The sequence below is a fragment of the Salmo salar genome, chromosome 01 (assembly GCF_965601325.2).
Source record: "Salmo salar chromosome 01, fSalSal1, whole genome shotgun sequence".
Taxonomy (NCBI): domain Eukaryota; kingdom Metazoa; phylum Chordata; class Actinopteri; order Salmoniformes; family Salmonidae; genus Salmo; species Salmo salar.
The window spans coordinates 78055803-78199981 of record NC_138291.1 but is presented as its reverse complement, the minus strand read 5'-3'; the positions used below and the strand labels follow the sequence as shown (position 1 = coordinate 78199981).

Below are 144179 nucleotides of genomic sequence, written 5' to 3'. Positions count from 1 at the left end.
GTTGACTAGATCTCACTGTGTTTGTTAAACAATTCTCTCAACTGATGCCGTTCAGTGTCACTGACAAGAGCATCAGCCTCCTACAGTAGTTGTACTACCTGTGCATGGAAACCAGGATATGGTTCGGCGACATTGTACAGGTCTTCATCGGGTGGTGATGGCATGTCACTGTTGGGAGAGTCATCGGTTGTTACCTCACAAGAGTGTACTTCACATGCAGGAGGAGACGCGATATCATCCTCCGTGATGATGGAGTATATTAACAGGTTGCTGTCTGAATCGACAACCAGCCTGAACGTTGATGAGTCATTAAGTGGCAATACGGGAGTTATTGCGATTGCTTTTGACGGACAAGTAAACAGCGTACCTCCCTCGCCATCTAGGTCTAGGGAGGATAGAAGAGGCCCAATCACGGGAACAACCAGTTCAAAATCATGGAAGGAGTAATCGATCAATGTTCCTAGCTGAGTGTGCCGAGGAATGGAAATATCCGCTTGAGTAAGATTTTGTACCAGGAGGTAAGTGGATCTAGCGGTTAGTTCCAACAGCGGGTTGCCATTGATAGTTAGCCCCAAGTCTAATAGTTGCGGAGAGGGTTGGAAGAACGCAGTGGTGCCTTCCATCCGGTATCCGGGCGCCAGGTTCAGTCTTAAAGAAACCTCTGTGGTTCTTGCCGGAATCATCATGGTGGACTCAGTTATCACCTTTCAAGTTTCTGGAATAGTCTGCCCGGATGCCATTTGCACCGGATCGAAAGATAAGGCATGTTGGTTTGGCTGCACCAAAGACCAAAGAACTTGGTGTATGGTATCGAGTTTAACACCCAATCTTACCAAAATGTCCTCTCCCACATAGACTGTATGTGGGAGGTCCGCGACAACCAGTAGGTAGTGAGCTACTTCCTTGGTTCCAATGTGGATCGATAGCGCACACACCCCTATTGCTGTGAGCGTCGTCTGGGGAGTCGTTCCCAGTGGAAATCTAAACGTTTTCGGCACAAGGGGATGGCAGTTAGCCGTTTTCGAAATTTCCAAACTGATTGCGGATTTTTCTGACCAGGTTGCTAGTCTGGCATCCTCAACCGTAGTGTCGTTTAGGCACACGGCCCCTATCAGAGGAGGTCAGTAAGTGTCGGCTGGTGAATCACCCAAGCCACACAGGAAAACCTCATGTTCGGTTAAGTTCCGAGTTGAACTCACCTTGTCATTTGTCACCAATGATGGACTCATGACCAAGTTCACCGGGTTTGCGTCAGATGCTGACGTCGAACCCACGTTGTTGCGCAATGTATGGCAGGTAGCCTTGGAAGAATGCGGTGAAGTCAACAGAGTTGGCATAGATATTTGTGACCAGATTTGGTTAGTTTTCCCATCCATGGGTGGTACCGAACGGTCAATTAAATCTATCCCAATAAGCATGTGTTCGTTGTGTATGGTAGTCACGTATACGGGGTGAACCAGTGACACGCTTTCGAAGTTGAGTTTAAGTAGGAGACGCTTGGTTAGTGGCGAGGAAGCTTGGGTGAAACGCCTAAGCTTCGTGTCGCAACGTTCCATTTTCAACCAACATTTTCTTGGGTCCACTGCCCCTTTTAGTTCATCCAGCAAGGTTTCGGATATGAGGGAAATTATCGAACCCGAATCTATCAGAGCGCGACAGGTCAAACAGTCCTCCAGGACTGTTCTAAGGTATGGCCTGTTCGAGTTATTTTTTCACGTCATATTTCATAACAAAATGAAGTGGGTTGGGAGTACCAAGCGGTTTGTAATCTGTGTCGATTTCCAAGACGGATAACTCACTTATGTGACCCAGTGGGTCCTCTATTGGAATGGGAGAGGAATCATCTGTTGCAAAGCTGCTTATCTTGTGCATCTCCACATACGTATCCAAGTCTGTAGACAAAACCTGTGGGCTTGTGTCTAGAACGAGCGGTCCCTGGACAGGGATTGGAGTGAGGGTGGGGGTAATGGAAATGTTGACGTCCTCTTTAATTGCATGAATTTCGGCGGAATTGGTTTCCAACAATTTTACGCCTATTCATGCTGACTTATCCTTGTCCTCTTTCTCAAATTTCTTACAATGCAGTACATCTCTTATCAGAGCATCTGTATCGTTTCAGTTAGCGTTTAGATCATTGTTGAACACTTTGTTGCCCTTGTTGCACTTGTTACCCTTGTGTCCTGACCCTTTGTGAGGGTTAGGCACAGGGACATATCGGCCAGGTTGATCTTTACGGGACCTGTTAGATTGGGGACGTTCATCATAGCATTTGCTGCTGCGGTGGTTGTCGGTGTGGTGGTTACTTGGTTGCCACCCCCTTTGATCGTCATCTTTTACCGCACCTGTCCCTGATGCTGCACCTTCTAATTGGAGTGATGGTTCGAAAGTCGAGGTGTCCGGGCTCTTAGCCCAGCTTGCTTTTGATGCTTCAGAGCATCGAGATTGGCAACCCAACATGGGCAGTAGGGCCCAAGTAGTTGATGAAGTTGGGAGAGATGTTTGACAGAAACAGTTGTTTGAATGGTAATAGGTCTTCCATTACGGTTTCATTGAGCATGCCAAAGTAAGCTGAACAAAGCCGGTGATAGTAGGCTTGTGGGTGTTCATTTCGAGCTTGTCTGATATTGTTAGCCAACGAGCTGTCGTGTTTGCGAGTCGCAGAACCACTGAATTAAATTTTCAAACCGTGGCAAGTTTAGCGTAAACGGATGAACCTTGTCACGTGTCTATTGGACGTTCGCTTCAATAGGTAGAGCTTGTCGGCATTCGTAGCGTTTGGGTAGCCATCCAAGGCATCTTCTATGTCTGCTAAGAATGTCTCAGTGTCATTTGGCTTTCCTGGAACGGGGTCGAAGAGGCGGAAGTTTTTGACGATTTTGTCAAGGCGATCACCACCAAGTGCGCGGGGAGCATCTGCATTCTCCCGTGGGGAATTGTAGGCCGAAAGGCCAAGAGGAAAAGTAAAGGTGTGGTTGTGTTGGCAAGGAGGCCCCATGTCACTGTGGGCCGAATGGCCAACAGAAAGAGGCTGAAATCTCCTGTCGTCTACATTCCCTCATTCTCTGAGCTCCGGATGTAAGCTAGGTTGCTTGGTTTGGTTGTCCCGCAATAGCGCGTGACTGTTCTGGAGTTCCTCCAGATGATCCCTAAGGGTGGTGTTCTGCTTCATCGCAGATTCCACCTGGGAGTTGAGGGTGTTTATTTTAGACACGTAGGTGTCGCCCTTGCTCCGCTTGGCCTCATACTTATCTATCATGGTTTGTAGGGAGAGATCCAGTGATGCGATGTCAAACGAATATATCTACTCAAATTTCCATAATGGCTGGCTCATATGTCTCTGCTCTAGAAATTGCTTATGACCGAGTCAGATCGCTCCTGAAAGCGATAAACAGAAATAACACTACGTTGGGCCCAACTAGTATTATTCTCAGAATGCCTGCATTGGCTGGTACATATGCCACAGCTCATAGCATTCAGTAGACCCCCCTACACACTGACTTTCGTCAGATATACCACAGGGGTGGTTCTCTCCCGACCAGTATCTGGGTGAAATGGAACGTCACACACACACGCTTCTCTCCCGCACTAGTCCTGCCTATAGCTATTAATGGTATATGTATCTTGCTACACAATTGGTATGGAATTAACCCAAAAGTCCGGCCTAGTTTTATCTTAGGTTCCTCACAGGGGGAGCCAATATGTTGTGACGTTGTATTAGTTAATGTGACGACTGCTGCTCATCGAATGATTAACAGTTTATAATTGCGTGATTAAATGAATCAGGCAATTATTCCCTCATTAACCTAGGGCACCATGGGAAAATTTGTTTTATTGAGTTTCTACTTCCCAAATTAACTCAAAGAATATCAGAATATCGATTTTACAACAGTTGCTAATTAATCAATTTCCTCTATAGTCTCATTCTGAACGTCGCATAATCCGGGAATCTGCACAAATCCGAGTTCCACCAATGAGTTCGTACCACACCAATTTTAGTCGAGTATTTATTTACTAGAAAGCTAAAATTATAATATAAGATACACATACACAAAAACACATTCTAGGCTATTGGTTAGAACTTAGTACAACGGGCCAACACATTCTGGCTCGTGGGGATTTAAAAGAGAGAGAAAAAGAGAAAGTACACGAGAGAAATATACATTTGGGTGCATTTGTCAGCTATGCTTATTTTAACCCTAGCCTTGCCACAAACTGCCGCTCTTATGGGGCAGAATATAATGATGTAATTACATGTTGAAGGTCTCCGATGGGAGTCTCCGCGTGGACCGTTTAGGCTTCTCAATGACGCACTTCTCTGGTGCAACTCTTTGGTTGTCCTCACGATGTCAGTGTCCTTTTGGCTTAGTGGTCTGATCCCTCGCCCTTGTTCTGAAAGGGGTCTTCTGAGGACAGCCAGCCCTTTAGCTCAGTGCTCACAGCGTAGGAATGAAAACAGTGTAGATACCACGATTTGATGGGGAGTGGAGACTGAGTGGTCCGGCTTGAATTCACCCGCTTAGACGCAGCTACTCATCCGTAGCATGGGTAGAAAAGGGTTCCTTTCTCTTCAACCTTGTGTTGCGTTTTGGGTTCGTTGACTACTCAGACTTTGGCTGCAGCTCGGGTCATTTAGTCTGATATGTTAATTCTTAAATCACATGTCTTATACCCTCGGGTCAGAAGTGGGCGTAACCGCAATTCTCTGGGCGTAACAAGTTACGAGGCAAGGTCTGGATTTTACTCAGATCCAATTTAGACAACTAACTTCACATTTCATCTTTACCAAAATATTCTCTTTGATTTGGACATTTTCCCCCCAACGTACAATGTATAAACATCAAGCACATATTAGGAAAACTCTTAGTTACAATGTTTTCGTTATAACGTCGTCCTTTGACTTTTAATAACATAACAAAACTGACATTAATTTTCATTTTCCATCTATCTTCATTACCACCATTGTGGCTGACGAAACCCCTTGTCTCAAATTCCATTTATTGCATGTTAATGTTCTCCATAGTGAGAGGACAAAGGAATTTGGTCTCCTGCCTGTAACGGCTGTCTTCAGAAATGAACCAAGGCGCAGCAGGTATGTGAATACTCATCTTTAATTACCCAACAAAAGGAGTGAAGCATCCACAGGAAACAATAAACACGACAGCAGCAACAGTTTGCAGGCTAAAGAAACGCAGTGCAAAACAACCACCCACAACCCCAAAGAAAAACACACACACCTATATAGGACTTCCAATCAAAGGCAACTCAACACACCTGCCTTCAATTGGAAGTCCCAATCAACAACACAAACATTTAACAAACACAAACCACCTGCCACATCCTGACCAAGACTAACACAATTACGCCCTCTGCTGGTCAGGACGTGACAGTACCCCCCCCCCCCCTAAAAAAAGAACACACAAGAAAATCCCCAAATACCCCAACAAAAATTAGCACCTAAACAATAAGGGAGGGAAGGGGGGGTGGCTGCCGTCACCGACGGCACTGTGCTACACCCTCCCTCCCCAACCCACCTATCCTGGAGGTGGCTCAGGTGCAGGATGTGGACCTCGCTCCACCTTCGGCGTCGCCCACTTTGGTGGCGCCGATAGCTGCGCCGGGCAGACGGGCCACTCGGGCTGACCCTGGCAGACGGACCACTCGGGCTGGGTCGGAAGACATGCGGGCCACTCGGGCTGGGTCGGAAGACATGCGGGCCACTCGGGCTGGGCCGGAGGGCAGGAGGGCCACTCGGGCTGGGCCGGAGGGCAGGAGGGCCACTCGGGCTGGGCCGGAGGGCAGGAGGGCCACTCGGGCTGGGCCGGAGGGCAGGAGGGCCACTCGGGCTGGGCCGGAGGGCAGGAGGGCCACTCGGGCTGGGCCGGAAGGCAGGAGGGCCACTCGGGCTGGGACGGAAGGCAGGAGGGCCACTCGGGCTGGGACGGAAGGCAGGAGGGCCACTCGGGCTGGGACGGAAGGCAGGAGGGCCACTCGGGCTGGGACCGGAGGGCAGGAGGGCCACTCGGGCTGGACCGGAGGGCAGGAGGGCCACTCGGGCTGGGCCGGAGGGCAGGAGGGCCACTCGGGCTGGGCCGGAGGGCAGGAGGGCCACTCGGGCTGGGCCGGAGGGCAGTCTGGCCACTCTGGCAGCTCCGGGCAGTCTGGCCACTCTGGCAGCTCCGGGCAGTCTGGCCACTCTGGCAGCTCCGGGCAGTCTGGCCACTCTGGCAGCTCCGGGCAGTCTGGCCACTCTGGCAGCTCCGGGCAGTCTGGCCACTCTGGCAGCTCCGGGCAGTCTGGCAGCTCCGGGCAGTCTGGCCACTCTGGCAGCTCCGGGCAGTCTGGCCACTCTGGCAGCTCCGGGCAGTCTGGCCACTCTGGCAGCTCCGGGCAGTCTGGCCACTCTGGCAGCTCCGGGCAGTCTGGCCACTCTGGCAGCTCCGGGCAGTCTGGCCACTCTGGCAGAACCGGGCAGTCTGGCCACTCTGGCAGAACCGTGCAGTCTGGCCACTCTGGCAGCTTCTGACTAGCGGGCAGCTCTGGCGACTTACGACTGGCGGGCAGCTCCGGACCGAAAGGGCGCACTGGTGGTCTTGAATGTAGGGTTGGCATCACCCCTTCCGGCTCGATGCTCACCTTGCCCTGGCACCTGCGGGGCGCTGGTACTGGGTGAACTGGGCTGTGCGTCCGTATAGGCGAGATGGTGCATACCTCAGCGTAACATGGCGCCCTCCACCTCATACGCACCTCCCTGTAGTCACGGGTAGCTGGCTTACGGCTCTTCCCTGGCCTGGCCAAGCTACCCGTGTGCCCCCCAAAATGTTTTTATTGGGGGTGCCTCTCGGGTTTCCTAGCCAACCGTGTTCGAGCATAACGTTCCCGTTGGTTCCTCTGTCCAGCTGCCTCCACTCTCCCGAGTGCCTCCACCTGTTCCCATGGGAGGCAATCCCTTCCGGCCAGGATCTCTTCCCAGGTGTAGGCTCCCTTGCCGTCCAGGACGTCCATTCCTCCCTTTTCTTCTCCTGTGGCTTCCTCCTCTTCTGCTGCTTGGTCCTGGTTTGGTGGATGGTTCTGTAACGGCTGTCTTCAGAAATGAACCAAGGCGCAGCAGGTATGTGAATACTCATCTTTAATTACCCAACAAAAGGAGTGAAGCATCCACAGGAAACAATAAACACGACAGCAGCAACAGTTTGCAGGCTAAAGAAACGCAGTGCAAAACAACCACCCACAACCCCAAAGAAAAACACACACACCTATATAGGACTTCCAATCAAAGGCAACTCAACACACCTGCCTTCAATTGGAAGTCCCAATCAACAACACAAACATTTAACAAACACAAACCACCTGCCACATCCTGACCAAGACTAACACAATTACGCCCTCTGCTGGTCAGGACGTGACACTGCCTTAGATTTACAATGAGCGTGAGGTGTCATAAACCCCCGCCCCCCCCCCCCCCCCATCTTCCTATCCCTTGAGATCCAACCTTCTTCTCTGGTGGGGGTGAAATCTCTCTGCAGGATTGTGGTCATTGGTAACCTGAGCCGATCAGGACAGTCATGACATCATGATTGTCTTAACTCGCCACCACATTGTGCTGTCAAATGTCAGAATATCAGTCTTCAACCGCTTGGCTGCTAGTATCATCATTTTGAGTCAGTTCTAGTGTGTTTGAGGCAAAAATAATACATAAAGTTAGTGAGCTAGCTAACGTTAGCCAACTTTTGGCTAGCTCTAATGGTACATAAACTGGTGAAAACTAGCTAAGTTATTTTACTTTTGTTGAAACGGGACAAAAAGGCTACAAAACATGTCCATACACACAACAGCTGTTAAATACTGCTGTCTGACAGATAGCTAAAGGCTAGAGCTGAACTGGCTGTGGTAGCTACTAACTAGCTTGCTAGTTAATTCTCTTCAGACAGAATTTCAGTTGAGAGGGGATAAAACATTAGCCAATGTTACATGTCACTTACACTACTAGCTCAGCACTGGGAATAAATACAATTGTTCTGTTAAGTCAAACAGCAGTTACATTGACAACTACTTCAGTCAAATAAAGAGTAGCCAGTTTCTGCTCTGGTTGCTTTTCAATGTTGACACGTCATTCAGGAGAGGTAGGACAGAGCCTGTTTAGCATTGATATGTCACATGTCAATGTGCAAACAATGTAAAAAATAAAATAAAATTGTTAATAAAGCTGCATACAAACATGGCCTCTTTTTCCTTTCTTAAGGCAGCTCCAAAATGCAGGTGTTTAAGCCTAGTTCAGTGTTTTCTGTGGTGGAGGGGAAGCCAGCAGAATATACAGAGCGTAGGGGTTGGTAACCTTCTCTAGTTGCGCCGTGATTGGCTCAGTGTTCTGTCACTCATGGGGACACTACGTCACTGCAAAATCTACAGGGAGAGCTAGCCCCCTTGGGTGCTGCCATAGATTTACATTAGAAGTGCCTATTCAAGAAGGCTCAATTTTATCTGTGGCCAATGACCTTATGTTAAATCACGCAATATCTACCATAGCTTTGACTGGACTGATCATGTCAACATCATACGTTCCAAATCTTAGCTAGCAAGCTAAACAAGCGGTCATCCTCGTGCATCAAGTCGGCAAACTACTGGCAAAACCTTTTCAATCCTTGTCATATGAAGATAAATGACAGATAAAACGTATCGGAAATTGGACAAACATTAACCAAGTTGGAAATCTCAAATTCAGCAATGAGTGCTAAGGCCCCACTGCAGCACAAGGTTTGATCCCAGGCTGTGTCACAGCCGGCTGTGACCAGGAGACCCATCAGGCGGCGCACAATTGGCCCATCAGCGTCCGGTTTAGGGGAGGGTTTGGCCTTGTCTCATCGTGTTCTAGCGACTTCTTGGAAGCTGACTTCGGTCCTTGGTTCGACAGTGTTTCCTCTGACACATTGGTGCGGCTTGGCTCCCGACCTTCACTGAGTCCGTAGGGGAGTTGCAGCGATGAGACAAGATCATAACTACCAATTGGATATCACAAAAAAGGGGGAAATGCCAAGGGCCAGAAAAGTTTGAATTCATTGGCCATGCTGTCAATCCAGCATGACTTCTGCCGCGTTCAAAACAACTAGAAATTCAGAACTGGGAAATCTCAGATTTCTGTGAGTTCAAGACAACTGGGGACTCGGATAAAACTAGCTCTGACTGGGAAAATATGGAAAAGAATTTTGAATGGTCATTCAACTCGGAATTCCAAGTCGGATTTCGGCCCTCTTTCTAGAGCCCACAAGAAGGACCGCCGCGCCACCTTCCTGTTCAAGGGAGCACAGCGCAACAAGGTGAGTCCAAAAATGTCTTGTATGCTGCTGCATAAATTGTAATATGCCAGGGAGATATGTATACTGTAGCAAAGAAAGTAATACTACGTGTATGTTGTGTAGTAAGCTGTTCGTAGCCTTGGCCTAATGTTCTGACCTGGTGGTGCACATGTAGCCTATAGCCTGTTTTAGAGAAATATCATTGAATATTGTAAGAGCTTTCATTGTCTGCTTATTTTCCCCCTTTATTTATCCTACGGTTCTGACTCGGTATACAGGGAGAATACTGTAAGAATGGCCCTTGTTCGGAATTCTGTCGCTGTACATTTCAAAAGTGCTGAACAAATATTTATATTGACTACGTCCGTCCTAGTTCGCTCATTAATGTCTTAATCCAAAATACGGATTGCCTCATCCTCTCGTCGTCCCCTTATGCCATAGTTTGTGCATCTCAATTATCAGTAGAAACCACATTGTTTAAGCAAGTCATATCAGGCATGTTTTTTTTTAAAGGCAGTAAATGAAGCTGAATGAACTGTTTCACTGCCAGACAAGGCTCTACTGATAGCCAGGTGTAGCAGTGCTAAGGATTCACTACATGGTGCTGAAAAGAAAGTTCTGCTGTTTGGACAGCTTTATGTAGGCCCTAACAGTTTATATGTGTTTACATCGCTGTTAGTGAGCGTTCCTCCTTTACCAAGATAGTCCATCCACCTTGCAGGTGTGGCATATCATGAAGCTGATTTAACAGCATGATCATTACAAAGGTGCACCTTGTGCTGGGGACAATAAAAGGATACTCTGAAATGTGCAGTTTTGTCACACAACACAAAACCACAGATTTCTCAAGTTTTGAGGGAGTGTGGAATTGGCATGCTGACTGCAGGAATGTCCACCAGAGCTGTTGCCAGAGAATGTAATGTTCATTTCCCTACCATAAGCTGCCGCCAACGTCGTTTTAGAGAATTTGTCAGTACGTCCAACCGGCCTCACAACCACAGACCTCATGTAACCACGCCAGCCCAGGACCTCCACATCTGGCTTCTTCACCTGCGGGATCATCTGAGACCAGCCACCCGGACAGCTGATGAAACTGTCGGTTTGCACAACCAAATAATTTCTCAACAGACTGTCAAACCGTCTCAGGGAAGCTCAACTACGTGCTCATCATCCTCACCAGGGTCTTGACCTGACTGCAGTTCGGCAAATGCTCACCTTTGATGGCCAGTGGCACACTGGAGAAGTGTGCTCTTCACAGATGAATCGCAGTTTCAGCATGCATAGCGTTGTGTGGGCAAGCGGTTTGCTGATTTTAAAGGTTGTGAACAGAATGCCCATGGTGGCAGTGGGGTTATGGTATGAGCAGGCAAAAGCTACGGACAACTAACACAAATGCATTTTATCGATGGCAATTTGAATGCACAGAGGTACCGTGATGAGATCCTGAGGCCCATTGTCATGCCATTCATCCACCGCCATCACCTCATGTTTCAGCATGATAATGCACAGCCCCATGTCACATAGATCTGTACACAACTCCTGGAAGCTGAAAATGTCCCAGTTCTTCCATGGCCTGCATACTCACCAGACATGTCATCCTTTGAGCATGTTTGGGAAGCTCTGGATCGACGTGTAGGACAGCAACTTCACACAGCCATTGAAGAGGAGTGGGAGTACATTCCACAGGCCACAATCAACAGTCTGATTAACTCTATGGGAAGGAGATGTGTCACGCTGCATGAGGCAAATGACGGCCCTACTTTTTTCTAAATGTATTTTTGACAACAGACGCATATCTGTATTCACAGTCATGTGAACTTCATAGATTAGGGACCAACGAAATTATTTCAACTGACTGATTTCCTTATGAATTGTCACTCAGTAAAATCTTTGAAATTGTTGTATGTTGCATTTATATTTTTATTCAGTGTATGTTTACACAGCAGCATACCTTTGAAGACTCCTGTCCTCCAGTTTACTATCTAAGAACTTGTCTTCTTTCTTTTCCATCCATATAATTATAAACTAGCCTAGTCTGTAATTACCAACCTCCCCCTCACCCCAGAGCATCTGTCTCTCTCTCGCTCACATACATACAGTCATTGCTCCCCCCCTCCCCACACACACGCTCGAGCCTGGCAAGTGCATCCCCCCGAAGCTCGAGCTACGCTGTCCCACGAGCAGACGATTTCAGCACCTATTTCAGCACAGGACAGAATCCTGCACCGTCTCATGGCAACATGGCGACTGAGGTAAGACTTTAGGCTAATTTAACATCTTATTCGTTGTTGTGTAGAATAATACTCAGTGGAAATGTATACATTTTTTTTCCTTGTGAGAAAAAGATCATGGTAGGTTGAATTTGTAGCGATATGCAGTCTATCCTCGCTGTGCCTTTGATTCAACCGATGAGAAACGGGCTGTTGGAATGAACGACGGACAGCGGGTTTATTGTATCATTCCGTGGCGGGAGGCCCGTTTTAACACGACCGAAAACGGGGTTCAAGAGCAAGGAGGCAGTCCTGTAAGCAAACTGCATCAAACATCATATTTTACCGATCGACCAAATATAATGGTGGCTTTCTCATCCACACACATACCGGTAGCACAGCCTACAGTATGTTCTGAATGTCACAAAAAGAGTCACTGGCAATTCCGGTATCCACGAAGCATAGATAACGTTACTGAACAAAAATATAAATACAACCATTTCAACGATTTTAGTGAGTTACACTTCATCTAATGAAATCAGTCAGTTGAAATAAATTAATTAGGCCCTAATATATAGATTTCACATGGCTGGGCAGGGGCACAGCCATGGTGGGCCTGGGATGGCATAGGCCCACCCACTGAGGAGCCAGGCCTAGCCAATCAGCATTTGATTTTCCCCACAATAGGGCTTTATTTCAGACATAAATACTCATCAGTTTCATTAGCTGTCTGGGAAGCTGGTCTCAGACGATCCCGCAGGTGAAGAAGCCGGATGTGGAGGTCCTGGGCTGGCTTGGTTACACGTGGTCTGTGGTTGTGAGGCCAGTTGGACGTACTGACAAGTTCTCTAAAACAACATTATGGTAAAGAAATTAACATTAAATTCTCTGGCAACAGCTCTGGTGGACAGTCCTGCAGTCAGCATGCCAATTGCACGCTCCCTCAAAACTTGAGACATCAGTGGCGTTGTGTGACAAAACTGAACATTTTAAAGTGGCCTTTTATTGTCCCCGGCACAAGATGCACCTGTGTAATGATCATTCTGTTAAATCAGCTTCTTGATATGCCACACTTGTCAGGTGGATGGATTGTCTTGACAAAAGAGAAATGCTCACTAATAAGAATGTAAACAAATTTGTGCACAACATTTGAGAGAAATAAGCTTTTTGTCATATGGAACATTTCTGGGATTTTTTTTTCCGCTCATGAAGCATGGGACCAACACGTTTTATATTTTGCATTTTATTTTTGTTTGGTAATAATATATGCATCTTACTCTAGAATGTGAGTCAGTCCAATTTGGTTGGGGGCGCGCACCTAGTGGTTACTCCACTGTATCATGATCAGCACCATGGACAGCGGCAGAGCTGTGTGTGTACGTGTGTGTGGTCATATTTCTCATCACACATTCTTTGGGAATTTCAATACATTGCAATGCAGAGCTGGCTGAATTCTAAATTAGATTCAGTGGATTGTTAGAGATGCAGAGAAGTTTGCATCTGACTGTCACCTTGCTGTGCCTCCAACAAGTACAGTAGCAGTCATGGTCACTGTACTAACAAGATGTCAACAAGGATATATGACAATCACTGTTTCCATATAGCATCCATCAGGACAGGGTTTGAGAACTGCATGGTTTCCAATTGTAGGGGAGTTGGTTAAGTTAAGTATACTCACCTGATGAGTAACCTTGCCAAAGATCTGAAGACTTGTGATGCCTTGCCTTTTGCTCAGTGGGCTTACACTGAGATGCTAATCTGTGTTCGACACCAGGTTGGTCACACATAGCAACTAAATATGATTTCAACGTTCATTTCCAAGTAATCTGTACAGGATTGTAACGGCCTATGTTCCGTAGCCTGAATGTGCTGTGATGCTGTTTCATCTAACTAACAACAACACACACACATGCACACACATGCTTGCACGCTCGATCACGAACAGCTTCCTCTAACAGCATCAACGTGTGTGTGTGTGTGTGTGTGTGTGTGTGTGTGTGTGTGTGTGTGTGTGTGTGTGGTGTGTGTGACGGAGAGAGAGACTGTGTGTGACGGAGAGAGAGACTGTGTGTGACGGAGAGAGAGACTGTGTGTGACGGAGAGAGAGACTGTGTGTGTCTGTTATAGCAGGTTGTAATGCTTAGCAATGCTAGGGCCAGCAGGGCTGATGTCACTGTGGGACAGGGTGACTGGCATGGTTGTAACTATTCATTTATGTTACAAGGTGAAGTACTGTCCAGTGATTTCTGTACACAAAGCACATGTTCCTTCTCAGTGTGGTTCTGTGGCTCAGTTGATAAGGTCACGGCACTAGTCACGTCGTGGGTTCAATTCCAAGAAGGGTACATGATACAAACAGTACCAGTCGAAAGTTTGGACACGCCTACTCATTCAAGGGTTTTTCTTTATTTTGACTATTTTCTACATTGTAGAATAACAGTGAAGACATCAAAACTATGAAATAACATATGGAATCATGTAATAATCAAAAAAGTGTTAACCAATGTAATAACCAAATAATCATATATTTTATATTTGAGATTCTTCAAAGTAGCCACCCTTAGACTTGATGACAGCATTGCACACTCTTGGCATTCTCTCAAACAGCTTCACCTGGAATCCTTTTCCAACAGTCTTGAAGGAGTTCCCACATATGCTGAGCACTTGTTGGCTGCTTTTTCTTCACTCTGCGGTCCAACTCATCCCAAACCATCTCAATTGGGTTGAGGTCGGGTGATCGTGAAGGCCAGGTTATCTGATGCAGCACACCATCACTCTCTTGGTCAAATAGCCCTTACACAGCCTGGAGGTGTGTTGGGTAATTGTCCTGTTGAAAAACAAATGATAGTCCCACTAAGCGCAAACCAGATGGGATGGCGTATCGCTGCAGAATGCTGTGGTAGCCATGCTCGTTAAGTGTGCCTTGAATTCTAAATAAAACAGACAGTGTAACCAGCAAAGCACCATCACACCACCTCCTCCATTCTTCACGGTGGGAACCACACATGCGGAGATCATCCGTTCACCTACTCTGTGTCTCACAGCTACACAGCGGTTGGAACCAAAAATCTCAAATTTGGTCTAATGTCCATTGCTTGTGTTTCTTGGCCCAAGCAAGTCTCTTCTTATTATTGGTGTCCTTTAGTAGTAGTTTCTTTGCAGCAATTCAACCATGAAGGCCTGATTCACAGTCTCCTCTGAACAGTTGATGTTGAGGTGTGTCTGTTACTTGAACTCTGTGAAGCATTTATTTGGGCTGCAATTTCTGAGGCTGGTAACTTATCCTCTGCAGCAAAGGTAACACTGGGTCTTCCTGTCCTGTGGCGGTCCTCATGAGAGCCAGTTTAATCATAGCGCTTGATGGTTTTTGCGACTGCACTTGAAGAAACTTTCAAAGTTCTTGACATTTTCTGTATTGACTGGCCTTCATGTCTTAAAGTCATGAGGGACTTTCATTTCTCTTTGCTTATTTGAGCTGTTCTTGCTATAATATGGACTTGGTCTTTTACCAAATAGGGCTATCTTCTGTATACCCCCCTACCTTGTCACAACACAACTGATTGGCTCAAACGCATTAAGAAGGAAAGAAATTCCACAAATTAACTTTTAACAAGTCACACCTGTTAATTGAAATGCATTCCAGGTGACTACCTCATGAAGCTGGTTGAGAGAATGCCAAGAGTGTGCAAAGCTGTCATCAAAGCAAAGGGTGGCTACTTTGAACAATCTCTAATATAAAATATATTTTGATTTGATGTCTTCACTATTATTCTACAATGTAGAAAATAGTAAAAATAAAGGAAAACCTTTGAATTAGTAGGTGTCCAAACTTTTAACTGGTATTGTACTTACCAGTACGTGGGTTAGCTGAGTGGCATATTTTATTATTATATTATCCTGTTAGACAAATCATTGTTTAGAAAATGCATTAAAGCAGTAACATGCCACTTAGTAAACACTTTTGTCCAAACAGTACAGTAAGTGTTTGCATTTTTTGTGTAATTCTTGCAGGTTTTTAACCCTCCATTTTTGAGTTCCTACCGCCATGCTCTAACCAACAAATCCACATGCACATAGAAGTGCGTGGATAAACTCACACCAACATGATTGTTTTTACTGCAACGCAGGAAACAAACATGTTGTTGGGCCTTTTGACCAAGATGGTTCTGGCGTTTTGACCAGTGAAGAGCTTAGACTGCGACTCATATGGCACGGTATTCCCTACTTATTCCCTACTTTTGAACAGAGCCCTATGGCACTAAGGAATAGGTTGCCATTTTGGACACAGGCTTAGTGTCCTTGGGTGTTGTTCTGACTCCTCTATCCTCTATAGATGGGTGGGGCTCAGAGCTGTCACAGTCTACTGTACTGTATGTCTGTGAGGCCTCAGCTCAGCCTAGTGACTCAGTGTTTCGCCTCAGGGAATCACACTGTCTGGTCTGGCCCGCGGGTGGGTGTGTGTGTGTGGTGTGTGTGTGTGTGTGTGTGTGTGTGTGTGTGGGGGGGGGGGGGGGGGGGGGGGGGGGGGGGGGGGGGGGGGGGGGGGGGGGGGGGGGGGCATGATGTGTCAAGGTCTTTGCTGTCTTTAATGAGCACAATTGTTGCCCTTGTCAGACTGTGTGTGTGTGTGGTGTGTGTGTTCTCTCAGACCCACTAGTTAGTGGAGCACAGTTTGTGTAGTCTGTGTGTGAGAGTGGGTGCATGTGTGTCTGACCATGTGTAGCTGTAAGTAAGGCAGTGGAGCTAAGCGCTGAGCTGTCAGATTGATCTTTTGTGTTTCCAGGCCTTGGAGTCGATGGCAGAGCTGTGCTGATTTTCTCTGGTGGTCTGCCAGCAGTCTTCTCCAAGTTCCATCAATCATGCGCATGCACACACGCAAGTACACACACACACACACACACACACACACCCACACACACACACACACACACACACACACACACACACACACACCCCTGTCCAAAGCCCATCAATTATCCATGACATATTTAATGTGAACAGGCTGCTGCAGTTTGTTACCATCAGCCACTGGAGTCTCAAATGAACAGCACATTTTACACACACACACACACACACACACACACACACACACACACACACACACACACACACACACACACACACACACACACACAGTCTCATATAGGCCTGAGTCAGTGGCCTAGAACAATGTTTCCTAAATGTTGAGTCAAGACTAAATGCTGAGTTGTTTCCTATTAGACCACAACTGAAGACTAGTTTGATTAAATAGAACTCTGAGATAAAATTACAATGGCTGTTCTGTGGTCATAATAATAATATCTTGTTTGTTATATCTTGCAATTTGACAAGAATTGCAGGGTACTACATCCAGAGGAAAACGGTCATACCAAGCTGGTTGTTGAGAAGGAAAGGGTGCCTTCTGTACAAGGTCCTTGTATGCTGACTGTCAGGGAATATTTCACACACAGTGTGTGTGGGGGGGCTTGTATACCCTGCTGACAGTGTCCACACCATGTCTGAGGCACACTGTCACACTGATGAACTGAAGAGAGGACCACAGTACTACACAGGCGAGAGAGAGAGACAGACAGACAGACCGAGTGAGAGGAAGAGAGACCCAGACAGACAGACATAGACTGAAGTAGATAGAGAGCTTACAGAGAGGAAGAAAGAGGAGAGATGGAGGTGGGGCCAATGAAAAGGGATGAAAGGAGAGAAGCATGGGGGGAGAGAGCGAGCCATACAGTGAGACAGAAAACAGAAGCGATGTGTAATGATCTAGTAATTGTTCTCTCCAATCAGTCCCCTCTAAGGAATAATGTAATTTGTGTGTGTGTGTGTATGACCGTGCATGTGTGAATATGTGCAGAGTTACTGTTGTGTAACTAGCCTGTTTTTTTTCATTTGTAACATTTTAACAAGAAAAGAAAAGTATTGCACATTTGTTTTTTTCTGTAAGTAATCTGTGTTGTTGTTTCCAAGCAGCCTGTTCCTCTTGAATGATACAGTAGGGCAAAATGTTGATTTCTGCCTAAATAGACATACCCAAACATAATTATATAAGGGCACAAGGCGAGACTCAAATGCAGACTCAGGAGGCAGATGGATGAGCTCCGATATTTATTACACCAAAAGGGGTAGGTAAAAGGCAGGTCGGGGACAGGCGAGAATTCATAAACCAGGTCAGAGTCAAAACAGTACCAGGGGATAGGCAGGCTCGAGGTCAGAACAGGCAGAGTGGTCAGGCAGGCGGATTCGGCGTCAGGACAGGCAAGGGTCAAAACCAGGAGGGCTAGGAAAAAACAGAGACTGGGAAAAATAGGAGCTAGGAGAAACACAGAGAGACAGGAAACAGGGATAAATACACTGGGGACTAATTGGGAAACAGGAGACACCTGCAGGTGGGTGGAGACAATCACCAAGACAGGTGAAACAGATCAGGGTGTGACAAATGATGCTTTCTAAATATAGTAACAATAAAATTGTAAATGACTTACTATAAGATTTCACATTTTTTAGAACTAAAATAAATAGGATTATCCTCAGTGACAGTACAATATTGACACCATTTCATATAACTTACAACAGAGAATTTTCTCCTAAGCATCCACTGAGCGGTGCAGAGACACCATTCAATGTGTGCAGACTCGTTACAACTTCAGCTTTAAGCACAAGGTGATTTTGTCTGTCTGTGACCAAGAGAAAATGGTCTTGTTTAAATTCAATGAAATTATGTATGTTTGCATGTTGAGAGCTCTAGATCCGGCTGAGAATATCACAGGCTGGACTGTCACTGTTTTTATGCCATCACACAGGCAGGGCTGAGTCGCTCAGAGGAAGACCAAATCGATTATTTGTCTGGATATGCAAATGTGGGTCTGAAACCTGACACTTCAAGTCAGCTCCGCTGAGAGAGTGGGAGCGGAGAGCAGAAAGATGGGGCTTTCTGGCACTATAAGTGACGGGATCCTACAACATTCACAGCTTTGTACACCAGAATGTCAGTCCAGAAACGCTCAGAGGTTTTTAAGACAAGTGTTGTGCATACAGTAACTTCTATTAGAAATTGGCTAAGGAAGAATCTCAGCCAATGAGAAGATCAGAACCTTATTCTGTGTTCATTATGAGTGAATGCATGTCTTTATACATTGAAGTAAATCAATTGGAACGGTACATGGATTCCTATTATCAACAGGGGTCACACTAGAATTCAGAAATCAGCATTTTAAACCGTTTCACCGGCATTTTTTATTGAAAGTCAAGTGTTTTTTTTTTTTAATTCAATAGAGGGATCAGGGGTATGCAACTATAGTTTACCGTCACAAAAAATACATTAGTGCAACACATTCGGCAGAAAATAGCTTAGTTTTCATCAGATGACAACAGAAGTGCAACGCTATTAGGCTGGCAGCCACACAAGCTTACAAAGAAGTATGGCCATCATATTTCGAACGTTTATCATAGAAAGAATGTAGCCAGCTACACTATATACTCAAAAGAATGTGGACACCCCTTTAAATTAGTGGATTCGGCTATTTCAGCCACAACCATTGATGATGGGTGTATAAACTCGAGCACACAGCCATGAAATCTCCATAGACAAACATTGGCAGTAGAATGGCCTGACTGAAGCGCTCAGTGACTTTCAACATGGCACTGTCATAGGATGCCACCTTTCCAACAAGACAGTTCATAAAATGTCTGCCCTGCTAGAGCTGCCCCGGTCAACTGTAAGGGCTGTTAGTGTGGAGTGGAAACATCTAGGAGCAACAACGGCTCAGCTGTGAAGTGGTAGGCGACTCAAGCTCACAGAACGGGACTGCCGAGTGCTGAAGCGCATTACGCGTAAAAATCGCCTGTCCTCGGTTGCAACACTCACTACCGAGTTCCAAACTGCCTCTCGTAGCAGCGTCAGCACAAGAACTGTTAGTCGGGAGCTTCATGAAATGGTTCCGGCCGAGCAGCCGCACAAACTCCTAAGAACACCATGCGCAATGCCAAGCGTCGGCTGGAGTGGTGTAAAGCTCGCCACCATTGGACACTGGAGCAGTGGAAATGTGTTCTCTGGAGTGATGAATCACGCTGCACCATCTGGCAGTCCGACGGACGAATCTGGGTTTGTCAGATGCCAGGAGAACGCTACCTGCCCAAACGCATAGTGTCAACTGTAACATTTGGTGGAGGAGGAATAATGGTCTGGGGCTGTTTTTCTTTGCCCCTTAGTTCCAGTGAAGGGACATCTTAACGCTACAGCATACAATGTCATTCTAGACGATTTTGTCCTCCCAACTTTGTGGCAACAGTTTGAGGAAGACCCTTTCCTGTTTCAGCATGACATTACCCATGTGAACAAAGCGAGGTACATACAGAAATGGTTTGTCGAGATTGGTGTAGAAGAACTTGACTGGCCTGACACAGAGCCCTGACCTCAACCCCATCGGACACCTTTGGGATGAATTGGAACGTCGACTGCGAGCCAAGTCTAATCGCTCAACATCAGTGCCCGACCTCACCAATGCTCTTGTGGCTGAAAGTGACCACAGCAATATTTTAAAATATAGTGGAAAGCCTTCCCAGAAGAGTGGAGGCTGTTTATTTTAACTTTATTTGACATGCAAGTCAGTTATTTTACAGTGACAGCCTACCCCGGCAAAACTCTCCCCTAAACTGGACGACACTGGGCCAATTGTGTGCCACCCTATGGGACTCCGGTCATGGCCGGTTGTGATACAGCCCGGGATCGAACCAGGGTCTGGAGTGACTCCTCTAGCACTGAGATGCAGTGCCTTAGACCGCTGTGCCACTCGGGAGCCCTGTTATAGGAGCAAAGTGGGGACCAACTCCATATTAATGCCCATGATTTTGGAATGAGATGTTTGACAAGCATGTGTCCACATGCTTTTGGTCATGTAGTGTACATTTCCTAATGTTTTGCTTGAAGTTAATCTTGCATTTTACCAAAGAAAAGTAGGCTACGCTGAGAAGAGCACCATTGAAATGTAGCTACGTATGATTCAGAGCGCTGTCTGCTAATTGAATGCCCGTTCGTGAATTCTCATGGGAGTGGAGAAGTGCAATTGAAGCACAAAATGTGTCTGATGCCAAGCAGAAATTACGATAAGACGCATTTTAGATCTGCATTTACAAAACGCAGCAAGAAATTTCTTATGCATTTTATATTTTTTCTGCGTGGAAAAACGCAGGATTCTGCGTTAACCGGACCCCTGATCAAATACATTAAATATATCTAATATGCAGCTTGACAATACCATTTATAGTTTCAATTTCAAGCTTCATAACATCTTTGTATTGCATGCTATTCAAATTCCTGTAGCTACCTCATCAGTCAAAAAGGCAACATGAGGAAAGAAGAACGCTTGTTGTGGTAAACAAGCAACAGAAGGATGGAGAGAAAAAAAGAAGGAAGGAGGAATAACCTGAGGTAGAGAAAAAAACACTAATCTCATGGGACTAACTGAAGACTGCCGGAGCCTGGCTCCCTTCTTCTCTCTCCCCTTTTCCCCTCTGGCATTTCATGAGAAATAATGCAGAGATTATAAATTCATGAGTAGTGGCCTTGGAGGCATCTACTGTATGTGTGTGCGTGTGTTCATGATTAGTGGCATGCTTACGGTTGCACAAATGCAGCTTTCCTCCTGTGCGGTTAGCTGAGCACAGAAAGTGTGTGTGTATGCTTCTGTTGTCAGTTCAAAAGTAGGCCAAACCTACTTAGCCTACTGTTTAGATTACATGGCCTCCAAAGAATATGACGAACATGGTTTTGAACCCCAGTCACCTAACAACGTTTTGTGAGCTAACACGGCTCCTCAGGCCTAAGGCAATGTTAGTCATGCGAGCGTAGTTCACCAAACCACCTCTGCTACATTAGAGGTTCTAGTTTAGCTCAGTTGGTAGGAGCATAGCGCTAAGGTCATTGGTATAATTCACACAGAGATCACTTACACATTCTGCAATAACTGTTTGTAATGTCTTGTGTTGTAACAGCATGTAAAGTTACTCTTTGTAAACCTATGCCAATGAGGAGAAAGTTTGTTAGCAGGCTGGCTGAAGTTCAGTTCTATCGGTCTATATTGATATGACTGTACAGAGCTTTGTGTCTCTAGGAAAATAGAAGGTACTGATATCTGTATGCCTGCAAGCACATAGTCATCTCTCTGTCTCTCTTTCTCTCTCTCTCTCTCTGCTCCGTCTCTTAATTATTTCTCTTCCCCCCCACTCTCTCTATTTATATCTCTCCATCTCTCTGTATTTAGGCCTGTTTCCGTTGCTGTTAGGACAGATTATTTCATGCTTCCCCTAGCAACAGTGTAGGACGAAGTAATTACCATGGTAATTACATCACTATTAATAAGGTCTTAATGATGTCTTGATCACTGAGTTTGATCTGTTGCAATGATTATAGCACAATAATGTTATGTCATTGTCAACAAGATTTGTGATGGGTGTGTGTGTGTGTGTGTTTTTATGTGTGTGTGTCCATTTGTGTGTTTGCTGTGTTGTGATATGAGTGACTGTGATTGGAACATACCGATATGTTTGCTCTCTGTTTTGAAACACTCTGTGGTACCAATACATACATACATACATACATACATACATACATACATACATACATACATACATACATACATACATACATACATACACTACAGGGGGGATATTACCCTCTAATGAGGTAGCGTCTGAGAGATCAAGGCAATAAGGGGACTGTACTGTATTGTCTGGATGCTTTCACCTGCCTGTTTTAGATGAAAGTGGTGAAATGGGAGGTTCCAGTAAGAAGACCAACTACTGTAGCTCTCACAGTCACACTTCAGAATTAGACGTTCATCCATGTTTCTCAAACGTCAAATTTCAAAGTTGTTTCAAATGTCAAATTTCTAAGTGTTTAGGGTTAGGTTTAGGCGTTAACTTCAAAATCTTAAGGGCTGGCATTCATTACGAATGGTTAAGGTAAGGGTTAAGGTTTGGGATTGCCTTAAAACAAAAATCTGCTTATGTCCTTCAAATGTTGATATTTAGATGCGTTGACAATCAAACATAATTCAATATCCAGCTTAAAAATATAGCAGTTGCGATGTCATCAACAGCTATTGTTTCCATTCAACCCAGGGTTAAACTAAAAATAGACTATATATATATATATATATATAGGCCTAGGGTTTCAAGTTTCGGATGATTTAAAATGTAATCTTCAAGTTAATAATTTATATGTTGGATTCACGTCTCCATCGCAACCAAAAATCTGAATTAAAGAATGGGACTAAATCAAATAAATTCAAACTTTAAATGCACTTTTAAAGTTTGATTTGATTTAGTCCTATTATTTAACTTAGATTTTTGGTTGCGATGGAAACGTGAATCCAACATATTTTACATTTTAGTCATTTAGCAGACGCTCTTATCCAGAGCGACTTACAGTAGTGAACGCATACATTTCATACAATTTCATAAATTTTTTTCTGTGCTGGCCCCCCGTGGGAATTGAACCCACAACCCTGGCGTTGCAAACACCATGCTCTACCAACTGAGCTACAGGGAAGGCACTAAATTATTAACTTGAAGATTACATTTTAAATCAACCGAAGCTTGAAACCCTAGGCCTATATATATATATAGTCTATTTTTAGTTGAACCCTGGGTTGAGTTGAAACAATAGCTGTTGATGACATCGCAAATGCAATATAGGCCTAAATAGTACCATTTATGAAATATGACTTATAAAGTATGGTTATATATCATTTTTTCTGTTAAACTTACCCTTTGGAATGTCTTCGATAGCAACAGTGAATGTAAGATCTGACGTTCTTTCAAGGTACAATTTCAGTATATTTTATACAAGGTTTGTCTATGTTGAAAATTGGTTACCAGGATGACATAATCCTTCAAAATAACAGTTTACATTACTGACTTTGAAACAACGTTGATTCTACCAGTTTGTGTCCAGTGGGGATGTTATTTATCTTTGTGTAGCATAAGATCAATCAATCAATATGCATGCAAAGACACACATTGAAACAAACAATTCTAAAAATCTACTTGCAATAGACCATGCTGGGAAATATGAGGAGGATGGATGTGGTTTTTGAGAGTGTGTGATGATTGTACCTTTTATATTCAGAATATTGGGTAAAAAAATGTAACATTATACTAGATTATCTGCACATGTACCCTAAAAAGTACCAAACAGTACCACGTGAGATTGTATGTGTACCTTTGAAGGTACATTATGTGTAGTTTGATATTTTTGTAACCCCAGGAACAATACTGTACCCTAACCGTATCCTTATTTTTCAGTGTAGAACAGATAGTGAATGTAGAAGGTCAAATGTTCATTCTAAGATCATGTATTTGTATGCTACATCATTGTTGTTAGATTCATTAGCCTTAGCAACTCCCAAAATATTGGCAATAATCAATATAATCATCAGTTCTTGGCAAAAAATACACACAGTAATACTTTGTCCAATATAATATTTAAACGTCAACATGTGTCAAGGAAACACTTTGGAATTTAGGTAAAAATTACACACACTCATGTTAAATTGCTGTCCGTGTGTTCTTCTATGAATATAAACTTTGTGGACCCCTTGTCTCTGACTCCTCTCCTCACAGAGAGGGTAATAATCCTGTAATATTCACGGGACAAGCTGACTTTGGCTCACTCACCCTCTCCAAACCTGAAGTATATAACTGCGCTCCATTGGCACCCTATTCCCTATATAGAGCACTATTTTAACCCTAGCCCTATGGGACCTGGTCAAAAGTAGTGCCCTATAAAGAGAATGAGGTGCCATTTGGGATGCAGACATTGAATATTTTGGTGTAATATAGTTGACTCCGGCACACTGTTCTGAAGTGGTTCCTCTTAATTTTGTCTATTACTATAATTGTGCTGTTGATTGAGAAGTTATGTAATGGCAGCGATAGCTGAGCATGCACTGTTGTTGACAGATTAATGCAGTATTGTGTGTGTGTGTGTGCGTGCATGTGTGTGCTGATGCCATTCACTTCCAGCTGCGTTGTCTATTTACGCAGTAAGGCCCGAAGGGGTGTGGTATATTGGCTAAACTGGGTGGTTCGATCCCTGAATGCTGATTGGCTGACAGCCGTGGTATATCAGACCGTATACCACTGCTATAGTTACATTAATAACCAGTTTAGGATAGCAATAAGGCACCTCGGGTTTGTGGTGTATGGCCAATATACCACGGCTAAGGGCTGTATCCGAGCACTCCGCATTGCGTCGTGCTTGAAAACAGCCCATAGCCGTGGTATATTGGCCGTATACCACGCCCCCTCGGGCCTTATTGCTTAAATATACCATGGCTAAGGGCTGTTCTTAAGCACTGCACGAAGCAGAGTGCCAGGAAACAGTCCTTAGCCGTGGTATATTGGCATGTACCACAAACCCCTGAGGTGCCTTATTGCTATTATAAACTGGTTACCTAGAGTTGAAGTTGGAAGTTTACATACACTTAGGTTGGAGTCATTAAAACTTATTTTTCATCCACTCCACAAATTTGTTGTTAACAAACTATAATTTTGGCAAGTCGGTTAGGACATCTACTTTGTGCATGACACAAGTCATTTTTCCAACAATTGTTTACAGACACTTTATTTCACTTGTATCACAATTCCAGTGAGTCAGAAGTTTACATACGCTAAGTTGACTGTGCCTTTTAACAGCTTGGAAAATTCCAGAAAATGATGTCATGGCTTTAGAAGCTTCTGATAGGCTAATTGACATCATTTTGAGTTTCAAGGCCTACCTTCAAACTCAGTGCCTCTTTGCTTGATATCATGGGAAAATCAAAAGAAATCAGCCAAGACCTCAGAAAAAAAATTGTAGACCTCCACAAGTCTGGTTCATTTCTTGGGAGCAAATTCCAAACGCCTGAAGGTACCACGTTCATCTGTACAAACAGTAGTACGCAAGTATAAACACTATGGGACTACGCAGCTGTCATACCACTCAGGAAGGAGATGTATTCTCTCTCCTATAGATGAACGTACTTTGGTGCGAAAAGTGCAAATCAATCCCAAAACAACAGCAAAGGACCTTGTGAAGATGCTGGAGGAAACAGGTACAAAAGTATATTTATCCACAGTAAAACAAGTCCTATATCGACATAACCTGAAAGGCTGCTCAGCAAGGAAGAAGCCACTGCTCTAAAACCGCCATAAAAAATCCAGACTACGGTTTGCAACTGCTCATGGGGACAAAGATCGTACTTTTTGGAGAAATGTCCTCTGGTCTGATGAAACAAAAATAGAACTGTTTGGCCATAATGACCATTGTTATGTTTGGAGGAAAAAGAGGGAGGCTTGCAAGCCGAGGAACACCATCCCAACCGTGAAGCACGGGGGTGGCAGCATCATGTTGTAGGGGTGCTTTGCTGCAGGAGGGGCTGGTGCACTTCACAAAATAGATGGCATCATGAGGTAGGAAAATGATGTGGAGATAGTGAAGCAACATCTCAAGACATCAGTCAGGAAGTTAAAGCTTGGTCGCAAATGGGTCCTTCAAATGGACAATGACCCCAAGCATACTTCCAAAGTTGTGGAAAAATGGCTTAAGGACAACAAAGTCAAGGTATTGGAGTGGCCATCACAAAGCCCTGACCTCAATCCTATAGACAATTTGTGGGCATATCTGTAAAAGCGTGTGTGAGCAAGGAGGCCTACAAACCTGACTCAGTTACACCAGCTCTGTCAGGAGGAATGGGCCAAAATTCACCCAACTTATTGTGGGAAGCTTGTGGAAGGCTACCCAAAACGTTTTACCCAAGTTAAACAATTTAAATGCAATGCTACCAAATACTAATTGAGTGTATGTAAACTTCTGACCACCTGGGAATGTGATGAAAGTTATAAAAGCTGAAATAAATCATTCTCTCTACTATTATTCTGACATTTCACATTCTTAAAATAAAGTGGTGAACTTAACTGACCTAAGACAGGGAATTTTTACAAGGATTAAATGTTAGGAATTACAAAAAACTGAGTTTAAATGTATTTTGCTAAGGTGTATATAGACTTCAACTGTACATAAATAGAACAGTAAACAATAATTTTTGCGTCATCCCCGTGGTATATTGTCTGATTATACATAGGGCTGACATGCTATATAAGCCAATCAGCATCCAGGAACCAAAATACCCAGAATTTAATATAAAATACCACACAGCTCAGTGAAACTGCCGCAGAAATATGATATACCAATCCTTCTTCCAATACTGTAAGTATGCTTGACTCTACTGTTTGGCTTCAGTTCTTTGTGCTTCAGAGACATTCTTTTACCCACCTATTTTCATTCAGTGGCTGAAGGGCAATATAAGACCGACCTAACATTGCAGTATTTTCTCAATTTCAATTTGTGTCAGTGTGTTTTGGCTCCTTGATCCTTGACAATCTCTGTTCCTCCCATTCCTCCTGTCTCTCCCATCTCTCTCTTTCTCCACTCCCTCTGTATCTCCTGTCTTTCTTTCTCCCCTCTCTGTATCTCCCTCCTCGCTCTTCCTCACCCCTTTTCTTTCTGACACCCCTCCTCTCTTCCATATCTCTCGTTCTACTCTCTCTCTCTTCCTCCACAGTTCCATAACCTTCAGGAGTTGAGGCAGAGTCCGTCTCTAGCCACCAAGGTGTTCATCCAGAGAGACTACAGCGAAGGAACCGTCTGCCGCTTCCAGACCAAGTTCCCCTCCGAGCTGGGCAGCAGGGTGAGCACACACACACACAGGCAGGTACACGAAGGAGACATAGACATATGACTTCACTTTGTTTTCACATTCCTAGAATTGGAGCCTTTCAAGGTTCTTTTGTCCATCCTTGAATGCCACAAGTGACGCATGTATTTCTAAATCGATAGAATAAAGGGTATTTTGGGAGAACAGAATGTGCCTGGTGGTGTGTGTATTTGTGTGTTTGTGTGTGCTTGCGTGTGTGTGTGTGTGTTTGTGTCCTTCTGTGGTGGTGGAAGAACAGCTTGTGTATCATGGCTCACACAGTGTCACATAAAAGCCTCACGCTGGTATACATATGGCGTGGGCGTGTATGTGCGTGTGTGTGTATGTTTGTGTTGCAGTCTTCTGACAGATGGAGCATTCACTCTAATAGTGCTGATTTGCTAACTGTGTGTGTGGCGCCTACGTGCATGTGTGTATGTGTGTAGATCGAGCGGACGCTGTTCGAGGACACAGTAAAGACGTTGAACACCTACTATGCGGAGGCAGAGAAGGTCGGAGGCCAGTCCTACATGGAGGGATGTCTGGCGTGCGCTACAGCCTACTTCATCTTCCTATGTATGGAGACACGCTATGAAAAGGTACCACACACACACACACACACACACACACACACACACACACACACACACACACACACACACACACACACACACACACATACACACCAGACATAGACATACGCAAGAATGGTCCAAACACACTAAGACAGTCGTGAAGAGCCTATTCCCCCTCAGGAGACTGAAAAGATTTGGCATGGGTCCTCAGATCCTCAAAAGGTTCTACAGCTGCACCATCGAGAGCATCCTGACTGGTTGCATCACTGCCTGGTATGGCAACTGCTCTGCCTCCGACCGCAAGGCACTACTGAGGGTAGTTCGTACGGCCCAGTACATCACTGGGGCCAAGCTTCCTGCCATCCAGGACCTCTATACCAGGCGGTGTCAGAGGAAGGCCCGAAAAATTGTCAAAGACTCCAGCCACCCTAGTCATAGACTGTTCTCTTTGCTACCGCACGGCAAGCGGTACCGGAGTGCCAAGTCTATGTCCAAAAGGCTTCTCAACAGCTTCTACCCCCAAGCCATAAGACCCCTGAACAGCTAATCAAAGGGCTACCCAGACCTCTCTTTTACACTGCGGCTTATAATCTGTTTATAATCTATAATCTATGTTTATAATCTATGCATAGTCACTTTAACTCTACCTACATGTACATATTACCTTGACAAACCAATGCCCCTGCACATTGACTCTGTACCGGTACCCCCTGTATATACAGTGTCGGACGTTTACATACACTTACATTGGAGTCATTAAAACTTGTTTTTCAACCACTCTAACAAATTTCTGGTTAGCAAACTATAGCTTTGGCAAGTCGGTTAGGACATCTACTTTGTGCATGACACAAGTAGTTTGTGTAGACACAAATTGTTTACAGACAGATTGTTTCACTTATAATTCACTGTATCACAATTCCAGTGGGTCAGATGTTTACATACACTAAGTTGACTGTGCCTTTAAACAGCTTGGAAAATTCCAGAAAAGTAGGTCATGGCTTTAGAAGCTTCTGATAGGCTAATTGACATAATTTGAGGTGTACCTGTGGATGTATTTCAAGGCCTACCTTCAAACTCAGTGCCTCTTATCTTGACATCATGGGAAAATGAAAAGAAATCTGCCAAGACCTCAGATAAGAAATGGTAGACCTCCACAAGTTTGTTTCATCCTTGGGAGCAATTTCCAAATGTCTGAAGGTACCACGTTCATCTGTACAAACAATAGTACGCAAATATAAACACCATCGGACCACGCAGCCGTCATACCGCTCAGGAAGGAGACGCGTTCTTTCTCCTAGAGATGAACGTACTTTGGTGCGAAAAGTGCAAATCAATCCCAAAACAACAGCAAAGGACCTTGTGAAGATGCTGGAGGAAACAGGTGCAAAAATATCTCTATCCACAGTAAAGCAAGTCCTATATCGACATAACCTGAAAGGCCACTCAGCAAGGAAGAAGCCATTGCTCCAAAACCACCATAAAAAAGCCAGACGGTTTGCAACTGCACATGGGAACAAAGATCATACTTTTTGGAGCAATGTCCTCTGGTCTGATGAAACAAAAATAGAACTGTTTGGCCATAATGACCATTGTTGTGTTTTCAGGAAAAAGGGGGAGGTTTGCAAGCCGAGGAACACCATCCCAACCGTGAAGCAAGGGGGTGGCAGCATCATGTTGTAGGGGCTGTTGCACTTCACAAAATAGATGGCATCGTGAGAGAGGAAAATTATGTGGATATATTGAAGCAACATCTCAAGACATCAGTCAGGAAGTTAAAGCTTGGGTCTTCCAAATGGACAATGACCCCAAGCATACTTCCAAAGTTGTGGCAAAATGGCTTAAGGACAACAAAGTCAAGGTATTGGAGTGGCCATCACAAAGCCCTGACCTCAATGCCATAGAAAATTTGTGGGCAGAAATTTGCGAGCAATGAGGCCTACAAACCTGACTCAGTTACTGTCACATCTGCTCCTGCTACGCCCTCTGGTGTTCATCCGGTGTCTTCTTGACCTGCAGTTACTCCCCCTGTACACTCTCTCTCTCTCTCTCTCTCTCTCCTTCTCTGTGTGATTGTGTGGTTGGAGAGAGGTGTGCTGGAATCAGAGCAGATCCCTACCAGCTGCAACTCGTTCCATAATCAAGACCTCTACAAATACTCAGTCCTGCCACTTCCACTCTGCCAGATCGTAATCTCTGCTCAGTCAGTTCATGATTCTAGCCATTTATGATTATTCAAGATCCTGTTACTCTGCTGTGCCTGTTTCCCTGCCTGACACCGTTTATCCTCTCATTGCAGTTACCGCTCTGTCTCTGGCTCCTGTCTCCTATTCCACATCTCACCACCCAACTACCTTTCTCTGGATATTACTCACCACCGCTACCTTGGATTCCCCTCAGGACCTGTTTACCCTGTTCTACTCAGCTAACTCCAACCTCAGTCTCCACATCTGGTTTTTCTGCAACTCATCCAAGCTTCCCCAGATCTGCACTCCATATCTCCCAGTGTAACAATAAATATTTTGGTTCATTCATCCCTGTTTCCTCATCTGAGTCTGCTCTTGGGTTCCCCTGTGTCGCTCCGCTTAACAGTACGATCTGGCCCAGAGATAAACACAGCAGACTCCACTACTCTTCACCAAAGTCTTGTTGGCCAAGGCACCCTACTTGAGCAACATGACCAAGCCCTGAAAGTCCTGCTGGAGAACATCAAGGAGTTTTCACGGAGCCTGTCTGACCTACAGGTCCGAACCTCTGCCCAGAGTTCACAACCAGTCTCAAGTCCCTCTTCTCCAACCCGGGAGCCTTTTGTTCCGACTCCTGAGCGCTATGACGGTAATCTTGGCGCTTGCAGAGCCTTTCTTGTGCAATGTTCACTAGTATTTCAGCAACAGCCCTACTCTTATGCTAGTGAACGAGACAAGATTTATTTTTTGATTGGCTGCCTTCGTGGAGCAGCGCTTTCCTGGGCCACTGCGGTGTGGGAGAGACAGTCACCTATCTGCTTCTCCTACGGTGGATTCACAGATGAGATGAGGAAGGTCTTCGACCACCCGGTCTGTGGAAAGGATGCCTCTAAACTACTTCTGTCCCTTCGTCAAGGCTCCCAGAGTGTGGCTGAAATGGCATGTGAGTTCCGCACCCTCACTGCAGAGAGCGGCTGGAATGACGAGGCCCTTCAGGGAGCATTCCGGAACGCACTCACTGAGACCCTCAAAGACGAGTTGGTGTCCAGAGAGGAGCCTGATGGACTTGATGAACTCATTTATCTCACTATCCGCATTGACAACCGCCTCCGTGAGCATCGGAGGGAGAGGGGAGGTAGGGTTGCATGGCCCATAACATCTGCTTCAGTGCCTCCAGGCATGTTCTAGTCCTGTACACATACAGCTCGGCCGGACCTGTCTATCTCCAGAAAAGAGGTAGCGGCGTATCAGTACTAGGAGCTGTCTATATTGTGGCCAGGTTGGTCACCTGGTCTCCACTTGTTACCTGTGTCCAGCAAAAGAGGGGGCTCAGCAGTAGGGTTGAATATACTGTTGAGCCAAATCGCCTGCCCATCATCTCCCAGACCCCTGCTTGAGGCCAACCTTGTGTGGCAGAGCCAGGCTTTTCCTCTGCCTGCTCTCATCGATTCAGGCGCCGACGAGAGCTTTCTGGACCGAGGGTTCGTTAATCAGTTTGGTCTGGACACTGTTTCACTCGATTCACCTCTGGATGCCAACGCTGTCAATTGAAAGCTACTCTTCCGTGTTTTGGAGAGAACTGTTCCTGTTATCCTGCGTCTCTCTGGAAATCACCAGGAAAAGATAAGTTTCCACATAATCGACTGTTCTCACTCACTGGTTCTGAGTCATCCATGGTTAAAGCTACACAACCCACAGTTTGACTGGTCTACCGAAAGGGTAACTACTTGGAGTACACTTTGTCATTCTAATTGTCTATATTCTGCCCTTCCTCCTGCCTTGTCTGCACCCCAGTCCATTCCAGAACCCCCAGACCTGTCTTCTGTTCCTCCAGAATATCACAGTCTAGCTCCTGTATTCAGTAAGCATCACACCCCATCTCTGCAGCCTCATCGGCCTTTCGACTGTGCTATCGAGCTTCAGCCTGGAGCTCCTCTCCCTAGTAGCAGGTTGTATAACCTCTCTCGCCCCGAGCAAGAAGCCATGGAAGAATACATCCAGGACTCCCTGGCTGTCGGACATATCAGACCTTCTTCCTCTCCGGTGGGAGCTGGGTTTTTCTTTGTCAAGAAGAAGGATGGGTCACTGAAGCCATGCATAGACTTCCGTGGGTTGAATAGTATCACTGTCAGGAACAAGTATCCCTTGCCACTTATCAGTGCTGCTTTTTCCCCCCTCCATGGTGCCACAGTGTTTACTAAACTTGACCTCCGGAATGCCTACCTACTTTAGATTGCCTGAACGGCACCAGAACATAAAGATTAAATATATTTTCAATATAGATTTGCCTAGCTCCGTGGAGATCCTAGGAACTGCAAGAGTGTCATGTCCACTCCCGCTCCGGGGCTTGACTTCACTGGTCTACTAACCACCGGTCCTGGCAACCCATCTTTTACGCACACCTGGCAACCATCATTACGCACACCTGCGTCTCATCAGTCACACCTGGACTTCATTACTCCATTGATTACTTACCCTATATATTGCACTCTGATGTTATCAGTCTCAGGTGGTATTGTTTATGTTTCTATGTCAGACGCTTCTCTTGTTTTGTATCGCGACCATGTTCATTATTATTAAACTCAATTACTGCATCCTTACTCCCTGTGTCTGTTACAAAGAGTTAACCAATCCTGTGAACGGATTAGGCAATTCAGGTGTCTATACTTCAACAGCAAAGTTAGATAACGTTTCTGAAGTAGGGCCTTGTAAACATAAAGGGAGTTGTAGGGGCTTCCTTTCCTCTTTACCATAGCCACTGCCCTATCCTGAAGCGGGGTTGTTTCGTACGCATACAGTCCACACTCAAGGTTTCCAAACGGACAAAACATTCAATGAGGTCCAGGGATATGTTGCAACAAGAAGGTTTATTCTTCTTATATCTAAAAAAATGATTCTCCAATCAACTTAAATCATAGATTACTTGACATGGAAAATACATAATATGACCTGTCTGTATGGTCAAAAGACTATACCGCTCCCGCGTCTAGCTAGGACTCCTCCCCCCACTCGAAGGCCCTTTCGTGGCTGTTTATTTACCACCACAGACAGATGCTGACACTAAGACCGCACTCAGTCAGCTGTATAAGGAAATAAGCAAACAGGAAACCACTCACCCAGAGGCGGTGCTCCTAGTGGCCGGAGACGTTAATGCAGGGAAACTTAAATCCGTTCAACCAAATTTCTATCTGTTAAATGTGCAACCAGAAGGAAAAAAATTACAGATCACCTGTACTCCACACACAGAGACGCGTACAAAGCTCTCCCTCGCCCTCCATTTGGTAAATCCGACCACAACTCTATCCTCCTGATTCCTGCTTACAAGCAAAAATTAAAGCAGGAAGCACCAGTGACTCGGGTCTATAAAAAAAGTGGTCAGATGAAGCAGATGCTAAACTACAGGACTGTTTTGCTATCACAGACTGGAACATGTTCCGGGATTCTTCCGATGGCATTGAGGAGTACACTACATCAGTCACTGGCTTCATCAATAAGTGCATCGAGGACGTCGTCCCCACATTGACTGTACGTACATACCCCAACCAGAAGCCATGGATTACAGGCAACATTCGCACTGAGTCAAAGGGTAGAGCTGCCGCTTTCAAGGTGCGGGACTCTAACCCGGAAGCTTACAAGAAATCCTGCTATGCCCTGCGACGAACCATCAAACAGGCAAAGCGTCAATACAGGGCTAAGATTGAATCATACTACACCGGCTCCGATGCTCGTCTTATGTGGCAGGGCTTGCAAATTATTACAGACTACAAAGGGAAGCACAGCCGCGAGCTGCCCAGTGACACGGGCCTGCCAGACGACCTAAATTACTTCTATGCTCGCTTCGAGGCAAGCAACACTGAGGCATGCATGAGAACATCAGTTGTTCCGGACGACTGTGTGATCACGCTCTCCATAGCCAACGTGAGTAAGACCTTTAAACAGGTCAACATACACAAGGCTGCGGGGCCAGACAGATTATCAGGACGTGTGCTCCGGGCATGTTCTGACCAACTGGCAGGTGTCTTCACTGACATTTTCAACATGTCCCTGATTGAGTCTGTAATACCAACATGTTTTAAGCAGACCACCATAGTCCCTGTGCCCAAGAACACAAAGGCAACCTGCCTAAATGACTACAGACCCGTAGCACTCACGTTCGTAGCCTTGAAGTGCTTTGAGAGGTTGGTAATGGCTCACATCAACACCATTACCCAGAAACCCTAGACCCACTCCAATTTGCATACCGCCCAAACTGATCCACAGATGATGCAATCTCTATTGCACTCCACACTGTCCCTTCCCACCTGGACAAAAGGAACACTTATGTGAGAATGCTATTTATTGACTACAGCTCAGCGTTCAACACCATAGTACCCTCAAAGCTCATCACTAAGCTAAGGATCCTGGGACTAAACACCTCCCTCTGCAACTGGATCCTGGACTTCCTGACGGGCCGCCCCCAGGTGGTGAGGGTAGGTAGCAACACATCTGCCACGCTGATCCTCAACACTGGAGCTCCACAGGGGTGCGTGCTCAGTCCCCTCCTGTACTCCCTGTTCACCTACGACTGCATGGCCAGGCACGACTCCAACACCATGATGTTTGCAGATGACACAACAGTGGTAGGCCTGATCACCGACAACAACAAGACAGCCTATAGGGAGGAGGTCAGAGACCTGGCCGTGTGGTCCTCGGTGTCCACATCAACAACAAACTAGAATAGTCCAAACACACAAAGACAGTCGTGAAGAGGGCACGGCTAAGCCTATTCCCCCTCAGGAAACTAAAAAGATTTGGCATGGGTCCTGAGATCCTCAAAAGGTTCTACAGCTGCAACATCGAGAGCATCCTGACTGGTTGCATCACTGCCTGGTACGGCAATTGCTCGGCCTCTGACCGCAAGGCACTACAGAGGGTAGTGCGTACGGCCCAGTATATCACTGGGGCCAAGCTTCCTGCCATCCAGGACCACTATACCAGGCGGTGTCAGAGGAAGGCCCTAAATTGTCAAAGACCCCAGCCACCCCAGTCATAGACTGTTCTCTCTACTACCACATGGCAAGCGGTACCGGAGTGCCAAGTCTAGGACAAAAAGGCTTCTCAACAGTTTTTACCCCAAGCCATAAGACTCCTGAACAGGTAATCAAATGGCTACCCAGACTATTTGCATTGTGTGCCCCCCCCCAACCCCTGTTTTTACACTGTTGCTACTCTCTGTTTATCATATATGCATAGTCACTTTAACTATACATTCATGTACATACTACCTCAATTGGGCTGACCAACCAGTGCTCCCACACATTGGCTAACCGGGCTATCTGCATTGTGTCCCACCAACCCCTCTTTTACACTACTGCTACTCTCTGTTCATCATATATACATAGTCACTTTTACCATATCTACATTTTAGTCATTTAGCAGATGCTCTTATCCAGAGCGACTTACAGTAGTGAGTGCATACATTTCATAGAGTTTTTTTTTATATACTGGCCCCCCGTGGGAATCAAACCCACAACCCTGGCGTTGCACACACCATGCCGGCATTGCAAACACCATGCTCTATAAACTGAGCCACAGGGAAGACATGTACATGCTACCTCAACCAGCCTGACTAACCAGTGTCTGTATGTAGCCTCGCTACTTTTAAAGCCTCGCTACTGTATATAGCCTGTCTTTTTACTGTTGTTTTATTTCTTCACTTAACACCTTTTTTGCACTATTCGTTAGAGCCTGTAAGTAAGCATTTCACTGTAAGGTCTACACCTGTTGTATTCGGCGCACATGACAAATTAGTTTTGATTTGATTTGAACTTCCTTCCTTTATCCTAACACACCTACCACAGTACAATGAATGGGCAAGAGGGGGGGCCAGAAACAAAGTTACACTAACAACAAATGAATACATCTCAATCAGGTAAATATAAATCATAAAGGTACGTACCTAATATTTCATCATATACATTCATATTTAATATATTACACAAACGTACATGGATCTCTGTATGTTCTGTCTTTTATACAAATATGTCCAAATCGGCTCTAACATACCGGCCCCTAATTGTTAACTGCACTGAATGCACAACAATTACTTAATATTCAAACGTAGAGCCAATACACAAAACATTCTATACCAGAGCACTATTACAGTTCATAGCTATATACAAATATACAAGGTCCCATATAGGAAAGGAGTCTATAGATCTGTCTTAGTTGAAGTGTTCAGGTGTTCAACTTCCAAAAATGTCAAGAGTTTGACGTCCAATAATGTATGACTACGACATCAAAGAATGTAAGAGTACGACATCAACGAATAAGAAGGGGCACGTGATTCGAAGATGGAGCACTGTGTATGTGTGTGTATCTCACTCCACCGCCTCAAGGAGCAGACAGAGTTTATTGATAGGTCTCCGTAAAATATTGGTCTTGGTCTTAACCATGACGCTCCGAACAAGACCATTGACCCCTGGCAAAGCCTCCACCACACGCCCCATTAGCCAAGAGTTCCTTGGGGCAGTGTCATCAACGATGACAACAAGGTCACCAGGACTGAAGTTTCTCTTAGTTTTGTTCCACTTGTTCCGGCCATGCATAAGTGGAAGATACTCCCTGATCCATCTCTTCCAGAAGAGGTCAGTGATATATTGTACTTGCTTCCATCTCCTTCGTGAGTATAGGTCGCTTCTCTGGAATAGTCCTGGTGGCAGGACTGGCTTTACTTTCAGATGAAGCAGATGGTTCGGAGTCAGGGGTTCTAGATCATTAGGGTAATTTGTTACAGTTGTGATTGGTCTGTCGTTCATAATCACCTCAACTTCACACAATGTAAAGATCTAGGGGTCTTAAAACAAAATAATAAAAAACGATGCGCTATTACCATCAAGTATTCTCACAGCTTGCTAGAGCATTGTGAACTGCAGTGGCATAGTGGTCTAAGCAGCGTTCTCCGGCTCTGCGCATCAAGTTTGCGGCCAGTGAAGCATATGGGTTGTTTATGAATTCAAGGGACCAATAAAAAGGGATAACTTAGGTGCTGGATTTTAGGCCGGTAGCAACCACCACAGGGTGTCCGGTCAGAACACGAGGAAGCAGTAGTTCCAGTTCAAGGGTTTAATGAAGTTCCACACACACACACACACATACAAAGCCACTCTCTCTGATACTAATTGTGGTTATTTAGCTGCACGCACAATAAACATCAGAAAGAAAAGCAATTTCTTCTAAGAAGGTAGAATAAGCAGAAGAGAAAAACAGGTTGGTCATCATAATAGAAACTACAGACATGCCTGTGGCCCTGCCAGGTCGGGTATTATGCTAAGTCCCATGAAAAAAAAGTCTACTTATTGGCTAATAAAATTATGATGATTGGCGTGACCTTTTTCCAGTAGGAAAACCAAAGGAAAGTTGGGGTCTTGGAAAAGAGATGAGCTGGCTGTTTTTACACCCAGCGCTGAGCGATTGTTTTTCTTTTCTTTTGTGAGTGCCGAGGAAGGCATATATTGACTTTCGTAGGACCTTTTTAAACCTTCAAAATCAAAGTATATTTCTAGTGATCAGACATCTTTTTTCCTCTCTTCTGGGAGAGCAAAGAAAGAGAGAAAAGTAGAATTGGAGAGAAAAGAAAAGGAGAGGAACATCTTGATCTGTTCTCATGTCAGTGCTAATGACATCTTAGCGATTGTCTCGTAATGCCAGAGCGAATGTTAGCATTCGCGAAACGTAGGTTATCCTGCGAGCAGGCCTTTTTAATCGACCTGGCCCGGGTATCCTGGAAGGATATTGACCTCATCCCGTAAGTAGAGGATGCCTGGTTGTTCTTTAAAAGTAATTTCCTCACCATCTTAAATAAGCGTGCCCCTTTCAAAAAATGCAGAACTAAGAACAGATATAGCCCTTGGTTCACTCCAGACCTGACTGCCCTCGACCAGCACAAAAACATCCTGTGGTGTACTGCACTAGCATCGAATTGTCCCCGCGATATGCAAATTTTCAGGGAAGTTAGGAACCAATACACACATTCAGTTAAGAAAGCAAAGGCTAGCTTTTTCAAACAGAAATTTGCATCATGTAGCATTAACTCCAAAAAGTTCTGGGACACTGTAAAGTCCATGGAAAATAAGAGCACCTCCTCCCAGCTGCCCACTGCAATGAGGCTAGGAAACAGTCACCACCAATAAATCCACGATAATCGAGAATTTTAATAAGCATTTCTCTACGGCTGGCCATGCTTTCCTCCTGGCTACCCCAACCCCAGCCAACAGCTCCGCACCACTCACAGTGACTTGCCTCCTCAGCTTCTCATTCACCCAAATCCAGATAGCAGATGTTCTGAAAGAGCTGCAAAACCTGGACCCATACAAATCAGCTGGGCTAGACAATCTGGACCCTTCTTTCTAAAATTATCCGCCGCCATTGTTGCAACCCCTATTACTAGTCTGTTCAACCTCTCTTTCGTATCGTCCAAGATCCTAAAGATTGGAAAGCTGACACGGTCATCCCCCTCTTCAGAGGGGGTGACACTAGACCCAAACTGTTACAGACCTATATCCATCCTGCTCTTCCTTTCTAAAGTCTTTGAAAGCCAAGATAACAAACAGATCACTGACCATTTAGAATCCCACCGTACCTTCTCCGAGGTGCAATCCGGTTTCGGAGCTGGTCATGGATGCACCTCAGCCACGCTCAAGGTACTAAATGATATCATAACCGCCATCGATAAAAGACAGTACTGTGCAGCTGTCTTCATCGACCTGGCCAAGGCTTTCGACTCTGTCAATCACCGTATTCTTATTGGCAGACTCAACAGCCTTGGTTTCTCAAATGACTGCCTCGACTGGTTCACCAACTACTTCTCAGAGTTCAGTGTGTCAAATCGGAGGGCCTGTTGTCCAGACCTCTGGCGGTCTCTATGGGGGTACCACAGGGTTCAATTCTCGGGCCGACTCTTTTCTCTGTATATATCAATGATGTTGCTCTTGATCCACCTCTACGCAGACGACACCATCCTGTATACATCTGGCCCTTCTTTGGACACTGTGTTAACAAACTTCCAAACAAGCTTGAATGCCATACAACACTCCTTCCGTGGCCTCCAACTGCACTTAAACGCTAGTAAAACTAAATGCATGCTCTTCAACCGATCGCTGCCCGCACCCGCCTGCCCGCCCGACTAGCATCACTACTCTGGACGGTTCTGACTTAGAATATGTGGACAACTACAAATACCTAGGTGTCTGGCTAGACTGTAAGCTCTCCTTCCAGACTCCTATTAAGCATCTCCAATCCAAAATTAAATCTAGAATCGGCTTCCTATTTCGCAACAAAGCATCCTTCACTCAGGCTGCCAAACATACCCTCGTAAAACTGACTATCCTACCGATCCTCGACTTCGGCGATGTCATTTACAAAATAGCCTCTAACACTCTACTCAGCAAATTGGATGCAGTCTATCACAGTGCCATCCATTTTGTCACCAAAGCCCCATATACCACCCACCGCTGCGACCTGTATGCTCTGCACCCACTGGTTCCAGGTCATCTATAAGTATTTGCTAGGTAAAGCTCAACCTTATCTCAGCTCACCGGTCACCATAACAACACCCACCCGTAGCACACGCTCCAGCAGGTATATCTCACTGGTCATCCCCAAATCCAACACCTCCTTTGGCCGCCTTGCCTTCCAGTTCTCTGCTGCCAATGACTGGAACGAATTGCAAAAATCGCGGAAGTTGGAGACTTATATCTCCCTCACTAACTTTAAGCATCAGCTATCTGAGCAGCTTACCGATCGCTGCATTTGTACACAGCCCATCTGTAGATAGCCCATCCAACTACCTACCTCATCCCCATATTGTTTTTATTAACTTCTTTTGCTCTTTTGCACACCAGTATTTCTACTTGCACATCATCATCTGTTAATTTGCCAAATTGTAATTACTTCACTACTATTGGCCTATTTATTGCCTTACCTCCTTACTCCATTTGCACACACTGTATATAGATTTTTCTATTGTGTTATTGACTACTTTTGTTTATCCCATGTGTAACTCTGTGTTGTTTTTTGTCGCACTGCTTTGCTTGATCTTGGCCAGGTCGCAGTTGTAAATGAGAACTTGTTCTCAACTGGCCTACCTGGTTAAATAAAGGTGAAATATATCTTTTTTTTTATTCCATGCTGTTATTGATGTCACGTTAGCGTAGCATCTTAGCGTAGCATCTTCGTTAACATGCTACACTAACTTAACATCAATCACAGCGACTGGATTGCTTATGCAGCGCTAGCCGTCCATGCTCCTGTGGACAGTTACAATGCTGATGTGCCATGCTTCTGCTGACTTCAATCTAACCATGTCATAGTTTGATCAGGCTCTATGGGGTTTTATATACACTGTGAGACCCAGGTGAGTTGATCAGAGAGGTGGTGTCACACGCACACACACGCACACACCCACACACACCCCACAAACACACAAAAATACACACGTTATTTGAACTAATTTGACATTGAGAGTGCCAATGCAGCGTCAGTATTGGGTGAAACTAAGAACAGTTGGTCTAAAGGCTGGTATCTTATGGCCTTGGGAAGTTCACATGAAACACTGAGACATTCTGCCAAAGAGAAAGGGGTAGGGATCACAGGATGGTAGCGTCAGAAATGCCGCCCCTCTTCAGAGGTGTGAACTGTGGCATGGTGAAGCATTCAATTGAATTACAACTGTTCTGACATGCTGCATTTGTCTGTATGGCTAGTTTGCAGTGTGCAAGTGCACAGCAATTGCTGACTCTTGAAGTCAGCAAGTTTTATTGTGACGTCCACCTACAGGTGTTCTATCTTAATTTGATCACTTTGTTGCAGCAGGAAATGGAAATTGTAGTATTCAAGGTTTAAAAAAGCTTCTCAAGTGTGTAATTTTCACTTTAAAATGTCAGACTTGATATATCCTAACTAAAAATGTATTCACCCCAAACAAACATATACATTTATTATAATCCATATATAATTCACAATTTCTGTTGCTGCATGAATATTTTCCTGCTGTGAGAAACTGGTCAAATTAAGATAACACGTGTACTAAGGTTTGACTGGTTAGCAATACCAGTTTGGAAACCTGCCATTTGACGCAGGGAAATAAACTGAATTGGTTCAATAACCTGAATTAGTTATGAGTGTCGGCTGAGAGAACATTGTTTTTTGTAGTTGTTCTGACACGCTATGTGTAATCAGTGTGCTTTGATGACAAAGATGTTGATCTAGACCGTGGGTAGTCCTGGGAATCTGTCCACTCATACATGCTCACTGGTGTGTGGCCTCTTATCAGCTGGACACACGTATACACTCCACACACACACACGCACACACACACCCACACACACAGACACACACACACACATCCCATGCAAACAATCACACACACACACACACACACTCAGCCAAAGGCTCTGTGATATGGTCTGATTGAGCCTCTGATACACTATGTTGCCTTCAGCTGTCCACTGCTTTGTGTGTGTGTGTGTGTGTGTGTGTGTGTGTGTGTGTGTGCGTGTGTGTGTGTGTGTGTGTGTGTGTGTGTGTGTGTGTGTGTGTGTGTGTGTGTGTGTGTGTGTGATGACATACAGCTGGCACCTGGGTGCCAGTGGGCATGGACAGCCCTTCCAACCATAACATGGCTTTTGTGTGTGTTCCGTCTAAGCGACTGACAGGCACAAACACAGCTGATGAAGGGATTCATCTTTCTCTTGATGCCCCTACGGTCACATGCACACACAAACACACACACTAATTAATCCTCCCCTCAGCTGTGCGTGTGTGTGTCTGTGTGAGTGCGTGCGTGTGTTAGTAGGTCAGACGGAGCAAGACGTTAAGAGATCAAAAAGTCCCAGCCTGCCCCTCTTCGCTATCTCTCACACACAACTTTCATCTCCATGTTTCTGTAATGTTCTCATAAGCGTTCATTCACTGATACTATGCTGAAGATCACACAGCAAATCGAGACACACAGAATTCATCTCTATGTATGTTTCTGTTTGTTTTTTAAAGAATTTTTGGATCAAAACAATGCAAAAGTACTTGAAGGGAATCAAGACACACTAGATTCATTGCCATTCAGGTTTGAGCCAAGCAGAAGTGGGCTCTGTGCTCTCCTTTCATGTCAATGTAAGATAATATATTTGTCAGCTAAGATATGTGCAACATGGAGATCTCGAGATCATATTGGCCATGTGAAGAAAGTTGTTTATTTATACTAGATTTGATAAAATCTCAGTAGATGACTGATGATAAAGTATACCCAGCCAGGAATACTGTGTGGGTGGGTGTATGAGCATGTACGTGCATGCATGATCTGTGTGTTAACACTAGAGAATGTTGCCAGGTATCCCCTTTAGCATACAGTATGCATCAGATGCATATCAACCCGCAAGGTGCAGCAAACATACAGTTAAAGTCGGAAGTTTACATGCACTTAGGTTGGAGTTATTAAAACGCGTTTTTCAACCACTCCACAAATTTATTGTTAAAAAACTATAGTTTTGGCAAGTTGGTTAGGACATCTACTTTGTGCATGACACAAGTAATCTTTCCAACAATTGTTTACAGACAGATCATTTCACTTATAATTCACTGTATCACAATTCCAGTGCGTCAGAAGTTTACATACACTAATTTGACTGTGCCTTTAAACAGCTTGGAAAATTCCAGAAAATGATGTCATGGCTTTAGAAGACCTCCCACAAGTCTGGTTCATCTTTTGGAGCAATTTCCAAATGCTTGAAGGTACAACGTTCATCTGTACAAACAATAGTACGCAAGTATAAACACCATGGGACCACGCAGCCATCATACCGCTCAGGAAGGAGATGCGTTCTGTCTCCTAGAGATGAACGTACGTTCATGCAACAAGTGCAAATCAATCCCAGAACAACAGCAAAGGACATTGTGAAGATGCTGGAGGAAACAGGTACAAAAGTATCTATAGCCACAGTAAAACTAGTCCTACAGTGAGGGAAAAAAGTATTTGATCCCCTGCTGATTTTGTACGTTTGCCCACTGACAAAGAAATGATCAGTCTAATTTCAATGGTAGGTTTATTTGAACAGTGAGAGACAGAATAACAACAAAAATCCAGAAAAACGCATGTCAAAAATGTTATAAATTGATTTGCATTTTAATGAGGGAAATAAGTATTTGACCCCTCTGCAAAACACAACTTAGTACTTGGTGGCAAAACCCTTGTTGGCAATCACAGAGGTCAGATGTTTCTTGTAGTTGGCCACCAGGTTTGCACACATCTCAGGAGGGATTTTGTCCCACTCCTCTTTGCAGGTCTTCTCCAAGTCATTAAGGTTTCGAGGCTGACGTTTGGCAACTCGAACCTTCAGCTCCCTCCACAGATTTTCTATGGGATTAATGTCTGGAGACTGGCTAGGCCACTCCAGGACCTTAATGTGCTTCTTCTTGAGCCACTCCTTTGTTGCCTGGGCCGTATGTTTTGGGTCATTGTCATGCTGGAATACCCATCCACGACCCATTTTCAATGCCCTGGCTGAGGGAAGGAGGTTCTCACCCAAGATTTGACGGTACATAGCCCCGTCCATCGTCCCTTTGATGCGGTGAAGTTGTCCTGTCCCCTTAGCAGAAAAACACCCCCAAAGCATAATGTTTCCACCTCCATGTTTGACGGTGGGGATGGTATTCTTGGGGTCATAGGCAGCATTCCTCCTCCTCCAAACACGGCGAGTTGAGTTGATGCCAAAGAGCTCCATTTTGGTCTCATCTGACCACAACACTTTCACCCAGTTGTCCTCTGAATCATTCAGATGTTCATTGGCAAACTTCAGACGGGCATGTATATGTGCTTTCTTGAGCAGCGGGACCTTGCGGGCACTGCAGGGTTTCAGTCCTTCACGGCATAGTGTGTTACCAATTGTTTTCTTGGTGACTATGGTCCCAGCTGCCTTGAGATCATTGACAAGATCCTCCTGTGTAGTTTTGTGCTGATTCCTCACCGTTCTCATGATCATTGTAACTCCACGAGGTGAGATCTTGCGTGGAGCCCCAGGCCGAGGGAGATTGACAGTTCTTTTGTGTTTCTTCCATTTGCGAATAATCGCACCAACTGTTGTCACCTTCTCACCAAGCTGCTTGGCGATGGTCTTGTAGTCCATTCCAGCCTTGTGTAGGTCTACAATCTTGTCCCTGACATCCTTGGAGAGCTCTTTGGTCTTGGCCATCAATCTGATTGATTGATTGCTTCTGTGGACAGGTGTCTTTTTATACAGGTAACAAGCTGAGATTAGGAGCACTCCCTTTAAGAGTGTGCTCCTAATCTCAGCTCGTTACCTTTATAAAAGACACCTGGGAGACAGAAATCTTTCTGATTGAGAGGGGGTCAAATACTTATTTCCCTCATTAAAATGCAAAATCAATTTATAACATTTTTGACATGCGTTCTGATCATTTCTTTGTCAGTGGGCAAACGTACACAATTAGGAGGGGATCAAATACTTTTTTCCCTCACTGTATATCGACATATCCTGAAAGGCCGCTCAGCAAGGAAGAAGCCACTGCTCCAAAACCAGACTACGGTTTGTAACTGCACATGGGAAAGAATATCGTACTTTTTCAGTTCTGCCCACACATTTTATATAGGATTGAAGTCAGGGCTTTGTGATGTCCACTCCAATACCTTAACTTTGTTACCTTAACTAAATTAAATTTACCTCTTCATCCTCCTTATCATTCAGTTAGGCCTAATTTAAATTCAATTGTGAAGTAAGGTGCACAATTATCGCCCATTGCTGATCCTCAACACTGGGGCCCCTCAGGGGTGTGTGCTTAGTCCCCTACTGTACTCCCTGTTCACCCATGAATGTGTGGCCAAACACGACTCCAACACCATCATTAAGTTTGCTGATGGCACAAAAGTGGTAGGCCTGATCACCGACAGCGATGAGACAGCCTATAGGGAGGAGGTCAGAGACCAGGCAGTGTGGTGCCAGGATAACAACCTCTCACTCAATGTGAGCAACACAAAGGAGCTGATTGTGAACTACAGGAAAAGGCGGGCCAAACAGGCCCCCATTAACATCAACGGGGCTGTAGTGGAGCAGGTTGAGAGTTTCAAGTTCCTTGGTGTCCACATCACCAACAAACTAACCTGGTTCAAGCACACCAAGACAGACATGAAGAGGGCACAACAAAATCTATTCCCCCTCAGGAGACTGAAAAGATTTGGCATGGGTCCTCAGATCCTCAAAAGGTTTTACAGCTATACCATCGAGAGCATCCTGACGGGTTGCATCAGCTAATGAAATGGCTTTCAATTCTATTTGCATGGAACGCTGCTGCTACTCTCTATTATTAGCCTTCCCTGTGGCTCAGTTGGTAGAGCATGGTGTTTGCAATGCCAGCATGGTGTGTTCAACGCCAGGGTTGTGGGTTCGATTCCCACGGGGGGCCAGTACAAAAAATAAAAAATAAATAAAACGGCTCAAATGTATGCATTCACTACTGTAAGTCGCTCTGGATAAGAGCGTCTGCTAAATGACTTATATGTAAATTATCTATGCATAGTCACTTTAATAACTCTACCTATATGTACATATTACCTTGACACTGGTGCCCCTGCCTGCACATTGACTCTGTACCATAGCCCTGGTATTGTTATTTACTGCTGCTCTTTAATAATTTGTTATTCTTATCTCTTACTTTTTTTAGGTATTTTCTTAAAACTGGTTGGTTAAGGGCTTGTTAGTAAGCATTTGTATTCGGCGCATGTGACAAATAACATTTGTTTGATTTGATTTAACAACCCAGTAACTAGCCTTGCACAAGCCTTGGCCCGGAGCAGGAGCTTATCTCCTGTTTCTGTAGCGTGAGGCAGCTGATGTACAAGTAGACCCTTTGGACAGGACGCAGGGCCCAGGAACTTCAACCAAACACTGCAGACAGTTCATCCAAAAATGGGAATTACACTGAAAAAAGGGCATCTCAACAATTACCAACCAAAGTCTCCAAATTATGGACCAAAGCTTTTAAATGGAAAAGAGAGAAAAGTTTAGAAAAGTTCAAATGGTGAAAGACTCTGAGTCATCAATTCTGGTTTATCTAATTCAATGGGTCTCACTCAACATGAGTTCTTTGGAAGTGTGTGTTAGAATAACGTAGTGTCCTTAGAGCATAATAGAAATACACTGGGTTTTGCTTATGTTAAGGCTTTAGACAAGATAGAGACAAGCAGCTGTAGACAGAAAGACAAGCAGACATGGACAGAAAGAATTAGTGCAAAGTAATTTCTTCCATCCATCATTTCTTCCACTCTGTTGGGCACATGAGGGGGGAGGGTAAAGAGAGGTGCAAATGTAAAAGCAAGGGGCAAGGATTTATAGCCGTATTTTATTCTAAGCAACATCCTCTCCATCTCTCCCTCATCTTTCTCTCCTCTCTCTCTCCCTCTCACCTCTATCTCCCTCTTCTCCCTCTGCCTCTTTCTCTCTCCTCTCACTCTGTCAGGTATTGAAGAAGATTTCTGGGTATATCCAGGAACAGAATGAGAAGATCTACGCTCCCAGAGGTCTGCTACTGACCGATCCTGTAGAGAGAGGCATGAGAGTCGTATCCTTTTTGAGCAATACATTGGTCTATTGTTACGGCAGGTCTTCTTACCAAAAGTTAGCGATTTGATTATAGAGGTTAGGGTTAGGTGTCTTTCAAGACATAGATTTCCCTAAAGTTGACTGCTGGTGATTAAAGTGACTAGGCAAAGCCTCGTAGAGTCATAATTTAGAGGGTTAGGGCGACTTCAGTGTGGTTGTAGCTCACTAAAGATAATTTTTGTTTTATGAAGACCTTGTTGTCTTCCTCCTTTTCTCCCCCCTGGCCCTGCTCTCTCCTCTGGGGCCTCATTTATAACCGTTGCATAAATGTAACACTACTGTAAATATCTGCATGCCTCATTTCTGAAAAGACTGTGCACGCACAAAAATATTGAGTTTTATAAACTTGGCGCACACCGTACATACACGTGCCCGTTATAAATCAAGACCTGTCGTAAAAAAGTGAGTGTGCGAACAAACATTATAATTCTGCTTGAATAACGCCCATAATTCACCTTTTATGGTGACAAATAATGCCCTTATGTGCTGTATACTTTGGAAGTATTGGAATTAGGCCAAGACAGTATCTAAAGGAAATAGCAATGGCAAACTTTATAACATTTCTGTGGCGCAGAAGGTATTTTTTTAAGTGACATTTGCTGTATCTGACCGTTTCTGCAAGACAAAATCAATTGCAAATAGTTGTGGACCTGTAAACAGATCGTTTGAAAGCAATAATATTTTGCATTCACTTTTTTCCATGAATCTACAGTAGCTTATCTATTTACTACTGTGACTTGGGTCCAGTTAAATGAGAGATCAAACGAATGGTAGCCTATACTAACTTGTTGTAGGCCTATAGGTTATTTTGTGAGTGGTCTATGAAACCATCAAAGTCAGAAAAGATGAGGAATTTATTCTGCAATGATCATGGAAATGTAATACTCAAATATTTCACAATAATGTCTTGCGATCAGGAGGGCAGCCATTTGCATACTCCCAATGATCCAACTGTGGAACTGTACCCTTGCCGATATCATGTACAGTAATGCTTTGAGAACATTTCTAGATTTGAAAGATACATACACATTACCAGGCAGCTACTTTTTTCTTTCCAATTATGGGATTTATAAATAAACTATCTGGGCTCTGTCGTAGAAATTCTAATCAAAGGGAAGAGAGACTGCAGATTCTTTCAAACAACACTTTATTATAAGATTTGCAAAAATGGAGCAGTTAACTACGCACTAAAACAGTTGTGCAGTTAAGGCCCAACGAACAGTGTCGGCTCTCAGCTTTTATAGAGAAGCACATCCTTTTTGTAGATGTGGCAGTCAGCAGATAGTGTGTAAAAGGCAATTAGTTGTATGCAGATTTAAGATAGCACGAGGTTGATAGCCCGAGGGCTGAACCGTCTAACTGCATTCACAAAAGCAAACACTATAATGTGCTCCTTTCTGCAAGTTACCATACATGTGACTTTCTGTAGATAGTAAACCCACGGGATGTCACATGCTGCGGTCGCACCCAAACTGACCTTAGCTATACGCCCAGTCTTATGACTAAGTCCCACAAAGTTTGTATCAGGTTAGAAAGACACTAGCATATAACAAGAGACTATTCTATAAGCTGTTAAACAAGGAATAGCGTGACTAATTATGTAATTTTCCACGGCAGCTCTTGAAAGGACTGATCTCTATGATATATAAACAACTTTTGGAAAGCTCATATTCTGAGCTAGCCATTAAAAAAGTATGGTTCACAGATCTAATTGAATCTGAACCACCCTTTAACTGGAAAATAATATTTAAAAAATGACCTTGGCATCCCATAATTTGAACCATAACCTTATACATTTTAAGTTTGTTCACAGACTGTATTTATACTGAACAAAAATATAAATGCAATATGCAACAATTTCAAAGATTTTACTTAGTTACAGTTCATATGTAACTCACCATATGTAGCAACATTTCAAATTATGTTTTTTACATTGGATAAAAGTAGAGACTACAAAATGCTATATCATACACTTTTATGAGGAACAATGGGAAAGTAATTCTGCTTTGAAATTGATAAACTTGTAAACTCACTTTTGAAAAAATGGCCTTTGAATGATTTGGTATCTAGTGAAGAGCTCTTTGGCTACACCCATTCAGCATCGTTCACACCCTCTTAAGCTTTAGCCCCACCCATCTCGTTTCGCTCTTGGAGTGTTCAGAGCACACACTTGACGCTCTGGCCAATGATTTGTTTACCTCTGGATAACATGAAACAGCCTAACCAGGTCTGCTGGCAACAATTTCATTACGCTTTTTTGCCGACATTTACTGACACCGGCCATATTCAACGGGTGTTGTACACTTGAGCTTAAGAAATGTAGCTAACTAGCTAGCAAGGTAAACAACGAAGCTAGCTAGGTAAACAACGTGTAAGATCACACACTTCACGTAACATTAGCCAACGAGCCAGCCAGCTAACATTAGCTAGTTAAACAACAATGAAATTAGTGCCAAATCATATTGTTACTACCCTGCATGTATCTGCTGGAGCTAACCAACCAGGTTCAATGTTAGCTAGCTAACATTAGGCTCTAACTAGCAACGCAAATGGCTCTGGGATACGAATAATGTCATACATGTAACGTTAGCTAGCTAGCTAACAGTACACTTTAGCTTAAGACATGTAGCTTGCTAGCTAGGTAAACAATGAACCTAGCTAGGTAAACAACGTGTAAGATCACACATGTCACATCACGTAACATTAGCTAGGGAGCCAGCCAGCTAATGTTAGCTAGCTAGCTAACAGTACACTTTATCTTGAAATGAAACCACTTTCTGTCAAAATTAAAAACGTGTAATATCTGAAAATGTTGCTAGCTAGACTATCTTACCCGTATATATCATCATGCATGATGGATGTGTCTCCCTGTCACGGATGCCATGCCCTTAGTTTGAAGATGTAATCCAGAGACAGGTGTTGTCTCCGTCTCTTTAGCTATCATACTCTAATTCCACTGATTTCAAAACTTGATCCTCCAGAGAGTGGAGAGTGACACTTATTCAGCTCCATTACACGATACATTTGAAAAAAAATGTTATTTCGACCGGATTACCCAATACAGACTGACCAGCTGAAATAGACATATATGGCAGACCAATCCAAACTCCTCTCTCGGCATGTCAGCCCACTCATTAATGTCAGCCAATCATGGCTAGTGGGAAGGTTGCTGACTTTTTCTGTGGCTTAATCAACAAGGCTTGTAATTTAACTATTTTATTTATATTTACAGATGGCATACAAGTTTGTTATTAAGGTACATGAAAGTTCACATGTCCCAGAAAGCATTTCTGCCAAAAAACACATTTTGATTAAAAAAATATAGAATTAAAATGGCTCTCCTGTGAAGTCATGACTTGCGACATCCACCTAGTTTCCTGAAATGGGTCACATATGAGGAAATCATTCAACTGAAATTAATTCGGCCCTAATCTATGGATTTCACATGACTAGTATTACAGATATGCATCTGTTGGTCACAGATACCTTTAAAAAAAATGGGCCTCACAATGGGCCTCAGGATCTCATCACAGTATTTCTGTGCATTCAAATTGCCATCGATAAAATGCAACTGTGTTTGTTGTCCGTAGCTTATGCGTGCCCATACCATAACCCCACCGCCACCATGCGGCACTCTGTTCACAACGCTGACATCAGCAAACCGCTCGACCACACGACTCCACACACGTGGTCTACGGTTGTGAGACCGGTTGGATGTACTGCCAAATTCCCTAAAACGACATTGGAGGCAGTTTATGGTAGAGAATGAACATTAAATTATCTGGCAACAGCTCTGGTGGACATTCCTGTAGTCAGCATGTCAATTGCACACTCATTCAAAACTTGAGATATCAGTGGCATTGTATTGTGTGACAAAACTGCACATTTTAGAGTGGCTTTTTATTGTCCCCAGCACAAGGGGCATCTGTGTAATGATCATGCTGTTTAATCAGATTCTTGATATTGTAACAGACTGACCCTAGCCCCTCAACACATAAACTATTGCAGCATAAATACGGGAGGCAAAAGCAATACAACATTCAAAATGGGTTACCCTTTCTTTAAAAGGATGAATACTTTCTAAAGGCACTGTAAATGCTTCTGGATGGAGACATGTTTGCTGGGTGGGGTTGGGGGAATGGAATGGGAGTTTGAGGGTGGAGGCCCAATTTTTTTGTTTTCTTTTCCTGTTTATACTGAATTTATTATTACTTAAACTCTGTATTTATTTCTTACTGTTGTTTTTATTTTGAGTGACAGCCTACAGGTATTTTTTTTAAATAAACATGAAAAAAATTAAATGAAGACTAAAATCACCAGGAATACAGCAAAAATGTTTTAATTTAGGAAATCTGTTCCCAAGTATTCCCACACAAAAAAGAGACATATGTGATCGTGTCGCAATGTAATCAAGGTATGAAATTATTGTTATTTTAAAATACAATCTATTATTTGGCTTAGTTTTGGTCAATTTGCAGTGTACAAATTATTAGAATGATTTTCCGTCCTCCCGACCATTCGCTCAGAAAGAATTGTCCCGTGGCTGAATCTAGTTGCCTACCCCTGGCCTAGAGTATACCCCTTATCCCCTATCTGTGTACATATATTACCCCCTTCCCTCGCACTCCTTAACTCCTGTGCCCTCCAGATCGAGGTGAGTGTGTTTGAAGACCGCGGTTCGAGCGGCTCTAGCCCCAGCAGCAATGTGTCGTCTGGAATCAGCCAGCGGTGACTGGAGGAACAGCACCAGGGATATGGGTACCAACAACACCACCACCACCACAGAGGCAGCGGATCCCTCACCAACATCCGCATGCTGAAACATGAGAGCACACGCTTCTGAATATAGATGTATATGTAATCAATATACTATCTCTAGTTATGAGTATAGATGTGTATGTAATCAAAATACCATCTATTGTTCTGAGTATAGATGTATATGTGATACAGGAAATAGATATTGAATGTATATACTATCTATAGTTCTGAGTCAGGAAGGAGAGAGAGAAAGGCCAGGGTGTGTAGGCTACTCTCAACAGGAAACTGAAGTACCATGAGGCCAGGAGCTGACACATGCAATGATATAATGTTCAAGCAGGCACACACACTACTTGGTGTGTCAAACACTCTAAACACACATCTTTGAGTATCTGACAGTATGCTTACACTCATATTTCTGCACACTTTCCCAACCATCTACTCCTTTACCCATTATCATTCTACTTTTTCACCATTCCTTGTGTTTCCATGAGTTTAATTATGATCATTATGCCATAGCCAATACATCACTGTCATCGTCAGTTGCGTTCAACATTCAATCATGAGCAGCAAAACACAATTGTTATCACTAGAATTTACTATTTTGAAGCAACATTATAACTACAGCAGTAGTATAACTATCACGTTGAATGCTGGCAACTTACTGGTAATCTTCTGGAAAAGACACTTCATTTCAGGCAGTGCGAGAACGAGTTCAGTGCATTGTGAATGTTGACCCTGTTCTATTTGTACCTACTGCTTCAGCTTTCATTGTGTTTGTGAAGGACTGCTAGTTATTCTTGGTAATATTACATGTATCTGTCTGGGACTTCAAACTGAAACACCTTGGATTATTTATCAATGCTCATTCAGAGCATTGCGTGCTGATGATCCACATCGCAGCAGGAGGTTACACTCACACACGCAGCCGCATGTGCAAAACACACAGACTCATATACACAGGTGCATATGCAAACATACACTCACACATGCACACATGCACACACAGGCAAATGCGCAAACACACACACACACCTGTGGCCACTGGCCTTGCGTTCCTGCACACAATATCCTGGCAGCCACATGGATGTGGTCTCAGGTCACACACACACACACAGGCACATACAATGCATTAGGAAATTATTCAGAACTCTTGACTTTTTCCACATTTTGTTACATTACAGCCTTATTCTAAAATGTATTAAATCTTTTTTTCCCTCATCAATCAACACATAATGACAAAGCAAAAACAGATTTTTAGAAATGTTAGCAAATGTATATATATATATAAAAAAAACTGTAATACCTTATTGACATAGTTATTCAGACCCTTAGCTATGAGACTCAAAATTGAGCTCGGGTGCATCCTGTTTCCATTGATCATCCTTGAGATGTTTCTACAACTTTATTGGAGTCCACCTGTGGTAAATTCAATTGATTGGACATGATTTGTAAAGACACACCCCTATCTATATAATGTCCCACAGTTGACAGTGCATGTCAGAGCAAAAACCAAGCCATGAGGTTGAAGGAAATGTCCGTAGAGCTCCGAGACAGGATTGTGTCGAGGCACAGATCTGCAGAAGGGTACCAAAAAATGTCTGCAGCATTGAAGGTCCCCAAGAACACAGTGGCCTCCTTCATTCTTAAATGGAAGAAGTTTGAAACCACCAAGACTCTTCCTAGTGCTGGCCGCCCTGCCAAACTGAGCAATCGGGGGAGAAGGGCGGTGACCAAAAACCCTATGGTCACTCTGACAGAACTCCAGATTCCTCTGTGGAGATGGGGGAATCTTCCAGAAGGACAACCATCTCTGCAGCACTCCACCCACTCTTCAGCAAAAGGCACATGACAGCCCGCTTGGAATTTGGCAAAATGCACCTAAAGACTCTTGGCCGTTGAGAAACAAGATTATCTGGTCTGATGAAACCAAGATTGAACCCTTTGGCCTGAATGCCAAGCGTCACGTCTGGATGAAACCTGGCACCATCCCTACGGTGAAGCATGGTGGTGGCAGCATCATGCTGTTGGGATGTTTTTCAGCGGCAGGAAATGAGAGACTAGTCAGGAGCGAAAGCATGATGAACGGAGCAAAGTACACAGAGATCGTTGACCTCAGACTGGGGGCGAAGGTTCACCTTTCAACATGACATCGACCCTAAGCAGCCAAGACAACGCAGCAGGGGCTTCGGGGCAAGTCTCTGAACGTCCTTGAGTGGCCCAGCCAGAGCCCGGACTTGAACCCAATCGAACATCTCTGAAGAGACCTGAAAATAGCTGTGCAGCGATGCTCCCCATCCAACCAGACAGAGCTTGAGAGGCTCTGCAGAGAAAAATAGGATAAACTCCCCAAATACAGGTGTGCCAAGCTTGTAGCGTCATACCCAAGAAGACTCTAGGCTGTAATCGCTGCCAAAGATGCTTCAACAAAGTACTGAATAAAGGGTCGGAATACTTATGTAAATGTGATATTTCCGGTTTTTTTTTTATATACATTTGCAAAAATGTATAAAAAACTGCTTTTTTTGCTTTGTCATTATGGCGTTTGTGTGTAGATTGATGAGGGAAAAAAACTATTTAATCCATTTTAGAATGAGGCGGTTGTGGAAAAAGTATACTTTCTGAATGCATTGTACTCTCTCTCTCTCTCTCTCTCTCTCTCTCTCGCTCTCTCTCCTTCTCCCCTCCCTCCCTCTCTCCCACACACTCAGCCAAGCAGTGTTCTCTGTGGTCTCAGCTCATTGGAATCATAAGCAAACCTCCATCCCTTTAATAAAGCAATGCTGCCCTGGCCCGGCCTGTAGCACTGCTAAACTGCCTGGCTAATTGCAGATTGTTCGTCACTCCAAACGAGGCCTGTATAAAGTTTATTTAGACAGATGTGGTTCACAGAGGATTGACTCAGTGTAGTTTTAACACTACAGCTGGATAACGATTGCTCTCTGGTTCTCTGGTCTCTCTGTATATGAATGGGTGCTAATAATGATGGCCCCTAGTGTGTATGTTGGAGGATTCTCCCCACGCACGCACTCTCACATTCACTCATACATGCGCACACACACTTTCTATCACACATACACACACACACACAAAGAGAGAGGGATATTTGATCCTTTCTCACAATGGACATAACTGACTGCCTCTCTATGAGAGAGAGAGAGATCAGTTGAATAGGAGTAAAGTGGAGACTGATTACATTTCTCTATGCCAGCTGGGTCTGACTGGGTTTTCCTCTGTGGACTCTTGGCTATCACAGTCAACCATACAGATGGATAAAATAACATAAAGCATTATTGCCATGGGTATAACTTCTGTGTTATCAAACCACACAATGGGACTTCAAAGCCAGTGGCTAAGTCCATTGACCCTGCACATAATGTAGTTGCTCTCCCTCTCTCTCTCCTTCTCTCCCTCTCTCGTTATCTCTCTCAATCAAACACACACATACTCAAACACATTGCAATTTTGAATCTCTGGAACACTGCTGACATGAATAGTATTAAAAATCATGTCTCCGAAAGAAGTCTCCATGGAAACACAGGTGGTCTCAGTTTCTGTCTCACATTGTCATCCACCCATTTCACTATTATTTTTCATTTTCCCTTTTTATGTGACACACAGTTATATCACCCTCTAGTGTGTGGACTGAGGTAGTGGTACCACCAAGTTATCCTAAGACACAGATCTAAGGTCAGTTTTGTGATTTACTACTGATGATCACGGTTAGGATCTAGGGAGCATAATCTGATTCGAGTGCTGTGCCTAAGAGCAACCTCTAGCCAAATTCCCCAACAATCAGATATGCTTCTTCTTAATCTGCACTTACATCAGATCACCCACCAAGCAACCATCCAGAGCACACCCTCTTAATCTCCACTCATATCAGTTTGGCCATGCTTGTTGTGCAGCCTCCTTTGCTTCGATTCCTCCTAAATCTGCTCTCTGACCAGCTTCCTATGCTTTTAATGCCTTCATGTTTCATCCCTGTGAATTGGTTACCCAACCTGGGGCTGACTGACCAACACAAAGACTAACACTGCCAACGAGCCAACCGGTGGGCTCTATGGACATGTATATGAACCAATCGGTGGACATCTAAATAACCTTTGAACTTTTGTATGTGTAGACTCTATCGTCACTATCTGGCCATGCTAGAAAAAGGCAAAGATATATGGTGCTTTACCCCTAATCAACAACATTTGCCCATTCATTTGAATGATGTTGCCATTTTTTTTCTACCATGGCCATTTAGTATCTATTCTGTAAAAGTGCCGTCATCGAGTCGAGTGACCAAGTCTTGTTTTTGTGTAAATCTTTGATGATGATGATGATGATGATGAGAAGGATACTCAGGGGAGGAGGAGTGGAAGGTGCCAAATATATAAAAGAGAAGATATGCATACATACTGTATTGACTGACAGCATGTTATATTTTGTGTAGCATTTTTATTGAGCCAGCAATGGGAATGTAGCATACTGAGAGACGTAAAGACGTAAAACTGTATATATTGAGAGAAGAGGATGTACTCATGCTGAACGTTTCGGTACTGTGGAGATGGAAGGGAAGACAGAAAACTAACCAAGGGCTCTCTATTCAATCCGTATTGCGTTCAGCGTTAAAGCGTGATTGAAATTTAAAGCCAATGTTCTTGTGTCAGCAGAGCCTGTTGGCTCAATCTGAAATTACCTTGACATTTCTATCGCGCAACCTGTAACACTCGGCGATACATATTGAATAGAGCCCCAACAGTTGTTATGTCGTTGGCTTTTTGTAAATCTGATGGGACACTGAATTTGCAAATGTCAGACCGCTCATAGGCCGCTGTAAGCTTGCCCACTGGAACCCATCAAAAATGTGGTGTAAAAAGATGTATTGTAGATGTTAAAATGTCATATACAGTACCAGTCAAAAGCTTGGACACACCGACTCATTCAAGGGTTTTTCTTTATTTTTACTATTTTCTTCACAGTAGAATAATAGTGAAGACATCAAAACTATGAAATAACACATATGGAATCATGTAGTAACCAAAATAGTGTTAAACAAATCAAAATATATTTTATATTTCAGACGCTTCAGTGTAGCCACCCCTTGCCTTGATGACAGCTTTGCACACTCTTGGCATTCTCTCAACCAGCTTCATGAGGTAGTCACCTGGAATGCATTTCAAATAACAGGTGTGCCTTGTTAAAAGTAAATTTGTGATATTTCTTTCCTTCTTAATGCGTTTGAGGCAATCAGTGTGTTGTGTTAAGGTAGTGGTGATATACAGAAGATAGCCCTATTTGGAAAAAGACCAAGTACATATTATGGCAAGAACAGCTCAAATAAGCAAAGAGAAATAACAGTCCAGCATTACTTTAAGACATGAAGGTCAGTCAATATGGAAAATTTCAAGAACTTTGAAAGTTTCTTCAAGTGCAGTCGTAAAAACCATGAAGTGCTATGATAAAACTGTCTCTCATGAGGACTGCCACAGGAAAGGAAGACCCAGAGTTACATCTGCTGCATAGGATAAGTTTATTAGAGTTACCAGCCTCAGAAATTGCAGCCCAAATAAATGCTTCACTGAGTTCAAGTAACAGACACATGTCAACATCAACTGTTCAAAGGAGACTGCGTGAATCAGGCCTTCATGGTCGAATTGCTGCAAAGAAAGCACTACTAAAGGATACCAATTAGAAATAGAGACTTGCATGGGCGAAGAAACACGATTAATGGACATTAAACTGGTGGAAATATGTCCTTTGGTCTGATGACTCCAAATTTAAAATGTTTGGTTCCAACTGCCGTGTCTTTGTGAGATGCAGAGCAGGTGAACGGATGATCTCCGCATGTGTGGTTCCCACCGTGAAGCATGGAGGAGTAGGTGTGATGGTGTGGGGGTGCATTGCTGGTGACACTGTCTGTGACTTATTGAGAATTCAAGACACACATAACCTGCATGGCTGCCACAGCAATCTGCAGCGATAAGCCATCCCATCTGGTTTGCACTTAGTGGGACTGTCATTTGTTTTTCAACAGGACAATGACCCAACACACCTCCAGGCTGTGTAAGGGCTATTTGACCAAGAAGGAGATTGATGCAGTGCTGCATCAGATGACCTTGCCTCCACAATCACCCGACCTCAACCCAATTGAGATTGTTTGGGATGAGTTGGACCGCAGAGTGAAGGAAAAGCAGCCAACAAGTGCTCAGCATATGTGGGAACTCCTTCAAGACTGTTGGGAAAGCATTCCAGGTGAAGCTGGTTGAGAGAATGCCAAGAGTGTGCAAAGCTGTCATCAAGGCAAAGGGTGGCTACTTTGAAGAATCTAAAATATATTTTGATTTGTTTAACACTTTTTTGGTTACTACATGATTCCATATGTGTTCTTTCATGGTTTTGATGTCTTCACTATTTTATTTTACAATGTAGAAAATAGTAAAAAAAAAAATAATGTTTTACCTTGAATGGCTAGGTGTGTCCAAACTTTTGACTGGTACTGTATGCACAGTTGAAGTCGGAAGTTTACATACACTTAGGCTGGAGTCATTAAAACTCGTTTTTCAACCACTCCACACATTTCTTGTTAACAAACTATAATCTACTTTGTGCATGACACAAGTCATTTTTCCAACAATTGTTTACAAACAGATTATTTCACGTATTTCACTTGTGTCACAATTGTAGTGAGTCAGAAGTTTACATACACTAAGTTGACTGTGACTTTAAACAGCTTGGAAAATTCCAGAAAATGATGTCATGGCTTTAGAAGCTTCTGATAGGCTAATTGACATCATTTGAGTCATTTGGAGGTGTACCTATGGATGTATTTCAAGGCCTACCTTCAAACTCAGTTCCTCTTTGCTTGACATCCTGGGAAAATCAAAAGAAATCAGGCAAAACCTCAGATAAAAATTGTAGCTCTCCACAAGTCTGGTTCATCCTTGGGAGCAACTTCCAAACGCCTGAAGGTACCACGTTCATCTGTACAAACAATAGTACGCAAGTATAAACACCATTGGACCACTCAGCCGTCATACCGCTCAGGAAGGAGATGTGTTCTGTCTCCTAGAGATGAACGTACTTTGGTGCGAGAAGTGCATACCAATCCCAGAACAACAGCAGGGGACCTTGTGAAGATGCTGGAGGAAACAGGTACAAATGTATCTATATCCACAGTAAAAGGAGTCCTATATTGACATAACCTGAAAGGCCGCTCAGCCAGGAAGAAGCCACTGCTCCAAAACCGCCATAAAAAAGCTAGACTACAGTTTGCAACTGCACATGGGGACAAAGATCATATTTTTTTGAGAAATGTCCTCTGGTCTGATGAAACAAAAATATAACTATTTGGCCATAATGACCATCGATATGTTTGGAGGAAAAAGGGGGAGGCTTGCAAGCCGAAGAACACCATCCCAAACGTGAACCACTGGGGTGGCAGCATCATGTTGTGGGGGTGCTTTGCTGCAGGAGGGACTGGTGCACTTCACAAAATAGAAGGCATCATGAGGCAGGAAAATGATGTGGATATATTGAAGCAACATCTCAAGACATCAGTCAGGAAGTTAAAGCTTGGTCGCAAATGGGTCTTCCAAATGGACAATGACCTCAAGCATACTTCCAAAGTTGTGGCCTAATTGCTTAAGGACAACAAAGTCAAGGTATTTTAGTGGCCATCACAAAGCCCTGACCTCAATCCATAGAACATTTGTGGGCATATCTGAAAAAGTGTGTGCGAGCAAGGAGCCATACAATCCTGACTCAGTTACACCATCTCTGTCTAGGATGAATGGGCCAAAATTCACCCAACTTATTGTGGGAAGCTTGTGAAAGGCTACCCGACACGTTTGACCCAAGTTAAACAATTTAAAGGCAATGCTACCAAATACTAATTGAGTGTATGTAAACTTCTGACCCACTGGGAATGTGATGAAAGAAATAAAAGCTGAAAGAAATAATTATCTTTACTATTATTCTGACATTTCACATTCTTAAAATTAAGTGGTGATCCTAACTGACCTAAGACAGGGACTTTTTCCTAGGATTAAATGTCAGGAATTGTGATACATTTAAAATCTGTTTATTTGGCAAAGGCGTATGTAAACTTCCGACTTCAACTGTATGTTCTGATATGTAAAACCTGTGAAAGTGAGTGATAATCCGGTCTTCCTATAATGTAAGGTTGTATTCATTACGCTCGAAAAACAGGAGAAAAATGTAAGAACTACCTTGACGTGTCGATTAAGAAACACATTTTTCGTTGCAAAACATTTTTTTATGTTTTCCATTGCTTGCCCCAATGTACACGCCCCAGATGTTTTGTAATGTTGAGTAAGCTGGGTTCTGTTTCTGCTTCAATCAACTTGTCATTGTCTTACTGTTGTTGGCAATGCAACATTGTAGCATGGTGTTAAATAAAGAAACAGTCAGGTACTCTGGCTTGTGTTCCTTAGGCACCAACCGGAAGAAAAGAGACTGAAACAGGGAGGGACTAGCCTAGAAACACGTGTTTTCATTTTCCGTTGCAAACTATTTTGCTCTCATGAATACGACCCAGGCTAAGGCTGTTGAGTGCTAAAATAATTTCTTCCTTGTGAAAGGTAGTCTACAACAGGGATCTCCAAAGAGTTAACACAACTCACGTCTGCTGCAATGAGAAAAAGAGGATCTTGGAACTTAACTTAATACTGTTTATGTATTTAGAGTATCCTATTTAAGTATTTGCGTAATCCTATTTAGTATTTATCAGTCAGAGTTATGTATTTAATTTTCACCAAGATTATTATTATTGATGTGAGCCTTGAATGTTTGAACAGTCACTGGAAGATAAAAAACATGTTATTACTTGAACGATTGATTTATTGTGGCAGGCTGTGTGTGTGTGTTTGTGTGTGTGTGCGTGTGCACATGTTTGTGTGTGTGTGCTGGTGTTTGTGTGTGCTGGTCTTTGTGTGTGTGTGTGTCCTAGCTATGCTTGGTCCATGGGAATAGCCTCAGCCTTCAGTTGTTTAGCAACAGATTCCATGTTGTCTCTCAGTCCCAGTAAACACTATGGACACCAGTTCATCTGAGGTAAGAGCTGAGATGTCTCTTTTTATTTCCCTCTATTTGTCTCCCTCTTAACCTCTCTTTTTTCTCTTCATCTTTTTCGCCCTCTCAACTTCTCTCTCTTTCTTTCCCTCGTTTTTTGCCTCTGTTTCTCTCCCTCTCAACATCTCTTTATTTTCACAATTTCTCTCCTTCTCTTTCCTTTTTCTCTATCTCTCTTCCTCTCTAACTCTTTTTCTCCATTCCCTCTTTCTCTTTCTCTCTTTCAAACCTCCGTCTGTAACTTTTTTTCCCCTCAATTTTTCTCCTTATCCCCCTCTCTGTCTCTTTCTTTCTCCCTCTCCATCTCTCACATTTCTCCCTTGTCAAATGAAAGTTTCTCCCTTGTCAAATGAAAGCTTTTCCCTTTACTACTCCCAAACTTTATTTGTATAAATCGAATGATAAAACAACGGTGGTCATTGACAGGGTCGTTGTCCTGTTTCCCGTTACCTTGTACCTACAGTAACTACTTGCTTTCATTTGTTGATTTTTATCTTCTTGATGTCTTTCCAGAGTTCAACTGCTCAGCACTCAACTGCTCATCTTTTATGTTGACTTTGTAAGATGGTGCCGACAGGTAGATAGATAGTGGTGGATCAGGCTTTGGGACAGGACAGGATATCTCGACCATTACCTTGCGTGGGAGAGCCCTAAACTGCCTTGTTACACACACACACACACATGCCAGCTGGCAAGTGTCTTCACTGACATTTCTTTTCAATCAGACCACCATAGTTCCTGTGCCCAAGAACTTCAAGGTAACCTGTCTAAAGGACTGTCGCCCCGTAACACTCTCATCTGTAGCAATGAAATGTTTTGTAAGGCTGGTCATGGCCCACATCAACACCATCGACCCAGACACCCTGGACCCACTCCAATTCGCATAACGCCCCAACAGATCCATAGATAACGCAATCTCTATTGCACTACACACTGCCTTCACTCATCTGGACAAGAGGATCACCTATGTGAGAATGCTGTTCATTGACTACAGCTCAACGTTCAACACCATAGTAACCTCCAAACTCATCAGTAAGCTCAGGACCCTGTGGCTGAACACCTCCCTCTGCAACTGGATCCTGGGTAGGAACAATATGTCCCCCATGCTGACCCTCAACACGGGGGCCCTTCCCTGTTCACCCACGACTAAGTGGCCGTGCACGACTCCAACACCCTCATTAAGTTTGCTGACGACACGACGGTGGTAGGCCTGATCACCGATGACAATGAGACCACCTATAGGGAGGAGGTCAGTAACCTGGCAGTGTGGTGCCAGGACAACAACCTCTCCCTCAACATCAGCAAGACAAAGGAGCTGATTGTGGACTACAGAAAATGGAGGGCCGAGCATGCCCCAATCCATATCGAGGGGGCTGTAGTGGAGCAGGTCAAGAGCTTCAGGTTCATCGGTGTCCACATCACTAAGGAATTAACATGGTCCACACAAACCAACACAGTCGTGAAGAAGGCACGACAACGCCTCTTCCCCCTGAGGAGGCTGAAAAGATTTGGCATGGGCCCTCAGATCCTCAAAGTTCTACATCTGCACCATTGAGAGCATCTTGACTGGCTGCATGATGGCAACTGCTTGGCATCTGACCGCAAGAGGCTGCAGAGGGTACTGCGTACGGCCCAGTGCTTCATTGGGGTCGAGCTCCCTGTCATCCAGGACCTCTATACCAGGCGGTGTCAGAGGAAGGCCCTAAAATGTGTCAAAGACTCCACCTGGATGGCAGGGAGCTTGGCAAGCAGTACCGATGCACCATGTCTGGACCAACAGGGCTACTCCCAAGCCATAAGACTGCTAAATAGTTAACCAAATATCTACCTGGACTATCTGCATTGACCCTTTTGCACTCTTCACATAATGCAACTGTTTATTATCTATCCTGTTGCATAGTCCCTTTACCCCTACCTAAAGTATATCTAAATATCTACCTCAATTACCTCGTACCCCTGCACATCGACTCGGTACTGGTACCCCATGTACATAGCCAAGATATCGTTGCGCATTGTGCATTTTTTCCTCCCGTTATTATTTTTCTATATGTTTTTAATTGTTCTCTCTGCATTGTTGGGAAGGGCTCGTAAGTAAGCATTTCACTATAAGTCTACACCTGTGGTTTTGTCATAGAATAAGTCGTACTCATCCTTAAAAATGTCGTACTGGAGAGAAGAGGACCAAAACGCAGCAGGTATGGGCAGGCTCATCTTGATGTTTATTTATTTTCAAAATGAATGCCAAAATAACAAACCACGAGAATGAACGAACAACCAACAGTCTGGCAAAGCATAGGCTCAACACAGAACAATCACCCACAAATCACAAACACACACTAATATATGGGACTCTCAATCAAAGGCAGATAGACAACACCTGCCTTCAACTGAGAGTCCCAACCCCAATTAACCAAACATAGAAACACACACACCAGACTAACCATAGAATACAAACCAAAAACCCGGAAATACTAAATCAAACACCCTTTACACAAACACACCACCCCGAACCACATAAAACAAATACCCTCTGCCACGTCCTGACCAAACTACAAAAACAATTAACCTTATACTGGCCAGGACGTGACAGGTTTACAAAGCATGTATAAAATAAGATTTGATTAGACACACACATGCCAGTACTAGGAAGATCACGGTCAAAGCAGCTCCAATCTGAGGCCAAATAACGACAGGAGTCATCCTACAGACGTGACATGTCCCCCGTTCCAAAACTATTGGGACAGTGACAAATTATTTGTTGTTTAGGCTATGTACTACAGCACTTTGGATTTGAAATGATACAATGACTATGAGGTTAAAGTAAAGATTGTCACCTTTAATTTATATCCATATATGGTGATCCGTTTAGAAATTACAGCACTTTTTGTACATAGTCCCCCCAGGGGACCAAAACTATTGGGACAAATTCACTTATACTGTATGTGTATTAAAGTAGTAAAAAGTTAAGTATTTGTCCCATATTCATAGCACGCAATGACTATAGATTGTGATTCTTCAAATTTGTTTGATGTATTTGCTGTTTGTTTTGTTTGGGTTTCAGATTATTTTGTGCCCAATAGAAATTAATGGTAAATAATGTATTGTGTCCTTTTGGATTCAGAATAGAATTTGTTTCTAAACACTTCCACAGTAATGTGGATGCTACCATGATTATGGATAATCTTGAATAATGATAAGTGAGAAAGTTAAAGACACACAATTATTGTACCCCCAAAATATGCTAACCTCTCACCATTACAATAACAAAGGAGGTTAGCATTTTTGGGGGGGTATGATATTTATGCCTCTGTAATTTTCTCACTCATCATTATTCATGATACATTCAGGATTATCTGTAACCATGGTCGTATCCATTCATTTCTATTGGGCACAAAATAATCTGAAACACAACCAAAAGAAACAGCAAATGCATACAACAATTTTTGTTGAGTCACAATCTTGATGTAGTCATTGCGTGCTATGAATATGGGACCAAATACTCAACTTTTTACTATTTTAATACGCATACAGTATAAGTGAATTTGTCCCAATACTTTATGTCCTCTAAAATGGGCGGATTACAGTATGTACAAAAAGTGCTGTAATTCCTAAACTGTTCACCGTATATGGATTAAAATACCCCAAAATTAAAGCTGACAGTCTGCACTTTAACCTCATAGTCATTACTACATTTGCTGGAGAACAGAGCCAAAACAACAACAAAATGTGTCAGTGTCCCAATACTTTTGCTCACTGTATTGCTCACGTTATGTTTCTGAGCCAGTGTTTTGGCTGTACACACACATATGTTTTCTCTCTCTCTCACACACACTTCAAACTTAATTTTGTCTCACTTTCATCTTATTGTGTAATAACAGCATCACTCAGGTGATAGTCTAAGCCTTCAGAGGGGTGTCAGTGTGTATGTGCAGCACAGATCTGTCAAGGCCAGCTAATATTGAGAGATAAAGATACAGTAGCTTTTTTAAATCCACCGGCTTAAAGAAAGATTGGATGAGTTCAAAGAAACAGTGAATGAGTTCAAAGAAACAGAGGATGAGTTCAAAGAAGATAGAAGAGTAAGCTAACAGCACTACACCTGTGAAAAAAGGTCAGCTTTTATGTTCACCGGCCACTCTCTTTCTTTCTCCTTCCGTCTTTCTTGGCCACCTCTCAAACCCTTCTATTTCTCCCTCTCTCTCTCTTCCTCCTGTTCTCTCCGTCCCTCTTTAAAAGGTCAGTTTTGCTGTTGTGCTTAGTTTTCTAAGCCCTTGCTCCTTCACAGAGGGGGTTTGTTCCCTGACTAAAAGGTCTCTCTCCGTCTACCTTTCTTCCTCTTTCTCCCTCTGCTCAGCCTCTTTCTTTCTATCCTGCTCTCCCTTTCTGCCTCTCTTACTCTACCTCCCTCGCGCTCTATGTCTTCCTATTTTTCGAATTAACTGCTTGACTCTAGTCACCCAGTTCTTTAAATAACTGACCATAACAAATGTTTTCAAAAAGTTCTGTTTCTATTAAAAAGTTATATTTCTATCCCTGAACAGTGTACTTTATTAGTATTTGGCTGAGCTCACCTAAACGTCTGTCTAAAGTAATACTGAGACACACACCGCATCACTTAAGTGTGTGTACATGTGTTTGTTTGTGTGTGTACGTGTGTTTGTGTGAGTGTTTATGTGTGAGTGTGTGTGTTTGTGCTCTCTGACATGCTGTTTTCTGCTTTACTGACTCATAAACCTGTGTGTTGTTATTCAAGCTAAGGAGGGATATCTCCTCCCTGTGAGCAGCTTGACTCCTGAGCTCAGTATCAGTGCAACAGTCTCCTATCTGTAGTATAGCCTGATCCCACTGGTCCCAGACCTGTTTGTGTTTGTGTGGTCTTCTCAACTCAAACGCCCCCCAAAAATACCATATTATAAGAGTTGACAAGACAAAATGTATAGGCTAAGAGTCTTTGAACAGACAGAGGTGTTTTAAGGCACCTTTAGACATGTGATAACTCACAAGATGTCACAGTTATAAGAATATAGAACATAAGCAACTGCAAAAAGTATAGCTAGCAGCTCAGAGGCTGTACGTTCAGCTCAGAGGCTGCACAAGGCTACCGTTCTTCCTCAGATCAAGAGAAGGTAACTAAGTCACAAACACACACACACACACACACACACACACACACACACACACTCCAACCCTAACCAAGTCACAGTACAGTAGTGTTCCATCATGCCAGCTGGCATCTGCTCTTTACAAACCCAGAGAACCTGCCTTTGACAGGACAATACCCTACAGTAACAACCATTGAACCGTCATGACACACGCACGCACACACTCTCACACAACACACGCACACACAACGTCTCACAACACACGCAGAGAGAGTTTGGCCCCCATGCAGACCTCACAGAACAGGTCTGATCTGTTGGAAGGTCAGAACATTAGGAATATTTATTCTGATTCTCAACATTTGTTTGGAATATTTATCACTCATGACATTCCATGTGCAGGAGCAGGCAACCACATTGCTGAGAGCGACTTTGAAGAAGGGAGAGCGAGAGGAAGGGAAGAGAGAGAGAGAGGTTGAGTGAAAAAGGTGTTATTTGTTAGAGAAAAGGGATAGAACGATGGAAAGTACCAGACTTCTCAGTCAGTGAATGTTTTGACCACATTTTATTTATTGTCCTTGAGCCTGGTCTTGGAACGTTTCTCCTAAATCCCTATTCCCCTTCCACAGCCTTCTGTGCTGCCCAATGTCTGTTGTCTTTGGCTATGGTTTGTCTAACCTTACTGAGATTGACAGTATTGTTGTTGTGTATGGGTTAGAAGCTAACGCTAACCCAGCGGATTTAGGAATGCCGAATAACAACAAAATGTATTGGCATCGGAGCATGGGAATTAGCAGATTCACTAATTAACCAAGTAGAGCTAGTTTAAACACTTGGAATAAGAATATGACAGAGATATACTGTGCATCTCAAATGGCACCATAACGTCCTGTTTTTATAAATATATGTGCTGTAGGGAGTTAGGTGCTATTTGGGACACACTTTATGGATCATGTGATGAATAGGCGTATTTAGTCGTATAAACAACAGTTGACATCAAAATAAGTCAGTTTGTCTCAGGGGTTGGAACTGGTTCAGGGAACAGAACCGAAAACCGGAAAATAACAAAGAAAAATTGAGGAACAGAACCAGAAGTGAGAACGAAAGTGATCTATAGTGTTCCGGAACACAACCGTTATTTTAAAACCATGTGAACAGGTTAATAATGTTATTTTACATTCCGGGAATTTTTTTCCAGTCCCACAAAAAAACGCAACAAAGTGCCTTTGCAAAGCCCTCACTGTCACTCAGAAACTTTTTTCAGTGTCTGCCTGCCTGCCAGCTGAAAATCTTTGCCAGTGTGTGTGTAGGCTACCTGCCCATCCCCCTTCCCCCGAAGCATGCATAGTCTACTGTAGCTACAGACGTTGCAGGCGTGATTCAGAAATTAGGGAGAGATTTTTTATTAGAGAACAATGGATTAACTTTTTCAATGCTAGTTAAGGATACAATAGTTATCACGTTGTATCACATTGTATTTAATAAGTACAAAAAGGTAAAACATGTTTTCATTTTAATTCTGATGCCGCTCTGCACACACAAGCTTGTTAGCTAGCTAGCTTGATAGCAAGCTCTGGTCTAGCTCTTGAAAACTAGATGGCATTGTGTGTAATGTAATGGAACTGAGAGTCATGAGCAAGGGCTAGCTCTGGTCCAACGTTAGTTAAGCCAACTCTCTGAAGTTCAAAGACATTCAAAGTTCCTTCATAGAAGCCACTCCTCCATAAGTATAATTCTGTGGACCTAATTCAGATAATGCATGCCATAACAACAAGATGCCCAGCGCTTCATGCCCAGCGCTCTTCTCAGCCACAAAATTTCAGCCGCATGTCACACCCTACACTACACTTGTCTGTCCAATGCATGTATATAACTTGACCGCTCCATAGCAAGCTGCTCATCCATTGGTGAAGTAATTTGATGTCGAGCTAAATGTACATTTCAGAGGTTAAAAAAGGAACAGGAAAAGGAAGATATAAATTGTAACTTTTAAGGGGTTCAAACCAGTTCAGAACTTTATTTTTCTGGTCAGAACATTGGAATGGAACGAAAAAAGTTATGGTTCTGTTAAGAACGAAACAATTGAAAAATAATATTAGTTCCAACCCCAGGTTCGTCTTTCAAATGTACAAGTTGTGGTAAGTAACCCACTGTGCCAAATCAGATAGTGATCAGACCTGTCAGTGGATCTAGTGAACATCAGAGGAGCTAGTTTGTTAATGCAAGCTGGGACACACACTGCTGCAGACAGACAGCATGTCTGGCAATGGGCTTACGGGAAGGCCAACTCTGTGTGTGTGAGTGTGTTTCTTTCTCTCGCTAGCTTGCTCTCACTCTCTCTCTCGCTGTCTCTCTCTGCCTCTGTGTCTCCCTCTCTCAGTGTGTGGCCCTGTGTGTTTGTTATTGGATGTAGATTAGAGACAAGTCTTCAAAGCTCTCCTCCACATCAACCCATCCTCCCAGCTCAGTCTAGTATATCTTGGATATACAGTGGGGTCCGAAGTTATTGTCAACCTTGATAAAGATGAGCAAACATTTATTTTTAAAATAAAGAATTCAAATACTGAGCTAAATTGTATGGCAATTTTTTATTTATTTAATTATTTTATACTCCAAAAAATGTTTTTTACATACAATTTAGCTCAGTATTTGAATTATTTATTTAATACAGTAATTTCTGCTAATCTTTATCAAGTGTGTCATTAATTTCAGACCCCACTGTGCATCAGTTTAAATACAGTACACTGTTAATAGAAGTTATTTAGTTCACATAGGGGATAGGTGTTGTGCCATGAGGTTTAGGACTTCTGGAAAATAGGAATTTTGGGAAAGTTGCCATAGTTCTAGTTGAGAGACCATCTAAAAAGATTGAAAGATATACCACTCAAAATATATACCACTAAAGCTTTGAGTACCAACAAACTAAGAAAAATCACATCTCTACGCTTAGGTTACAGTTAGACATTGATTTAGAATTTGTTAACAGTGAAATGTATATCAGGGCCTATATTCATAAAGCGTCTCAGAGTAGGAGTGCTAATCTAGGATTCCTTAATAGTCTCAACTATGATCCCAACAACCACACTGCCTAAACCCCCTTGTAGCTGGGCAACAAATAACTAAATACATAACAAGAAGATTTAACTGGTTATTTCCATTACAACACCTACTGTTGATGATGACATATTGAGCTGTGTGGTTGAGTGGCAGAGACTGTCATTCTGCATCAAGTTCATGCCTGCGTCCCAAAGGGTACCCTTCCCTCTACAGTGCACTACTTTTGACCATAGGCTCCAGCCTATAGGGCTCAGGTTAAAAGTACTGCATTATATGAATATTTGGGACTCATCCCATAAGTTTCCACCTTGTGTCAGTCTGTTGTCAGAGTTGCCCAGACAGCCTGCAAGTTGAATGTACCTTATTCATTCATATTTGTGAGAGAGCGGAGGGTCGGCAAAGTTAAGTAATGTCTTCACAGTCATTGGCTCAGATCATAGATTAACACCTGCAGTAACCATAATATAACCTTTTCCTGGTCACACACACATGAAAAAAAATACACACACACACACACAAATGAAACAAATGGCATACATACACACATACTGAAATCTGACATACAGTGCCTTCAGAAAGTATTCACATACCTTAACTTTTTCCACATTTTCTTGGGTTACAGTTTGAATTTAACCCTTTCACACGTACCATCACACGGGGTGTGATCGTTCTACAGTGGTTCCTGAAGCGTACGATCACACCCCGTGTGATTAGAACACTCATTTAGAACGCTCATTTAGAACGGCCAGTTTGGAATAATGCAACAATCAGCATTTCAGCTGGCCACACTTTTTTTCAGAAACTATTTACACAAACACAGTCCTTACAAAGTTATGTCCAGAATGTGAGCAGTTTATTTTTGGATGCAATGTTCAGATATTCACAGAAGTATCTATAGCATAACACAATCATCCTAACCGGAAAAATGTAGGCTACATTTGTCCTAGCGCTGAGGAAAGATTGACGCAACACAAGCGGTCATATTTGTGTAACTCTTGGCTGACAAACTACAATATGAATTAGCTAATAGCAATTACTATTTATAATTAATCACGTCAGGGGTGAGCTCACTATTGATCGAAATAATTGAGTAAAACACTTTCTAGAAATCGAAAGTAATCCGACGATTAGTTTCAGCGTGCCGCCATGCTTTTTTCCCCCACAGAAACCAAAGATAATAAAAGAAGACAAGTTGAGTTTGGTCTGTTTATAGTATGCATTTTGAAGGGGTGTGTCGTCTACCATCGTTCACATCCCGCCATTCACTTCCTGAAGTTCTCAAAAAATGAGTGAACCCTTACTCACCGCATTTTGTTATAGCATCTTTGGTCAGACAGACGATTACGTGAAACCCAGAATGCATTGTATGTCAACAAACATGGCTCCACACACATAGCTGGAATTAGCTTAGCTCATCATAATCAGAACAACCTTCAAAAAAGTTTTTTACACACATTATACGTGCCCATTACAATCTATGCAAGAATCGGAATGCATGATTTATCACCGTTACTTGAAAACATGTGAATAAATCAGTAAACATATCAATAATTACCATACAACACATTTTCTGATAGTGATTTATTGATACAAATGGCGGGTGCCGGCAGTCAATCACATAACCTCTCACTCCCACTCTGAGCCATTCAGTGTTGTTGTTCATGTATGTAGCTAGTGAGCTAGAACTGTACCAATTAAATTAATCATGTAACAATTAACTCAATAGGATTTGGGGCACCATGAGAGCGGTTTTAAAGAGTTACCATCTCCCGAATTTAACTCTAAAGGTCTTTACCTATCACATCTATAAAATAGTCAACATCAACGTGAATCATAACCTCTTCCTATCATATCGTCATCCTGAACAGTCGTAACCTTCTTGGATCTGCAAGAACCCAAGCCTTTATTTGCTAGCTAACTAAATAATAAAATAATAACACAGAAAAAATATACACACTTAATACATGAGAAAAGGGTCCCTAGCGGACTGACAACATATGGCGGCTTGTTACACAGAAAATGGGGAAGGGGAGACTATTCTCACAGTAATCATATACTTTGCACATGAACCGCCACCCGTTTGGAATAAGAAATCATTAATGTATTTATGTGTGAGTGTCTTTGTTCGCCGTTTATCTCTGTCGGAACCAGGCCTTCCTAGGAAGGATGTGGGTTGGCCTTTCAGCGGCACGCTTGTAAGGCTCTGATTGTCCGAAAGGGTCCTGTCCCGTCTCTTCTACTGTTGTTCACTCTGGAAGATGCTCCTGGGAAGATAGCCAGCCGTGTCGACGGTTCCCATTGGTGATGATGGTAGGAGAATACGATGATTTGAGAAGAGTAGTAGGATGGTTTGAAGAGTTCACTTACCTAGATAGTTTGACTTAGGACAGCTAATCAGCTGTAAAAGTTATTGTCCGAAAGGGGAGTTTTCTCCTCTCTTTTACCCACTTTACACGCGCAGCTGCAGCCTGGCGATGTTCTGGTCTAGTCTGTAGTGAGTTTATTTTCTTCCCCTTGTGTTGAGGTTCAACGTTCCAACCATTTCAAACGTGAAGCTACGCTCTGCCCTTTTCTGGTCCAATGTACATTTCTGAAATCCTTTTATGCACTCTGGCCGAGGGGGATGGTTCCGTCAGCCTGACAAGCTCTCTGACCTCACTCGGGGCGTGGCTACTTACTGTGCACAGTTTATAGAAAATCGATTATCTTATACCTCCTAAAATCCCATTCCTATCTTAACCTGTTTAGGATAGGGGGCAGTATTTTCACGGCCAGATAAAAAACGTACCCGATTTAATCTGGTTATTACTCCTGCCCAGAAACTAGAATATGCATATAATTAGTAGATGTGGATAGAAAACACCCTAAAGTTTCTAAAACTGTTTGAATGGTGTCTGTGAGTATAACAGAACTCATATGGCAGGCCAAAATCTGAGAAGATTCCATGCAGGAAGTGCCCTCTCTGACCATTTCTTGTCCTTCTATTGCCTCTTTATGGAAAATAGAGGATCTCTGCTGTAACGTGACATTTTCTAAGGCTCCCATAGGCTATCAGAAGGCGCCAGAACGGGGAATGATGACTCTGCAGTCCCTAGGCGAAAAACAGTAGGGCATTTGGAAAGTGGTCGATCTGAGAACAATGACACAGGCGTGCGCATGCATGTGAAGAGTCAATTTTACATTTTCAGTGTTTGAACGAAAACGAGGTCGCCTGGTCGGAATATTATTGCTATTTTACGAGAAAAATCGCATAAAAATAGATTTTAAACAGCGTTTGACATGCTTCGAAGTACGGTAATGGAATATTTTGAAATGTTTTGTCACGAAACGCGCCGGCGCGTCACCCTTCAGATAGTGTCTTGAACGCAAGAACAAACGCAGCTATTTGGATATAACTATGGATTATTTGGAACCAAAACAACATTGGGTGTTGAAGTAGAAGTCCTGGGAGTGCATTCTGACGAAGAACAGCAAAGGTAATTCAATTCTTCTTATAGTAAATCTGAGTTTGGTGAGTGCCAAACTTGGTGGGTGTCAGATAACATCTTATACCCTATAGGTTGTAAAAAGAACTTTGAAAGCTGTTATAACTTGTATCATGATTATAGGGCTGTGAAACACATAGCCGAATGGCTTCAGTCTGAGCATTTCTCACTGGAAAATACTGCTGACATTGAACATAGCTTAGGGTTGAGGGTATTTCATTCCAGCTAGGATTCCCCTCTATTTAACAGTAGCAATGTAATTGCGACAATGTTAAAAATATTCTAAGAATAGCCTAATTTACAAATAACTTACTGTGCATAGATCTCCCCTGAAACATGAACATTTGAGCATTATATATAAACATGTCTAGTTAGTTACCTTGCTTTGAAGTAACCTACCTAATCCCTGATTTATTGAATGCAGGGAAAGTATTTGGTTATAAGGATAGGCCCCTATTTTCTCCACTTCCTGTCTGACTGACGTGCCCTAAGTAAACTGCCTTTTACTCAGGCCCAGAAGCCAGGATATGCATATAATTGGTATCATTGGATAGAAAACACTTTGAAGTTTGTAGAAATGTTAAAATAATGTATGAGACTATAACACAATAGATATGGTAGGAGAAAATCCAAAGAAAAACCAACTGCATTTTCTTTTGTTGAGATCCCATGCTTTTCCATTAGAACGTATAGGGACTATGTTAAATCCATTTCCAATGGCTTCCACTAATTGTCAACAGTCTTTGTTCAAGGTTTCAGGCTTGTTTCTTCCCAAACGAGGAAGAATTCTGAGTTTGGAAACAGGAACCCACAGTTGGAAATTAGTCTGTGCGCTCTAGATGAAGAGGAATAATATCATGCTAATATCATTTAGAGTTAATTTGGGACTAAAAGGGAGGGATTTAACAGTTAATGGCATGCTTGAAAAATGTATTGCTTTTCAAAATACATTTGTTCTTTTCTCCTCTGATTTGAGCCCAAAACAAAATCATTAACCTCTCTAGGGTATGTGGGACGAAATCGTCCCACCTACTCAACAGCCAGTGGAATCCCGTGGCGCGTTATTCAAATACCTTAGAAATGCTATTACTTCAATTTCTCAAACATATGACTATTTTACACCATTTTAAAGACAAGACTCTCGTTAATCTAACCACACTGTCCGATTTCAAAAAGGCTTTACAACGAAAGCAAAACATTAGATTATGTCAGCAGAGTACCCAGCCAGAAATAATCAGACACCCATTTCTCAAGCTAGCATATAATGTCACATAAACCCAAACCACAGCTAAATGCAGCACTAACCTTTGATGATCTTCATCAGATAACACTTCTAGGACATTATGTTATACAATACATGCATGTTTTGTTCAATCAAGTTCATATTTATATCAAAAACCAGCTTTTTACATTAGCATGTGACGTTCAGAACTAGCATACCCACCGCAAACTTCTGGTGAATTTACTAAATTACTCACGATAAACGTTCACAAAAAACATAACAATTATTTTAAGAATTATGTCCGATTTTAAAATAGCTTTTCGGCAAAAGCACATTTTGCAATATTCTGAGTAGATAGCCCAGCCATCACCGGCTAGCTATTTTGACACCCACCAAGTTTGGCCCTCACCAAACTCCGATTTACTATTAGAAAAATTGGATTACCTTTGCTGTTCTTCATCAGAATGCACTCCCAGGACTTCTACTTCAATAACAAATGTTGGTTTGGTTCAAAATAATCCATAGTTATGTTCAAATATCCTCTGTTTTGTTCGTGCGTTCAAGACACTATCCGAAGGGTGACGAAGGGTGACGCGCCCGACGCGTTTTGTGACAAAAAAAATCTAAATATTCCATTACCGTACTTCGAAGCATGTCAACCGCTGTTTAAAATCAATTTTTATGCGATTTTTCTCGTAAAAAAGCGATAATATTCCGACCGGGAGTCGTTCAGTTTTCGTTCAAAGATGAAAAAATAAAAACATGGTGTCGCCTCGTGCACACGCCTCCAGTCTCATTGTTCTCTGATCGACTACTATCCAAATGCGCTGCTGTTTTTCAGCCAGGGGCTCCAAAGGCATCATTCAGCGTTTTGCCGCCTTCTGAGAGCCTATGGGAGCCGTAGGAAGTGTCACGTTACAGCAGAGATCCTCAGTTTTCAATAAAGAGAGTGTAGAAGCCCAAGAAATGGTCAGAGAGGGCACTTCCTGTAAGGAATCTTCTCAGGTTTTTGCCTGCCATATGAGTTCTGTTATACTCACAGACACCATTCAAACAGTTTTAGAAACTTTAGGGTGTTTTCTATCCAAAGCCAACAATTATATGCATATTCTAGTTTCTGGGCAGTAGTAATAACCAGATTAAATCGGGTACGTTTTTTATCCGGCCGTGCAAATACTGCCCCCTACCCTAGAGAGGTTAATTTCCCTACAGTGTGTAACTATATCCATCAGAACAGAGTACTCATCATCAGAACAGAGTACTCCAGTGATGTCAGAGATTGTAATTAAACTGAAAGGTAACTTTGAAACAAGATTTGATGAGTTAATTCTCCCCACAGAGGTGATGCAGTTTGTTAGGGACCCATTTTATGCTGATGCGGAGGATAGATGAGGGTCCACTCTTCCTAGTTCATAGACATGCAAGCATCTTATCTGAGGCAAGCACTTCAGTCTGTGGTTCTGTGCAAAGTTTTGGACTGAGCATATTATTGCCGAAAATTTCCCAAACATCTAGGAGTAAATCAAAATTTTCTCTAAAATACAACAATATACAAACAATAAAACTAATTAATAATGTGTGTATATTGAGTGTGATAGAGTGGACATGTTTAACTATACTTGTGGGGACCAAAAGTCCCTGCAAGAATAGTAAACTAAAAGAAATTCGACCAACTGGGTACATTTTGCCCCCCTGCCCCACAAAGAAAAAGGCTATTTCTAGGGGGTTTAGGGTAAGAATTTGGGTTAGGGTTTAGGTTTTGGGGTTAAGGTTAGGTTTTGGGGTTAAGGTAGTAGTCGTGGAATCATTGGAAAGGGGACTTGTCTTTCTACTTTTGTTTTATCAATAAATCTATACGTTTTAGGCATGATACAACGATTTCAGTGTATGTATAGTATTCCAATAATGCTTGCGAACTATAAATGGGAGTTTTGCAAATCTATCTGATATTCTTTGGTTGGTCTTACAATGCATTTAGCTAGTGTTTTAGTTTTACTATATAATATAGACCTAATATAAAATATAATATGTTTGTCTGATAGGATTAGATTGGTCAGCGTATTTTATATTGAGAACACTTCTGGTCAGGTATAATTTATATTTTATTAATTTACTTTTATGTAAAACTGACATGCATAAAACAAATCAACACTAAAATAAGAAATTCAAAATGTTGAGTGAGAAAGGTCCTCCTTGATACCCCTTCCTCAAGACCCCCAAATATGCTAATATTATGCAAATGCAGGCGGAGCCAAGGTCCTTGATACCCTTTCCACAAGTCCCCCAAATATGCAAATGTTATGCAAATGAAGGCAGTGCCTCATTACATATGCACACTGCAGTCCCAAAACCCAGGTACAGGGGGCGCTGTCCAGATACACACTTACACACACCGTGACAGAAAAAAAGACCTTCTGGGGACCAAACCCAAATAACGAGATATTCACACTAGGCATATTAGCATACCAGTTTCTATCAGTTCCAATGGTCCGCCTTGTGGGGACCAAGATTTTGTCCCCAGTTAGTCATGATGTCCCCATACGGAAGGTGTGCAAACAGTTCAATGTCCCCATTGGGTCAGCAACACACACACACACACTGAGCTGTAGCATCAGTCCAACAACACGGGCCACTGGTCTGTTTGGATCACTTCGCCACAGATCTAATCTCACTTTATTTTTACATCGCTTACTTACTCTCATTCTCTCCCTCTCTTTTCAAGTCTACCTGTTGTCTGTTCCCCCTTTCTTTCTGCCTCTTACTCTCTTTTTCTCTCCCTCTACATCTCTCAGTTCCCAAAGCATGCATGCGCACATGCACGCACACACACACACACACACACACACACACACACACACACACACACACACACACACACACACACACACACACACACACACACACACACACACACACACACACACACACCGTGGTGTATTTAAGTCGACGTAAGTCTTTTTGGGGGGGTATATGTACTTTATTTACTATTTATATTTTTGACAACTTTTACTTTTACTTCATTACAGGAAAATAATGTACTTTTTACATCATACACATTCCCTTACACCCTAAAGTACTTATATTTTAAATGCTTAGCAGGACAGAAAATGGTCCAATTCACACACTTATCAAGAGAACATCCCTGGTCATCCCTAATGCCTCTAATCTGGCGGACTCACGAAACACAAATGCTTCATTTGTAAATGATGTCTGAGTGTTGGAGTGTGCCCATGGCTATCCGTAAATGTAAAAAACAAGATAACACACAAACAAACACACACGCACACAGTCAGTAGAAACACAGCTGTTGGTTCAGTTGAACAGAGGAACATGACATCACCAAACGCTCACTGGCTCTGTCTACAGGACACAGTGAGAAAGCGGTACTGTTCACCTTTATAGGTCAGCATTTCCCATCCATCTCTTCATGTTACTGTGAGGCTGAACCAAGGTTGACCAGAAGGTAAAGGTAAAGGTGAAAGTACTCCAAAGGAATGTAGACTGTGATGTGACACTTACTCTTTCTAGCGCTGTCTGCAGGTTAGCATATGCCATCTTTCTCTCCAGGTCCCCCCATACAGAGAGGCTGAATGAAGCTTGACCAAAAGGTAAAGGCAAAAAAGAAGTACAAAAGGTAGAGGTAAAGTAGATGTAGTGTCCAAAGGGCCACTGCTTCTAGTCTAGGAAGTTCCCCTTAGCAGCCATGAGGACAGATGACTTCACCTAGAATGAACCTTATTAAGTGAATTTGTAACCCCTAAACTGTGTTGACAATGGCAAGTTTCCATTCTATCAAATCATCTCTGTTTCTTGACCAGGTATGTGTGAATCACCCTATTTTTTCCACTGAACTGTTTATTGGTTCATGAACTAACCAAAGATCCTGTTTACAGTTTGCAGTTGGTTGAGTCAGATAGTACCTTCTTGCATCATAGACCAGGTATGGGCCACTCAGGTCTAGGGCCTTACTGGTTTTTTCCTCTCCCTGGCACTTCATTGGTACATTAATGTCACTGATTGGTCAGGGAGGCCATACACCTGGTTTTCCAGAAAAGTGCCCATCCCTGATCTATCCGAAAAGGTGATTGGATGTTTTATGCTGGTCATTGTCTAACTGTGAATGCTGCTGCTTTGGCTAAGTTTCTTCTGTAAAATATAAGAGAACTTCACCTGAGATGATCCTGAAACCAAATAATCCTCTCATTCCATAGATTATGATCTATTCATACCATCATTCCATAGAACACAGAACATGGGAATTGTGACAGTATCATTATGGGTCCAGCAGATATCCAGTGAGATCCCTCACTGATTCCCTTTGTTAATTGAAATTCCAGACCTCTTGTCTTATCCCATTACATTGTCTCACTAAGAAGAAATATACAATACATTTTTAGGCTATTGTTGGTGTGTTTTATCAACACACTTATCAAGAGAACATCCCTGGTCATCTCTACTGCCTCTGATCTGGCGGACTCACTAAACACAAATGCTTCATTTGTAAATTATGTCTGAGTGTTGGAGTGTGCCCCTGGCTATCCATAAATTTAAAAAATATGAAATTGTGCCACCTGGTTTGCTTAATATAAGGAATTTGAAACGATTCATACTTTTACTTTTGATACTTAAGTATATTTTTGAAATGACATGTACTTTTGATGCTTAAGTATATTTAAAACCAAATACTGTTTATTATCTATGCATAGTCACTTTACCCCTACCTACATGTACAAATTACCTCGACTAACCTGCACATTGACTCGGTACCGGTACCCCCTGTATATAGCCTTGTTATTGTTATGTCATCTTATTGTGTTACTTTTTATTTTACTTTAGTTTATTTAGCAAATATTTACTCTATTTCTTGAACGGCATTGCTGGTTAAGGGCTTGTAAGTAAGCATTTCACGGTAAGGTAAAATACCTGTTGTATTCGGCGCATGTGACAAATACAATTTGTCTTGATTTGTACCCGCAATCAGACTGAATCCCGACCTTAGTCACACAATGTCACTGTTTCCTTTTTGTACAGCTTGTGTGTTGTCTCTCATGGCTATACATTAACAGGCTAACATCGGGAACAGAGTGTCAGAACCTAACTTGAGTTTCATTAGTACTAAATATACATATCTCTGATTGACATCTGTGATTCATATTGAAAGTGTGAGTTACAGTACATGCAGGAATCTCAGGTTAGGATTTATCCTATAATGAGATGGATTTTACGTTTTTAATCACATTGCACATGGCTCTTTTATATAATAATGACACTTTTATTTGACATTGGAGACACGATAAGCAATGCAATTAACTTGAAAACAGGTTGAACATCATAATTTATACATCATCATCATCATAATTTATTTACAGTAAGGAGGCAATGCAACATTTGGTGGAAAGCCTGGTTTGAGGTACCGGGAGCATCATTTTACATCAGTGTTCTTCAGTGCTGGTCCTGCAGATCTATATGTTGTGCAGGATTTTGTTCCACCACAACGTTAACATTCCAGATTCATCTGATCAACTGAGTTTGAATCAGGAATGTATGTGCTGGGACGGAAGGAAAGTCTTGCGGAACCCTAGAAGCAGGATTGAAGAACACTGTTTGGCATTGAAGGCTTGGGTATGACTGTGTGATATGTGTTTAGAGATGTATTTGTTATGCAATATGTTTTCATGAAAAGCATCTATCGAGAATCATCCAATGCTAATGTCAAAAACATGATGAAGATCATGTCCTTTGTGTATCAAATAAAGCAGACATTACCTTTCTTCCATCATGGGAAACCCAAAGCAGGGTCCTCTGTAGCTCAGTCGGTAAAGCATGGCGCTTGTAACGCCAGGGTAGTGGGTTTGATTCCTGGGACCACCCATATGTAAAATGTATGCATGCATGACTAAGTCGCTTTGAATAAAAGCGTCTGCTAAATGGAATATATTATGTTCAGTAGGCACGAAATAAACGTTTTGGAACAGAGTGAAATATATTAATATATGGAAACGTTTTTCTATGGTGTGCCCTTTTGAACATGACCCACATACAGTGAGGAAAAAAGTATTTGATCCCCTGCTGATTTTGTACGTTTGCCCACTGACAAAGAAATGATCAGTCTATAATTTTAATGGTAGGTTTATTTGAACAGTGAGAGACAGAATAACAACAAAAAAATCCAGAAAAACGCATGTCAAAAATGTTATAAATTCATTTGCATTTTAATGAGGGAAATAAGTATTTGACCCCCTCTCAATCAGAAAGATTTCTGGCTCCCAGGTGTCTATTATACAGGTAACAAGCTGAGATTAGGAGCACACTCTTAAAGGGAGTGCTCCTAATCTCAGCTTGTTACCTGTATAAAAAGACACCTGTCCACAGAAGCAATCAATCAATCAGATTGATGGCCAAGACCAAAGAGCTCTCCAAGGATGTCAGGGACAAGATTGTAGACCTACACAAGGCTGGAATGGACTACAAGACCATCGCCAAGCAGCTTGGTGAGAAGGTGAGAACAGTTGGTGCGATTATTCGCAAATGGAAGAAACACAAAAGAACTGTCAATCTCCCTCGGCCTGGGGCTCCATGCAAGATCTCTCCTCATGGAGTTGCAATGATCATGAGAACGGTGAGGAATCAGCACAAAACTACACAGGAGGATCTTGTCAATGATCTCAAGGCAGCTGGGACCATAGACACCAAGAAAACAATTAGTAACACACTACGCCGTGAAGGACTGAAATCCTGCAGCGCCCGCAAGGTCCCCCTGCTCAAGAAAGCACATATACATGCCCGTCTGAAGTTTGCCAATGAACATCTGAATGATTCAGAGGACAACTGGGTGAAAGTGTTGTGATCAGATGAGACCAAAATGGAGCTCTTTGGCATCAACTCAACATGTTTGGATGAGGAGGAATGCTGCCTATGACCCCAAGAACACCATCCCCACCGTCAAACATGGAGGTGGAAACATTATGCTTTGGGGGTGTTTTTCTGCTAAGGGGACAGGACAACTTCACCGCATCAAAGGGACGATGGACGGGGCCATGTACCGTCAAATCTTGGGTGAGAACCTCCTTCCCTCAGCCAGGGCATTGAAAATGGGTCGTGGATGGGTATTCCAGCATGACAAAGACCCAAAACACACGGCCAAGGCAACAAAGGAGTGGCTCAAGAAGAAGCACATTAAGGTTCTGGAGTGGCCTAGCCAGTCTCCAGACCTTAATCCCATAGAAAATCTGTGGAGGGAGCTGAAGGTTTGAGTTGCCAAACGTCAGCCTCGAAACCTTAATGACTTGGAGAAGATCTGCAAATAGGAGTGGGACAAAATCCCTCCTGAGATGTGTGCAAACCTGTTGGCCAACTACAAGCAACGTCTGACTTCTGAGATTGCCAACAAGGGTTTTGCCACCAAGTAGTAAGTAATGTTTTGCAGAGGGGTCAAATACTTATTTCCCTCATTAAAATGCAAATCAATTTATAACATTTTTGACATGCGTTTTTCTGGATTTTTTTGTTGTTATTCTGTCTCTCACTGTTCAAATGAACCTACCATTAAAATTATAGACTGATCATTTCTTTGTCAGTGGGCAAACGTACAAAATCAACAGGGGATCAAATACTTTTTTCCCTTACTGTATGTATCGGTGCATTCTAGAGGGAATAGTGTGCGATATATAGACACAGACACACTGAAGTCCAGGTCTAGTCCAGCTGATGAGGTGGTGTGAAGGACTCTGCAGTTCGTTGTTAACTCCTTAACTCACAGCAGCATGCTCCCAGTGTGTGTGTGTGTGTGTAATTCTACAGTTCAGAGGGGGCTGGGAGCTAAGTGTTGACAAACAGAAGTCCATGAAAAGTCCATGAACAAGTGAAGAAAGGAGGAAGAAGTCCATGATTTGTTACGTATGAGAGGAGTGAAGAGAATAAGAAATGTTCATGGAGAGCTCGTTTTGAGAGTGAAGAGAGGGAGTGAGATCTATGATCAGTTTGTTTCAGGACAAGTGAAAAGATGGTAGATGCTTCCATGATCAGTTAATTTTCCAGAGGAATGAAGATAGAGAAGAGACTTTCATGTTCAGTTTGTTTTCGAGAGTCACTGCACACTCCCCCAGAGAGAGGGAGGAGAGCGAAGGAGGGAAGGTTCCAGAGTGAAATGGAGAGGAAGTGTGTAGCAGCTACAGTGGTCCGGTTTGCAGACGGGAGGAGAGGAGAGGCAGCAGACAGAGAGAAAGAAGCCAGAGAGAGAAGCCGGCCCATCTTCGGACCCCCGAGGAGCGTGTCCCCCCAAAGTAAGCTACCTGAGCTGCAGAGAGGCACAAAGAAGACAGAGAAAGATTAATAACAGCCATAGATTAACTCACAGTGCAAAGCCAGTGCAAACAGTAAGTCATGCAGGTACAGGGATGCTGAGAGGAGAAAAGTAGTTTGGAGAATGTTACGATCACTCGTTGGAAGGACTGTAGCCTCAAAAAAACTATTTCGCTTGGGAAGCTATATCTATTGTATATCGTAGCCCATTCTAGCCTGGTCCCAGATCTGTTAGTGCTGTGTAGCCACTTTTTATGGTCAAACATGGCATGGCATTTACAAGAGATGGCAAGACAGCACAAACATATCTAGGACCAGGGTAAGCCCACTCACCCACGCAGGCCGATCCATCATCGTTGGGTTCAAAGCCCTGGTTGCACCTCTTATTGGCACGACACTTGTGGCTGCCATAGGTGTTAGTGCATACAGGACGGTCAGTGGGGCACACAGAGGGGAACTGGGTGCACTCATCCTTATCTGGAGGGAGGGAGGAGGGAAAGAATGGGATGGGTAAAGGGGGAAGGGAGGCAAGTGGGAGGAGAGGGAGAGAGAAGGAAGGTAGTGGGAGAAGACGTTTATTGCAGGGAAAAAGAGGCAGGATAGCACATTGGCAAACAGGACAGGGATTGTTAAAGACGTATAGTGGGGCTCAACCTACCTGTGCACCGGCCATTCTCATTCATAGCAAACCCTTGGCCACACTGTAAGAAAGGGATACACCTTCAATACTGTCTCGGTGAAAACGAGAAACTGTATCATCTTATAACACAAGATCTTATGATAAGTACAGAATACAGTCACTGGACAATAATTATTAACAACGAGAGAGAGAGAGAGAGAGAGAGAGAGAGAGAGAGAGAGAGAGAGAAAGAGAGAAAGAGAGAAAGAGAGAGAAGAGAGAGAGAGAGAGAGAGAGAGAGAGAGAGAGAGAGAGAGAGAGAGAGAGAGAGAGAGAGAGAGAGAGAGAGAGAGAGAGAGAGAAACTACATTATGTGCGGGGTCAAAGGACTCAGCCACTTGCTTTGAAGTCCCATTGTGTGGTTTGAGATCACCCCAATACACAACAGTGGACACAAATTTGACCCCAATAACTACCGGGGGATATACGTCAACAGCAACATTGGAAACATCCTGTGCATTATGATTAACAGCTGACTCGTACATTTCCTCAGCGTAAACAATGTACTGAGCAAATGTCAAATTGGCTTTTTACCAAATTACCGTACGACAGAACATGTATTCACCCTGCACACCCAAATGGACAAACAAATAAACCAAAACAAAGGCAAAGTTTTCTCATGCTTTGTTGATTTCAAAAAAGCTTTCGACTCAATTTGGCATGAGGGTCTGCTATACAAATTGATGGAAAGTGGTGTTGGTGGAAAAACATTCAACATTATAAAATCCATTAACACAAACAAGATTGGCTAAAAACAGACACATTTCTTTCCACAGGGCTGGGGGGTGATCCAGGGATGAAGCTTAAGCCCCACCCTCTTCAACATATACACTACCATTCAAAAGTTTGGGGTCACTTAGAAATGTCCTTGTTTTTGAAAGAAAGCACATTTTTTGTCCATTAAAATAACATCAAATTGATCAGAAATACAGTGTAGACACTGTTAATGTTGTAAATGACTATTGTAGCTGGAAACGGCAGATGTTTTATGGAATATCTACATAGGCGTACAGTGGCCCATTATCAGCAACAATCCCTCCTGTGTTCCCATGGCACGTTGTGTTAGCTAATCCAAGTTTATCATTTTAAAAGGCTAATTGATCATTAGAAAACCCTTTTGCAATTATGTTGGCACAGCTGAAAACTGTTGTCCTAATTAAAGAAGCAATAAAACTGGCATTCTTTAAACTAGTTGAGTATCTGGAGCATCAGCATTTGTGGGTTCGATTACAGGCTCAAAATGGCCAGAAACAAAGACCTTTCTTCTGAAACTCGTCAGTCTATTGTTGTTCTGAGAAATTAAATCTATTCCATGCGAGAAATTGCCAAGAAACTGATGATCTCGTACAACACTGTGTACTACTCCCTTCACAGAATAGCGCAAACTGGCTCTATTCAGAATAGAAAGAGGAGTGGGAGGCCCCGGTGCACAACTGAGCAAGAGGCCAATACATTAGTGTCTAGTTTGACAAACAGACGCCTCACAAGTCCTCATCTGGCAGCTTCATTAAATAGTATCCGCAAAACACCAGTCTCAACGTCAACAGTGAAGAGGCGACTCCGCAATGCGGACCTTCTAGGCAGAGTTCCTCTGTCCAGTGTCTGTTCTTTTGCCCATCTTAATCTTTTATTTTTATTGGCCAGTCTGAGATTTGTCTTTTTCTTTGCTACACTGCCTAGAAGGCCAGCATCCTGGAGTCGCCTCTTCAATGTTGACTTTGAAACTGGTGTTTTGCGTGTACTATTTGAGGTGGAAACTGAGCTGTACTTCCTAACCTCCTGTCAAATGTATGACCATATTATAGACACATATTTCCCTCAGATTACACAGATCCACAAAGATTTTGAAAACAAATCCTATTTTGATTAACTCCCATATCTACTGGGTGAAATACCACAGTGTGCCATCACAGCAGCGAGATTTCTGACCTGTTGCGACAAGAAAAGGGCAACCAGTGAAGAACAAACACCTCTGTAAATACAACCTATATTTATTTTTATTTATTTTACCTTTTGTACTTTAACTATTTGCACATTATTACAACACTGTATGTAGACATAATATGACATTTGTAATGTCTTTATTCTTTTGGAGCTTTTGTGAGTGTAATGTTGTCTGTTAATTTTTTTGGTTTATTTCACTTTTGTTTATTATCTATTTCACTTGCTTTGGCAATGTTAGCATATGTTTCCCGTGCCAATAAAGCCCATTCAATTGAAATTTAATTGAGAGAAGGGGGGAAACAGTGAGAGGGAGAAAGAAACAGTGAGAGAGAGAGAGAAACAGTGAGAGAGAGAGGGAGAGAGAGAGAGAGAGAGAGACTGCCCACAGAATGAGGTGGAAACTGAGCTGCACTTCCTATCCTCCTGCCAAATGTATGACCATATTAGAGACACATATTTCCCTCAGATTACACAGACCCACAAAGAATTCGAAAACAAACCTGATTTTGATTAACTCCCATATCTACTGGGTGAAATACCACAGTTTGCCATCACAGCAGCAAGTTTTGTGACCTGTTGCCACAAGAAAAGTGCAACCAGTGAAGAACAAACACCATTGTAAATACAACCCATATTTATGTTTATTTATTTTCCCTTTTGTACTTTAACCATTTGCACATCGTTACAACAATGTATATATACATGATATGACATTTGAAATGTCTTTATTCTTTTGGAGCTTCTGTGAGTGTAATGTTTATGGTTCATTTTATAGTTTATTTCACTTTTGTATATTATCTACTTTACTTGCTTTGGCAATGTTAGCATATGTTTCCCATGCCAATAAAGCCCCTTGAATTGAATTGAGAGAGAAGGGGGGGGGGGGGGGGGCAGTGAGAGGGAGAATGAAACAGTGAAAAAGAGAGAGAGAGAGAGCGAGTAGGAAAGAGTGAGATAAAAAGACAGTCCTTACCTCTATCTCTATTTCAGGTGTGCCCTCCTCCTCTCTGGGATAGGGGATCTCCAGGACAGAGTTGATCTCACTTGGTTCCAGAGGCCTGGCTATTGACTTCCCATCTGGCCAGTACACCTCAACATTAGTGGCTATGTCTTTACCTGGAGAGACAGGTAAGAGAGACAGGTAACATCACCAAAACATCCTCATGATGTTCCATAACATTGTCAGAATGTTTACATAATGTTCCCGTAAAATCCCCATAATATTCCTTTAATGTTTCTATATCATGTCAACACACACACACACACACACACACACACACACACACACACACACACACACCACACACACACACACACACACACACACACCACTAGTACTAGTACTAGTCTGAACCGGCAGAAGTTAACTGTCTTGGCTGGACTATGGGGATGAGGGGCTGTAGAGGGGTTTCTATCCAGGCCTTCCAGCTGCTGCACCTGCACCTGCCTCTCCCTTTCCCTTCCACCTCCTCCCCCCTCACCTCCTCCCCTTTCTCTCTTTCTCTCCCCCGGGCCTCCAATCAGAAGGGGTATTAAGGCAATGCTTTCCACATGGATCTGTCAATGCTTTCCACACACACACACTCAGTCTGTGTGCACGCTGCATGTGTTTGTTTCCTACGTGCATGTGTGTGTGCATGAGCGTACATCTATATGTACCTGCATGTGTGTGTGCATGAGCGTACATCTGTATTTACCTGCATGTGTGTGTGCATGAGCGTACATCTGTATGTGTCAGACCTACCAAGCCCAAAGTGTGCTACAGGCTCCATCTCACAGAGGTATCCGGAGCCCCCGTCGATGATGCGTGTGTGTGGACCACTTCTCTTGGTGTAGACCACTACCTTAGCCCCCCGGGCATACGCCCCGTACTGGGTACGAGGGATAACACGCAGCCACGAGTTAGTGGACCCCTGAGAGAAAGAGAAGGGGGGGGGGGAGCAGATTAAAGGAGATGTGTGTGGGATACAACATCTTGAATTACAATATGGCGAGAGAACACACAACGAGAACACGCGGTCAGAACACACACACAGTGGTACCTGGTTGACTCTGTAGATAGAGAGAGGCTGTGCAGCACTCTCTCCATGAGATACCAGCAGGTCCAGACGTCCGTCTCCATCAAAGTCTGTTACTGCCGCCCCTGATAGACGACAACACATACACACATGCAAACACTTAGAACACACGCATCGAACTAACAACAGACACAGGTCACTGAGAGGACACGAACATACAACACAATAAGAATAATAAGAGAACACACATTGAGAAAAGAGGCTGATAAGGAGCTAGGATCAGAGTTGCCAGAGCTGATTAGTCAAGTTTACAATCTCAAACCACAGATATCTAGCACCATCCCTTGGAGGAAGTAGGAATTACACTATTTAATCGATGTGTGTTACACATTTACAGTGTAGAATAGGTTAATGATAAACAGTTCATCACAGTGTAAGCCTAATAGGTATTTCTACCCCCCATACACATACACCTGTGCACTCCCCTGACCCCCAACCCTCACCTGTTCCTCGTCCTTCTGGCTCGGCTGCCTCCCCCACATTCAGCTCCTCAATCTGGGGGTCCCCATGTTCTCTCCTAGTTACCCTGCCATAGCAACCAGATATCTGTTAAACCCCCCATAATAACCCAGGCCCAGCTACCATCACTCAGGGTGCATTCTGTTGTTCCCCATGTAGGACTCGAACTCACAACATTCTGCACAGCAACAAATGCCCCTCAAAGCCAACCACCTTAGTCAAAAAAGCAAGAGAATAGTCCATGGATCAACTTGATTCAGCCTTGGGCCAATTTGTTCTTGAGTGCATAGTCGGGTGTCACGTCCTGGCCAGTATAAGGGTTAATTGTTATTGTAGTTTGGTCAGGACGTGGCAGAGGGTATTTGGTTTATGTGGTTCGGGGTGGTGTTTTTTCTAAAAGGGCATTTGATTTAAGTATTCCGGGGTTTTTGGTCACTGTCCCTTGTTTACGTATTTCTATGTTGATCTAGCTGGTTGTATGTCTATGTTTGGTTAATTGGGGTGGACTTCCAATTGAAGGCAGCTGTGTGGTGTTGCCTTTGATTGGAAGTCCTATATTAGTTGGGTGTGTTTGTCTGTGTATTGGTGGGAGATTGTTTCTTGTTTAGCGTGTGTGAGCCTAACAGGACTGTCTAGTAATCGTGAGTTCGTTTTGTTATTTTGTATGTTCATTTTTTGAGTTTATTAAATGTTCAAAATTAACTATCTCAACTCTGCTGCATATTGGTCCTCTTTTTCCGACGATGATTTCGCTATATCGTCTGACGACGAAGAAATCCCTGACAGAATCTCCCACCACCAAACCAGGACCAAGCAGCAGAGGAAGGAGCAGTGGGATTTTGAATTGGACAAAAGGGAGAAATGGACATGGGAGCAAGTTATGGCCGGAGAGGGCCCATGGAGAATGGCTGGTAAGGACCGGGAACGTTTCCGAGGATCACGACTGGCGTTGAAGCACGAGAGGCACCCCCAATACATTTTTTTTTGGGGGGGGGGGGCAAATAAAACCACATGCGGGCCAAATTTGGCAGGCGGGCCGCCAGTTGGAGAACCCTGGACTAACCTGTCACTCTCTGAATGACAGTTGCCTTTTAGATCTCAGTGATGTCACTGATTTACTCCAGCCAACACACTTTGGACGAGTTTCATATCCACTACACATTCGTAATGTTGGATGTTATGAAGCACAGCAGCTATTTTGTCCTGATTATCCTGGCATGGATAAGTTCAATCATTTACACATCCGGTACTAATCACTGTCATTTCCCTCGTAACATCTCATAGTTTGGACAGCGCCTCACCTAACAAAATGTTCCATATTGAGATTGGGTCACAAATGTGTTTTTCTATCAACTTTATTCAACTTCAGAACATTGTCAACTTCGAACATAATGCAGAGGTTTTCAGCGCACTCAAACCCAGTACAACGTTGATTGATTCAATCAATTAGCTTCAATGAGGACAATAGTTCAAGCTGGGTATTTCATTGCCAGACAATACATAACCGTTAATTTGGTGGATTCTGTTTCATGATTGAAACTTCAACTCAGGTTTTAATATGGTACAAGTGGAGCCTCGGGCTTTGGATGTTGGATCGATCACCATTTCAAACCACAGATATCCTGCATAGCTACAAAGGAGACACACACATGAGCACACAAACACACACACACAACACACACACACACACACACCACCACCAATAGTCACACGTCTGGGAATATTCAGTCATTATGACTACTTCCTGACTACAGAAATGCTTTAAGTCCAAAATAACTGAGGAATTAGAGATCTGACATTAACAAATGTTAGCTAAGATTTGAGGCTCAAATTTACATGGAAATTAAATTAGTTTAATTGCTTTTTGGAACTGATGATTAAACTGATATATTTCATGTGTGTGAGTGTGTATGTGTGTGCACGTCTCCGTGCATGTGTCTGTGTGTGTGTGTGTGTGTGTGTGTGTGTGTGTGTACCTGAACAGTCTGTTAGATGACGACCCTCTGTAAGCAATGTTATTAAAGAACACCTCTAGTTCGTTGTCGTTGTCGAAGTCTGCAGCGATGACCGTACGCACCGGAGACGGCATGGAGAACTTCTGAGACGCTATGTCCTGGGGGAGGGAGATAATATGTTAACACACAGACACACACACACACACAGGAACACACACACGAACGCACATATGCATGCGTTTACATGCAAGCACACACACCTACACACACACACACCTACACACGCACACACCCACACACACACACACACACACACACACACACACACACACACACACACACACACACACACACACACACACACACACCAGGAGACCAATGTAACATTATGGGGATACTCACTATGTACACTCACTCCAGGTAGCTAACATTACACTATGGCGACCTCATGGGGTTTAGGCAATGTTTCGTGTTGATATTACATACACACTGGGGGATATTCCTGTTCATAATATTGTATTTCTGTAAATGTACTATCTGTCGAGCGGGAAAACTCTCAACCAAACCTAAATAGTGGGTCACTCGGTCCTGTCTGCAAGCATTTTTAATTAGTTTTCTTAAAAGGGTAATAAATGTGCAATTGTGGTCAAATGTAATGAAATGTGACTGCTGGACTCACTGTGAGTATGGATAAGCAAAGTGAGTCATGTGTAGTTGGTCTGCTGAGTAAGCTGGTGTAATGCTGGGCTGTAACAAAAACCAGCACATCCTATCCAGGACCAGGCATAGTGTCAACCGTTGTAGTATTTGGGAGGCTCAAGCCCAAACTATTGTACTGTTCTACAACACTAGGGGGAAGGGAGTCTTCATTTGTTGGTTAGCTGAGTCAGGTGATTTAGTACTGGGCTCGTGGAGTGGAGGCTGTTATAGCAGCAAAGGGGGGACCAAATCCATATTGATGCCCATGATTTGAAATGAGATGTTCGACGAGCAGGTGTCCACATACTTTTGGTCTTGTAGTGTATATGTTCCTCTCCTCTTCCTCCTCTCTCTCTCACCTCTATCTCCTCCCTCTCTCCTCTCCTTACAGTGTTTACTCCCTGTGTTAATTATATGGATCATAAAGCCTAAGGGGAGGGCGGAGAGGAGGAAAGCGGGGAGGGAGGGGAGTGACCTTCTACTGTTTAGGTGAAGGAGAGGGGATAGCCAAGTGAGGGCATGAAGGAGGGAGGTGAGGGGAGGAAGAGCGAGGAGAGAGAAAGAGGGAGAGAAGGAAAGGGAACGAGGGAAGAGAAGAAAGGGGCAGAAAGTGATCTTCTGTTGTTTAGGTGAATGAGAGGATGGAAAGGCCCCCAAAAAAAGGGAGAGGGGAGAGAGAGAAGTTGACAAGAGAAGAGAGGGAAGGGAAATACAGAAAGGGTGAGATAGGGAAGGGGAGATGAAGAGAGGGGCAAAGGAGATGGGGTGAGGTGCTCTATACTGGGAAGTAGTAGCCTGGCTGATGCGGCCCACGTGACTCACAGTGCAGGGAGAGTTGTGACACACTGGTCTAGAAAGGAGGCCTTGATTGGTTCTCTCAAATGTTTTTTTTTCCTCTGGGGTTGAGACCTCAACTTGTTTGGATTTGAAAATCCAACCGTTGTAATGGAAGGGGCGACGCTCAGGGCTATGCACAATAAGTGGGTATTTGAGCGAAATAGAAAGAGGAGAGACAACCAGTAAAAAGTACAGCCCCCTTCATTATCAACGCATTATGCCGACAACATCAATGAGCCATCCCAGACTGAAGCCAGCAGGACTTGGAGAGTTAGTTGTTAGCCAGACTAGGGAAGAGGACCAACTACTTAGTCAAATCTCAGATTTGTTCAATTCAAATCAACATGATAGTGATTTTCACTGAATCCCTGCTGACATATTTCATATCAAGATGCCCCATTAGCTCACATCATGTCTTCTGAGATTTATGCTTAGTTACGGTTGGTGGGGCTGGGAGACTGCTAAGATGAGTGTCTGTGCCTGTGTTTTTGCGTGCATGTGTGAGTGTGCAAGTGTGTGTCTGTGTGTGTCTGTGTGTGTGTGTGTGGTCGCTGCAGCCATAGAGTTAAAACAGCCCTAATCGGCACTTTCCCCTATTCCCCCTGTCCATCCACTGTCCAGCCAAGCTGCTGCTTCAGCTCCTTTTATTCAGTAGATTACTGGAGTGACAAAACACCTTAATTACCAATGCCAAAGGTCAACCCAGATACTGTGTGTGAGAGAGAGTTTTGAGGTTGTGACAGCAACTATGTGAGCTAATTCTGGTATTATAGTCATTATGTCCTGGGATTTCCTATGGTCTTCGTTTGTGGAAGTCTCAGCTTTTCATATATGTATATATATTTATAGTTTGTAGCTCAAACCATTCTGACTCTACAGACATTATTGTAAACAAATACCTGGGATCCACCCTTGTCTCACAAACCCCGCTCTAGTTCAGCCCCTGTTAACCACACAGACTCATTGTTGGTATCTACGGATGAAATAGACAAATCCAATGGTACAACCCAGAAGTCTGTAGGTCAAACACACAATGTTTAAAAAGGGGTTAAAAGTCCTACTGCACAAAAATATGAAAGCAACATGGTAAGTGTTGGTCCCATGTTTCATGAGCTAAAATAAAAAATGTTGTGCACAAATTTGTTTAAATCCTGGTTAAGGAACGTTTCTCTTTGGCCAAGATAGTCCATCCACCTGACAGGTGTGGCATATTGTAACGAGTGCGCTGAGAGTTGGAAAGCAAACTCAGAGAGTGAGTGTTTTAATAAATAAAAGAAACAATGAACACGAAACAAACAACGCACCGACAAGAAAACAGAGTCAATAACACCTGAGGAAAGAACCAAGGGGAGAGACAGATATAGAGAAGATAATCAAGGAGGTGATGGAGTCCAGGTGAGTGTCATGAGGTGCAGGTGCGCAAGACGATGGTGACAGGGGTGCGGGATAATCAGCAGCCTGATGACCTAGAGGCCAGAGAGGGAGTATACGTGACACATATCAAGAAGCTGATTAAACAGCATGATCATTACACAGGTGCACCTTGTGCTGGGACAATACACGGCCACTCTAAAATGTGCAGTTTCGTCACAACACAATGCCACAGATGTCTCAAGTTTTGAAGGAGCGTGCAGTTGGCATGCTGACTTCAGGAATGTCTACCAGAGCTGTTCCCAGGGAATTGAATGTTCATTTCTCTACCATAAGCCGCATCCAACAACATTTTAGAGAATTTGGCAGTACGTCCAACCGGCCTCACAACCGCAGACTACGTGTAACCACGCCAGCCCAGGCACTCCACATCCAGCTTATTCACCTGTGGGATCCCCTTAGACCAGCCACCCGGAGAGATGATGAAACTGAGGAGTATTTCTGTATGTAATAAAGCCCTTTTGTGGGGAAAAACTCTGATTGGCTGGGCCTGGCTCCCCTGTGGGTGGCCCTGGCTCCCAAGTGGGTGGGCCTATGCCCTCCCAGGCCCACCAATGGCTTCTCACCTGCCCAGTCATGTGAAATCCATAGATTAGGGCCTAATTTATTTATTTCAATTGACTGATTTCCTTATATGAACTGTAACTCAGTAAAATTGTTGCTTGTTGCGTTTATATTTTTGATCAGTATAAATCACGCCGGTGTGATAGTGGGACTCATTGGATTAACAGAAACATCAGCCCAGCCAAAGTTTATGGGGTTTGTGGTGTAAGGCCTCACTGGGACAGCTTAATCCCTGACAACACACACACAAAACACACACACGCATACACTGGAAACTAATTGAATTAGCTATTTTACTTTTAACTACAGTTAGAAGTAATTGATAAATCATCAGCCGAAAGTATTTAAGACCATAAAAATACATTGATAATAATGGGATTCAGGATCTAAAAAGCTGGGCTTTGTTCAAGCCTAGAAGGAAAGTAGCCATTGATTATTTTCAGAGGAGACAGAGCAGCAGCAGCAGCGTGTGCGTGCGTGCGTGTGTGTCAGAGGAAGGATCTGCTGTACCCTCTACAATCATTAAGCACAGTAGCTGAAGGTTAGCTAAGATCAATGTACTGCTCAATAGAACAAACGGTAGGATGCTAGTTGATTACTGTGCTTGAACCTTTGTTACTGTACCTTGAAGCTGTGTGTGAGCCTACTTTCTGTAACTTGAACCTGTGCTGAAGTTGTGTTTGTACCTGTCTATCAAACCTTGAACCTGTGCTTGAACCACAGTACCATATGTGGAATCTGTTTTTAAACCTGTGTTCCATACCTTGAACCTGTGCTTGCGGTTGTTGCCCAGCTGTAGGTAGAGTCGATGTGGCCCGTTCCAGTTTCCGTAGACAATGTCCATCTTTCCGTCTCTGTTGAAGTCAGCTAAAGTCACCCCTCTACCGTGCTGCATGGGGTCTTCCACACCTGGTACACAGAGGAGGGAACTCCCATTTTAACTTTTAAAATGAAAAACACCACAGTAATACATGGTGTGGCAATCAAAATACATAGATAAACCTGTTCAATTAGCTGTCTCTCCATCTTTCTCTCACCTGCCTGCTGAGCCACGTCAGTGAAGGTTCCGTCTCCATTGTTTACAAACAGGAAGTTAGGTCCGTACTCGTTATCACAAAACACATCAGACAAGTACTGGCTAACAATGGGACCTACAACCACACCACGGCCACCTGGAGAGAGAGACAGAACACAGCTCACAATCTGACTCTGATGTCACACCCCGAGAGAGAGTGAGACAGAGAGAGAGAGAGAAAGAAAGAAAGAACACATCTCACAATCTGACTCTCACACCTCAAGAGAGAAAGAGATTAAAAATTGGTTTTATTGATTTTTAAAAGTAGATGGAACATAATGGACAGTAACAACATAAATACAGCAACAAGTTACATTGATACTATCCTATGCAATAGCTGTTAAACAATATATGACTTCCACTTCAAAAGAAAGAGTTGGAGGGCCAGAAGGCTATGGCGTCTACTTGGGTGTTACAAAGAGTAGGGATCTGGGGCAATTTCCTTATTCCATATATTTGAGAAAGTCTCAAATATAGAGGACCAGGATGGAACTAGTGCTGTGCATGACCAGTATGTGTGATACAGCGTGGCGGGTGCCTGATGGCATCTAGAGCAGGTTGGGTCTATTTCTGGAAACAATCTGGCAAGTCTACTCCTGCAAAAGTGTAGGTGATGAAATACTTGAAACTGTAATAACCCATGTCTAATGCCAATAGAGGATGAGTGTATCCTGTCAATTGCAGAATGCCAGGTCATATCGGAAATCAAACTCTTCCTCCCATGAACGCTTTACATGGTCAAGAGTGGGGCATGCAATATTCTGAATATTGTCATATAGCTTAGAGTAACGATGTGCACTGAGAGTTGGGAAGCAAGTTCAGGGAGTGAGTGTTTTAATAAATAAATGAAACAAACACGTAACACAAACAACGCACAGCCATGACCCAGGAACAGAAACAATAACGCCTGGGGAAGGAACCAAAGGGAGTGCCATATACAGTATAGGGAACACTCACTCCCTGAACTTGCTTCCCAACTCTCATCCTACCTCATTTGCACATGCTGTATATAGATTTTTCTACTGTATTATTGATTGTATGTTTGTTTATTCCATGTGTAACTCTGTGTTGTTGTATGTGTCAAACTGCTTTGCTTTATCTTGGCCAGGTCGCAGTTGCAAATGAGAACTTGTTCTCAACTAGCCTACCTTGTTAAATAAAGGTGAAATATAAAAATAAAAAGGTAATCAGGGAAGTGATGGAGTCCAGGTGAGTCTGATGACGCGCAGGTGTGCGTAACGATGGTGACAGGTGTGCGTCATAACGAGCAGGCTGGTGACCTAGAGACCGGAGAGGGAGCACACGTGACACTTCGAAATGTTTCCCTTTACATAGGGATCCAGGTTCAGACATTCATTGAGCCAGCTGGTGGGTGGGAGAGATGGGAATGAGGGGAAAATCTTTCTTGTAAAGTTACGAATCTGCAGGTACCTGAAAAAGTGTGTCTGAGGTATACTGTGCTCTAACTAGATGTTCAAAGGAGGTAAATATACGCTCATGGAAAAGGTATTTACACTCTTCAATCCTTTCTGAAACCATAGCTGGAAGGCTGTGTCTATGAGGGAAGGTTTGAAGAGTGGGTTGGAAATAAAAGGCATGGATGAGATAGCTTGTCTATGTCCAAAGTGGATCGTAAACTGAGACCATATCCTGAGTGAACTTTTCACAGTAGGGTTGTTTGAGTGGTATTGAATGCTCAATGGTAGGGGTGCACAGAATAAGGAGACTGGGGATGATGTTTGACATGAGTGCTTTTCCATAAGGGACCACACCGGTTCTTCCCCCTCTAAAAATGTAGAGACCCAAAAGATTATCTTGTGAATTTTAGCAGCCTAATAGTAATGGAGGCAATTGGGTTGGGCAAGACCCTCCTCTCGTTTCTGTCTCTCCAAAAACACTTTACGCAACCATGGGATCTTTTTATTCCAAATGAAAGTAGATGTCTATCCAGTTTAAAATATATATATTTTGCAATAAAGACAGGAATAGTCTGAAATAGATACAGGAATCTTGGCATGACGACCATCTTGACCAAGTTGACTCAGCGAATGATATGGGGAGCGATTGAGGTCTTGCTTAGCCTTCTCCAAGGCTGGCTTGAAATTAAATTTGAACAGGTCTTTCAAGTTCAGAGTCACACAGAACCCTAAACATGTAAAGGTATTGAGTGCTACCGTGAAAGGAAATTAATCCAAAGATAGATCTATTGCTTGCTTATTGAGCAGAAAGAGTAAGCTTTTTGTGAAATTGATTTTGTAACCTGAAACATTGCCAAATCTGGAGATGATATCAATAGTGATTGGGATAAACGTGATGGGGTCTGAGATATACAGTAGGAGGTCGTCAGCATACAGAGACAGTTTGTGGACCTGCCCTCCTCAACTGTCATCCCTGCGCCACCTCTCAGGGAGATGTCTAGGGGTTCGAAGGTTATATCAAACAGCAGAGGACTCCTGCGGACAGCCCTGACAATTTCCTCTATGCAGGGAGAAATATTGTGAGGGTGCTGTTAGTATGAACAGATGCTTGAGGAGCTGAATATAGGGCCTTTATCCACAAGACAAAAGTAGGTAACCATCCCCGCTTTTCATTGATTTTATTGACTGGTCAATCTCTGCTACAGAGAGGGGCTTCTCAAGATCAGATGTATTGTTTGTGCTGGCTCTAACCAGAAAAGAAAGAGGAGTGGGAGGCCCTGGTGCACAACTGAGCAAGAGGCCAAGTACATTAGTGTCTAGTTTGAGAAACAGATGCCTCACAAGTCCTCAACTGGCAGCTTCATTAAATAGTACCTGCAAAACACCAGTCTCAACGTCAACAGTGGAGAGGCAACTCCGGGATGCTGGCCTTCTAGGCAGTGTTCCTCTATCCAGAGTCTGTGTTCTTTTGCCCATCTTAATCTTTTCTTTTTATTGGTCAGTTTGAGATATGGCTTTTTCTTTGCAACTCTGCCTAGAAGGCCAGCATCCCGGAGTCACCTCTTCACTGTTGATGTTGAGACTGGTGTTTTGCAGGTACTATTTTGCAGACAATATTTTAATCAACATTTTAAAGAATACACTGGGAATTTAACACTTTTCCTAGGGTAGACAATGGCAGTAATTATTAGTGGCATGTACTCATGTATGCCAAGGGAACCCAGCCTTCCCCCCAAAATTTACCAAGAAAAAATAAAAAATTATGTCTTTCGCCTCCGTGTTTCATAATTTTCCTTCAGTTCGCAAGAGCCTGAATGTATCTCACCGGAAAAAGCATGTTATTGCATCCAACTTTTGACATTCATTGTGTTATCTTGTTTCTATATCTGCATAGCTTCATTCATGTATATGCATTTTGCATATATGGCTATTGATGTTTAATAATTGTATATTCATGTTGCAATTTATTAATATTAAAGCAGTTAATAACTGAAATACGCATTCATGTACTATCATTATTGCTTGTTATTATTTGCTATTTCTCAGTTTCCATGCAGAAAAACAAACATACTACATTTGCCACAGGCTGGCCAATCCAAACCAAAACCAATTTAGACAAGGATCACAGACTAATGCCAACTGACCTGTCAATCATATCATCTAACGTAATTGTACTGTGACTCAAGCCATCTGAACAACCTTCCATGTACCATCATCTGAATATAAAAACTCAGGTCAGAGACATTAGCATAATGGATGACTGGTGGATCACATTGAGCCCTGAGCTGAAGTCTTGTACATGTTTTGTATTAGTGCTACTTCTAACATTAGCAGTATTTTATTTCTATTCATGTCAAATATAATACCATATGTCCCTTGATTTTGAAGAATATGAATATGATAAATAACTTACAGATCTTTGAACTGTCTTACTTTAACAATGTAAAAATGTTAAAGACCTGTTAATGGTTTGTCATTTGATAATTTGCAAAGAAAAAAGTTTAAGCATTTGAAGCTTCAAAATCATGTCTTTAAAAAGCACTTTTGTACTCGTTAATTATTATCCTGGACAAACGTATTTTCACAAAACTATATTTTCTCATATCCTTTGTTAATAATACAGTACATTTGACCTTTTGGAATTATCTATGAGGAGTTTATCAGCACACCATATAGGAGCAGGGAAAATACAAAAAGAAGAGGGACGCCCATTTACAGTATTTGGAATCTCCAGAAGAAAGTATCTAATTCTGCTTGAAACAGGACTCGAAACACCATAATAGTGTTTTCAACCTTTTCCGGGTTACTACTCGCAGTCTCTGGCAAGGTGTTTCACAACTTTTGGCTATGTGGTGTTACGACACACCATGTCCTGTTTCAGAACACCTTAGGATGAATGTTTCAGTCAGTGGCGACCCCTCATTCAGGGCAGAGACCCACCTGTTTTGAGCCCCACCTGTTTAGCTAAAAAATAAATAAAACCAAAAAGAAATGTTGTTGCCTGTTTTGCATGTTATTTTGGCAAACAATGTAAATATATATATTTAGTTAATACAATCATGGTCTCTTTTATTGCTTTCTTGAGGAAGGCAGCTCCAAAATGCAGATGTTTCAGCCAAGCTCAGGCTTTCTGTGGTGGAGGGGCAGCCAGCGGAATATACAGAGTGTAGGGGTTGGTAATCTTATCTAGTTGCGCTGTGATTGGCTCAGTGTTCTGTCACTTATGGGTACACTACATCACAGCAAAATCTACAGGGAGAGATAGAAAGTTCAAGCCCTGGCCTCCCGAGTGGCGCAGTGGTTTAAGGCACTGCATCGCAGTGCTAGCTGTGCCACTAGAGATCTTGTTCGAGTCCAGGCTCTGTTGCAGCCGGCTGCGACCGGGAAACCCATGGGGCGGCGCACAATTGGCCCAGCATCATCCAGGTTAAGGGAGGGTTTGGTCGGCAGGGGTGTTCTTGTCCCATCACACTAAAGCAACTCCTGTGATGGGCCACGCACATTGCATGCTGACACGGTCGCCAGGTGTACGGTGTTTCCTCTGACACATTGGTGCGGCTGGCTTCTGGGTTAAGCAGGCATTGTGTCAAGAAGCAGTGCGGCTTGCCTGGGTTGTGTTTTGGAGGACGCATGGCTCTCGACCTTCGCCTCTCCCGAGTCCGTATGGGAGTTGCAGCGATGAGACAAGACTGTAACTGCCAATTGGATACCATGAAATTGGGGAGGAAAATTGGGCAAAAGTAAAAAAGAAAGTTCAAGCGCCCTTGGGTGCTGCCTTAGATTTATATTAGAAGTGTCCGTCCAAGAAGGCTCACAGATAAAATTACAGTTGAAGTCGGAAGTTCACATACACCTTAGCCAAATACATTTAAACTCAGTTTTTCACAATTCCTGACATTTAATAATAGTAAACATTCCCTGTCTTAGGTCAGTTAGGATCAGCACTTTTTTTAAGAATGTGAAATGTCAGAATAGTAGTAGAGAGAATGATTTATTTCAGCTTTTATTTATTTCATCACATTCCCAGTGGGTCAGAAGTTTACATACACTCAATTAGTATTTGGTGCATTGCCTTTAAATTGTTTAACTTGGGTCAAATGTTTCGGGTAGCCTTCCACACGCTTCCCACAATAAGTTGGGTGAATTTTGGCCCATTCCTCCTGACAGAGCTGGTGTAACTGAGTCAGGTTTGTAGGCCTCCTTGCTCGCACACGCTTTTTCAGTTCTGACCACACATTTTATATAGGATTGAGGTCAGGGCTTTGTGATGGCCACTAAAATACCATGACTTTGTTGTCCTTAAGCCATTTTGCCACAACTTTGGAAGAATGCTTGGGGTCATTGTCCACTTGGAAGACCCATTTGCGACCCAGCTTTAACTTCCTGACTGATGTCTTGAGATGTTTCTTTAATATATCCACATAATTATCCTGCCTCATGATGCCATCTATTTTGTGAAGTGCACCAGTCTCTCCTGTAGCAAAGCACCCCCACAACATGATGCTGCCACCCCAGTGCTTCACGGTAGGGATGTTGTTCTTCGGCTTGCAAGCCTCCTCCTTTTTCCTCCAAACATAATGATGGTCATAATGGCCAGACATTTCTATTTTTGTTTCATCAGACCAGAGGACATTTCTCCGATGAGTATGATCTTTGTCCTCATGTGCAGTTGCAAACCGTAGTCTGGCTTTTTTATGGCGGTTTTGGGGCAGTGGCTTCTTCCTTGTTGAGCGGCCTTTCAGGTTATGTTGATATAGGACTCGTTTTACTGTGGATATAGATACTTTTGTACCTGTTTCCTCCAGCATCTTCACAAGGTCCTTTGCTGTTGTTCTGGGATTGATTCGCGCTTTTCGCACCAAAGACGTTAATCTCTAGGAGACAGAACGTGTGTCTCCTTCCTGAGCAGTATGACGGCTGCGTGGTCCCATGGTGTCTATACTTGTGTACTATTGTTTGTACAGATGAACGTGGTACCTTCAGGCGTTTGGAAATTGCTCCCAAGGATGAACCAGACTTGTGGAGAGCTACATTTCTTATCTGAGGTCTTGGCTGATTTCCTTTGATTTTCCCATGAAGTCAAGCAAAGAGGCACTGAGTTTGAAGGTAGGCCTTGAAATACATCCACAGGTACACCTGAAATTGACTCAAATGATGTCAATTAGCCTATCAGAAGCTTCTAAAGCATGACATAATTTTCTGTAATTTTCCAAGCTGTTTAAAGGCACAGTCAACTTAGTGTATGTAAACTTCTGACCCACTGGAATTGTGATACAGTGAATTATAAGTGAAATTATCTGTCTGTAAACAATTGTTGGAAAAATTACTTATGTTATGCACAAAGTAGATGTCCTAACCGACTTGCCAAAACTATACTTTGTAAACAAGAAATTTGTGGAGTGGTTGAAAAACGAGTTTTAATGACTCCAACCTAAGTGTATGTAAACTTCCAACTTCAACTGTATGTTAAATTCTGTTATATCTACCGTAGCTTTGATTGGACTGATAATTTCAACATCATACTTTCAAAATCTTAGCTAGCAAGCTAGACAAGCGGACAATCTACTGGCAAATCCTTTTCAATCTTTGTCATATGAAGAGAAATTATAGCTAAAATGTATCGGTGCTCATCGGCCATTTGGCATAAACATTACACAACAATTTTGAAATCGCAAATTCAACAATTACTATTTTGGAATGAATCAGTGGCTAACTGCAAGTGTTGCAAAGGAATCACTGTTTTGCTTACCCTGCTATTCAGTGGAGAGGGTGTGTAGTCCAAGTCTGGTTTTAAGGGTCTCTTTTCCAAGCTTAAAAGGATAAAAATTCACACGCAACACCATGGGCCAGAAAAAGTTGAATACATTGGCCATGCTGTCATTCCTAGGAACTGGAAAATCTCAAACTTCAGTGAGTTCAAGACAACTGGCAACACAGAAAAAAACGACTGAGGAAGAGCTCCGAGCTCCGACCTGAAGATCACTGACGTCATGATTCAACCTTGTTTTTTTTCGCGGAGTTCCCAGTTGTCTTGAAAGCACCATAAATCCAGAGAATGACAGACTTTGATGACAAACTTTGCCCACAAGAAGGACCTTGCACCACCTTCCTGTTCAAGTGAGCACAGCACAACGGTGACTCCAAAAATGACTTGTATGCTGCTGAATAAATGATGTAAAATGCCAGGGAGATATATATACTGTAGCTTAGAAAGTAATACTAAATGTAAGTTGTGTAGTAAGCTGTTAGTAGCCCATGTGCCACACCCTAATAACTTGGTCCCTTTACCCCTCATAACTTAGCCTACTGTTCTGACTTGGTGGTGCACATGTAGCCTATAACCTGTTTTAGAGAAATGTCATCATCGAATATTGTAAGAGCTTTCATTGTCTGCCTATATTCCCCCTTTATTTATCTGACAGCTCTGACTTGGTGTACTGGGAGATTACTGTAAGAATGGCCCATGTTCTGAATTCTGTCGTTGTACATTTTAGAAGTGCTGAACAAATAGTTTTGACTACATCCGTCTTATTGACTACGTTCATCTTAGCTCGCTCATTAATGTCTTAATCAAAATTATGGTTTACATCTTATCCGCTTATAGTTCCCTTATGCCATAGTTTGTACAGCTAAATTGTCAGTAGAAACCACATTTGTTTTAGCGAGTCAGTCATATAAGATATGTTTTTTAAAACGGTAGTAAATGAGGCTGAATTAACTGTGCCGCTGCCAGACAAGGCTCCGCAGATAGCCAGGTGTAGTGGTGGTAAGGATTCTCTCCATGGTGCTGAAAAGAAAGCTCTGCTGTTGGGACAGCTCTGAAGCAAGCTTCCAGAAAATTGGAACGGAAATGGCGCCACACCAAACTGGAAGTCTTCCGACTACCTTGGAAAGACAGTACCGTGCAGTATCGAAGAGCCCTCACTGCTGCTCGATCATCCTATTTTTCAACTTAATTGAGGAAAATAAAAACAATTCGAAATTTATTTTTGATACTGTCGCAAAACTAACTAAAAAGCAGCATTCCCCAAGAGAGGATGGCTTTCACTTCAGCAGTAATAAATTCATGAACTTCTTTGAGGAAAAGATCATGATCATTAGAAAGCAAATTACAGACTCCTCTTTAAATCTGCATATTCCTCCAAAGCTCAGTTGTCCTGAGTCTGCACAACTCTGCCAGGACCTAGGATCAAGGGAGAAACTAAAGTGTTTTAGTACTATATCTTGATGAAAATAATCATGGCCTCTAAACCTTCAAGCTGCATACTGGACCCCATTCCAACTAAACTACTGAAAGAGCTGCTTCCTGTGCTTGGCCCTCCTATGTTGAACATAATAACTGGCTGTCTATCCACCGGATGTATACCAAACTCACTAAAAGTGGCAGTAATTAAGCCTCTCTTGAAAAAGCCAAATCTTGACCCAGAAAATATAAAAAACTATCGGCCTATATCGAATCTTCCATTCCTCTCAAAAATGTTAGAAAAAGCTGTTGTGCAGCAACTCACTGCCTTCGTGAAGACAAACAATGTATACGAAATGCTTCAGTCTGGTTTTAGACCCCATCATAGCACTGAGACTGCACTTGTGAAGGTGGTAAATGACCTTTTAATGGTGTCAGACCGAGGCTCTGCATCTGTCCTCGTGTTCCTAGATCTTAGTGCTGCTTTTGATACCATCGATCACCACATTCTTTTGGAGATTTTGGAAACCCAGATTGGTCTACACGGACAAGTTCTGGCCTGGTTTAGATCTTATCTGTCGGAAAGATATCAGTTTGTCTCTGTGAATGGTTTGTCCTCTGACAAATCAACTGTAAATTTCGATGTTCCTCAAGGTTCCGTTTTAGGACCAGTATTGTTTTCACTATATATTTTACCTCTTGGGGATGTCATTCAAAAACATAATGTTAAATTTCACTGCTATGCGGATGACACACAGCTGTACATTTCGATGAAACATGGTGAAGCCCCAAAATTGCCCTCGCTAGAAGCCTGTGTTTCAAACATAAGGAAGTGGATGGCTGCAAACTTTCTACTTTTAAACTTGGACAAAACAGAGATGCTTGTTCTAGGTCCCAAGAAACAAAGAGATCTTCTGTTGAATCTGACAATTAATCTTGATGGTTGTACAGTCGTCTCAAATAAAACTGTGAAGGACCTCGGCGTTACTCTGGACCCTGATCTCTCTTTTGAAGAACATATCAAGACTGTTTCAAGGACAGCTTTTTTCCATCTACATTGCAAAAATCAGAAACTTTCTGTCCAAAAATGATGCAGAAAAATTAATCCATGCTTTTGTTACTTCTAGTTTGGACTACTGCAAGGCTCTACTTTCCGGCTACCTGGATGAAGCACTAAATAAACTTCAGTTAGTGCTAAATACGGCTGCTAGAATCCTGACTAGAACCAAAAAATGTGATCATATTACTCCAGTGCTAGCCTCCCTACACTGGCTTCCTGTTAAGGCAAGGGCTGATTTCAAGGTTTTACTGCTAACCTACAAAGCGTTACATGGGCTTGCTCCTACCTATCTTTCCGATTTGGTCCTGCCGTACATACCTACACATACGCTACGGTCACAAGACACAGGCCTCCTAATTGTCCCTAGAATTTCTAAGCAAACAGCTGGAGGCAGGGCTTTCTCCTATAGAGCTCAATTTTTATGGAATGGTCTGCCTACCCATGTGAGAGACGCAGACTCGGTCTCAACCTTTAAGTCTTTACTGACGACTCAACTCTTCTGTAGGTCCTATGATTGAGTGTAGTCTGGCCCAGGAGTGTGAAGGTGAACGGAAAGGCTCTGGAGCAACGAACCGCTCTTGCTGTCCCTGCCTGGCCGGTTCCCCTCTCTCCACTGGGATTCTCTGCCTCGAACCCTATTACAGGGGCTGAGTCACTGGCTTACTGGTGTTCTTCCATGCCGTCCCTAGGAGGGGTGCGTCACTTGAGTGGGTTGAGTCACTGACGTGGTCCTCCTGTCTGGGTTGGCGTCCCCCCTTGGGTTGTGCCGTGGCGGAGATCTTTGTGGGCTATACTCGGCCTTGTCTCAGGATGGTAAGTTGGTGGTTGAAGATATCCCTCTAGTGGTGTGGGGGCTGTGCTAGGCAAAGTGGGTGGGGTTATATCCTGCCTGTTTGGCCCTGTCCGGGGGTATCATTGGATGGGGCCACAGTGTCTCCTGACCCCTCCTGTCTCAGCCTCCAGTATTTATGCTGCAGTAGTTTATGTGTCGGGGGGCTAGGGTCAGTCTGTTATATCTGGAGTATTTCTCCTGTCTTATCAGGTGTCCTGTGTGAATTTAAGTATGCTCTCTCTAATTCTCTCTTTCTTTCTTTCTCTCTCTCGGAGGACCTGAGCCCTAGGACCATGCCTCAGGACTACCTGGCATGATGACTCCTTGCTGTCCCCAGTCCACCTGGCCGTGTTGCTGCTCCAGTTTCAACTGTTCTGCCTGCGGCTATGGAACCCTGACCTGTTCACCGGACGTGCTACCTGTCCCAGACCTGCTGTTTTCAACTCTCTAGAGACAGCAGAAGCGCTAGAGATACTCTCAATGATCGTCTATGAAAAGCCAACTGACATTTACTCTTGAGGTTCTGACTTGTTGCACCCTCGACAACTACTGTGATTATTATTATTTGACCATGCTGGTCATTTATGAACATTTGAACATCTTGGCCATGTGCTGTTATAATCTCCACCCGGCACAGCCAGAAGAGGACTGGCCACCCCTCATAGCCTGGTTCCTCTCTAGGTTTCTTCCTAGGTTTTGGCCTTTCTAGGGAGATTTTCCTAGCCACCGTGCTTCTGCACCTGCACCTGCATTGCTTGCTGTTTGGGGTTTTAGGCTGGGTTTCTGTACAGCACCTTGAGATATCAGCTGATGTAAGAAGGGCAATATAAATAGATTTGATTTGATGTAGGCCCTAACAGTTTGCGGGCACCGTTTGTCACCGTTATAGTGCAATTCATGTATTGTTTAGTGTTGTGGCTTTGCTGGCATGTATCCCCCGCCTCAAAAAATAGAGTTTTCCCAACCAAGATTTACATACCTAAATTGCCACTGGTTTCAGTATACCTTAAATCTGTCTCATAACCCCATACACCAGGCCTGGGCAATTACAGTCCTCAGGGGCCTGATTGGTGTAAACTCCAGCAAAGTTAAGGTTTTGTCTCCCTAACAATGGTGGCAGCTCAGTTGCCACTAGTTTTAGTGTTAGAAAACAATTTATTAACAGTGCGTGCTGTTGCGGAAAAATACAATTTGCTCTTAACAACTTTACTATACAGATTAAAGCACTTAACTTGCTCCATAGCAAGCTGCTCTAGCTCCACTGATTGGTGAAGTCATTTAATGTAAAAATGTTTTGACTAAAGTAATAGTGCAAAAAATATGGCAAAGCAATTCACTTTTTGTCCTGAATACAAAGTGTTATGTTTGGGGCAAATCCAATACACATTACTGAGTAACATTCTCCATATTTTCAAGCATAGTGGTGGCTGCATCATGTTATGGGTATGCTTTTAATCGTTAAGGACTGGAGAGTTTTTCAAGGTAAAATGAATGGAGCTAAGCACAGGCAAAATCCTAGAGGAAAATGTGGTTCAGTCTTACTTCCAGCAGACACTGGGAAATTAATTCACCTTTCAGCAGGACAATAACCTAAAACACAAGGCCAAATCTACACTGGAGTTGCTTGCCAAGAAGACAGTGAATGTTCCTGAGTGGCCAAGTTACAGTTTTGACTTAAATCTGCTTGAAAATCTATGGCAAGACCTGAAAATGGTTGTCCAGCAATGATCAATAACAAATTTGACAGAGCTCGAAGAATTTTGAATAGAATAATGGGCAAATGTTGCACAATCCAGGTGTGGAAACCTCTTAGAGATTTACCCATAACAATTCACAGCTGTAATCGCTGTGAAAGGTGATTCTAAGATGTATTGATTCAGGGGTTCAATACTTAATACAATATCAAGTGTTTTATTTTTTTTATTTACAAATGTTTGAATTTTTCTTCCACTTTGACATTACAGAATATTTTGTGTAGATCGTTGACAAAAAATGCCAATTAAATAAATGTTAGTCCAACTTTGTAACACAACTAAAAGTGGAAAAAGTCAAGGAGTGTGAATACTTTCTGAATGCACTGTAATTTTTGTTCCAACCCCTGGGGGGATAGCGCGGGACAGGGAGACATCAAAAGAGAACAGAAAGGAGAGACAGTGAGAGAGAGAGAGCTAGAGAGTGAGAGTGAGTGAGAGAGGAAAGAAGGCGAGAGCAGGCTCCATCAGAAAAGCGATCAGAGAGATCATTACAGTCTTTCCAGGCCATTTCCCCTGAACGGGACATAGGGCATTTTGCTGACACAGACCTCACAGAGAGAAAGCACACCAACTGCCAACACATCACAGGGAGCATGACCACATGAACATGCGCACACACACACACACACACACACACACACACACACACACACACACACACACACACACACACACACACACACACACACACACACACACACACACACACACACACACACACACACACACACACACACCACACACACACATGCATGCAAAACCGCACGCTCACACATACAGTACGCACAGATCAGCCAGATCGCTCAAGATTGACTTAGAAATGTAACGCCTGTCCATGTCCAGAGGACGTTGGGAAATGATTTCAAACCCGACCACTAGGGGCAACAGTGAGCACTATTACCATCAAGTAGGCTTGGGTTTTGCTAAGGTGTTGTGGACAGCGGTGGCAGATAGGCGTAATCTCCTGATCCGAAAGTAGTAAATTCAATCCCAATGGTAGACACTCATTTTTTGTATTTTTTTTTAACCTTATCTCAAAATGTAACCCTTAACCATTCAGAATGAATTCGTAAACTTAATGTTTTAACCCTTTTCAAAACCTTAATCCTTAAATTCGAAATGTTTGGCGAAACGTTTGGAGAAACAGAATGATGCGGAGTAGGAGGAGCAACCCATGGTGTAAAAAACAAGTAAATTTTTTTTTTTTTACAATGGATAAAAGCAGAGACACAGAGCTACAAAATGGTATATCATACACTGCATTTGAGGAACAATGGGAAATGTTTTGGAACCTACTGGAGAGGCCTTTCAATGTTTTGGTACGTACTGAAGAGCTCTTTTTTTCTACACCCATTCAGAATCGTTTACACCCTCTTAAGCTTTAGCCCCCACCCATTTTAATCGCCCTAGCAGAGCTGGTTAGGCTGTTTTCATATTATCCAGAGCGTTGGTGAATGTAACTGTCCTGCTGGCAACAATTGAATTACGCTTTTTTGTCGATGTTTACTGACACCGGCCATATTCAACGGGTGTTGAGCATTCGTAAATTCATCAGATATTCTGCGCTCTGGCACACTCAGACGAGAGTGCTCTGAAATCGGAGTAGATGGCCATATTGAATTTACGAACACACCCAAAATGGTTACTTGCATAGTGGAGTCTTTTGTTAAAGCATGTAGATAGCTAGCTAAACAATCAACATAATCCCAACTCATGATGTTACAACCCTGCATGAATCTACAACCAGGTTCAATGTTAGCTAGCTAACATTAGGCTATAACTAGCCAAGCATACACGTAACATTAGCTAGCGAGTTAGAAACGTGTAACATCTGAAAATGTAGCTAGCTAGACTATCTTACACGTATACATCATGGATGGACGCGTCTCCTGTCGAATGCCATGGTTGCCCATTGTTTGATGACCTGACCGGATGCTGGAGTGAGGAGTCGTGCTGTACTTCGCTCCCCGGGTAATATTACATTTATTACATTTCATTACATTACAACAGAGCGATTTGGTTAGTGTAATGTTAGCTGGTAATGTTAGCTAGCTACATAGTTGTCTTTGCTGTCTTTGCATCAAGGATAGAGGTGTAGCTTTGAGAAACTAACAAGGTTAGCTAGCCAGCTGTACTCGTTCGCAGCGACGCCGTTTTACAAACAAAGCCAACACAACAGCCACTGCTAGCTAGCTAGCTTTACCAACTAGCAGTACAGTAGAAACTAAATACATTACAACAGAACAATTTGATTAGTGTAATGATAGCTAGCTACATAGTTGTCTTTGTATCATAGATAAAGGTGTCGTACAGAGTAGCTATCGAGGTTAGCTAGCCAGCTAAATTTTCAAACAACGTCAACAACGCAGCCACTGCTAGCTAGCCAACTCTACCAGCGAGCAGTACTGTATCATTTTAGTCAACAAGATTTTTGCAACGTAAGCTTAACTTTCTAAACATTCGAGATGTGTAGTCCACTTGTGTAGCTAGCAGGACTGACTTTGTGTTAGCTAGCCAACCTTTAATTATGAAAGGTACTAGACACGGACACGAATGATCCATTGGTAGTTTGTTGTAACCAAGTATTGGTGCTAACCGTGTGTTATTGGATGCTAGCATGCTAGTTAGCTACGGCGTCATAGGATACGGTGCACTGGAAGAATACTGTACCAAGTTATCTAGCTGAATAAACTAAGTTTGACCCTATTCCTGGTTACATCGAACCACTGGAGATCACATCAATTATAATTTCTAAAGTGGAAGTTGGAAAGTTATATTTGAGTGTCATTGAGTGTCATTGAGTGTTCATTTCAATCTCCTTTGCATTAGCGTAGCCTCTCCTGTAGCTTGTCAACCATGTGTCTGCCTATCCCTGTTCTCTCCTCTCTGCACAGGCCACACAAACGCTTCACACCGCGTGGCCGCTACCACTCTAACCTAGTGGTCCCAGCGCGCACGACCCACGTGGAGTTCCAGGTCTCCGGCAGCCTCTGGAACTGCCGGTCTGCGGCCAACAAGGTAGAGTTCATCTCAGCCTATGCTACCCTCCAGTCCCTCGACTTCTTGGCGCTGACGGAAACATGGATTACCACATAAAACACTGCTACTCCTACTGCTCTCTCCTCGTCTGACCACGTGTTCTCGCATACCCCGAGAGCATCTGGTCAGCGGGGTGGTGGCACTGGCTCCTCATCTCTCCCAAGTGGACATTCTCTCTTTCTCCCCTGACCCACCTGTCTATCTCCTCATTTGAATTCCATGCTGTCACAGTCACTAGCCCATTCAAGCTTAACATCCTTATCATTTATCGCCCTCCAGGTTCCCTTGGAGAGTTCATCAATGAGCTTGACGCCTTGATAAGTTCCTTTCCTGAGGATGGCTCACCCCTCACAGTTCTGGGTGACTTTAACCTCCCTACGTCTACCTTTGACTCATTTCTCTCTGCCTCCTTCTTTCCACTCCTCTCCTCTTTTGACCTCACCCTCTCACCGTCACCCCCTACTCACAAGGCATCTTTACTAGATGCTGTTCTTCTATTAATCTCACTGCAACTCCCCTCCAAGTCTCCGACCACTACCTTGTATCCTTTTCCCTCTCGCTCTCCTCCAACACTACTCACTCTGCCCCTACTCAGATGGTATTGCGCCGTCGCAACCTTCGCTCTCTCTCTCCTGCTACTCTCTCCTCTTCCATCCTATCATCTCTTCCCTCTGCTCAATCCTTCTCCAACCAATCTCCCGATTCTGCTTCCTCAACCCTCCTCTCCTCCCTTTCTGCATCCTTTGACTCTCTATGTCCCCTATCCTCCCGGCCGGCTCGGTCCTCCCCTCCTGCTCCGTGGCTTGATGACTCATTGCGAGCTCACGGAACAGGGCTCCGGGCAGCCGAGCGGAAATGGAGGAAAACTAGCCTCCCTGCGGACCTGGCATCTTTTCACTCCCTCCTCTCTACATTTTCTTCCTCTGTTTCTGCTGCTAAAGCCACTTTCTACCACTCTAAATTCCAAGCATCTGCCTCTAACCCTAGGAAGCTCTTTGCCACTTTCTCCTCCCTCCTGAATCCTCCTCCCCCTCCCTCTCTGCGGATGACTTCGTCAACCATTTTGAAAAGAAGGTTGACGACATTCGATCCTCGTTTGTTAAGTCAAACGTCACGTTGCCCTACCCTATGCTTTGACCTCTTTCTCCCCTCTCTCTCCAGATGAAATCTTGCGACTTGTGACGGCCGGCCGCCCAACAACCTGCCCGCTTGACCCTATCCCCTCCTCTCTTCTCCAGACCATTTCCGGAGACCTTCTCCCCTGTCTCACCTCGCTCATCAACTCATCCTTGACCGCTGGCTACGTCCCTTCCGTCTTCAAGAGAGCGAGAGTTGCACCCCTTCTCAAAAAACCTACACTCGATCCCTCCGATGTCAACAACTACAGACCAGTATCCCTTCTTTCTTTTATCTGCAAAACTCTTGAGTGTGCCGTCCTTGGCCAGCTCTCTTGCTATCTCTCTCAGAATGACCTTCTTGATCCAAATCAGTCAGGTTTCAAGACTGGCCATTCAACTGAGACCACTCTTCTCTGTGTCACGGAGGCTCTCCGCACTGCTAAAGCTAACTCTCTCTCCTCTGCTCTCATCCTTCTAGACCTATCTGCTGCCTTTGATACTGTGAACCATCAGATCCTCCTCTCCACCCTCTCCGAGTTGGGCATCTCCGGCGCGGCTCACTCTTGGATTGCGTCCTACCTGACAGGTCGCTCCTACCAGGTGGCGTGGCGAGAATCCGTCTCTGCACCACGTGCTCTCACCACTGGTGTCCCCCAGGGCTCAGTTCTAGGCCCTCTCCTATTCTCCCTATACACCAAGTCACTTGGCTTTGTCATATCCTCACATGGTCTCTCCTATCATTGCTACGCAGACGACACACAATGAATCTTCTCCTTTCCCCCTTCTGATAACCAGGTGGCGAATCGCATCTCTGCATGTCTGGCAGACATATCAGTGTGGATGACGGATCACCACCTCAAGCTGAACCTCGGCAAGACGGAGCTGCTCTTCCTCCCGGGGAAGGACTGCCCGTTCCATGATCTCGCCATCCCGGTTGACAACTCCATTGTGTCCTCGTCCCAGAGTGCTAAGAGCCTTGGCGTGACCCTGGTCAACACCCTGTCATTCTCAGCTAACATCAAGGCAGTGACCCGATCCTGTAGGTTCATGCTCTACAACATTCGCAGAGTACGACCCTGCCTTACACAGGAAGCGGCGCAGGTCCTAATCCAGGCACTTGCCATCTCCCGTCTGGATTACTGCAACTCGCTGCTTGTGGGGCTCCCTGCCTGTGCCATTAAACCCTTACAACTCATCCAGAACGCTGCAGCCCGTCTGGTGTTCAACCTTCCCAAGTTCTCTCACGTCACCCCGCTCCTCCGCACACTCCACTGGCTTCCAGCTGAAGCTCGCATCTGCTACAAGACCATGGTGCTTGCCTACGGAGCTGTGAGGGGAACGTCACCTCCGTACCTTCAGGCTCTGATCAGTCCCTACACCCAAAGAAGGGCACTGCGTTCATCCACCTCTGGCCTGCTCGCCTCCCTACCTCTGCGGAAGCACAGTTGCCGCTCAGCCCAGTCAAAACTGTTCGCTGCTCTGGCACCACAATGGTGGAACAAGCTCCCTCACGACGCCAGGACAGCGGAGTCAATCACCACCTTCCGGAGACACCCGAAACCCCACCTCTTTAAGGAATACCTGGGATAGGATAAAGTAATCCTTCTACCCCCCCCCCCCCAAAAAGATAGATGTACTATTGTAAAGTGGTTGTTCCACTGGATATCATAAGATGAATGCACCAATTTGTAAGTCACTCTGGATAAGAGCGTCTGCTAAATGACGTAAATGTAAATGTAAAATGTTTGAAGATGTAATCTGGAGACAGGTGTTTTCTCCATTTCCTTAGCTATCATACTCGAATTCCACTGATTCCACTTCTAAATTTGACGTTAGTAAAAACGTGGATAAACGTTAGAATCTGAAGTAAAAAATTGGTAAAACCGTGAGATCTTGTTAACCTCTATGGGCTAGGTGGGACGCAAGCGTCCCACCCGTGGTGCACTCCATCAACAGCAGGTGCATTTCAAGAGCGGCAAATTTGAATCCAAATAAATGTCAAAATTCAAATTTTTCAAACATACAACTATTTTACACCCTTTGAAAGATAAACATCTCCTTAATCTAACCACGTTTTACGATTTCAAAAAGGTTTTACGGCGAAAGCATACATTTAGAGTATGTTAGGACAGTACATTTACAAGAGTTGTGTGTAATGTTTTGTCATTTCAAAGACAGGGTCACCAAAACCATAAAACCAGCTAAAATGATGCACTAACCTTTTACAATCTCCATCAATGACACTCCTAGGACATTATGTTAGACAATGCATGCAATTTTAGTTCTATCAAGTTCATATTTATATCCAAAAACAGCGTTTTACTATGGCATTGATGTTGAGGAAATCGTTTCCCTCCAATAACCGGCAGTCAAGTCAGCACCACAAATTAAATAATTACAATTAGAAAACATTGGTAAAATATTATATTGTCATTTAAAGAATTATAGATTTACATCTCTTGAACGCAATCAACTTGCCAGATTTAAAAATAACCTTACTGGGAAATCACACTTTGCAATAATCTGAGCACTGCGCCCAGAAAAATACGCGTTGCGATACAGACTAGCCGTCATGTTGGGGAGATCTAAAATACTATGTAAATAATCCATTACCTTTGATTCTCTTCATCAGATGTCACTTCTAGGTATCACAGGTCCATAACGAATGTAGTTTTGTTCAAAAAAGCTCATAATTTATGTCCAAAAATCTCTGTCTTGTTAGCACATGATCTAAGCCCGCCGGACTTCACTTCATGAACGAGGGGAAAAAATATATTTACGTTCGTTCAAACATGTCAAACGTTGTATAGCATAAATCATTAGGGCCTTTTTTAACCAGAACATGAATAATATTCAAGGTGGACGAATGCATTCTCTTTTATAACGTATTGGAACGAGGGTACCCAACATGAACTCGCGCGCCAGGTGTCTAATGGGCCATCATCGTTCCATGGCTCTTGTTCGGTCAGATCTCCCTCCAGAAGACTCAAAACACTTTGTAAAGGCTGGTGACATCTAGTGGAAGCAATAGGAAGTGCCAAAATATTCCTCAGCCCCTGTGTTTTTCAATGGCATAGGTTTAAAGGTAATACAACACATCAGGTATCCACTTCCTGTCAGAAAATGTCTCAGGGTTTTGCCTGCCAAATGAGTTCTGTTATACTCACAGACACCATTCAAACAGTTTTAGAAACTTTAGAGTGTTTTCTATCCATATATAATAAGTATATGCATATTCTAGTTACTGGGTAGGATTAGTAACCAGATTAAATCGGGTACATTTTTTTATCCAGCCGTGCAAATACTGCCCCCTAGCCCTAACAGGTTAACACAGATACGCGAAACACCCTGTACCATACAATTCATTTATTGAAGCCAAAAGCCCTTTTGTATTAATTGCTCAAATCACTTTGCTTTAAATATTGCACCGATGCTGGCTTGAATGAAATGGGTCGAACTAGCCACCCAAAATACTCCCTGTATAATATCTGTCCCCCCTATATCAGGACAACACAGATTGAAGGGAGGAGAGCGAGGGGCCAGGGGGAGTGGGGGGGGGGGGGAGTCGGGACTCAGTCTTACAATCTGCAGAGTCACCCTGGTGTCAGATTTTTATCTGTTGATTGAATATCTCTCTCTATCAGTTTAGACAACAAAACTGTCTCCTTTAGGTCATAAAATATGAACTTACTCCCCCCCCTCGACGATGTTACGATTAAAAATACAACCTCACAGTCTGTTCCTCCTCCAGTGTGATTAATGAGCGTAAAATGAAGGCATCTAGATCACTATGAAACAGTGATGGTAGACTGTTAATCTACTCACTCTGAACACTCTGCCCCCTAGTGGTTTGGATGCCTTCCTACACAGCAGTGGTCACCATACCTGTGTGCAATCCCAGGACCACAAAACCTGGTTTAGCTGCTTACCTAGACCAAATCAACCCCTAGCCCTGATCTCCTAGGCAATTGTGTAGATCTGAGAGAATTGGATAGGTATATCTTGCCTAGCAGAGGAATATATGGAGCTACCAATGATATTGCTTACACTTATCCAATCTTCTTAGATCTAGACCTAAGGGGGGCAAGGAGTACATTTGGGATTTGTCCGTTCTACTCCCTGTCACACAAACGCACGAACACAGCTCTACTAAGCAGTGAGTAATGTCATTGAGCCAGTCCAGGGTGATGTATGTGCGTGTCGCCCTTCTCTTCTCCTCTCCTACTGTACACTCCCTCACTTCATGACTTTGACTGGAGTAAACAGCTGACAAGGCAGTCTCTCTCTATCTCTCCTCTCTTATATCACCTTTATGTCTCGTTTCTTTTCCTCCCTTTCCCTCTATCACTCCTCCATTTTTCTCAAATTGTCTTTCTCTCTCTCATTCTAGTGCTCTCACATTTACTCTCCCACTCTTTCCCTCTCTCTCTTTCTCTCTCTATTAGAGGTGTGTCTGTAGTAAAAAGGTCTATATTTCAGTGGGACTTGGTCGCTCTGTAAATAAGGCTCGGGACAAAGAACATGGCTAGTCACACACACACACACACACACACACACACACACACACACACACACACACACACACACACACACACACACACACACACACACACACACACACACACACACACACACACACACACACACACACACACACACCAGCCAGGTCACACCAGATCCACTGCAGGATGTCGGGGGATGCTTCAATACCGTCCACTAGGGGCAACGTGAGCGCCTATTACATCTATTAGGCTCGCGGCTAGCTAGGGTCAGCTGATGTCACAAAGCGCTATACAGAAAGTCAGCCTAAAACCCCAAACAGCAAGCAATGCAGATGTAGAAGCACGGTGGCTAGGAAAAACTCCATAGAAAGGCAGGAACCTAGGAAGAAACCTAGAGAGGAACCAGGCTCTGAGGGGTGGCCAGTCCTCATCTGGCTCGGTTGTAACCATAGCGGATCCCTTGTTGGTGCTACATAGAACCTTTTTTTAAGGTTTTATAAAGATCCATGCTAATAAGGTTCTAAATGGAACCTGTTTGGTGCTATAAAGAACCCTTTCCTAAGGTATCTTAAGGACCATTAAAAAAAGGTTCTATAATAGCACCATATAAGGGTTCCACTATGGTTACAAACCTTTTGGGGGCTATATGTAGATCCTTTTGAAGAACAATACAGGGTTCTGTATTCTATATTGTTACAATTCCATAGGCGTTGTTATTGTGTTAATTGACAAGTTGAATCAGGTGTGCTAGCTTTGGAACAGCTGAGGGTCCCTGAGGAGAGAATTGTTAACCACTGACTTAGTCGACCGTTCACAATTGACAAGACCATACGTGACTCTTTCACAAGACACAGTCACTGGCCATAGTCATATATAGCATGGAATGGCATAACACAACAGATTAGATCAAATGGAATGACTCTCACTCACAGTTGTACAATAAGAGCTGTGAGCAAATCACGCCCCTAAATATTCGATTGAACCACTGAAGGGTTCTTTGATTCATTATGGTTCCCCATAAAACCATCACCCTTCCCAAAGAACTCTTAGTGTGCAGAAATAGGCATACCTTTTTATTAGCAAATGTTTTAACTATCCCAAAGTAGTGTTAAGCAATTAGTTATTTTTGAGGTTGGCTCGGTTTCGGTTTGATTATTTAAAAAATCACTGTTTTCGATTATTTTTTAAAACATGAAAATACAGTATGCATTATGTGGGTTGAATACTGTAACACAGAATAAAACAGTTAATACAAGTCCCATAATGGTAGTGACTGCTCATTACTTCTTATTCACCATATATTCCTCTGCTAGGCAAGATATACCTATCCAATTCTCTCAGATCTACACAATTGCCTAGGAGATCAGGGCTAGGGGTTGATTTGGTCTAGGTAAGCAGCTAAACCAGGTTTTGTGGTCCTGGGATTGCACACAGGTATGGTGACCACTGCTGTGTAACCATCATTTATTCACAATACTTTACTTTTATTTCAGTTGTTGCATTACATTTGTTTTATTTGGTTACTTTATTACTTCATTCTCATCTCTATAGAGCTGCTGCCTATGCTGTCTTACAAAATCACTATTTTAGTAGTTCTTCAAAGTAAATAAGGCATACCTTTGCCTAGATAAATAAAGGTTAAATAAAATGTTTAAAAAATAATTTTAGGACTGCTGAATAACAACTATCAATCACTTAGATCATATATTTTCAGGTGGAGAGACCTCGCAAAGCAACTGCTCTGTCTTTCTCGATAGCCCATTCGTCTGTATTTTACTTAGGTGTAAAAGAAACACAGACCGGACAAATAGGCACGCAATGGATTATGGTCTCTTCCTCCCTTTCCCTCTATTAATCCTCAGTTTTTCTCAAATTGTCTTTCTCTCTCTCATTCTAGTACTCTCACTTTTACTCTCTCTCTAACTCTGCATAGGAACACAAGCACACACACACAGATCTACCTGTGAACTTGTTGACGCCAGCCTGCTCTGCGACGTTGGACAGGGCGATGATGCCTCGGGAGAGGTCACTGGCAGCTTCATCCATTTCTATCAGGGCATGGGGAGCCACGTTACCACTGGCATAGTTAGCTATGTAGATGGCATAACGACCTGTACCCTAGAGACAAGAAGACATGGACTTTGAGTTAGATTTAAGTTACCGCTGGTAAATTTGGTTATTAAAACAACCATGAATGAAGAGAAGAACATAGGTGAAGTTTGTAACAGTATTTAGAAGATGGCATAACGATATGTACCATATGAAAGGAGAAGGAATTATTTGGATAAGAGACTTTAGTAAGCAATGTGAACAAACATTGTCCATGGCATCACACCCAGTTCCGTAAGGAAGGAGAGACGTGAAAAGTTGGAACCATTGACTGCACAAAAAGGTTGGAACTCTAGACCCCTATCTTTCACTCATCTAACTCAACCCTTATCCTTGTTCCCTTATTCCCTAATTCCCTACTCAGTTCCCCACACACATACAATTTCTCTTCCCCTCTCTACCTGTCTCCCTTCTCTCTCTTTCTTTCATCCTACAATCTTTCTCTCTCCCTCTTTCTGTCTTCTTACTCCATCTTTCTTTCCTTCCCTCTCTTTTCTCTCCAGCCCTCCATCTCATTCCCTCCTCTCTCTCCTCCCTCCTTCTCTCACTCTCTTCCTTCCATCTTTGTCTTCATCCCTTTGGAGGTTAATTTCACACTCCATTATCAGTGAGGGTCCCTGCAGACACAAAGGCACAGACGGAACCACCCTAATAGATTACACACTACCATTACAATGAGCTAACTTACCCACTGGCCCTTACACACACACACACACACACACACACACACACACACACACACACACACACACACACACAAACACACACATCAAATCAAAGTTTATTGGTCGCGTACATAGATTTGCAGATGTTACGGCAGGTGCAGCGTAATATTTGTGTATCTAGATCTAACAGCGCAGTAATAATACCTAGAAAACAAAACGCACATAATCCAAAAGTAAAAATTAAGAAATTAAGAATATACACAGTTGAAGTCGGAAGTTTACAAACACCTTAGCCAAATGCATTTAAACTCAGTTATTCACAATCCTGACATTTAATTATAGTAAAAATTATTTGTCTTAGGTAAGTTAGGATCACCACTTTATTTTAAGAATGTGAAATGTCAGAATAATAGTACAGAGAATGATTTATTTAAGCTTTTATTTCTTTCATCACATTCCCAGCGCATCAGAAGTTTACATACACTCAATTGGTATTCGGTAGCATTGCTTTTAAATTGTTTAACTTGGATCAAACGTTTCGACTAGTCTTCCACAAGCTTCCCACAATAAGTTGGGTGAATTTTGGCCCATTCCTCCTGACAGAGCTGGTGTAACTGAGTCAGGTTTGTAGACCTCTTTGTTCGCATAGGCTTTTTCAGTTCTGCACAAATTTTCTATAGGATTGAGGTCAGGGCTTTGTGATGGCCACTCCAATACATTGACTGTTTAAGCCATTTTGCCACAACTTTGGAAGTATGCTTGGGGTCATTGTCCATTTGGAAGACCCATTTGCAACCAAGCTTTAACTTCCTGACTGATGTCTTGAGATGTTGCTTCAATATATCCACATACATTTTGTGTATTTTGTGAAGTGCACAAGTCCATCCTGCAGCAAAGCACCCCCACAACATGATGCTGCCACCCCCGTGCTTCACGGTTGGGACGGTGTTCTTCAGCTTGCAAGCCTCCCCCTTTTTCATCCAAACATAACGATGGTCGTAATGGCCAAACAGTTCTATTTTTGTTTCATCAGACCAGAGGACATTCCTCAAAAAAGTACGATCTTTGTGGGGAATGTGCAGTTGCAAACCGTAGTCTGACTTTTTTATGGTGGTTTTGGAGCAGTGGCTTCTTCCTTGCTGAGCAGCCTTTCAGGTTATGTCGATATAGGACTCGTTTTACTGTGGATATAGATACTTTTGTACCTGTTTCCTCCAGCATCTTCACAAGGTCCTTTGCTGTTGTTCTGGGATTGATTTGCACTTTTTGCACCAAAGTACATTAATCTCCAGGAGATGAGCGGTATGACGGCTGCGTGGTCCCATGGTGTTTATACTTGCGTACTATTGTTTGAACAGATGAACGTGGTACCTTTAGGTGTTTAGAAATTGCTCCCAAGGATGAAGCAGACTTGTGGAGAGCTACATTTCTTATCTGAGGTCTTGGCTGATTTCCTTTGATTTTCCTTATGATGTCAAGCCAAGAGGCACTGAGTTTGAAGATAGGCCTTGAAATATCATCTATGATTCTCCGAATGATATTTTAAAAGGGGAAGCTAAATATTTTAAGCAGATGTTCTCTTTTCTGTCTCATTCTCTCCAACTGAATGAAGATTACCGTAGGGAATTATTTCCAAATAAAACCAAAAATTAAAAAATTAACAAATGTACAGAAAGATCAGTGTGAAGGCCAAATTACAGAGGACTAACTTTGAGGCTATTAAATCCTTTCAGTCTGGAAAAACCCCAGGGCTTGATTGCATACCGGTAGAGGTCTATCAAGCCTTTTTTGATATACTAAAAGCGCAATTTTTAGATTGTTTTAACTACTCCTATAGAAATGGTCTGTCAGGTATTCAGCAGGAAGGTCTGATTTCACTATTATTAAAACAAGACCCAGATGGCAAATATAAAGATCCAGTCTATCTAAAAAACTGGAGGTGCCTTACATTTCAATGTTGTGATGCAAAAATACTAGCGTAGCACTCAGAATTAAAAGGGTTTTACCAGGTATTGTTCATCCTGATCCGACAGGTGTTTTACGTGGACGATACATTCAAGATAATATACGACAACTACTAGAGTTTTCCTCCATTTCCGCTCGGCTGCCCGGAGCCCTGTTCTGTGAGCTCGCAATGAGTCGTCAAGCCACGGAGCAGGAGGGGAGGACCGAGCCGGCCTGGAGGATAGGGGACAGAGAAAATCAAAGGATGCAGAAAGGGAGGAGAGGAGGGTTGAGGAGGCAGAATCAGGGGATAGGTTGGAGAAGGTTTGAGCAGAGGGAAGAGATGATAGGATGGAAGAGGAGAGAGTAGCGGGAGAGAGAGAGCGAAGGTTGGGACGGCGCAATACCATCCGAGTGGGGGCAGAGTGAGAAGTGTTGGATGAGAGCGAGAGGGAAAAGGATACAAGGTAGTGGTCGGAGACTTGGAGGGGAGTTGCAATGAGATTAGTGGACGAACAGCATCTAGTAAAGATGAGGTCAAGCGTATTGCCTGCCTTGTGAATAGGGGGGGAAGGTGAGAGGGTGAGGTCAAAAGAGGAGAGGAGTGGAAAGGAGGCAGAGAGGAATGAGTCAAAGGTAGACGTGGGGAGGTTAAAGTCACCCAGAACTGTGAGAGGTGAGCCATCCTCAGGAAAGGAACTTTTCAAGACGTCAAGCTCATTGATGAACTCTCCAAGGGAACCTGGAGGGCGATAAATGATAAGGATGTTAAGCTTGAAAGGGCTGGTAACTGTGACAGCATGGAATTCAAATGAGGAGATAGACAGATGGGTCAGGGGAGAAAGAGAGAATGTCCACTTGGGAGAGATGAGGATTCCAGTGCCACCACCCCGCTGGCCAGATGCTCTCGGGGTATGCGAGAACACGTGGGCAGACGAGGAGAGAGCAGTAGGAGTAGCAGTGTTATCTGTGGTAATCCATGTTTCCGTCAGTGCCAAGAAGTCGAGATGCTGGAGGGTAGCATAGGCTGAAATGAACTCTGCCTTGTTGGCCGCAGACCGGCAGTTCCAGAGGCTGCCGGAGACCTGGAACTCCACGTGGGTCGTGCGCGCTGGGACCACCAGGTTAGAGTGGCAGCGGCCACGCGGTGTGAAGCGTTTGTGTGGCCTGTGCAGAGGGGAGAGAACAGGGATAGACAGACACATAGTTGACAGGCTACAGAAGAGGCTACGCTTATGCAAAGGAGATTGGAATGACAAGTGGACTACACTTCTCGAATGTTCAGAAAGTTAAGCTTACGTTGCAAAAATGTTATTGACTAAAATGACGAAGATGATACAGTACTGCTGGCTGGTGAAGTAGGCTAGCTAGCAGTGGCTGCGTTGTATACCCACGATTATGTGGCCTTACACAGTACCAACTCCATCATCAAGTTCGCTGACAACACGACAGTAGTAGGCCTGATTACCAACAACGACAAGACGGCCTACAGGGAGGAGATAGGCCCTCTGATGGTGTGTTGCCAGGTTAACAACCTCTCCCTCAACGTCAGCAAAACAAAGGAGCTGATTGTCGACTTCAGGAGGAACCAGGCTGGGCACGCCCCCATCCTCATCAAAGGGGCCTCCGTGGAGACAGTCAAAAACTTTAAGTTCCTCTGCGTACACATCTCGGAGGAGCTGAAATTGTCAAACCACACAGACACCATGGTGAAGATGGCACGACAGCGACTCTTCAACCTCAGGAGGCTGAAGAAATTCGGCTGAAATGTACCTGTTCCAGAGGGTCCTCATAGTGTTCTACAGGAGCACCATCGAGAGAATACTGTCGGACTGCATCACAGCCTGGTATGGAATCTCCACCGCCGCGAACCTCTAGGCACTACAGAGGGTGGTACGCTTAGCCAAACGCAGCATTGGGTGCACACTGCCTGCCCTCCAAGACACCTACAACACCAGATGTCACAGGAAGGCAAAGAAGATCATCAGGGACATCAGCCACCTGAGCCACGGCCTGTTCTCCTCGCATCCATCACTTTGACGCACGCAGTACAGGAGCATCATGGTTAAAACTAAGAGACTGGGCAATAGCTTCTACCCCCAGACAATCAGCTCGGAGCTTAACAATTTCACTGTACACTGCAACTACATCTGTGACCCTGTGCATGTGACTAAATCCAATCTAATCTAATTTCTACTGCGGGACTAAAAGGAAAATGACTGTTAAGGAATGTAAATGTCACCACCAGCATCAGATCGTCACAGCTCACTCTCTCAGCACATCCATCTCAGGTAATAGAAACAAACACACACAAGTACGATTTAGTGCTGCAGGCTCCAAGGCCATTGAAAATGTGTTACTGGTGTTAAAAGTCAGTGGTTTTCGGTAATGATGCTTCACTCACACTCATTTCTGTAACCAGTCATTACAGTCATTATCAGGAGACTATACATAATGTGTGTGTGTGTGTGTGTGTGCATGCGTGCATGCATGCATGAATGGCTGTGTGGGCATGTGTATGTGCGTGTTTTGAAGGCCTTTCACATTGTGACGTTGTTTGACTTAGGGAGGCTATTACAGTCAACAAATCAACTTTGAAATTCGGGTAGGACCAAATATTCACATTTGGAGTTAAAAGTGTAAATCGTTTCCAGATAGCTCTTTACCCCAAAGCTCATTTTCGGTCACTATTCTTTGTCTGAAAGTGGTCCTGTTTCAGTGTCATCTATCACTTTCACATGTCTTAAATCAATAGCTTCCCTTCATCAGTTTGGAAAAGACAAATGATGTCACTTCCCTCCCAAGGAGACTAAAAAACACACATACGGAGGCATGCACACACATACGGAGGAACGTATGCGAAATACACACACACACTGAAGGAGACTAAGAAAGATGCAGTGGTCTAGATGAGTAGATATCTCTGAGTGAGTGATAGAAGTCTATTTAGAAGTAAATAACACCAAACACATTCGTCTTTCTACCTTTTTTTCCTCTTTTCCCCCACACTTTCAGTGGCCTTTTTGTGATATGAGTCCAAATTTTAGATTTTTGGTTCCAGCTGCCGTGTCTTTGTGAGACGCAGAGTAGGTGAACGGATGATCTCCACATGTGTGGTTCCCACCATGAAGCATGGAGGAGGAGTTGTGATGGTGTGGGGGTGCTTTGCTGGTGACACTGTCTGGGATTTATTTAGAATTCAAGGCACAATTAACCAGCATGGCTACCACAGCATTCTGCAGCGATTCGCCATCCCATCTGGTTTGCGCTTAGTGGGACTATCATTTGTTTTTCAACAGGACAATGACCCAAAACACCTCCAGGCTGTGTAAGGGCTATTTGACCAAGAAGAGTGATGGAGTATTGCATCCACAATCACCCGACTTCAACCCAATTGAGATGGTTTGGGATGAGTTGGACCGCAGAGTGTAGGAAAAGCAGCCAACAAGTGCTCAGCATATGTGGGAACTCCTTCAAGACTGTTGGAAAAGCATTCCAGGTGAAGCTGGTTGAGAGAATGCCAAGAGCGTGCAAAGCTGTCAAGGCAAAGAGTGGCTACATTGAAGAATCTAAAATATATGTTGATTTATTTAACACTTCTTTGGTTACTACATGATTCCATATGTGTTATTTCATAGTTTCATGCCTTCACTATTATTCTACAATGTAGAAAATAGTAAAATAAAGAAAAACCCTTGAATGACTAGGTGTTTCCAAACTTTTGACTGGTACTATATATACACATGCATACATACTGTACATTTGACTGACAACATATTTTATGTTAAAACAATCTCTGCGGCTCAGGGAATTGTGGTCTTCAAGAGCTTTTGACTGTGATTTGGTGGTCCCCTGAAAGCGGGAACAAGACAGAGAGGTTCACATCTTAGGCCTTATTACAACATTTTTCTCTGTCTTTTCCCCCTTTTTTCACACTGTCTTTCACTATAAAGTGTGTTAGGGACGTGAGTGATACAAAATTGAAGTTGATTGATCAGTTGAATTTCCTAGCACAAATACAAATATGCTATATCTTAATTTGATCTGTGTTGTCGAATGGAATTTTCCTGTGCAGCAGGAAATGCAAACATGGAGTGTATACAAGGTTTAAAAAGGCTTCTAAAGTTTGTAATTTACACCTAAAAAAATGTCAGACTCAATTTGCCCTAACAAAAAGTATATCAACAGTTACAAAAATGTCAATTAATTATAATGCAGGAATATTTTCCTGCTGTGAGAAGCTGCTCAAACTGGTCAAACCAGTGTCTTTTATAACCTTGTGATGCTGCTCCAATGGGGCTATAATTTATATATTATGTATCATATTACAGTACAATGATGATAAATCTCCATTACATGAGGTGGGCTCACACCCTGCTCATCAATGACTGCTGTAAACTTAACTCCAACTGTGGAGAATAAGGTCCTCTCAGAAAGTATAGGATAGGTATATTTTTATAGCTAAAGGAAAATGCTTTATTCTCTCATCCATCTCATGAAATTAACACACACACACACACACACACACGCACACACGCAGGCACATGCCCGTGTGCAAACACACACACAGTACACACACACACACAATACACACACTCAAGGAGACCACAAACTCAAGGAGACTAAGAGTTTGGACCATTCTAAAGGTATTGTCATATTAAAAGGAGATCTCTTTCCAATGGGCTTGGCTCCTCTCCCATGCCCAGTCAGATGAGACTGCAGTCAGAAAATCGATTCTAATACCGTCCGTACTGTACCTCACTGGGTAACAGCTTTATCCCTCAACCTGGGGTGGGGTAGAGAGGACTGCAGTCATGATTACAGAAATATGCTGTTCTGCCCATCTCCATTTGGCCCATACACTGGACATCCATTGCCACATTACTTTACTGTGTGTGTGTGTGTGTGTGTGTGTGTGTGTGTGTGTGTGTGTGTGTGTGTGTGTGTGTGTGTGTGTGTGTGTGTCTGTGTGTGTGTGTGTGTGTGTGTGTGTGCAAGTGCATGCATGCATTTTTGTTTAAATGTGTGTGTTTGTCTGTGTCTTTGTATGTATGCATGTCCGTGTGTATAAATGTGTGTAGACATAATTTCTCCCCTTGTATGTCTGTCTGTAGAATGAATGAGCCCATTGTTTTGTAATTACAGCGGTGCACTGAGAAAAAGAGGAGACGAAACACCACATCTCTCTTCTAATGAACTGTCATAACACACACTGAGGAGGGTGGGACACACAGCAAGCATGAATTATGACTATGCACCTACCGTCACACACACACACACACACACACACACACACACACACACACACACACACACACACACACACACACACACACACACACACACACACACACACACACACACACACACACACACACACACAAACATAAAACCCACATCATAATATGGGCTGGGAGAAGAGACACTAAACAGAAAGCCTGAGTTATTGTTGATATGCTCAAATGAGATAAGAGGTTAGTAATGGGGTGTAAAGGACAGAAACTGACATAGAAATACAGATCTGTTTAGAGAGAGCTGTGTATAGTGAGTTCTGCAGTGTGAGTGTGTTTCTCTATCTGTCTGTGTGTGTGTGTGTGTGTGTGTAGCTCCTGTACCTTTCGGTCTACGCAGGCTACAGATCGTCCAGCCAAGCGGTTGGCTACATCACGGTGTTCGTTAATGTCGTCGTTTAACAGATCTTCAAACCGGCCATTACGGAACTTAAAGAGCTTATCAGAGTAGGTGGCACGACCTTCAGGAGAGGAGGAGGATAGGAGAGGAGAGGAGAGAAGAGGAGAGGAGAAAGAGAGGAGAGGAAAGAAGAGGGGAGGGGATGGGATGGGAGAAGAAAAGAGAAAAGAACAGAGAATATTTTAGATTTAAATGAAGATAAAACATCTAGAATCCTATACAACCATTTTGGGCTAAATAAAGTAAAGAGAAAATGATAAAGCTGTGATATTGTATTTTTGGCAGTCAGTCCTATAAACTCTCAGAAGATTAATAGCGACACAAAGTCCTTATCTGTTACCTGATGAAGTCTGTGATTAGAAATGTTTATCTCTGCTATATTGATCCTCCCTTCTGTGTTTGTGTCTGCAGAGAGATGAGAGGACGTGATCCGTGTGTATGTGTGTGTGTACTCGTGTGTGCGTATTAGTGCATGTGTGGGTGTATGTATGTATGCTTAAACATGACCATACATCTGTGTGTGTGTGTGTGTATGTGTGTCTACCTGAGAAGGCGTTGTTGGTATTGAGCACATAGATCTCCTCTCTTCCGTCTCCATCAATGTCGCAGGCTGTCACTCCGATTGCATTGCCTTGGCGATCTCTCAGAGCATAGAAAGGGGAGCTACGGTTGTCGACAGCAATGTTGACCAGTCTCTTCCTCTGCTTGTCATACTTCAGAACCAGGTTGGGACCATTGTACCTATAAGAGGCCAACAACAGAGTTGAAGGCTGCACATCTTGTAAAACCTTTGAGCTAGGCAATAGCAACAGAGTTACAGGGCACAGAGTTCCAGTGTTTACTTTAATATTTGCATAAATAATCGTTACCTTTTCATGGACATTATTCTAACGGAGGTTTTGAGAGATCCCACTTGAAGATTTGTGAGGTATTGTTAGGGCAAATAGTACCTGTTTTAAGAAGAGTTAAATGTCGCCCATAGGGCTGCACCTAAAATCATCAATCAATCATGGGGAACAACAGGGAGTAATTGCCTTCTTGTATTTAATCGCCTCAAGATCGTGTTAACCCTCTGAGCTAAAGTTGAGGTATTAGCAAACACCAGTTTATGTCTCATACCTTCAGGTATTTAGAATAATGTAAAAATGTTCAAGCCCCATCTAAGGTTCATGAGAGTTCCCTTAGAAAAGTCAGTTTCTAAAACCGTGTGTAGTTACTACAGTAGTTATAGGCTGGATGTTATAGCCTGTAGATGTTATAGGCTGGACGTTATAGGCTGGATGTTAAAGGTCGTAGATGTTAAAGGCTGGATGTTATATGCCGCAGACGTTAAAGGCTGGATGTTATAGGCCGTCAATGTTATTTCTTAAAAGTCTATGCCGTTTGAGGGGGGGGGGTTCTGAGCTGACATATGGAATTGTTTTAGGAATGTCACACCATGGATCATTTAACTATTTGATTTTGAATTTTAGGACCCATTTAGGTATCCCCCAGAAATATTCAAGCAATTATTTATAATATTACGTTTTTGGAAATATAAGAAAGCTTTGGAAATATTTGTAGTTTTCTTTCTCACATTTAACCCCTTATTTTTATAGGCCCATGACACCATCATGTTCGTGAAAGTCTCCACTGGGGTCATATTAGTTTGTAGCCCAAACGGTTCTGACACTACAGACAAAAGTTGGCAAATTAGCGTTACTGATTTCAGACGAGTCCCGTGAGGCTTGTGGGGGTCGTTGAGCAAAACAGAAAACAGCATCATGTTTGTGAGAGTCTCTCCTTTCTATAGAATGGTATTAGTTTGTAGGCCAAACCGTTCAGATGCTACAGGTGTTTTTGTGAGAAGACGGATTTTCCGGATGTCTGTTGGTCTGAAACAGTGCTGTAGCTCTGACACTTTACATCGCAGATGCAGCAGTGAAACATAAGCAGATGTGGAGAATTGAGACACAGCCCATTCAAAAACACGGATATCTCTAGCTTAAGCCGATTGATTTTTTATGTTACCTAGATTCAATCAATCAAATGTATTTATAAAGCCCTTTTTACATCAGATGTCACAAAGTGCTATACACACCGATACACATAGGCTGGATGTTATAGGCCGTAGATGTTAAAGGCTGTTTGTTATAGGCAATAGATGGAGCAGAGAGTTGATGGGAGGTCAAACAGAGTAAACCTGTCATTTATGGACACTTATCTGACGATCAGTGCTATACATCATCCTTGGGACGTCCCAACCTGTCACGCCCTGACCAGGTGAACTCGGGTATTTTGGGTCAGGGTGTGTCATGTTGGGTAATTTTCCTTGGTTTGTTTTCTATGTTTGGGTTATAGCCTTGTGTTAGCTCTATGTGGTTTATTTCTATGTTGGGTTCTGTCGATTCCCAATCAGAGACAGCTGTCGCTAATTGTCTCTGATTGGGATCACATTTAAATTATTTTTCCCCCACGCTGTTTGTGGGGTGTTGTCTCTTTGTTTTTGAGCAGTTAACGTATCGGCATTTTCTTGATTTTTGTGTACGTGTTTATTTCAGTGTAACGAATAAACATGTGTTCGCTCCCAGCTGCGTTTTGGTCCGCTTCCTCATCACCCGACGACGATCGTTACAGAACACCCCACCAAACCAGGACCAAGCAGCGGGAGGATAAGGAGCGCGAGAGATGGGCTCGCGAGGGGAAGGAGTTCTGGACCTGGGAGGAGATCATGTCGGGGAAAGGACCCTGGCGGAAGGATTCCCAGGTCGAGGTGGTAATGCCAGCCGGTGGACGGAGTCGCAGGCGGCGGTCGAGGAGGCCCGGAAGACACCCCCAAGAATTTTTTTTGGGGGGGCTAATGGGGTGGTCCGGAAGGGCAGAGGAAGAGCCCAGACCACTGCTCTCATGGGGGATGACGGCGGAGGAGGAGATGAAGATGAGGCGGTTGATTGAGGACCTGCTGAGGGAAGATCTGGAGGAGGAACCATGGGATGCGGAGTTGCGCGCTGTGTCGCCAGTGCGCCCGCACAGCCCGGTGCATCCGGTGGACATGCCCAGCACATGCCGTGCTAGGATGGGCATCCAGCCAGGACGAGTGGCTAAACCGGCTCCACGCTTCAGTTCACCAGTGCGTGTTCACAGTCCTGTCTGGCCCGTCCCTGCTCCCCGCACCAAGTCAGTGGTGCGTGTCCCCAGTCCGGCCCGGCCCGTCCCTGCTCCCCGCACCAAGTCAGTGGTGCGTGTTCCCAGTCCGGCCCGGCCCGTCCCTGCTCCCCGCACCAGGTCAGTGGTGCGTGTCCCCAGTCCTGTCCGGCCCATCCCTGTTCCCCGCACCAAGCCCACGGTGCGTGTCCACAGTCCTGTCCGGCCCGTTCCTGTTCCCCGCACCAAGCCCACGGTGCGTGTCCACAGTCCTGCCCGGCCCGTCCATGTTCCCCGCACCAAGCCCACGGTGCGTGTCCACAGTCCTGTCCGGCCCGTCCCTGCTCCCCGCACCAAGCCCACGGTGCGTGTCCACAGTCCTGTCCAGCCCGTCCCTGCTCCCCGCACCAGGTCAATGGTGCGTGTCCCCAGTCCTGTCCGGCCCATCCCTGTTCCCCGCACCAAGCCCACGGTGCGTGTCCACAGTCCTGTCCGGCCCGTTCCTGTTCCCCGCACCAAGCCCACGGTGCGTGTCCACAGTCCTGTCCGGCCCGTCCCTGCTCCCCGCACCAAGCCCACGGTGCGTGTCCACAGTCCTGTCCGGCCCGTCCCTGCTCCCCGCACCAAGTCAGTGGTGCGTGTTCCCAGTCCGGCCCGGCCCGTTCCTGCTGCCCGCACCAAGCCAGTGGTGCGTGTTCCCAGTCCGGCACGGCCCGTGTCCGGTCCACCGGTGCCCAATCCTGTTCCGGTCGACGGCTCCGCTCCGGAGCCTGAGCATGCCGCTCCACAGTGGTCCAGTCCAGGCCAGAGGGGTAGGGCTAAGGTGGAGGTGGGGGAAAGAACACGCCCGGGGCCAGAGCCTCCACCGAGGGTGAGGCGCCCACCCGGGTCCCCCCCCTAATAGACTTAAGTTTGGTGCGCCGGGAGTACGCACCGTTGGTGGGGGGGGGGGGGGTACTGTCACGCCCTGACCAGGTGAACTCGGGTATTTTGGGTCAGGGTGTGTCATGTTGGGTAATTTTCCTTGGTTTGTTTTCTATGTTTGGGTTATAGCCTTGTGTTAGCTCTATGTGGTTTATTTCTAAACTGTGTCTCATCTCGACAACCCAGAACCAAATATTGCGTGAGATTTGGTTCTGGGGAGAGAGGTTGAGACTGAACTATGTCAAAATATGTGTCTATGGAATAATACTGCTGCTCAAAGATATACATGTATACAGTAGGCTATGCCCCAGTATTTTATGTCTGAGGGACAGGTTTACTTCCAAAGGGCCAGGTTTTTTCAGCGAGGTTAAAACACCAAAAAATAAAAGCTAAAACATTAAACTATGTTAATTTACAATGTACTTTTTTATATATCTCACCATTATTTAATCTGTGTCCTCAATGTTCCCTTTAGAAAATATTTGCACCTGGTTCAAATCTGGCCATTTGTCATGAATAAAGGAGAAGAAAAGGAGATTTTCAGACAATGTGAAGGTTACTAGCCTGCTCTGATGAAAGGTTTGATGCCAAAACATCTTGTTTTTAAGAATAAAGGGCCACTTCTTATTGAACTTCCAATCACTTAACTTCAACTAGATGCCACACTTCACTAAACTATATCATAGTCATGGGATGACAGTGCTTAATTTCACCATCCCTGTCTCTGCCTCTACCTCCACTCTCCTGTATACTGCAGTCTCGCCAAACCTCTATCAGTGTAGCGCCATCCAGCATTATCCATTCTCATGAGCACCACTTGTCGAAGCCTCAGGACAGCCTCAGGACAGCCTCAGGACACCCTTATACACTTTCATCCTGTAAAGCACTGACAGATCTCTTCCCCCCTTTTCTTGTACATTTAGTTACGCGAGTGACAGAACACTTCCTACCCTCAATCTTGTCCTCTTGGTCAGAAATGACAGATCCCTTTCCCCCTTTTCATCTACGTTTCGTTCAGTGAAGTAAAGATACCTTAACATAAGAGCAAGAGCTAAGGACCTATTTAAACTTTAGTTAAGCAAACATAGATCACTTTCCATTTTTCCCACCTTGTTGGGGTTATTGGAGAGATCACTATCTTGTCTTGGAATTGCTGTAATTGTCTCTTAGGTCCATAAATGGAAGAAAGCGTTTTACTGCTATAAACTCCCTGATTCTCCTGTTACTGTGAGAACAAATCAATTTTCCTCTTGAAACAAAATGGGATTTCACATTGTATAACAGAGAAGACATTTTGTTATGTAATTATCTGTAATAGACATAATTTGTGATAGTACCACCTTGTATTTCACTTACTGTTGAAGCATGTCATGGTGGATCTTCTTGAGGCAGGAGTGAATTTAAACAGAATAGAGGTTGTTTAAGGTTTGTTTCTGTAATGTTACATAAAGGTTGATGTCATTTTGGCCACCCTGTGCATTTTCTATAAAACATGCCCTTGTGGATTTTCTTTAAGCAGGAATAAATGTAACAAGGTCAAACATAATTGAGAGTATATTGAATAGGCTGTTTTATAACAGTTTTGACCAGAGTCATATACAGTGCCTTCGGAAAGTATTCAGACCCCTTGACTTTTTCCACTTTTTGTTACAGCCATATTCTAAAATGGATTAAATAAAAACAAATCCTCAGCAATCTACACACAATACCCCATAAAGACAAAGCGAAAACAGGTTCTTGGAAAATGTTGCAAATTGATAAAAAAAAGAATATTCCTTATTTACATATGTATCCAGACTCAAAATTGAGCTCAGGTGCATCCTGTTTCCATTGATTATCCTTGAGATGTTTCTACAACTTGATTACAGTCGACCTGTGGTAATTCAATTGATTGGACATGACTTGGAAAGGCACACACCTGTCTATATAAGAACCCACAGTTGACAGTGCATGTCAGAGCAAAAACCAAGCCATGAGGTCAAAGGAATTGTCCGTAGAGCTCCGAGACAGGATTGTGTCGAGGCACAGATCTAGGGAACGGTACCAAAACATTTCTGCAGCATTGAAGGTCTCCACGAACACAGTGGCATTCTTAAATGGAAGAAGTTTGAAACCACCATGACTCTTCCTAGAGCTGGCCGCCCGGCCAAACTGAGCAATCGGAGGAGAAGGGCCTTAGTCAAGGAGGTGACCAAGAAGCCAATAGTCACTCTGACAGAGCTCTAGAGTTCCTCTGTGGAGATGGGAGAACCTTCCAGAAGGACAACCATCTCTGCAGCACTCTACCAATTAGACTTTATGGTAGAGTGGCCAAACGGAAGCCACTCCTCAATAAAAGGCATATGACAGCCTGCTTGGAGTTTGTCAAAAGGCACCCAAAGACTCTCAGACCTCAAGAAACAAGATTCTCTGGTATGATGAAACCAAGATTGAACTAAGGGAACTCTCATGACGTCTGGAGGAGACCTGGTACCATCCCTACGGTGAAGCATGGTGGTGGCAGCATCATGTTGTGGGGATGTTTTTCAATGGCAGGGACTGAGAGACTAGCCAGGATCGAGGCAAAGATGAACGAAGCAAAGTACAGAGACATCCTTGATGAAAACCTGCTCCAGAGTGCTCAGGACCTCAGACTGGGGGCGAAGGTTCACCTTCCAACAGGACAACGACCCTAAGCACACAGCCAAGACAATGCAAGGGTGACTTCGGGACAAGTATCTGAATGTCGTTGAGTAGCCCAGTCAGAGCCCCGACTTGAACCGGATCAAACATCTCTGGAGAGACCTGAATATAGCTGTGCAGCAACAATCCCCATCCAACCTGACAGAGCTTGAGAGGATCTGCAGAGAAGAATGGGAGAAACTCCCCAAATACAGGTGTGCCAAGCTTGTAGTGTCATACCCAAGAACCCTCGAGGCTGTAATCGCTGCCAAAGGTGCTTTAACGAAGTACTGAGTAAAGGGTCTGAATACTTACGTAAATGTGATATTTCAGTTTTTTATTTTTATAAATGAGCAAAAATGTGTGCCACTTTCTCAATAATTGACGCTTCCACGTTGTGCGGTTTATTTATTTCTAATAGTTTTCAAAACCAATGACAATGTCCAGTGAAAGCATATATGCAATTTGTTTACACAACAACACTATAGACTTGGAAACACAAACCTTTACGGGATTGGTGTCCCTATACCGGGAATGTTGAGCTAAAGTGCGCTAATGTGATTAGCATGACGTTGTAAGTAACAGCAAACTTTCCTGGACATAGACATGTCTTATATGGGCAGAAATCTTACATTTGTGTTAATCTAACTGCACTGTCCAATTTCCAGTAGCTATTACAGTGAAAAAATGCCATGCTATTGCTTGAGGAGAGTGTACAACAACAACAAAAACTTTTACCACGGCAACTGGTTTGCTACATTCACCTCTGAAGGTAAATCATGTACTTACATTCAGTAATCTTGCTCTGATTTGTCATCCTGAGGGTCCCAGAGATAAAATGTAGCATAGTTTTGTTTGATAAAATCCATTTTTATATTCAAATGTAGGAACTGGGTTCTACAGTTTGAACCCCTGCTGTCTCTGGCTCCACACCCACCCCACCTGGCCATCTACATGTGTGAAAGTTAGTGTACAAGCTAATGATACATCATGTATGACATTCCTGGGAGTGTGTAAAGTTAAATATTGTATTACCATATCATTTTTGTATGTTCTCTATAGTTATGTACTTGAAAATGTATCAATTGACCAATTCGGCACATTTGGGCAGACTTGATACAAAATACTATGCAGTATTGCAATGCTCCACTGGATTAATCTGAAACTTGGCACACACACTGATGCCATCTAGTAGCCAAAATCTAAATTGCGCCTAAACTGCAATATTATATTATGGCCTTTCTCTTGCATTTCAAAAATGATGGAACAAACATGTTTTTGGAAAATGCATGTTTTTTTGTTTGTATTATCTTTTACTAGATCTAATGTGTTATATTCTACTGACTTGTTTTGACAGGTCCTTCTATGTTCCTTTGACTGGTTCTGAGACCTAACTTACTCACCTGGCTATGAACATCTCCAGATCATCCACTGCTTCCTATGTCTAACATATTCTGGTTCTGACCAATTCTGACTAGTTCTGATTAGTTCTAATGACCATGTCACTCACTCACCCGGCTACAAACATCTCAAGGTCTCCATCGTTGTCTACGTCGGTGACAGCCACTCCGTAGTTGAGCTGGGTGGGATTGTTGTCATAGTCCGGAGGAAGCATGGTCTCTGTGACCGCTGAGAACATGGGCTCTGACCGTTGGGCCGCAGAGAGGACAGGGAGGAATATACACACCCAGAGGGACATCATCACCTGTAGACAGATTCACAACCTTAGGGTTGCAAAATTGTAGTATCTTTCCCAAAATTCCAAAGTTTTCTGGAAATCCTGGTTGGAAAATTCTACATTTTCTGCATATTCCCTTCCGATTCTGGAAACCTTGATATTTTGGTCAAGTTAGCATAATTTTGCTACCCTCCACACCCTCAGAACAGCTAAATTCACCGACACAGCTGATCTCTTTGCAACCATTATTATTGGTCACCTCATAACCGCTCCCTAAAAGCTGATGTCGATGACACCTTAGTCCTGCTTGCTACCAAAGTCATTGAATATACAGTACCAGTCAAAAGTTTGGACACACCTACTCATTCAAGGGTTTTCCTTTATTTTTACTATTTTCTACATAGTAGAATAAAAGTGAAGACATCAAAACTATGAAATAACACAACCAGCTTCATGAGGAAATCACCTGGAATGCATTTCAATTAACAGGTGTGCCTTTTCCAACAGTCTGAGCAATTGCTGGCTGCTTTTCCTTCACTCTGTGGTCCAACTCATCCCAAATCATCTCAATTGGGTTGAGGTCAGGTGATTGTGGAGGCCAGGTCATCTGATGCAACACACCATCACTCTCCTTCTTGGTCAAATAGCTCTTACACAGCCTGGAGGTGTGTTTTGGGTCATTGTCCTGTTGAAAAACGGGATGGCGTATTTCTGCAGAATGCTGTGGTAGCCATGTTGATTACATGTGCCTTGAATTCTAAATAAATCACTGACAGTGTCACCAGCAAAGCACCCCCACACTATCACACCTCCTCCTCCATGCTTCACGGTGGGAACCACACATGCGGAGATCCTCCGTTCACCTACTCTGCGTCTCACTAAAAAGCTCAAATTTGGATTCATCAGACCAAAGGACAGATTTCCACTGGTCTAATGTCCATTGCTCGTGTTTCTTGGCCCAAGCAAGTCTCTTCTTATTATTGGTGTCCTTTAGTAGTGGTTTCATTGCAGCAATTCGACCATGAAGGCCTGATTCAGGCAGTCTCCTCTGAACAGTGGATGTTGAGATGTGTCTGTTACTTGAACTCTGTGAAGCATTTATTTGGGCTGCAATTTCTGAAGCTGGTAACTCTAATGAACTTATCCTCTGCAACAGAGGTAACTCTGTGTCTTTTTCCTGTGGCAGTCCTCATGAGAGCCAGTTTCACCATAGCACTTCATGGTTTTTGTGACTGCAGTTGAAGAAACTTTCAAAATTCTTGACATTTTCTGAATTGACTGACCTTCATGTCTTAAAGTAATGCTGGACTGTCATTTCTCTTTGCTTATTTGAGCTGTTCTTGCCATAATATGGACTTGGTCTTTTATCAAATATGACCCTACCTTGCCACAACAAAACTGATTGGCTCAAACGCATTAAGAAGGAAAGACATTTTAAAAATGTACTTTTAACATGGCACACCTGTTAATTGAAATGCATTCCAGGTGACTACCTCATGAAGCTGGTTGAGAGAATGCCAAGAGTGTGCAAAGCTGTCATCAAGGCAAATGGTGGCTACTTTGAAGAATCTAAAATCAAAAATATATTTTAAATTGTTTAGGTGTTATTTCATAGTTTTGATGTCTTCACTATTATTCTACAATGTAGAAAATAGTCAAAATAAAGAAAAACCCTTGAATGAGTAGGTGTGTCCAAACTTTTGACTGGTACTGTATATTCGCCCTCTGGTGGATATTATCATCGGAACAACTTAGTCCTACATTTTGACCAGACTATTTAACAATCATTCCGTACAACTGAAATAATCTCTACTGTGGCAATTTTTGTATGAATGGAAAACTTATGTTGGTGTACCCTACTCTTACTATTTAATCAGTTTCCAATCCATGTAGTCCATTAAATACCACTGTCTTTAAAATAAAATTGTCTGGTATGGCAATTTCTTATCAAGATCTGGAGTAAAATATTCCTGGACTGTCCATATTTGAAATGTGGAACTAAATTTCGTGAATTATTTTTTTATTTTTTTATCAAAATAACATTTAGGCTAATAAAGTTATTTCAAATGGCATATATTATGCAGTATTATTTTGCCATTTAAGATGAAACTTTTGAATGAAATATAGGCCTCCTTCTATATTCTTATACTCAAATTTATTTTACAGCCTTACGGTTTTTGATGCTCCTGATGCTCGATATTTAATTGCGGGTGGGAGTAGAGAACCTAGAAGCAGCTGTCTGGTATGATAATCACCTGACACAGATCTGCTAGTTTATTATTGTGGGCTGTAATGCGTAGCACAGCACTACATTATGCCCGTTGGTTGCAAGGCTCTCGTCATGTCTTCATAAAAAATAATTCTGACCACTAAAAAGACGATAACAAAACAGTCTTCTACAACCAGTATACAACCTGATCATGATGTCATAATGAGGAAATGGCAACCAGTTTTGACCACCGGGGAAGGTCATTCCCACTGTAAATGTCAAGCGCACACATACACATACACACTCTGAACCTGATGGCCTTATAAAAGCTGACAACTTGATTTACCAACTGACTGTATAAACACCATAAGCCATCATCACAGTCCCTCAGTTCTAATGTAATACAACAGAACCATTCTCATCTCAGCCCCCTAGTGCTGTGGATTCACTCACTGCTTAGTGCTTACACACACCGTTCTGCTTTGCCTCTGTCTGGGTGATATATGGCTCTTTAACATCCTCCTCAACAATTCAATTTGAGATAAAACGGCATCATTGTCCCAGTAATCATGGTAGGGTAATAGCAAGCTGTGTGTGTGTGTGTGTGTGTGTGTGTGTGTGTGTGTGTGTGTGTGTGTGTGTGTGTGTGTGTGTGCACGTCCATGTGTACATTTGTGTGTCAGAGGAGGCTGGTGGGAGGGACTATAAGTGGACGGGCTCATTGTAATGGCTGGAATGAAATAAATGGAACGGAGTCAAACATGAGCTTTCCATATGTTTGTTACAGTTCCATTCATTCCATTCCAGCCATTACAATGAACAAATCCTCCTATAGCTCCTCCCACCAGCTTCCTTGGCCGTGTGTGTGTGTGTGTGTGTGTGTGTGTGTGTGTGTGTGTGTGTGTGTGTGTGTGTGTGTGTGTGTGTGTGTAGGTAGCACAGTGATAAGAGGGTAGCGTTCAGCAAAGACAGTCTTGCGTTCATCGCCTCTGGGTTAATGAATGATAGAGAAGGGAAGAGATGTGGCCGTTTCTACCCATTAGAAGTGAGCATAATGACTGATGAGTCTGAGAAATACAGGCCGTTTTACAGGCCTGCTAATGCTCTGTAATAGATAAGAGGGCAGGACATACATTATAAAAGGGGAGGACAGGAAGGGATAGATGAGTAATGGAACTTTGACTGAATAACTATAACTTCACAAAATATGAAGGAAAATGTGTTATGTTTTATAGGTGTAATGTTGGCCAGTGGTTGGTGAGAAAGTTTAAGGGTATACCACTTAAATAGAAACAAACTAACAAAATACATGTATTGATCAATTAATAATTACCCGATGCTGCACACTCCTACCCTACTACAAAGATTAAAGATGTGTCACGTTGTATAATGATAGGAGGCAGGGAACCAGGTGTGCGTAATGAGACAAGACAGTCCGGGGTTGGTGGTAAGGAAACCAATTCAGTGACGCCTAGAAGGCTGGTGACATAGACCTCCAGAGCTGGTGAACGGAATGAGCAGCAGTACCGGGGTGATCCGTGGCAAGATGGCACCGACAGAGAGGGCTGTCTCGCTTCTAGTCCTTAAGAAACTTTGCAGTATTTCGTTTTTTTATATTATTTCTTACATTGTGAGCCCAGAAAATCTTAAGTGGTTATACATACAGCCGGGAAGAATTATTGGATATCAGAGCGACGTCTACTTACCAGCACAATGACCAGGAATACGACTTTCCCACCCAGGTCATTTAACCTGTTGGGTCTAGGGGGCAGCATTTGCACGTCTGGATAATTTTTTTTTACCCGATTTAATCTGGTTACTAATCCTACCCAGTAACTAGAATATGCATATACTTATTATATATGGATAGAAAACACTCTAAAGTTTCCAAAACTGTTTGAATGGTGTCTGTGAGTATAACAGAACTCATTTGGCAGGCAAAACCCTGAGACATTTTCTGACAGGAAGTGGATACCTGATGTGTTGTATTGACTTTAAACCTATCCCATTGAAAAACACAGGGGTTTAGGAATATTTTGGCACTTCCTATTGCTTCCACTAGATGTCACCAGCCTTTACAAAGTGTTTTGAGTCTTCTGGAGGGAGATCTGACCGAACAAGAGCCATGGAACGATGATGTCCCATTAGACACCTGGCGCGCTACTTCATGTTGGGTACCCTCGTTCCAATACGTTATAAAAGAGTATGCATTCGTCCACCTTGAATATTATTCATGTTCTGGTTAAAAAAGGCCCTAATGATTTATGCTATACAACGTTTGACATGTTTGAACGAACGGAAATATATTTTTTCCCCTCGTTCATGACGAGAAGTCCGGCTGGCTTACATCATGTGCTAACGAGACGGAGATTTTTGGACATAAATGATGAGCTTTTTTGAACAAAACTACATTCGTTATTGACCTGTGATACCTGGAAGTGACATCTGATGAAGAGAATCAAAGGTAATGAATTATTTACATACTATTTTCGATTTTAGATCTCCCCAACATGACGTCTAGTCTGTATCGCAACGCGTATTTTTCTGGGCGCAGTGCTCAGATTATTGCAAAGTGTGATTTCCCAGTAAGGTTATTTTTAAATCTGGCAAGTTGATTGCGTTCAAGAGATGTAAATCTATAATTCTTTAAATGACAATATAATATTTTACCAATGTTTTCTAATTTTAATTATTTAATTTGTTACGCTGACTTGACTGCCGGTTATTGGAGGGAAACGATTTCCTCAACATCAATGCCATAGTAAAACGCTGTTTTTGGATATAAATATGAACTTGATAGAACTAAAAATGCATGCATTGTCTAACATAATGTCCTAGGAGTGTCATCTGATGGAGATTGTAAAAGGTTAGTGCATCATTTTAGCTGGTTTTATGGTTTTGGTGACCCTGTCTTTGACTTGACAAAACATTACACACAACTCTTGTAAATGTACTGTCCTAACATACTCTAAATTTATGCTTTCGCCGTAAAACCTTTTTGAAATCGTAAAACGTGGTTAGATTAAGGAGATGTTTATCTTTCAAATGGTGTAACATAGTTGTATTTTTGAAAAATTTGAATTTTGACATTTATTTGGATTCAAATTTGCCGCTCTTGAAATGCACCTGCTGTTGATGGAGTGCACCACGGGTGGCACGCTAGCGTCCCACCTAGCCCCAAGAGGTTAACTGATTCCAGAGGCCTACCCAAAACAATGCCGCCGGAGAAGAGGGAGTGGCGGAGGCGGGCACACCACCCACCGCTTCCAAGTATATTCATGTCCAGTCCCTAGATAACAAGGTCGATGAAATCAGGGCAAGGGTTGCTTTCCAGAGAGACGTCAGGGATTGTACCATACTCTGGTTCACAGAAACATGGCTTTCTCGAGATATGCTGTCTGAGTCGGTACAGCCACCTGGATTCTCAGTGCGTTGCGCCGACAGGAATAAACATCTCTCCAGGAAAAAGAAGGGCTGGGGTGTATGTTTCATGATTAACGACTCATGGTGTAATTGTAACAACATACCGGAACTCAAGTCATTTTGTTCACCTGACCTAAAAGTCCTCACAATAAAATGCCAACCGTATTATCTCCAAAGAGAATTCTCATCGATTATTGTCACAGCCGTGTATATCTCCCCTCAAGCTGATACCACAACGGCCCTCAAGGAAACTCCTTTCGGCAAATCTGACCATGACTCTATTTTGCTCCTCCCTTCCTATAGGCAGAAACTCAAACAGGAAGTACCGGTGCAAAGGACTATTCAACGCTGGTCTGACCAATCGGAATCCACGCTTCAAGATTGTTTTGATCACGCGGACTGGGATATGTTCCGGGTAGCCTCAGAGTGTCACGACTTCTACCGAAGTCGGCTCCTCTCCTTGTTTGGGCGGCGTTCGGCAATCGACGTCACCTGCTTTCTAGCCATCGCCGCTCCATTTTTCATATTTCCATTTGTTTTGTCTTGTTCCAAACACACCTGGTTTTCATTCCCTAATCACACTGCATGTATTTAGTCCTCTGTTCCCTTCCATGTCTTTGTGTGAAATAGTTTTATGTTATGTGGGTATTTGTCACGCGCCAGACTTTTGTTCATGTTCCGTGTTCTGGGCACGTTTATGTACTTAGGTGCTTTCATTTTGGACCGGAATAAAAAGTGCGCCTGTTACTACACTCTGCTCTCCTGCACCTGACTTCGCCTCCCGTACACACCCGTAACACAGAGAATAATATCAAAATATACGTTGATTCGGTGAGTGAGTTTATAAGGAAGTGTATAGGGGATGTTGTACCCACTGTGACTATTAAAACCTACCCTAACCAGAAACCGTGGATAGATGGCGGCATTTGGGCAAAACTGAAAGTGTGAACCACCACATTTAACCATGGAAAGGTGACTGGGAATATGGCCGAATACAAACATTGTACTTATTCCCTCCGCAATGCTGAGCAGACAAACTAAAACACCTTCTTTGCCCACTTTGAGGATAATACAGTGCCACCGACGCGGCCCACTACCAAGGACAGTGGGCTCTCCTTCTCCGTGGCCGATTTGAGCAAGACATTTAAACGTGTTAACCCTCGCAAGGATCCCTAGCCGCGTCCACAGAGCATGCGCAGACCCGCTGGCTGGTGTGTTTACAGACATATTCAATCTCTCCCTATCCCTGTCTGCTGTCCCCACATGCTTCAAGATGGTCACCATTATTCCTGTACCCAAGAATGCAAAGGTGACTGAACTAAATGACAGTCGCCCCATAGCACTCACTTCTGCCATCATGAAGTGTTTTGAGAGACTAGTCAAGGATCATATCACCTTCACCTTAACTGTCACCCTAGACCCACTTCAATTTGCTTACCGCCCAAATAGGTCAACAGATGATGCAATCGCCATCACACCGCACACTGTCCTATCCCATCTGGACAAGAGGAATACCTCTGTAAGAACGATATTAATTGACTATAGCTCAGCATTCAACACCATAGTACCCTCCAAGCTCATCATTAAGCTTGAGGCCCTAGGTCTCAACCCCGCCCTGTGAAATTGGGTCCTGGACTTCCTGACGGGCCGCCCCCAGGTGGTGAATAGTAGGAAACAACATCTCCACTTCGCTGAACCTCAAAACTGGGGCCCCACAAGGGTGTGTGCTCAGCCCCCTCCTGTACTCCCTGTTCACCCATGACTGCGTGGCCATGCACGTCTCCAACTCAATCATCAAGATTGCAGACACAACAGTAGCAGGCTTGATTACCAACAATGACGAGACAGCCAACAGGGAGGAGGTGAGGGACAAACTGAAATGGACAAACTGAAATGGTTCACCCACACAGACAGTGTGGTGAAGAAGGCGCAACAGCGCCTCTTCAACCTCAGGAGGCGGAATAAATTTGGCTTGTCACCTAAAACCCTCACAAACTTTTACAGATGTATCACTGTCTGTATCACCGCCTGGGATGGCAACTGCACCTCCCACAACCGCAGGGCTCTCCAGAGGGTGGTGAGGTCTGCACAATGCATCACCGGGGACAAACTACCTGCCCTCCAGGACACCAACAGCACACAATGTCACAGGAAGGCCAAAAAGATCATCAAGGACAACAACCACCCGAGCCACTGCATGTTCACCCCGCTACCATCCAGAAGGCGAGGTCAGTACAGGTGCATCAAAGCTGGGACCGAGAGACTGAAAAACAGCTTCTATCTCAAGGCCATCAGACTGTTAAACAACCATCACTAGCACAGAGAGGCTGCTGCCTACATACAGACTTGATATCATTGGCTACTTTAATAAATGGAACAGTAGTCACTTTAATAACGCCACTTTAATAATGTTTACATATCTTGCATTACTCATCTCATATGTATATACTGTATTCTATACTATCTATTGCATCTTAGCCTATGCCGCTCTGTCATTGCTCATCCATATATTTTTTAATTTATACATTCTTATTCCATTCCTTTACTTAGATTTGTGTGTATTAAGTATTTGTTGTGGAAATGTTAGATATTACTTGTTAGATATTGCTGCACTGTCGGAACTAGAAGCACAAGCACTTCGCTACACTCGCAATAACATCTGCTAACCGTGTGTTTGTGACCAATAAAATTTGATTTGATTTATTATTAGATCCTTGTTAAGCTAGCTTGGTGCCAAACCAAGACACAGATCTTACACAAGCTCTACTGCTGCAATGAGACAGCAACTGCATCTCAATGGTCTAACGTGGCATCCTCTCTTCCCCTCCTTTCTTAATTTGCATTTATCCAAGAGTTGTACCTGTGTTAATCTCAATAGTCTAAAAAAGAATCTTTCTTCTCATTTCTCCTTTCTCTGCACTGATCGGACAACAAAACGTCTACCAGGTATTTTTGCTTTCACCAGTCCAGCTCTTTCACAACAGGAGAGGAGCAGAAAGGACAGGACGGGACCCTGCTAGTACATTAGGCTTCTACGGTACTACTGTACCTCGAGGACAGATCTGCGTCTCCTACCTGTTTCTCAACTACCTCCCACTGCAGTAAAACACATTACACTCTCTGGGACGTCCCTTATCACATTGCCCTCCACACCCCTCCCTACAAGAGTTTAGGAAGTTCTAAAGTACGTAGCTATAACTCATATGAAATATGTTTGTCATATATGATATATCATAGTTGTATTTGAGCTGTGAGTAACCTCAGTTACTGATATGCCAACTAAATCAAAACCCACTCTCACACAACCAACAACTCGGACATCAGTGGACAATACAGAAATATAGTCAAAAACCTGCTTTCTTTATGGAAAATAACCAAATTCTCTCCTTCAATGGGCTGTAATACAATAGAATATCACTCTCAATTACGAAATAAGATGATTTGACAGATTGGAATACTGTCGTTTGAAATGGTGAGATGTTTTGGACTTTATTTATGGGGCCATAAAGAGGCCATTACAGTACAGTATGCAAACATCAGCAAGTGTTCACGCCATACTCAAATCTTGATAAGACTGCGACAAAGAGCCCCATGCAGCACCAGCATCTTCACTTACACAACACGCTGTATGGAGGCTCCTCTCTGTGAAGGACACCATCACTGCACCCCTCAAACACACACACTTACGGGGAACGCACACACACACACACACACGTGCATGAACACACACACACTGTTCCAGACACACTGAGTTGAGCTCAGTCATAATCATTCTGACCAATCAACAGTTTAGAGGAATGCTACTTCATCAGGAGATTTTCCGTAAAAGTGAAAAGCAGCAAGAGACCTCATCACACACACAAACACACACCATCTTCAAATTAGAGCCAAGGCACTTATACAATCATACTAATGGCCAATTACAACACTTACTGCTCTCAAATAGGTCCAACTTGACACTCAGCACAAACTACGAATGTATTTAAACATTTCACTACAATTCAATCACATCTGATTGAAAAATAATTAATCTGCTCTGAAAAATAATTAATAACTGATTAGCTCGAAAAAAGAAAAAAATAATTATAATAATGAGTCACTCTTTATTTGGATAGTCCATTGTAGATGCTCTACAGATGGCCATACCATCTGTTAATATGCAACTGTTTGCTAATGTTAGGGTTAGGTTTAGAATGAGGGTTAGGGTAAAGGTTAAGGTTAGGGCTAGGATAAGGGTAAGGGTTAACTTTAGGGTTAGGATAGGTGTTATAAGATGTTATTTTTCATCAACCATTAATTCATGAATTAATTAAAGTAATTATTACAATAAATAAATCCATTCTAGCCTAGATACAAATGACTTAGCCTGCACAGACATTACTTTCAAATCCATAATAGATTATCTTGCAAATAGCTTTGGAACAACTATTATCCTATATCAAATATATATAACACAGAAATGAAAAGTTTTGCAGCGACTATTCAGCATCACTGAACATTACAGCATATTGTATATAGGCTACATAATCCCGCAAACCTTTGACTTGGGTATCAACTTTATACTGTAGTCTAGTAGCCTACCTACCTACCTAACACAAACATATTGTACATGCTTAGAATAGAACCCATATCAACACATCATTGGCCATGCGCTCGTATTATAGAATATAACAGAATATCACTGTGTTGAATGATGACGAGCTAAACTTTCCACAGACGCGCTCAGAGCACCCTATCTGCGCGCTGTCCAGTTAAGTACAGTAGCCTACCGCCGCAGAACTATCAAAAGACCCAGGGTACTCACTCGCAATCACATGGACACCCCGACGCAACTATTCCTCCAGCGCCAGAAAGAGAAAGAGAGGACGAGTCAGCGAATTCTGTAGAGACTAGCCACTTCACGTGTCTCTTGGGTACCAGACTTCTTCATCCATTTACACTAGTTAGAAAAGAAAAGCTTTATGAAATCACTTGTGTCAGATTTAAACCAATCGGCAGACACGTGCGTGAAGTTTTAGGAGGCAGCCAATGGATAGTGCGGAAAGGGAGACGTGAGCGACTGGAGTGTATATTTTCTCAGGTGCTCATTAAAATATTAGATGAGTTGCAGCGGGGACCGGGGACTGGGAGATGAGATGGTTGTTCGGCTAAGAGGATGTTTCAATGCCTTTACATTTCATCCTCATCATGATTCATACGTGCGTACAGAATCTGTGAGACTTTTCTACTCTTTACATCTTATATACCCAAATATAGGCTATAGGTTAACCGTTTTCACCAATCAAAGCATGTTGTCTGCCCCTCATATGTAATGGCAATAATCCAAACAGAAAAAAACACATCCATGTGAAAATGAATCCACTCAAATATAGGCTTTAAAACTTTTTGCAGCTCAGGTGCTATTGGTCTGTCTAGTTTTCCACTATTTAAATAATGGTAACATTTTATGATATGTTACCTGTAGTAGCAATCCCACCTCAGGGTCAT

At 43.3% G+C, this 144179-nt stretch overlaps 2 protein-coding genes across 4 annotated transcripts; one reads left to right on the top strand and one right to left on the bottom strand.

The window, feature by feature from the left end:
- Positions 1-11426: 11426 nt before the first annotated feature.
- Positions 11427-56384, top strand: LOC106612991 (golgin subfamily A member 7B). Of its 2 annotated transcripts, XM_014214806.3 has the most exons (5): positions 11427-11542; positions 27100-27225; positions 27678-27830; positions 46493-46594; positions 51284-56384. In XM_014214806.3, exons 1-5 carry the CDS (start codon positions 11531-11533, stop codon positions 51365-51367), a joined length of 477 nt encoding a protein of 158 aa, XP_014070281.1. In that variant the 5' UTR covers positions 11427-11530; the 3' UTR covers positions 51368-56384. The 2 variants fall into 2 exon arrangements, with proteins under 2 accessions (XP_014070281.1, XP_014070263.1); XM_014214788.3 differs by lacking the exons at positions 46493-46594; positions 51284-56384 and adding an exon at positions 30103-32589.
- A 22206-nt stretch (positions 56385-78590) lies between these two features.
- crtac1b (cartilage acidic protein 1b) lies at positions 78591-143680 on the bottom strand. 2 transcript variants are annotated; one of them, XM_045722596.2, is made up of 15 exons: positions 143497-143680; positions 132897-133087; positions 125219-125415; positions 124599-124735; positions 116227-116383; positions 93322-93456; positions 93048-93193; positions 88775-88911; positions 86783-86865; positions 86304-86404; positions 86006-86174; positions 85235-85377; positions 82297-82339; positions 81972-82115; positions 78591-78915 (listed from the first exon to the last, which is right to left on the bottom strand). In XM_045722596.2, the coding sequence occupies exons 2-15, from the start codon at positions 133082-133084 to the stop codon at positions 78872-78874; spliced, it is 1824 nt and encodes a 607-aa protein (XP_045578552.1). In that variant the 5' UTR covers positions 133085-133087; positions 143497-143680; the 3' UTR covers positions 78591-78871. The 2 variants fall into 2 exon arrangements, with proteins under 2 accessions (XP_045578552.1, XP_014070293.1); XM_014214818.3 differs by lacking the exon at positions 78591-78915 and adding an exon at positions 80922-81633.
- Positions 143681-144179: the final 499 nt, after the last annotated feature.

What these genes read in the sequence shown, in the direction of transcription:
- LOC106612991 (XM_014214788.3), top strand. An exon ending in CCTCCGAGCTGGGCAGCAGG is followed by an intron (nt 27,226 to 27,677) that starts GTGAGCACACAC and finishes GTATGTGTGTAG; the next exon opens with ATCGAGCGGACGCTGTTCGA. An exon ending in TGGAGACACGCTATGAAAAG is followed by an intron (nt 27,831 to 30,102) that starts GTACCACACACA and finishes CTCTCATTGCAG; the next exon opens with TTACCGCTCTGTCTCTGGCT.
- crtac1b (XM_014214818.3), bottom strand. Translation starts at nt 133,084, where the DNA reads ATGATGTCCCTCTGGGTGTGTATATTCCTCCCTGTCCTCTCTGCGGCC. An exon ending in CTTGAGATGTTTGTAGCCGG is followed by an intron (nt 125,416 to 132,896) that starts GTGAGTGAGTGA and finishes GGCCTCTTATAG; the next exon opens with GTACAATGGTCCCAACCTGG. An exon ending in TGGCGTCAACAAGTTCACAG is followed by an intron (nt 93,457 to 116,226) that starts GTAGATCTGTGT and finishes CTCTCTCTCCAG; the next exon opens with GTGGCCGTGGTGTGGTTGTA.